Source organism: Ammodytes marinus, assembly GCF_949987685.1.
Source record: "Ammodytes marinus genome assembly, chromosome: 20".
NCBI classification, from domain to species: Eukaryota; Metazoa; Chordata; class Actinopteri; order Uranoscopiformes; family Ammodytidae; genus Ammodytes; species Ammodytes marinus.
In genome coordinates this window covers 10,514,436-10,658,614 of record NC_137224.1, presented here as the reverse complement: position 1 = coordinate 10,658,614, position 144,179 = coordinate 10,514,436, and the positions used below count along the sequence as shown (strand labels likewise).

At 40.4% G+C, this 144,179-nt stretch overlaps 7 protein-coding genes across 7 annotated transcripts in view; 2 read left to right on the top strand and 5 right to left on the bottom strand.

The window, feature by feature from the left end:
• plce1 (phospholipase C, epsilon 1) overlaps positions 1-16,738 on the bottom strand; it is a gene marked incomplete at its 5' end in the record, with an annotated part of 69,882 nt that extends 53,144 nt beyond the window's left edge. The window contains 4 exons of the mRNA XM_080049640.1: positions 12,706-12,915; positions 13,697-14,119; positions 14,919-15,561; positions 16,626-16,738. Of these exons, the coding sequence (XP_079905766.1) occupies positions 12,706-12,915; positions 13,697-14,119; positions 14,919-15,515 (1,230 nt within the window). The remainder of the gene's footprint in view (positions 1-12,705; positions 12,916-13,696; positions 14,120-14,918; positions 15,562-16,625) is intronic.
• A 25,818-nt stretch (positions 16,739-42,556) lies between these two features.
• Positions 42,557-50,836, bottom strand: slc35g1 (solute carrier family 35 member G1). Its single transcript, XM_080049105.1, has 5 exons — positions 50,460-50,836; positions 48,538-48,718; positions 46,567-46,701; positions 45,888-46,087; positions 42,557-44,388 (listed from the first exon to the last, which is right to left on the bottom strand). Exons 1-5 carry the CDS (start codon positions 50,758-50,760, stop codon positions 43,976-43,978), a joined length of 1,230 nt encoding a protein of 409 aa, XP_079905231.1. The 5' UTR covers positions 50,761-50,836; the 3' UTR covers positions 42,557-43,975.
• Positions 50,837-51,630: 794 nt separating this feature from the next.
• Positions 51,631-65,159, bottom strand: lgi1b (leucine-rich, glioma inactivated 1b). The gene is made up of 10 exons (XM_080049256.1): positions 64,523-65,159; positions 64,174-64,245; positions 62,218-62,289; positions 61,094-61,165; positions 58,831-58,902; positions 56,888-57,057; positions 55,927-56,091; positions 55,501-55,721; positions 54,524-54,770; positions 51,631-53,731 (listed from the first exon to the last, which is right to left on the bottom strand). The coding sequence occupies exons 1-10, from the start codon at positions 64,741-64,743 to the stop codon at positions 53,382-53,384; spliced, it is 1,662 nt and encodes a 553-aa protein (XP_079905382.1). The 5' UTR covers positions 64,744-65,159; the 3' UTR covers positions 51,631-53,381.
• A 1,471-nt stretch (positions 65,160-66,630) lies between these two features.
• On the top strand, positions 66,631-83,886 carry fra10ac1 (FRA10A associated CGG repeat 1). Its single transcript, XM_080048911.1, has 14 exons — positions 66,631-66,699; positions 67,484-67,563; positions 67,782-67,874; positions 68,322-68,367; positions 68,733-68,809; positions 68,985-69,068; positions 69,246-69,330; positions 71,358-71,403; positions 79,039-79,152; positions 80,165-80,207; positions 80,412-80,554; positions 80,737-80,787; positions 82,754-82,838; positions 83,700-83,886. The coding sequence occupies exons 1-14, from the start codon at positions 66,682-66,684 to the stop codon at positions 83,740-83,742; spliced, it is 1,008 nt and encodes a 335-aa protein (XP_079905037.1). The 5' UTR covers positions 66,631-66,681; the 3' UTR covers positions 83,743-83,886.
• A 3,906-nt stretch (positions 83,887-87,792) lies between these two features.
• On the bottom strand, positions 87,793-96,560 carry pde6c (phosphodiesterase 6C, cGMP-specific, cone, alpha prime; the record flags this gene model as incomplete). Its single annotated transcript, XM_080049475.1, has 22 exons — positions 87,793-87,842; positions 87,950-88,103; positions 88,704-88,787; positions 88,917-88,991; positions 89,190-89,253; positions 89,427-89,534; positions 89,627-89,727; positions 89,821-89,908; positions 89,981-90,114; positions 90,277-90,384; positions 90,792-90,947; positions 91,599-91,664; positions 92,096-92,239; positions 92,585-92,734; positions 92,860-92,907; positions 93,316-93,382; positions 93,979-94,046; positions 94,154-94,228; positions 94,356-94,496; positions 94,638-94,727; positions 95,099-95,251; positions 96,096-96,560. 22 exons carry the CDS (start codon positions 96,558-96,560, stop codon positions 87,793-87,795), a joined length of 2,589 nt encoding a protein of 862 aa, XP_079905601.1.
• A 2,950-nt stretch (positions 96,561-99,510) lies between these two features.
• Positions 99,511-102,259, top strand: rbp4 (retinol binding protein 4, plasma). Its single transcript, XM_080048869.1, has 6 exons — positions 99,511-99,561; positions 99,908-100,010; positions 100,262-100,398; positions 100,539-100,645; positions 101,299-101,511; positions 101,730-102,259. The coding sequence occupies exons 2-6, from the start codon at positions 99,909-99,911 to the stop codon at positions 101,744-101,746; spliced, it is 576 nt and encodes a 191-aa protein (XP_079904995.1). The 5' UTR covers positions 99,511-99,561; position 99,908; the 3' UTR covers positions 101,747-102,259.
• A 103-nt stretch (positions 102,260-102,362) lies between these two features.
• On the bottom strand, positions 102,363-114,122 carry cep55l (centrosomal protein 55 like). The gene is made up of 12 exons (XM_080049706.1): positions 114,050-114,122; positions 113,252-113,478; positions 112,995-113,102; positions 111,329-111,484; positions 108,459-108,512; positions 107,896-108,016; positions 107,520-107,653; positions 106,609-106,802; positions 106,027-106,147; positions 105,673-105,744; positions 104,392-104,517; positions 102,363-104,108 (listed from the first exon to the last, which is right to left on the bottom strand). The coding sequence occupies exons 2-12, from the start codon at positions 113,438-113,440 to the stop codon at positions 103,899-103,901; spliced, it is 1,485 nt and encodes a 494-aa protein (XP_079905832.1). The 5' UTR covers positions 113,441-113,478; positions 114,050-114,122; the 3' UTR covers positions 102,363-103,898.
• Positions 114,123-144,179: the final 30,057 nt, after the last annotated feature.

Below are 144,179 nucleotides of genomic sequence, written 5' to 3'. Positions count from 1 at the left end.
TGTCGGACTAGTAAAAGAATGATGGGGTTTGGTCAATTAAGCAAAGCACATTTTCTAAACACTTGAAAGTAACTCTGAACAAAATCAAATACAACATATTATAATTCAAAAGGCTTAAATAAGATTCAAATGAAAGATAGAACCAGTTAGATTAGAACACCGTCTGGGGGTCAGAACACAGGACCCTTAGAGCCAGCTAATATGATTTTTTATTTTATTTTTTATTCAGGACACATGAGTGTCCTGAATAATGGACTGGACAGCTTGTGTCTGGGGGTCAAAGCATAGGAAAATCAGAACCAGCGAGAACAGCCTGGGACTCAGAGTCAGAACACAGGAGAAGACCCAACTGGATTATAACATCAACCTGTCATACTCTACAACTAGGCCTACTCTACATTCCAGCCCTGAAGGTTACAGGGAAAGATGAGAAAGAGCTCTTTCCGTGTGGTTGCCCCATGTCGTCTTCCTGGTGTATTTCCTTGGCATGATGGCTTTTCTACAATGTGTATGACATTAAAATAAAACATATGTTATGTAGTATTACATTAAAATATGTTTAAGACTAAACATTGTAGAGGCACAAGACTTAACTTGTGCCTCATGGTGGGGGAAAGTGAGACAGTGTCACTTTCCCCCACAGCATTTGGCTCACTTTCCCCCACCACCACAATTTGAGAAAAAACTACCTCTCTTAGCATTTCAGGCTAATCTTTAGCTAATATCATCGCATGGTTTTTATATGTTGGTAGTTCATCAACACGTATGATAGAAGTTTTTCTACGTGAATACATTTGCTTTGGCACATCAGTTGATTAAGTTGACAGCAAGAAAATTTACTTTTACATGCAAAATACCTATTTCGGTGAAAAAAACATGCTTACCACAGCACCATGAGGACCTCTCTTTCAGGGCCATGGGGAAATGAGAGGGGCTTGAAAACATATATCTCACATGACCACAAATGTTTTCCGTTGCCTAGATACAGGGGGTGGCTCACATTACCCGATGCCTCAGATTCCCCCGTTCTCCCCTACAGTGTGCTTTGTAGAACACTTCTAACGAGATTATATCAAATAAATATTAGATATCATTCTATCAACTATTGATTATTACTACAGGGAGAGTCACGGCGGGTGACTCCCAATGAGCATATCCTATATAAAAGAGAAGAAAACAAGAAGTTTAGGGGAAGTATGTGTCTTAATTGGGCCTTTATGTATTTTGTTTTTGGTAATCAGTTATGATAACATATTGTTCACACAGCAATTGAGGAGATGAAGACAATAAACAGAGCTTAATTAAATGAAGCAAGTCTAGTGTTGGCCATATTGTAGAAATATGTTTCAGTCATTCATCTTATTGCAGATCTCTGGTCTGGTTCCAAGCAGAAAAATCTACCTACAGTATTTACGAGAGCACTGTTTATGTTAACAAAATGTAAAGCGTCCCATTAGACAGTCATTTTAAGAATACTCTTCCTGGTATTGTTGCATACAATAACCAGTATGCATTGTAGCCAACACAGTGGAGGACTCAAAGAGGAAGATTGTGTGTGTAAGTGGTCGAGCAGTGGCAATAATGAATTATGTGTAATAGAAAAACAGTTAAGGCTTCTTGTACTGGGTTAATAGAATTCTTGTCTCTGAAATCTCTGGAAATGTAGCAGCTGGTGAGTAATATGTTATCACAACGGATAGGAGAAGAAAAAATGGTTGAGCATTAAGCTCTTACGACGAGGAGAAAGAGTCAGCGTGGAGAACCCGGCCCGGCAGATAGCAGGGGGAGAATATAAGAGAAAAATAAATATGAGAGTCTGCGAAAGAGAAAAGGTCAAAACAAGGGCCAAAACAACCTGGAACCCATTACCCAGAAAGCACCCTTCGGGACCCTTCCACCCCCCCACTTACAGTTCTCATGATGTCATAGTTACAGCGAGCCGCTACACTCTCTCTACATAACGGCATGTCAGAGAGGCAGCTAGAGATAAGCCTCTGACGAGTGTTTTTTTCTTCAGTTTCTTAAAGTTTGAGACATAAAACTAATCCTTGTACTACATGCAGATACACACAGACTAAAAAGATTTCAATGTAGATGTTGCATGTTAAATTAGAAACACAAAAGTTGGTATGAGTTACTGTTACTCTACTATCTTAAACTGTATATGTTGTTTTATCACTTATTAATGCTACCAATCTTTAACACTTGTTTGTTTTATTATGACACGAGAAGACCCCAGATGTACGTTCTGCGTGTCTTAAAAGCCTTTCTGCACAACTCAGTTTGCGTTGATCTACAGGTGTATTGCATTGAAGTTCAAACGTATGTGGACAGTGCTACCGTAGCAAGCACTTTCACTGTGCTTTAACCCAACCACAGCGTATTGCAGCTTCGTGAACTCAAGCACATCCTGTGTTGCTGTAAAACGGACTGACCTGACTAAAATGAAAATCTTAAAAGTGGAGCTCCTTAGAGACGCAAAAGTGAATGAATGAAAAGGCGCCTTGAGGCCAAATGCTATTTTTCTGAGTAGAGAAAGAAGTCGTAGTAAACGGTTAACTTACTGTGGGTCAGAAGATCTATTGAAGAGAAAGGACGAAAAAACTACCAAGCTGCAATCCCTCTTTGACTGTGTGTACACTTAGAAAAGTGAGAGAGGAGGCTTGAGCCAAAGAGAGCATGGAGGGAGAGAGAGGGGGAGAGAGAGAGAGAGAGAGAGAGAGAGATCTACATCAGCAGATCAAGTCTAGGGAGGAGAGCGAGAGAGAAATATGTTAAGGGAAGACACCGAAGCAAGAGACACAAAGAGTGGGGGGGGGGGGGGGGTAAAGACGGACGAAGAGGGTACCCCCATATTAGGTTATGGAGGAGACTGGCCCAATCGTAACCCAGCGGCAGAGAAGGGAGATTTTATCAGTGAGCTGTGCACCACACTCTAAACATCACAAAGACAGAGGAGACACTGGTGGTATACAAGATTTCAAATCGATCCTCCTCCTAGGAGCCAGTTCAATATGTAAACAATGTCTGACACACCTCAACTCAGGCCTCAGCGTGTGTTTTGATTAGGAGCCGACGCCGTTACAACAGAAGGGGAAAACAGAGCACAGAAGCCCCTGAACTGTGCAGTGGCTAACTACTAAGCATTTTCAAGATGAATTTGTGTCAATTGCATCATCGCCCACATTTTTATTTTGAAGTTGGTGTGTCTTTTAAAAGGGATGTGTCTGATATTTGCCAAGTGAATTTTGGATTGGACCAAAGGTTTTCCATACCTGATTACTTATTATCAGAAGTGTGTCACATGACGTAATGTATCCATTCCTGGCCCAATGACACATCAAATAAAAACTGCACATGCAGACCGTGTGATATGGTTAAAAGTTCTGCAAAAAGTAAGTGAGTGGACCATGAGTTGAGAGACCGATGACATAACGGCTACTGAGCTCTCATGTCAACAAATCCATCTCCGTGACAACTGAGCAAACTCCATTCGCTGATGGAAAAACATCTAACACTACTTGTTGCAATGGGATATGTTTGTAGTCGTATTAATAATATTTTCTATGTACCAATGTGATTTGATTATGTTTTTACAATGCCCACCGTATTACAGTTGCAGGCTATAACGCTGAAATATGGTCATATTGGTGAAGTAAAACACAAACCCTCCATATTGTCCCGGTAGCCTGATTAAATCCTTTGAGGCGTCATAACGGCTAAACAATAATCACGTTCTAGCTTGGCTGTTCATAGAGACAGTTGACACTTGGACACTTATATTCCAATAAATACATTTTAAGGCTGTATAATGTTGAGCCATCATAACACCATATTCATAGGAGGAAAGTGTTATTTTTTAAAATAATTTCTAGCCATGATTAAAAACCTTGCTGATATCAAAGGACTCTGTTATTTCTACTCTAATCAGTAATTGCTGATTAACCCCTGTGTAACACTATAGACACACATAATCACAACAATGACCGTTACTAAATGAATACAGCGTGTTCTATTGAATCTGACTAATCAAGGAGAAAAACATTAATCTGTTTCATGCCAAGGTGACATCAAAGTGATCTTCAGAACAAAGCAAAAAAAAAAAAAAAAAAACAGCTGGCCGGCTCCTCGGTCTTTGCTTTTTTGCATTTCTTTGATCATTACACAGCTAATGAGGCCGGTAATGAGGGGTCAGATTCATGTATTGCACTACATTCATTACATGAATTGCCTTTTAGAAGGCACAAAGTCCCCCCATCAATATGAATTAAGACAACGATGACACAGTATGTTGTTGTTGGTGTTGTCTTGATCTGTGCACATGTTTCAGCCACTGAATACTGAATACACAATAATTTTTTATCACCTTGTATTGGATTATTACAGCAGACCGACAACAACACAACACAATATTTGGACAGTACAAGAACAATATAGCAGATGGTCTGTTCATCCCGACAAGTGTGCTGCCCTCTAGTGAATATGCATGTAAGCACTGACAGCTAAAACTAAAAATGAGAAAAACGAATCCGTCAAGTGAAATCCAAGCAACTGAAATATTGGTCTGATAATGACAGAATTTAGATACAGGCTTTTGTTTTCCATAAAAACCATGGACAATTTTATTCATTTTTTACCTCACAATCCAAAGCGAAAAAAGTTGATTGAGTTTATTATTTTAATGATAAAATGATTCAACAACTATTAGTAATAGCAACTATTTTGATAATTGATTCATTGATCATTAATCATCTTTAGGTTTCGGATGGTAAGACGAATGAAACAAAAAGCAATCTTTAAGATGTAATCTTGGAAAGTCTGGTGGACATGTTTATAGTCCAGATGATGTACTCTATCTAATACTCCAGAAAAAAAACAGATTCATTGATATTAATGAAAATAATGTCCCTCCAGGAAACAATTTCTCTCTTCAATACAGAATCCATTCATTTACTAATTTACTTAGTGTAATTGTTGAAATTTAAAGAGCCTTTGGTGACAACTTTAATTTGCCAGACGCATTGGCTATTCAATTAACTAATTCAATTAAAGTTATGCAATTTCTGCCTAACACAAGTTGAGGAGTTGACTCAACTGAGAGAGATCAAGGAAGAACAGTCTTTAGGCCAAGCTTTTCTATTTTCCCATTTCTCATGAAACATAAATCATGATTCAGGCTTCGGCTGTCATAGAGGCTCACCGCTCACTTATGCAATCATTATGCATTCTTATGCATTCGTTCATGTGGCGAATACACTATTATCTTCTCCTCTAGATGGCACCAGAGGCTGACTTTTCATGATACTGCTCATAAAAAGTGTCTTTAAGGTCATCATCATTTCACATCAAAGCTCAAGGGCCGCATGGAAATTGTTTTCTAATTCTTAGTTGAAGGGATTCCTGCTAAGCCAGACACTTTACAGCAAGTATGATCCATTATCTTAACCTAACTTATTATTGATAAACTACTCAAATCAGCCTCGTCAGCTGAGCCCACTCTATTTATATTTACATTTAATAACAGATTTCACAAAAATATACTTTCTTGGTAAATTGGTTTAACACCCTGAATTCATAATGTATTTGGTGATGGCATTTTCTTGCTGCTTCAGGAAAACAAAAAATGCAAGCTGAAGGGTTTGATTTAGTCTAAATCCCCTCTCAAAGACTTCTCAAATAATGAGTCAAAGCATGAAGGAAGAGGGAAGTGGTAGGCTAATTTCACATAAATTGAGTTATTCATTGAGTGCAACCACAACAGCATGACCCACAACTGCCCCATGCTGTTATTTAACCAGTTTTAGGGCAATATTGTAGGTTCATTTCCTTCATAATTCTAAATAAGTTTTTTTTCCTGAATCAAAAGATGTTAGCTGTACTGGTGTTAATGGGTTATCTTCATCACTAAGTTATGATGACAACTGGAGGATTGCAGGAAAGCAGTGGGACACATGTTGCAGCCGTGTAGTTAGATGCTATGTCACATGAGGGTGATGGAACTGGGAGAGGTCAAAAGAACACAAGATAAGAGAGTTAGTCACCATGACAGGAAGTTCAAGTGTGTGTGTGTGTGTGCTTTGTTTACACTACTGCATATGGTCCCCTTGTGGGAAACCATTAAAGTTCACGTTGTGTATGTATTTGAATAAAATTCCACATCATGTCATGTAACAAAATAATGCATTTCCGATCACCCAAAATCTGACGAATAAATGCTATGTATTATTGATCAGGAGATAGTGTATATGCATACTGCATTCATCTCACTGGGTCAAAATGATCCACTGTTTGTCTTTGTGTGTCGGGTCCTGACCAGAAGTTTAACAACCTTGGCTCTGGTTCTCTGTAGGGACACATTCCCTGTTTCTGGAGCAGCGTCATTTTCCCACAATATCACAGGGATGCGAGAGGCCTGACCGCACGCACACGCGCACATGCACACACACACACACACACACACGCACGCACACGCACACGCAGTAACTCCATGAAGCGAATACACACCCATGTGCTGTTTTGACACCCTTCTGTCAGCCCACCACAAATACAGACAAATGGAATGCGTTTCAACAAAAACAAGCGTAGCGGCCACATGCGCTCCTCCTGTGCAGTGGATTCAGGCAGACTTATAAAAAGCGATGGAGCTGAGAATTGAGTCTCTTCAATGTTTAAAGGGCAGACAAGTCGTATTGTTGAAGATACTATCACTGTGAAAATCAGTACTCCTTACAGAGGCATGCTAGATATTTACTGTGCCATCCCTTTTCAGACATCTGAGTAAACAACAGTGTCTCCACACACACACACACACACACAGGCCCACACGCACACTAATCTCTGGCTAAGCCGCAACACCCAGCTGAGAGAGAAAGTGGCCTGCTCGGCACATTCCTTTGTAGTCGCACAATACACACAGCGAGAACATATGAGTGATAGACACAGGGTTAAATAAGTGTGACATACATGGAGGGTAAGCGCGTGTGTTAGTGGGTGTGTGTGTGGTGTGTGTGTGTGTGTGTGTGTGTGTGTGTGTGTGTGTGTGTGTGTGTGTGTCAGGTTGGTGTTTGTTTTCAATTCCCTTATTGAATCTTTTTTAGATTGATCAGAAAACACCCTCCTTATTAGAAAACATTTTTTTTAGATATTATATTTTGGTAATAAAATACTGAAACCGGATAAATATTCGTGAATGAGGTACTTAACTTGATTTTTTACTAAGGACACATAAGGGGTCCATAGCATAATGAGAGATTGTATAGGTTCTGAGCTTAACAATCATATACTGTATGGAATCAGTCCTCTGAACATACTACTTCATTTACTTTCTGCCCTTGTACCAAGCGCTTTCTGGAGGAGAAACATAGCCACCACTCAGAGAATCCACCTGTCTAGCCAATATGTCACAATAACATGCCTTGCTGATTACTCACACCTATATGCAGTAGACTTGCAAGCCAAGCCACAATGTTGCTCAACTCCAGTTCACCTTGTAAAAATGTTCATGCCATGCTCACCCTATTTTCCCCAGTCCTGTTTCATCTACTTTCTTCTTTTACGTTTGTCATCCAAACAGTGTTTTCCTCAGTGCATCACAGTGGTGGACACACACAGTTGGTTGCTAATTGAAAAGGCTCCCAGTAAAAGCTCAGGTTGTGCGTTCGGCCAGGGACAAAATACACTTGACTTTAGCTCACTGTCTGATAACCCTAACAAAAGACACAATTCAGTCTATTTACTGAAGCAATTATCTGGGAAGCCAATCAAGCCAATGTCAACTCATAAGAACGTTTAACATCGAATAGAACTCTTTAAAACGGATATTTGCATGACATTTAATCTTAAAGCGCTACCTTTGAAACAAGCACTAATTGGTAAGCGAGACGTGGTTGTGTTTGCAAGAGTTATTGCCCTGGGGTCATAAATAACCAGCCTTTAAAAACATACTCGCCAGTTTTACAGGCATGGTTATTTGACTAGCAAAAGGCTAGGAGGGCTGGATAGCATTCAACAGCGCAAACAAGAATCAGTTAAACAACAATTCCAATATGTGGCAGCCAGGCTGCATTTTAATCTTATTGATTGGACCAGCCCAGACAATATTTGCTGAACAGTAATAAAGCCAGTGCCAGGGTTAGACACCGTCAAATCAGCACTGCAAGTTCTGAGCATACGCCACAGAAAAATGGATTGGTTGTCCAATTTGTTCCAGAAAATACATTTCTGATTCTTGCGGCATGTTTTCAATCGTTCCCAATTAAGTTGTATTTCGAGACATCTTCACAGGCTGGGTTTTTAGACTATATAAAATGTTGCTTCATTTTATATTTCGAAAGCCTGTATTACCCTTAAAATCAGTCTCAACCGAGGACTGAGGAGGCACTCAGACACTTAAATGTGTTAGTACAAACAAAACTTCTTCAACAGAACGACTGCTTATGGCTGATCTTGGCTACAAAAAGGAAAAAAGCAATTTAATATTTGGACCTTCAAATTAAAAGGAAAAATTGAAAAAGGAGAAATCTTCAATCCGTCTGGCTTTTTAGCCAAGAAAACTATATGGGAGACTGAGTAAGCAACACAGTTCATTTAAGCTGTGTGCATTTTTATTTTTCAGTTAAACCTGAAAGACAATACTAATTGTTGGCGATCTGTGCTATAAAATACGAAGCTCTGCCTACTGTTGAAAAAAAAAACATAAAAGATAAAAGTCCTAGTCATGAAATCTATTGACATGACAGCCAGTCAGAGATATTTTTATATTCACTTTCCCAGCACATGGATATTCCTGGATTTCACATCCTTTTTTTGACACACATGAGCTGAAATGGGAAAAGTGCAGAGCTATTTGCATCCTGAGTAATGGAAAGACAATATATTTACAAGCATACATCACTCAGCCTGACTCCCAGTCAACCCAAAACTGCCACGGTAGAGTGTTTAAATCAACATGCCTGTGTTTGTGTGTCTGTGAGTGTGTGTATGCATGTAACCACAAGGGTGCACAATGGTTACTTACTACTTAACCTGACTCCAATTTGACTTCAATGAAAGGACACAGCAGGGCTCTAATTGGTATCCTCCACCAAGACAAACAATAAAATGATTCTGCCTTAAGAGACTGTTTGAACCCAATGCATGTAGGTGTGCGTGTGTGTGTGCGTTTTGTTTTAAACTTCACTAACACAAGTGGTGTGACAAGGGAACAGAAAGGAACACGGACAAATATATTTTCCATATTATTTACTCACCTTTTTGAAGAGCTATCATTACTATTAAAGTGCGAAAAACACAAAGTATTATAGGCATGATATCATGAGCTCTCTTTTGGATCTAAGCGACGTGTGTTCTGATTATGTATTTGCCTAGCTAACCATATGACTCCCAGGGGGGGAAATACAGTAATCAGTTAAAGGGAGGAAACAGAAATGAAACTTGTGCTGTTCTGGGGAATACGTCTATGACATTTAAAACATTTGATTGCATTTGTGGTTTCCTCTTGAGAGAATCAAAAAGCCCAGCCCTTCTATAATATTTTCCATCACATTCATTTTCCACGATGAACTAATACTACTTCAATGTAAATAAGACACAATTCCATGGCTTTTTGTCTTTAAGTTTAGTCTAAACTTTCTTTTTGTTTAGTCTCTCACTTCTCCCCATTCTTTCTCAAATGGTCCGTGTCCGATTCCATGCTAGATGTTCTTCTTTTTCCATTGTAAAAATCTAATTTTCTCCCTTTTTTCTTTCCTAGCGTGTTACCCCTCCCTCCCCCTCTCTGTCTGTCTGTCTGTCTGTCTGTCTGTCTGTCTGTCTGTCTGTCTGTCTGTCTGTCTGTCTGTCTGTCTGTCTGTCTGTCTGTCTGTCTGTCTGTCTGTCTGTCTGTCTGTCTGTCTGTCTGTCTGTCTGTCTGTCTGTCTGTCTGTCTGTCTGTCCCTCTCTGCCCTGCACCAATCCCTCCTTCATATAATCCTGTGTTCTTTGGCTCGCTTCATTAGTTGTAGCAATAAACACATAGGGCCACAGGATACCTCCAGAAAACTCCTCAACTACATTACTGCAGAGTCAGGCTTATGTGCCCCATATAGGGGGGCCTGTGTGTACCATGAAGTATGAATGTGTGTTTGTAGAGATAGAAGGGAGAGACAGAGACAATGTTTTGTTTTTGGGTGTGTGAGTATAATATAGCAGTGCTCTGCCGCTATACATGAAGAAATGAAAACTACAACAGCCACCTCATTATGTGTATGCATGAATGCACATGCTTATATTTGTACATGTGATTAGGCAACCATTGCAATGTGTGCACTCAGATTGCTGCACGCATATTATTACAATGACAACCTTTATACATTAGTGTGACCTGATGGTTAATAAGATGAAACCAATGTCCCATACTCTCTGATTTTCAATAATGTCTCTATCTGCTTAATGTGGACTAATATAATATAATATACAATTATAAATATATAGAAAATAGACAGAATGTGTTTCTTGGTGACTGCATGTTTTTGCTTGTTTGCAATGAGATGTCCTTCCATCTCCCTTTATAGTTTTTATGATCGTGATGACAACACTGCTCCAGCTCTACTAACTCTTTTAGTAGAGGTTCTCCGGTGATCCCTAACAGGGGAAGCTCAGATGGTGTTTTGACAAGGGAAGTGCTGGCAACTCCCCCCACCATTTTTTCAATAGGCTCATTATATTAAGCAGCTCTGCCTGGACTTTACTCGGCCCCGTATTTCTCTACGACCACAAAGGACCCATAAAAAACACTTTGGCAAAGTCTGAAGCATGCACATGAGTACGAGTGTGTGTGTGTGTGCGTGTGTGTGTGTGTGTGTGTGTGTGTGTGTGTGTGTGTTAGTATGGCGTACAGTCTGCAAGCCCCATTGAGACAGCCATCGGCTATGTTGTGGCTACGCATGAACCCATAAAAAAACTCAAATACGTAACCATGCATATTATGCAGAAGAGCATACAGTAAAACTGTGCACATCCCGTCATAAAAACGCAATTAATAAAGAAAATGGGTTCAAACGGACGGTCAATAGACGGCCGTCACCTTTTAATACCTTTAGGGACCTGATTTAAATAAAAAATTGAGGAAAAGTGATTTTTGAGAATTAAGTTTTAAAAGATAAAATAAAAGATGGCAACTATAAGCATCATGCCATCTAAAATACTATACAGACAAAAGTCTGTAGGCGGCTGACATAGACACATTGAAAATGACAGAAGGCTGCATTAGACAAGAAGAAGTAAAATATGCTATTTGGCATTAAAACAGAATAAGAGTGGTATTGTGTAATGCAGTGATTTCGGGGAGCTGGGATTCGGTCCCCATGTGTTTAGAATTTTTACAGGAAAAGGAGGGATAAGATAACAAAAAACAACAGGAGAGAGCATCCTGTGTGATGCTGTTCATTCCCCTAGCCTTCACAGATTCTCATAATGTTTGCACCTAGCCGACTTGTGTCACACAAAATACCTTCTATTGAAAAGCTCAATTGTGGCCGCCTAAGGTTTCCCCCTGTTATACCACACCAGTGAGAGGGTTTTGAAAACTCTCTCTCTCTCACTCACTCACTCGGAAACTTTGATAATAACACAGCAATGTCCCGTGCTTCTCTGCGTCTCATTCACTCACTTGCTTTTTACTCTGTCCTCCACCTCTCTCTCTCTCTCTAACTTTCTCACTCTGTCTTGCTCATTTACTCTCGTTCCAATTTCCATGGCTGTAACTTCAATGCGGATGCCAACTCTGCTCAGTCCATCGACACATACACACACAGACACACACACACACACACGCATACTCACACATCCAAAAAACACTTACACACTGGCTCTTTGTTCGGGGTAGGCCCCTGCTGCGGAAAAATTATTTATTCTCTGTTAGTTCTGCTCTCCATATCACTGACAGACTGAATGACCGAGACTTCTGTGCGTGTGTGTGTGTGTGTGTGTGTGCGTGTGTGCGTGTGTGCGTGTGTGTGTGTGTGTGTGTGTGTGTGTGTGTGTGTGCGTGTGTGCGTGTGTGCGTGTGTATGTGTGCACGTGTTGCTCTATTAACATATTACTTGAACAAATCATTCATCTTCCATGCGTAACAGGCATAAGATTTCAGCCCAAACACGGGTGAGCTCAAGCCAAGAACATTTTTTTTCCTCCAATGAACCGAGAATCAATCATGTCAAAAAATACTCCAGTGCCATGATTAAGTATTGCACTTTTTCTAGTGGGTTTGAAAAGCAAGCCGCATATAAAACACAATGCCATATCCTTTGTGGAAGTTCTATGTCATTTTAAATCACTTAAAGAAAAAGCACATTATAGCTTGAGGCGCAGCATAAGTGATGTAAGACCGTGGAACACCATAAAGATTGAATAGTTCCCACTGCAACATATTTCCTTAAAGGCAACCTTAATAACCCTTGGCACACAAATAGTATGGAAAACCTGTTTAATTGTGCTTTTTGACACTGCAGACTTTTGAGAAATCCTTTTCAAGATGCACTGGTAAAGTCCTTCCTTTAACGGGAGCGTGTTAACAGGAGCCTGGGTGTGAAAGATAAACTATCCAAGACTGGAGAAGCTCAATGCAATGCTGTCCTAAATCTACGTTTTCAACAGCTTTTACAGCCCATTTGAGCGCTGAATCTTAAACGTATGGACTCATGAAGTCTGTGTATTCATTTCTCTTACCTTCTGTAGCTTACTTCCAACCAAACGTAGCATCCCTCTGCAGACCCTGGATTCTTCTCCCAAAACACACATTAAATTGGGCCATACATCCTTCTTGCTGGGTTGCCATATCCTGTGATAAATAACCAGCTCCCAGACCTCGTCTGCGATTCTTCCTGATGGCAACGTCCTGACAATGGCTTTGGTTCCAGTACACACGGACTTGGTCACCTTATGAAAAGAGGGAAAGCCTTTTAGCATGTCTGTAGTTTTGAAGCACACTTTAAACGATGAACACTGAAAAGAGTGACAAAAGGGAAAAAATTAGCATGATAATAACAAACAAAACCAAGCTATCATATTCCGTAGGGGAGAGTGGGGTGAGTTGTGCCACTTTTTACTCAAAGTGACTTTAAAGTGAGGCTTTGACAGTAATGTCTCCAACTAAAATATGTGCATATATATCAGGATGGTGTGCATCCCTGGCAATAATAACTTTGGATCTGAAATAAACAGTTTAAGAAATATGGCTTTCGGAAAAAAGTGGTCTTGTGGCACAACTTGCCCCCGTTGCGGGGTAAGTTGTGCCTTTGGAGAGAATATGTTGGGGTAAATTGTGCCATTGATAAATATCTCATAAACTGTAATGTTATATACAAGCAAGATTTTTTTGTTTGTTGCATTTTTTACTTTATTAGACGGTGTTGGAGAGACAGAGTTGAAATGCAGAGAACCGACCCAGGGCCGGATTCTTTTTGATAAGCAAGCAAGCAAGATTTGAAACAATAGTAATTCAAGGAGCTATTTCGCATCACATTAGAAATGTTTTAGACACTAGTGTATTTTAGTGTAAATTCAAATCTTTTCTAAAACATTCAGTTCATTCCAAACCAAACCATTTCCAGGCCTGGTAAACAGCTTTTTCAAATGGCATAACTATTCCAAGAAGTGGAACCCCTGCATAAAACACTAAAACTGCCACAAGCCTTAAAAGAAGAGGAATATTCTTTACCTTTTGATTATTCTTGAAGAAGCGCCTCACTAGGACAGTGGAGCGCTCTTTACGGTTCCTAACAAACTCTGCGTTGTCGTCACAGAGACCGTCTCTGTCTCCCTCATCACTGCTGCTGTAGTCCACACTGCAGATCCTGGTCAGCCTGGAGGATGACCTGTCGTCGTTGGCCAGGGCCGTCTTCATGGTTTCTAGAGAGGCCCGCCGTGCGAACACTTTCTCCAGGGAATATTTGTCTACCCTGGGCCTCCGGTTGAGCCTCTCTAAACTAGAGTAGCCATCTTTAAAATGATGTCTGTGGATGTTTCCATTTTGCTGGCGGTGGTTGGAGAAGAGGGGGGAACTCGAGGGAGATGACGCCAGAGAGTTTGGTTCGCTGCTCGGACTGCACTGACGTGATGAGAGGCAGGGTGGTGGTGATATCTACAAGCAGAAACATGGGAGGATGCATGTTCAGTTTTATTTTTTTAACCTTTATTTATATACAGGTAAAAAAACCTACTAAAACTCTTTAAAACTGGAGATTATTTTCCCATGACCTATTCCCAAATTGCCATTCACACACACATTCATGCATTGATAGCAGGCTAACTATCGGGAGCAATTTAGGGTTCAGTGTCTTGCTCAGGGACACTTGTGGTGGGGGGGAAGAGGGATCGAACCACCGACCTTGTAGTTGAGGGTCGACCCCCCTACCTACTTCGCCACAGCTGCCCCTATCAATAATTGGGATGGGCACTGGTAGTGTATACCAACATAGAGGTTGCATTGATTCCTCCAGGATCGATCGAGTACCCAACGTTTTATGCTTATTCTCAATCAAAAGCAGTCACATAAGGATTTATTTAAAAAAAGTTCAAAATACTTTTTTCATAGCAAAAAAAGTAATTAATACAGAATTTACGTGACTTAATGTATAACAAATGGTGTAGATCTGTAATGGTAAAAAGTAAATACATAAAAAGCATGGGCTTAATAAACCAGCAGCAAATAACTATATAATACATTAATATAGGGCTTACATACACAAACACACACAAAATACCTTGAGTGCCCTTGCTTACCAATCAAGTTTGAAACAAGGATTACTAGAGGAATCGATCACTCACGCCCATCCCTAAGCATTTTAGAGCGCAGAGAACACATAACACAGCTGTGGGGGTAACAGCTGAATGTATACAATATACAAATTACCAGGGTGGGAAACTGCCGTGTTTATTACCTTGTGGAAAGCCAGCATAGACACAGGCAGGCTGCTACGGCGGATGTGTCGGCGTTTGGGCGGAGAGGGGCTGTTCTGAGGACTGTGGACAGGACTGGGGCTCGGGCTGATCCTGGATCTGAGGCCGTTGCAACAGTAGATGTCTGGACTCATGTGAACGCTTGACATGGTGCAGCAGGAGCAGCGCGTTCTGCCAGTATCCACACTCCTCTCTCCTGAGGTGTCCAGCTGGCATGGAAATCCCACTGAACTCTTCCCAGGTATGAGAGTAACTGTGTTAGTAATTCCTTTAGTTCTCTTGCCAGACGCTGGCTCCGGACACAAGTTCTCAGTGCTGGAGAGTTCTGAGCTGTAATCCGAGCGCCTGTATTCCTCGTCCAGAATGGTCCCTTCCCCGCTGTCACACGACAGTTTCCTATATAAAAGCAGGGAAGGACTGCTGCGCTGTTTGGTGAGCCACAGTTGGTCAGAGTATCGCCGTACTCCCTGGCTGTCACTCATACGCCTGGCGTCTCTGCTGCTGCCAGTGGTTGATATTGAAGCACGCTGGGCCAGGAGTGCGGCCCCGACCCCAGTCTGATTTTCTCCCGTCGCCATGGCGTCGCCCTGGATTGTCCTGCGTTATTCCTTTGTTTTACTGCAGCTTTGAAAATAAGCAACAATTTTCTTGTTAATGAAGAACCTAAGAGGTCTTTTTATTTAAAGTACATACAGTGGCTTGCAAAAGTATTCATACCCCTTGAACTTTCATCACATTTGGTCGTGTTACAACCACGCAAGTGCATTTATTTTCTTGGGATTTTATGTGATGGACCAACACAAAGGGGCGAATAATTGTGAAGTGGAATGAAAATAAAACATGGTTCTCTCCATCCAATCTGATGCTGAATCTGAAGCTCAAGCTATTTTACAAAGTAGAATGGGCAACAATGTCAGTCGGTAGATGTGCAAAGCTGGTAGAGACATACCCCCAATAGGCTTGCAGCTGTAATAGCAGCGATAGGTGGTTCCACAAAGTATTGAATACTTTTGCACGCCACATTTTTAAATTTTTTACTTACCGTATATAAAAAATGTAAAACCATGTTTCATTTGACATCCACAATTATGCGCCACATTGTGTTGGTCTATCACATAAAATCCCAATAAAATAAATGTACATGTGTGGTTGTAACACGACAAAAATGTGGAAAGGTTTAAGGGGTATGAATACTTTTTGAAAGGCACTGCATCTACAATTGGTTGCATTATACCGAGTGTGCAATGCAAACATTGGTCAGATAACTAGGACCCTCTAAACTCCTAACACTTGAGATGCGCTGTCTTCCTTCTCAAGTAATGGCTCCATAGAGCAGCAAGAGGAAATGAAATTTGCAGAGGAAATGGAATTAGCCGACTTCCAAAACCTATATATCATGCAAGGTGTCAGCATCCTCATGTTTTTAACTCAGCTGATTTACTCCAGATGACATATGATCATGAGTCTACCTTGTGATTGATTGAAATAGTTGACTTACATATTATACCCAAGCACCATCAATACCTTCTGTATTTCAATGAGAGAGATCCACTTAAGGCCATGCTGCACACCAGGCACAATAACGTCAGATGTGCGTGTGTGTGTGTGTGTGTGTGTGTGTGTGTGTGTGTGTGTGTGTGTGTGTGTGTGTGTGTTGTGGAAACAGAAGCTTGTGCAGCTGTACAAACCGTAAGATAGAGAACCCGCAGCGGTGACCCTGGAGGACTGAGGAATTTCCTTGATAGTACGGTTCACAGTCAAAGCTTACAAGGCCCTGTGTGTGTGTGTGTGTGTGTGTGTGTGTGTGTGTGTGTGTGTGTGTGTGTGTGTGTGTGTGTGTGTGTGTGTGTGTGTGTGTGTGTGTGTGTGTGTGTGTGTGTGTGTGTGTGTGTGTGTGTGTGTGTGTGCGTGTGTGTGTGTGTGTGTGTGTGTGTGTGTGTGTGTGTGTGTGTGTGTGTGTGTGCGTGTGTGTGTGTGTGTGTGTGTGTGTGTGCGTGTGTGTGTGTGTGTGTGTGTGTGTGGGCTCTAGCTCTTGGTCCGCCTGACATGTAACTGGGCCATAGTTATCCACTCGCAGGACCTATGAGAGAAAGAGTAAAACAATATATATATATATTTATCTAGTTGCACAAGAAACTTCCATTGTATTTTTAATTGACAGTAAAATACATATTCAACCTTATTAAAATGACCAATACAAATCACTACTTAGAAAAAAAAACTTTGATTCCATAAGAGCATATGAAAGAAGACAGAGTTTGACCGCTAGAGAGAGAGAGAGTGAAAGACTAAAAATTGAAAAGATAAAAATGTGTCTAATGTCTACTTCTTTCATCACATCAGTTTTTCTTATCTATAACTATTTAGCCTAATGTCCTATGTGGATGTATAAGGTTTAGGAGTTGTTATTATGTGCTTGATATGTTAAAATAATTGAGTTTGTTTGGACTATCACTTCTCGAAAGGTTAAACTGAGTTCATCAGTTGATGTTGTGTCTTGAAGAAAAAGTAATAATGATAATGGATTGGATTTATATAGCGCTTTTCAAGGCACTCAAAGACGCTTTACAGGGTTCCAGGTTCCATTCATTCACACACAGTCATACTGGTGGTGGTAAACTACCATAGTAGCCACAGCTGCCCTGGGGCAGACTGACGGAAGTGTGGCTGCCATTCAGCGCCTACGGCCCCTCTGACCACCACCTCAAACATACAGCAGTCATACACATTCACACGAGGCAAGGTGGGTGAAGTGTCTTGCCCAAGGACACAACAACTATGACACTGGTGGCAGAGCGGGAATCGAACCGCCAACCCTTGGATCATTGGCCAACCTGCTTAACCACCTGAGACCTGCTTAACCACCTGAAGTATTCTCTCTCTTTCTCTCTCTCTCTTTCCTCTCGTCTCCTTTCATCTCTCAATCTCACTATCCGCTACCTGTCCGTACTAGGTGTGCACTGAAAAAATATCTGGTGTTGTTAATAAGGCTAAAGCCTAGGCTCTGTAAACTGGCATGTTAACAAAGGGTATGTCAACAAAGGGGGCCCACCATAGCTAGCAACATGCCCGTTGATAGAGCCTAGGGCTAGGCTGTGTATTAACACTGGATTTTTCAGCGCTCATTGAGTACGTAAGCTACAGGTAGGGAGATAAAAGTCATTTTGACAACAACCATTCTCCAGAATCACAGATTCCACCTTTAATTAAGTCACTCACTGACTAATTTCACTCCCCTAAACTTCTGACACAAATACCTAATGTTATCAAGGCAGATTAGAAATATCCCAAACAAGTTTTCGGTAGTCTAGCAAGACACTAGAATTTATGCACGCTGCTTCCATGAAAGACATCCATTATAGACACCCACACAACCCGCACCATGCTAATTGTGTGGTTCTGGAATAATCATGGCAGCCAGCAATGAATAAATCCCAAAGGCTAGTGCCTGAAACCTCATAATTAGAGCGACCACAGCTCATCATGTTCTGCCAAAATGCGTGGGCCACTGCCGGAATGTGGGACCGACCCAGAGAGGGAGGACCAGCTATGTGTTTACTGTGTGTGCGCGCGCGCGTGCGCGCGCGTGTGCGCGTGTGTGTGAGTGTGCACGTGTGTGTGTGTGTGTATGTGTGTTTGTGCGCGCGAAGATGGAGAAAGAAATACAACTAGGGAGAAATTACGACTTCCTTTACTTGGCAGCTTAGACTTTGGAAGAAGACACTGATATGATAGATAGCACATTAAAGATAACCTTTGTTGAAGTGACGATTATAGCTCTGCTTGATTTATAGTCATTTTGTTCAACGACAGAACACTGTTCCACACATCTACAACGGCTCTTTTAATAAACTGAATCCACCACTACACCACAGGAGTTTTTTGCGAACAAGCTTTACAAACATAACAATCCTCCATTGATCACTAAACACGGGATTTAAAGTTTCTGACTATTTTAAAAGAATGGCTCAATCTTGAAATAAACAGGTGACATGCCGAGATTCAGAACTTCACACAAAAGCTCATAAATATCTTCCCTTTAAAATTTGATATACGAGACAGAATTGCACATGTGTTCACAATTGTTTCCAGCACATCAACACTGCAAATGAAGTCTGACCTGGAAAGACAGGGAATACAGGTTTGGTGGTTTTGGGAATTGAGGGCATAATATCTATTTACCACATAAAGAAAGAAAAACTCAAATCATTAAAAAGACACCAAACGTGCAGCAAAATGCAAGTCACTACACGCACCGACGTAAATAATGGTCTGTGTCAGTTGAATGGAACAATATGCTCTGACCGAAAAAGAAACTGCAACAAACAGGGGGAGCAGTTTGCCTAGAGCTGTTGATTAAGAGCAGACAACTGTAGACTTTTGTCCAACTGAAGAATTTTCTCCCAAAACCAAAGATGATTAGTTTTGACCTCCATTTTGCAATGTTTGTGGGAAATCTAAATCAGGCTTATTTTTTTATTATCATTTGAGCAGAATCAAAATCAAGGGCATATTTCAGATGCCTTAGTTAGTCAGCAAGTCTAAGCAAGTTTTCTCAGCATGACACTATACATTTTTTAGAGTAATAGGTTTTTACACTATTCCCTGATGCATCAAAAAGAACATTCTCTTCTCACCTGTGTGTGTGTGTGTGTGTGTGTGTGTGTGTGTGTGTGTGTGTGTGTGTGTGTGTGTGTGTGTGTGTGTGTGTGTGTGTGTGTGTGTGTGTGTGTGTGTGTGTGTGTGTGTGTGTCAGTGTCACAGTCAACAAACAAAAGATATAAAAAGTTGGCACAGAATAATTGAAAAACTTTTTGCCAACACTCCCCCTCCCCAGTTCCTGTTGTAATGTATTTATCCCTGCTACATATAAAATAGGGATAAGCATAGCATTCATAACATATCCATAGCATTAGCACCTACTTCAACAAGGGATGACCAATGAGAACATTTTACGTGCGGTTGAGAAGACGCAATTAGAAAAACTGTGGGAGGGGGCGCCCTTAGCTCAGTTGGTAAGGCGTCCCCCCATGGGCCTCGGCAAGCAGCGGACCCGGGTTCGATTCCAGCCCGCGGTCGTTCTCTGCATGTCACTCCCCTCTCTGCCCCATTTCAACTCTGTCTCTACACTATCAATAAAGCATAAAAATGCCAAAAAAATATCTTAAATTTTTTTTTTTTTTAATGTGGGAAATGTATAATTTCTATTTGGAAACAATCTGTGTTCAATGCTGGTGCTTCAGCTAAATGTGCTAGCTTTACAGATGTTAGCCGTGTCGAATTAAGGCCATGTCAACTGAGGACAACCTGACACCTGAACCCTTTGTAATTACGGGTTACGCGGGGTGGGAGGGTTTGATTGATTGATTTATATTTATTTCGTCCATGGATGTCTTCCAACAAAACTCATTTCAACATTCTCACATGTACAATCCATAAAACCATGACGAAAAGGAGGCAGGGTGAAGGATATCTTATATTTCCTGCCCCCTCAAAACAAAACCTCTACATGTCAACTCATGTCAGTGCATGACGATAATAAATGAAACAAAATAGAAACCAAAACATCAATCTGAAACTGATTCCAAAACAAAGCAAACCATGATCACAACCATCAATATAGAAATCATCAATTTCTATAAGTGCTCATACAAATTCATTGTTTTCTCTTGAAATCGTTTTTTAAACTGAAATATATTTGTACATTGCTATAGTTCACGTTGCAGAGAATTCCATACTTTCACTCCTACCACTGAAGTACACATTTGTTTTGCTGTTGTCCTTGCAACTTGATGCTTAAAGTGTCCTTTTCTTCTTCCTTCATTTTCTATAAGGATAAACAGATTTTGAAGATTTGCTGGCAGTACTTTATTTTTTGCTTTAAACATAACAATAAGTGTCTGTAATTCGACCAATTCTTTAAATTTCAAAAGTTTAGAGTGAAAAAATAAGATATTTGTGTGCTCTCTATAACCAGTTTTAAATATAATTCTTATAATTATCTTTTGTAGCAGATAGAGTGACTTTGTGTTGCTTTGGTATGTGTTTCCCCACACCTCCACACAGTAGCTGATGTAGGTATTAGCATAGCATTTTGGTGGCACATAACATTTTGGTGGCGTACTGTAGCTTCAAATCCTGTAGCCATGTGCTTTTGAGGCCATGATAGACAGCTGTGTTTTTAGCCATCAGGGCTTTTTTAAAAAACACTCTGAAATTAGCAACAGGATAGCATTTCGGCACCGAAGCCGAGTTTGATATAGATGTGCCACACAGCTGTTCATTTAGTATTGATCCTCGTACTAATTTACAGTATAATTAATAAAATGTCAATAATAAAAGATATCTCTATGTGATTATCAAAAGGTGAAGTTTTACAAATATACTGGAGATAATTCTTATAAATCAAAAATAATGATTCAATCTCTGAAGTCAGTAAGCCTTGAAAACAAGCACGCTCACGCCACACCCACTAAGCACAGTTGGGAGTTTAGCTCTTGTTATCAGCTGAACTGTGACCCCCGACCAGGGAAAACAAACGGCTCTTCCAGGCTAAATCTCAGCTTCAGGCAAAAAACACAGACAGACAGACACACACCAACACACACACACACAGGCAGGCGGGAAAACCAGGTCAAACTGAGTGCCAAGTGCACTGACCAAGAAAACCCTCAATCACTTCTACTTCACTTGTGGTATTATAAAGAATATTGACCAGCACATAACACCAAGCATTCTACCATCCTTCTTTTCCTGAAAAATCTCAAACGGTATAAAATCAAAGTACTAGAATGAATACTTATCTACCGCAATATGCAGCACAAGAACACAGTACTTACACTAATAGTAGGCAACAAGCCTTGTAAAACATTTTATAAATCTAATAATCCAGGTTTTCCAGGTGAATTCAAGATTCCCATCTCAATTTCTTGTTGTCAACTGAGTGAGACAGAGTGGGAGAGAGAGTGTGTGAGAGAGAGAGAGAGAGAGAGGGCAGGAAGGAAGGATGGGCCTTCTGCAATCAGCCAATCAGAATGAGTTTTTTTAAAGTTTGTGCATAATTTATTGACACAAATGTTTCACCTTGACAGTCGTCTGACTGACAGTTGCAACACAGAACAAAGGACTGCAGTGACAGACAGTGACACACATAGTATCTAATCTATCTATTTCATAATGAAAAATGTTCATGAATGGTGTCTGTCCTAGATGAGATACTCTATCTATGTTGCTGTAAATATAACTAAGCTTTTCTTTAATGACTGTTGTTGATCATATTTATAGTTTGATCCTTTAGGAAATACACTTTGTTGCCAAGAAATTGAGTTAGCTTAGCATACAGACTGGGACCAAGGGGACATCAGCTAACCTGTTTCCATCCCAAGCTAACAAAGTCCCCCAACCAGCATCTGTTAAAACTGAAACGTTATAGCTCTCTTCTGTGTTAACTGTAAAGAAAGAAACAAGAGTAAGAAGTCTTGTTGTGTCTGTGAGGTTGCCAAGCGACCAGCAGAGACTTTACCTCAACACACTGGCTTTAGGTGGTAGCTTGAGAACATCCGAGACAAGCTGAATTTGAAGATATATTATTTTGGATATAGTAAAAAAAAAAAAAAAAAAAAGGAGGCAATACTTTCTTTCAAAAGTAGCATTTGAGCACAGGCTTGTATTCTGCTTTAAAAAAGCCATACTTTAAAAGAAGCTGTGGAAAACTGCGATCTCGACAGCACCGCTGAAAAATGATAAAATAAGAAGAGACAGTTGTCTGCCCATCTCGCTTCAAACGAGTTGGGTAGTCTTTCCCTTTAGATCCAACATGTACAGTGCTGCAATAAAGTGTAACACATGTTGATGAAAGGAAAATGGGATGGTCTCAGCACATCTGACAGTCCTGAAGAAGTGTAATCCGAATCAGATGCTTCACAACACAACTGTTTATTTGTTCTTATTTCTGTCAGATTTTCCCTCATTTCTTTGAAAATGTTATTTCCAAACTGTCATTCATCAATTAAAAAAAACAGCGTACAGTATAATTTATTTTGGAGCATAAATATTCAGTTACGCCAAATAAAATTGATTCTGGACTTACTGCAGTAAGGTATAAAATCCATGCATGATAAGTGTTGGTGTAATTACACAGAATTCCTCAAGGGAGGGGGGGGATTACAAACCTTACGCACTATAACTTTAAAACACTAATGCCCCTTGTGTCGTACAACCTTTTGTCTCATGGGTCAGTCAATGAAAATGAAAAAAAAATGTGTTTTGATGAGTGTGTGTGCAGCCCCAGGATTTGGAAGCGTTTTTGTTCAACCCGTCCTGCTCTTAATCACCTCGACAGGGGGGCCTCTCTCCTATAAAAGCCTTTTCCCAATGTTCATTCATGAGGGATTATTTCACAACTCATCCAAAACGATGACTCACGCCCTGGTATGTGATGAGGTCCCAACTTCACACAGAGCGCAGCAAAGTGAAGCCCCAATCAGTGAAGTGGACATAAAGCAACGAGAATTACCGTTAATAAACTTCTAAGCTCCATATTTGCCTTTACTTTTTTTTCTATTCATTTTTTTTAATTCGCTTTTCTAATGTCTATTCTATACTTGATGTATTTTAATCTTGATGTATTCTATGCACTGTAAAGCACTTTGAATGGCCTCGTGTCTGAATTGTGCTATTACAAATAAACGTGCCTTTCCTTGCCTTGCCTTACTATGATAGTAAACAATATGAGAACTGGATTCAAAACTGGAGCTAAAATGCCACTTTATCCTTTGAGCCTCCACACACATTATATACTTAATACTTCACACCAAGGATTCAGCAATGGATCTTTAGCATTCCAGCAGAATAATAAGCAGGTCAGGGAGAGAGAAGGAATCCCCCTGTTGTGTTGTGTGTAGCACTGCCCAGCCACGGGAGAAAGAAAGGGCTGATGCTATGTGAGTACAATAGAGCGACGCTCCCACTGGTGTCACCCAACTGCAGACACTGATTTTCAGCCATGCATACTCCTAAGCATGCCAAAGAGCCTGTGGTGACTAGTTTAGTGTCATGGAGAAAGTGCCAAAAAAGAAGAAACTCAGCTCAGTTAAGTGTCAAGTATCAGGACTTGCAAGGAGAAAGCCATCCCGTAGAAGAATATTAAACGTTAAGAGAACGTAACTGCACTGTTGTTAAAAGCAAAATTCCACTAGAATCTATGGATTAGCTATTGGAAAAAATTAAATAACTTAACCTAAATACAATTAAAAACCGATATACAGTGATAAATATAGCTGCAGTAGTAAACTGGCATTAAGAGAAAAGGTGTCATCTGTGCGAACCACAGTAAGCGGTAGTGGAAATCCAAACATGGTATTCAGCCCATTTTTCAGACGCGGAGTTACAGAAAAATCCTGCAGTTATTCCCTAGAAAACTTCAGTGTACTAACTAACACACTCTCCATGCAAAGGAACCCCCCTCTCTTTAACAGAGGGGTCAGAGAAGAAAGGACACATCATATGACCACAATAGAATCACATTCCTTTAACTGGTCGCGGTTGAAAAGAAGCAAGAGACAAAATGTTACCAGCTTGCATGCAGTGCAAAGACCTGAACAAAGGGAGAAATCAGTGCAGCCGCGAAGTGAAGCAAAACTTTGTGCTTTTAAAATTTGAGGTTAGATTTCTGATTATAATATGCATTTCATAAATGAATTTTGATGTTTGGATATGTGTCAAAATGACTGCTGTTACCAGAGTTTTGAAAAATAATGCCAGTTTCTTTTGTTTGATTAAAGAACTACTACAGAAACCCTGCTCAAGCCTGATTTTTCAAGCCAGCTCAAGCCTAATTCTACAAAGAATGTTTAACTGTGAATTGTAAATTTCTTCTTCTTAATAAGACATCACAACAACATCAACAACAAACTTCAGATATCAGAAAATGAGTTAAACAATGAATGCAATATCTTTGTATATATATATATATATATATATATATATATATATATATATATATATATCACTATTTATTAATAATATATTTCTACCATGGGAAATTGTGCATTGAATTCCAACCCTAATTCAAGTTTGAGCATGATTCAAAGAGATCAAATTGGCCTAAAATCTAGTGGGTCGAACCCAGCCAGCTGTGGGCAGAGAATCACTGCTCGACTTGGTAAGAGTTTATGGAAAACAAACTTGCTTTCCATCTCCTGGCCTGTACATTTCAGTGAAAAAAAAAACATATTCGCCTGATAGAATGTGCACTGGATCCACTGGAACCAGATGAACAGGATGGCATCTCCCCTATGGAGGAGTATGTTAAGAATGTATCATCCTCCACTTGAAGGGAGTATTATTATTAGTGTTACATTGTTTTGGGTTGGGACCCAACATGAGTCACATGACAGTTGCTGGTGGGTCCCCACACATAACCAGAATGACATGGTTGTGTTTGCATTAGTAGTCATGGTAACCTAATTTGGCCAAAGTGGTAAAGTCTCTATAGATGAACAAGTTTGAGCGGTCCATTTGTGTTGGCCTCCTGGACCGCATGTTCCTTTCATAATAAAAGACTGACAGTTGACTCATGTGAAGAGGCGATGTCATGAGCCTACACCCTGAATATCATTCACAGTGCAATGTGTCAGGAATGATCAAGGCTGAGGACTCGAACATTTCGGATTCTTGGAGATTTTAGCACACAGGCCATCAGGAGAGAGCTCAGTAGTCATGGACTGCAACAAGTAAGTTCCCAAACTTACTTGTTGCAGTAATAACAGAAAGTTGCAGAAAGAAATACAATTAGTGGAGTCAGCGATTCTTGAGAATGCTTGTTAACACAATAATTGTTTGTCAAAATCAGTGAATATCTCCTCACAATCCGCTACCTGGACGTACTCTGTGTGCGCTGAAAAAAAAATAATCCAGTGAAAATCCAGTGTTAAAACACAGCCTAGTAAACTGGCATGTTGATCGCTATGGTGTGCCCCCCTTTGTTTACATACCAGTAAAGTTTACAGAGCTTAGGCTGTGTTTTTAACACCAGTTTCATTCCAGCACACAAACAGTAAAGACAGGTAGCGGATCGTGAGGATATAATTCACTTATTTTGAAAAAACTTTATTTTGATTACAAGCATTCCCTAGAATTACTGACTCCACCTTTAAAAGAGGAAAAGAAAGATAGAAAGATGAAACATCAACCTGCAATCCCTGGCAGGTTACCTTTCACCACACTCTCCTCTCTGCCAGTAATACAGTGAGAAGCTGGTTAGACTGGAACATAAACTGAACTGACTTTTCATGTGAGGGACCTGGAGAACATATGGCTTTGATTAGAGGGCTGGGCAGACAGAGGCTCCAATGGAAACTGCACATTGAGAGAGAAGGACAGAGGCCGTATGTGTGAGGAGATCTTTTCGTTGCGTTGTGCGCATTGGTAACTCAAGAAGGAGTGACTGGATCTTCACTGGAACTTCAGCGTGCTGTGTGTGCGTGCGTGTACGTGTGTACACTTGTTAACAAAGGCAGAGAAAAAGATGACTCAAAAAGGGGGAAACTGCCAACTTTGAAGAATGGAATGAAATTAGGGCAAGTGTGTGTGTGTGTGTGTGTGTGTGTGTGTGTGTGTGTGTGTGTGTGTGTGTGTGTGTGTGTGTGTGTGTGTGTGTGTGTGTGTGTGTGTGTGTGTGTGTGTGTGTGTGTGTGTGTGTGTGTGTGTGTGTGTGTGTGTGTGTGTGTGTGTGTGTGTGTGTGTGTGTGTGTGTGTGTGTGTGTGTGTGTGTGTGTGCGTGTGTGTGTGAATTGATACGTGCCAGTAGAAATGATGGTCGGTTTTTTTTTCCTTGCATAAGGTGCTAAACCTTAACTGTGCCAGCAGTTTAACAGTAGAGATGTATGGTCCCGATTAGTGACATTTTGAGAAAATAGGCATCCGCGTAGATCTGCGCTTACGAGGCTGATCAAAAAAATAAGCAAGTAATGTGTGCACTGTGCAGACAGAAATCCATTCAACATGTTTGTGTTAGACATCAAGGATTTGAATAATGCATTCTGGGAAAGCTGTTAATGTAAACTGTATGACTTTGGTTTAAACAACAAAAAAATACAAAGGGCTCCTTATATTTCTAACCACACAGGTAATCAAAGAGCATGTAAAAAAGAATGATTTCAACAATTGTTACATTGTTACATTAACAGGTCAAGGGCCAAATATGATCAAAACTAAATCTAGAGCTGTTCCACGCTTGAACGAATAAACCTACTGGGGTTTTCTATTGTAGCATGAACAAATAACAAGTCCAACCAGTCTCCCGTCCCTGTCTGCTCCAGATTTTTATGTCAAGACATCACCACACCTAAACAATTTGCCAGCGCACACGCACACACACACTACAAACACAAACAGTATGACTGAAAATGTAATTGACATACATAAAAAACAATGCAAACATTTTCCATTTGTTAAAGGAAATTAAGTAATTTTGTCAACCAAGCATCCTTCGGTGCAGCGTCACAAAATATTTAAAAGTCACATTCCTGGATGTTCCTATGTAAACAATGACCAGACCTGTCAGGCAACAACAAAAAAAGCTAACGTGAGCGCGTGCACACACACGCACGCACAACTTCAAAGTGAATGAAATTGATAGCAGCTTGGGCAAGAAACAATTAATTTCATTGTTGAGCTAATATAAAATGTCAATAAACACAAACAACTTTGACAGTGATACCGCCTGCACTAATAGCTAAGCTACGAAACAGTGCACCTCGAAGAAACTACCGAAAATAATGGCAATATAGTCCTCAAAAAACGTAAAAGGCTGGCCTATAAAAAATAAAATAAAATAAAATAAAAACATACCTGGAGGACTGTTTGGAAAGAGCCTGTTCTCTGCTGGGAGTTTTAGAGAATGTTGTTTCAGTTTACTGTCTTGGCTGTCAAAAGGTCGGCTGACAACCACATAGCACCTGCATTCCTTTCTAGTAGGCTAGCCTACCGGATAAGACCCAAGTGGACGCAAAAGCACTGCTAAGAGGCTAATTTTGGGTGACTTTGTTTGGGGTCCCCGAGAGCTCCCGACACCGTTAGCAACTTCACAAACTAAACCCAACTCCAAAAGACCTAAACGACTCATGCAAACGCAACTAAAGGAATAGGTGTACGAAAGTGTATCGACGTGACAGTTTGTGGAGTTGAGGGCACACAAACTTACCTACCGGTGTTGTCAAAAATCCAGTTAGCATCCATAGAAGTACTCTGCACAAGGACCAGTTCAACACATGTTCTCTGCTAAGTTTTCGTGTCAGTGACTCGCTCCACAGCGCTCGCGGATAGACAGTTGATGCAGCGAGCTCGTGCATTGGTGGGAAACTGCTCTCTTCTCTGGTGCCTTCAGGTGCTCCTCGGAAGACTGCACTCCAATCAAGACTTAAGGCTAAAGTTATTTTGATTTGTTTCGTTTTGTCGTACGTATTCTGGATGGCTGTTGAACTTGTTTTAGGTTACTAATTCAATGACGTAAGATTGTTTTTCAGACTTTTGCTTAGGTTAGTGTGTATTAGCCCTCTAATGTTGGCTTGCCCTGTTTAATGTTATGACCTGAATTATTTTAGATTGGTTTGTGCTCATAGTCTAAAATGAAGATGAAGGCCATAATAAAATTATTACCTAAAGGCTCATTCAGATTTCAGGACGAGACAGTAGGCCTATTATTTTAAAAAAAAATAAAAGGAGAGAAGAGAATATAAGAGGTTGAATCATTTGCATATAGGGCTGCAGTTTGTCGGCCTATGGTTTATAATCTGCTGTGTTTGCTGCTCTTGATGGAAATGTGGAGGTAACAGGCAGTATTGATATGCAGGATATTGCTTTGACTGTCACAGTCACTTTAGTGTTTTGTTTATTAATGTACCCGTAAATGCAAAATATAACCTTATTATCTCCCTTCATGCTCTTCTTATGAGTTTACCTTAACCTAATTGCAATATATCCAACAGTACACGAATGCAGCATCTCCCTCTCCCTCAGTAGCCAAATGAGCTGGACAGCAGGACAATAACTGCGGCTCTGGGTTACTCTCGTGGCACTGTGTGTGTGTGTGTGTGTGTGTGTGTGTGTGTGTGTGTGTGTGTGTGTGTGTGTGTGTGTGTGTGTGTGTGTGTCACCACATTGGAATGTCTGGTTACAATTTGCTACATCATAGCCAGTCCTATACATTATTTCCTCGTGCCCAGAATGATTTATATGTAAAAGCAATTCACTAAACAGACTTCAGAGTTAATGTGTCCAATATTAAGCTATTGCTCGGCCTATTTGGTTTAACTGGAGGACCAAACACAGCAATCATCTTGGCTTACAAAAAAATTGCTTCCAGTGCAGGTTGGCCCCCACATGAGGCCATGCAACACTGTGTGCAGTCCTTGATCAGTGGTCAATGCTTGGACAATTTGCCAATCCAGAGCCTTACCTCAGCTTGTTCAGCAGGATTTTCTATTTGGGACAGGTTAATAAGATGATGAATGAATGCATGACTAATATTGGGGATATGTCTTATCATAATGTGTTTATTCAGGATTGTGTGGTTGCATTGCTATCCTGATTGCACAAAGGCTTTTTTTTTTATTAATCAGAAACTGTAAAATAGTAGGCTATAGTTTGCAGTTGTGTGGTAAGAGATGCCCCTTTCCACTTCATGGCCTAAATAACTGCATTTACTTCAATTTGGAAAATTAGGGATTTTTTTCCAATCCCCACCCCTCCTCTCTCTCTCCACTGATGGGAAGTCTTATGCCATCTGTCAGGAATGTGCAACCCCTTTCATTCCTCCAGCTCTCCTCCACCCAGCAGCAGCCAGGAGCATACAAACCTTTGGGAATCCCCAGCTCGCTGATAAAAAAAAGGCGGAGGGTAGTTTGCTTTTCCAGCATTTTTCCTACAATTATTACACAGCACCATGCAGTGACATACTTGAATATGACATGGAACACTGTCAAGTCTCCCCCCTACCAACAAGTCCTGCAACTTGATATAATAGGCCTACCAGTGCAACATTTAAAGCTATCATGCGTAACTTTTTCATATAAATGAATGTCCGTTACAGTCAAGCCCTCGCCAAATTAGTTGACACAAAGTTGATCAAGCGTATAAGACCTAAAAAAATCTCTCTGTATTTCTCAGTATGACAGGGTTTACAAACTGGTGTCGCCCCCTGACACTGGCGCAGGAGCTCAGAAAAATCCCAAGAAGCGCCCGAGAAATATTTCAGTTGTTGATTCTACTGCTAAAAAACATGGACATACAGCAGGATGAGTATAAAATACATGCCCGATCATGGAAGGCTTACATGCTTCATATAGATGCACCGACAGTGTTGTTGTTATTACTCTGAATTCCTTAAGGGGGCGACATAAATGATGCACTACAGCTTGCTGGCAGTAGCATTGTTGCAGTGTCCCTTTATTGTAACAACTCCTATTACATCTGATCCTATTACATTGCAAAATAGATGCACTAGGAGTATGAAATACAACTGATTAAGGCCAGAGGAGCTCCATCAGCATATAAGGAAGAGAGAGGCCTTGACTGTGTATTTAGAACTTGCCCTGCTATACCTTTTTTATATATATTTAAAAGATGCTACATATCTTCTGTGCTCTGCATTTGTTCTGCGCGCGCACACACACACACACACACACACACACACACACACACACACACACACACACACACACACACACACACACACACACACACACACACACACACACAGGCTATCTGAAACATTCAGTTTGCATGTGTGCCTGTGTGTTAGCCAACTATCAAGTCATTTCAAATAAGGTGCTGTAAATAGGCCTATGATACAGAATCTTGTTAATCTCTCTTATACACACACCTCTGACCTTATCAGATAAAACACAAGTACACACTTGAGATTTCATCTTCTAAGGTGAACGCCTTAACAGCATTCTGACTCACTAACCACTATCTGTTTAATGTTTGCTTTGTGTCTCAGATTTTGTTTCTGGTTCAGTCTTACACACCACCAGTAGCCTATCTGTCTACAAGATGTGGGCCTAGTCGTTGCACTTCCCAATGATGACCCCAGATAACCTTAGACTGCGGTCATAAAGCTCCCAGCTGACCAGCTCGCACAAGTTGTTACTTTCATAGAATAAAATGGCTGAGAGTGGGAAGTATACAAGTGGTCAAGAGTGGACACACAAAGAATTGGGCTCAATGCAGCTCGTTTTGTAGTAGCCTATATTTTAATGCGTTAGGATAATGAGCAATTAATTGTGCGACGTCAGTGTTTGAAATTTGCGTTGCCCTGTGTCACACACAGGACCCTACACATGTTGTAAATTGACCTGGTTGTGACTGTGAAAAATTAACAAGAACTATGACTTGCATAGTCACAACAAGTATTAGGAATTCCAGCCGAGGATGCTGATGGTGTGGTGGAGATGCGTTCAAGAGCAAGGCTTTCTTTTTTTGCAGATCCTGCCCTCTGCTGTCAGTGAAGGTGAATTACGCCTTCAGGAGGCTGCATTGGTAAAACTACGTTGTCAAGAATATTAATAATAACTAGTCTACGACAGTGTTTATCATAGCAGATATATCTTACTAATGAGGCTACCCATAATAGCCTACATGGAATAAACTAAATATATCCTACTGTAGCCCGTGGAATTGGTTGCCACACAGGACACAATGAATTCGGGGTTTTTGTAGCATTAATTTATTATAGAACACATTTCAATTATTGTGACAGAGTGATATATTTTGATTTAAAAGACTTTATTTATTCCCACAGTGCTCAACAGTTGCACTTAAAATAAAATAGACTTATCCTTCAGTGCTCAACAGTTGCACTACAATTTAACACTAGGAGACCGAATCATAAAAGAAATGAATAAAGTAAATACTAATATAGAAAAAGGCTTCAATAGAAAAATACAGCTAAAGACTAGCTTATAAAATCCTATCATATAAAATACTAGCCTATAAAATACGGCAGTGGCATGACTAAACAGAAAATACAAATCATCACGTTACACACATATTTCGCCACCATAAACATCAACAGGTCATTTAATAATGTAAACAGTAAATGACTCATAATACATATTAGCTTATAACACTTACATTTCAGCAACTTGAACTAAGACAAGCCCTTCCCGAAGTTTCCAGCGGACTTATTTCCCCCGAGTCGTTATCTTGGTATCGCTATAAAACTGTTCCATACAGCAACAACCGGCAGCATATGTCCATAAGCCACTCTATAAACGCAAACAATGGAGATACCTCGTCTTCACGGAAAAGACCAACGCTGTCCAGAGGTAAACAACGGAAGAAGGGACCAGGATGCATTGGGCGCAGCACTATATAGTAAGACTCAATACTGCCACCCTGTGACCAAACGGCCACACTACCCATTGCAAACCACCCGCAATCCCATTCCCAAGTACTGCAACTGAAAGTGTTATATTCATAAAGATATCAACTGTACCACCCGGTTACATACTCCCCTGCAGCAAGTCAACGTCCTCGGTGACTACAGAACTTTAAAGAAGCTCAAATCCAGCTTCAGCTTTACTCTGATCATTTCTAACATAAAACATCAACAATGCTTGTATTTGCTCAACAATGAAGTGTTGTAAGTGTTCCTCTTTGTACCCTCCCAACCACTATTTCTCACCGAAAAAGTCCATACAAAACGGCTGTGAAGAGAAATGTGAATAGAGAAGTACAGACGTTCGTCCAAACCTCGTTGTCTGCGCTGACTGAAACAGCATTACAAGATGACTTCGGAAGGTGAAATGGGTTAGAATGAGACCCAGCTGTTGCCCTTTTGCTTTTTCTAACGGCAGCTCTAGGTGTATAGGCTTTACTTTGTGCACAATCATTGACTGGAAATGTATACCCGTCGTCCCCATTTGAGGTGCTGTCACCATCACTGTCCTCACTGTTCTTTGGATACACATCACTATCCACATGTTCTGTTTCGGTGTCAACATTTTTCACATCTGGATAACTTTCTTTAGATTCCTCAAAGTCACTCTCATCTGAAGATACTGATACATCAACTCTCTCTCTTTCTGCAACATGAAACAGGTTTGGTGGTTGCACAAGCTGAGAAGGAAACACTTCTTCAACAACAACAAAATCAGGTCCAAGTGACTCTGGCATGTCCTTGGCTACAGGCTGTGTTCTAGTCTGCAACCTAGCTTTAGTTCTTGGTTTTGGAACTGGTCTGGGACAAGGACGCAACTCTGACCTATGAACCCTCTTAACAGGACCTCCCTCAACAGGCTCAACTGTGTGTGTGGTACCGTAGACGTCAACTACCTTGTAAACTGTTGGACCCCATGCGTCTTGAATCTTGTGTCTACCTAAAGGGCGATGACGCAGAAAAACCAACTGACCAATGTCGACAGGAGGACAATACACTTTTTCATTTTGCAGTGTGATTCTCTCCGCTGCTTTCTGCTCTGAGTACACTCTCGCTTTCTCATGTGCCTGTCTAAGTCTCTCCTGATGAACAGTCAACCAGTCCTGTTTCCTGTCTGAAACACACTCACGTCCTATCAATGCATCTACAGGGAGATGTGGCTGCACCCCAAAAAGCAGAAAATATGGCGAGTACCCCGTAGAGGAATGAGGAGTGACATTGTAGGCGTACACTAGTTCAGGAAGGTGCTCCGGCCAACGCCTTTTTTTCTCTGGAGGAAGCGTCCTCAACAAATCATGCAGTGTTCTGTTGTATCTTTCGCACTGACCGTTTCCTTGTGGCCTGTAAGGAGTTGTCCGTGTCTTTTTAACCCCATAGAGTCTGCAAAGCTCTGCTATAACTTCACTCTCAAAATTTCTACCTTGGTCTGAATGAAGTCTTTCTGGAACCCCATATTTCATGAACCACTCCTTCAGCAAAACTTTAGCTGTTGTGTCAGCTTTCTGATCCTTAGTAGGATATGCTTGGGTAAACTTTGTGAATACATCCGTCACAACCAGGACATTTTCACGCCCGTCTGAGGCTTGCTCCAACACTGTAAAATCAACTGCCACTACTTCTAGTGGTCGAGAGGCCAGAAAGGCTTTAACTGGTGCATGGATTTTTGGCTGCGGCATCTTGGTAAGAATGCACCTCTCACAGTTTTTAACCCAGTTTTCAACATCGACACATAGCCCCACCCAGAAACACCTCTCTCTTAACAGGTTTATAGTGCGCTCTATGCCCTGATGTCCCATGTTGTTGTGTACATTCTGTAAGACTTGGTCCTTCAAACAACTAGGCACAAGTAACTGCCACACTTCACCATGACGTGCGTCATGAATAACCCTGTATAGCAACCCGTCCCTTTGTTGTATTTTACTCCACTGTTTCAACAGTCTTTTTACCTGACTTGAGAGGGCTTTCCTCTCTTTAGGCCCTGGCCTCCTCCCCCGATCCCAAAACGCTCTAAACCCCTTTAGGGCCCACTCACACTAGGGCCGCGGCCCCGTGCCAAAGCTCATTAGCATACTAAAGTCTAGAACGTTTGGCTAGTGTGACCACGCCAACTGTATTCCAGCACGGAACAGCCCCTTGGCCACGGCACACCTGGGAGAGGTGTGCCGTGGCCAAAGTACAGATGCTAATGAGATGACACGCGCACAAGCAAGCGCACAGGCGGCGTTCCTGACGTGAATTTATTAAGGATGCATTGTCCGTTAACGTCCGCTGCCTTACTAGTCGGCACCAGAATTCCCCACCACTTGGACTTGTAGCTATAATGTGTGAGAATTAACGTGTGTGTAAGCCTAGGTGTGGGCTAATAAAAGAGGGAGAGAGCTAATTAGGTCGGCTCAGAAAGCAAAGCAAAAATGTTTTCGTGTTTACTCACGTTCGTCAGATGATTTTTTTTCTTTTTCCTCCCGTCAACTGTCATAACTGCATTTACGCATGGCGGTGGAGACGCACCCAAAACAACACACCGCGGCCCGGTGATAAGGAAACAGTAGCCTACGCTAAGGTTTAACAAGAAAGTTCTGACTTGGATTTGATGGAGCGATCGATGTGTACAAAACCATCCGGATACATAGCCTATGGTCTGATGACGGGCCGTTATATTAATAATAAACAGCGTGCTGCACAAATATGAGACTGTCCACCGCGACCTATTACGTCAAGGCTACATTAAAAAAAACAATAGCTTAAGGATTCTCGTTGCTCTAATGTGGAAGTGGAATATTTGATGCAAATTTGGCCGGATGAAAATATTCACAAACAGTCGTAGCCTACAAGTAGACTACGCTCCAAATCCTAAACGCGCACGGTGCAAGTATGCCCAGGCCACGAGCAGTGTGAGCACGGGCCTGCGGGGGGAGTGGGGAGGGGGGGGAATCGTGCTGAATCGTGCTGAGCACGGAACAGGCAAACGGCACTAGTGTGAGTGCGCCCTTAGAGTGGAATCACTGGTCTGAAAACCTATGAGCTCGTCCTTAGTGTAACCCGGCAGCGTAGGTGTGTTGCCTTGCCCCAAACTATCCTCACCAGAAACCGACTCGGCAACCCGGATCTGTCTCACTTTGAAGCACTCAAGACCTTTAGTGGCAAGGCCAGGATCCAAAACTGTTCCTCTCCAAATAGGGTTACACACTGCGACACAATTGTCAAACTCTGCATCATGGTCAGTTTCAGGCTCCCCTGCAAACTCCTGCCTAGAGAGTGCATCTGCAGCTGCATTGCTAGAACCAGGACGATACTTAACCTCAAAATCAAAAACAGACAGTTGTGCTACCCACCTCTGCTCTATAGCACCCAACCTGGCCGTCTGGAGGTAGCAGAGCGGGTTGTTGTCAGTCAGGATAACAAACTTTGCACCGAGCAAGTAACCCCGGAATTTCTCAGTAACCGCCCATTTAAGTGCAAGTAACTCCAACTTCATGCTACTGTAATTCCGGTCATTTCTCTCAGCCTGACGTAGTCTGCGGCTAGCGTATGCTATGACCCGTTTTTTGTCCCCCTGCTGTTGACACAACACAGCTCCCAATCCGTTTAGGCTGGCATCTGTCTCAACTACAAAAGGCTGTGTGAAATCTGCAAAGCCCAAAATGGGGGCTGACGTAAGTTTTTCCTTTAACTGCTCAAAAGAAGCCTCACACTCTGGTGACCACTTTGCACCAACCTGGTGACTTATTTTTCCTGTTTTCTTCACACCTGAACATTTGTTTACTAAGTCATGTAGTGGACCAGCAACTTGTGAGAAACCTTTGATGAATCTCCGGTAGTAACTGCAGAACCCAATAAACGACTGCAACTCTTTAACAGTGGCTGGAACTTTCCAGTTCTTAACAGCGGAGACCTTGGAAGAGTCAGTCCCCACACCCTCTGCTGACACCTGGTGGCCCAAAAACTTCACTGACTGTTGTAAAAATGCACACTTTTGTGGTTTTACCTTAAGACCTGTCTCTGCTAGTCTCTTTAACACTGTCTCAAGTCTTTGCAGGTGCTGTTCAAATGTCTCAGAAAAAACAAGAATGTCGTCAAGATAAACCAGAAGCATCTGAAAAATGAGATCATTCATTGTGACTTGCATAAGTCTCTGGAAAGTAGCTGGCCCGTTACAAACACCGAAGGGCATTCTCACGTACTCGTAGAGACCAAATGGTGTAGTAAAAGCTGTTTTAGCCCTATCTCTCTCATGCATGGCCACCTGGTGGTATCCACTCGCTAGATCAATGGTGGAAAAGAACTGTGCACCCCTTAGTGCATCAAAACTCTCGTCAATCCTCGGGAGAGGAAATGCATCACGTCTCGTCTTTGAGTTGAGTTTTCGGTAATCGACACATAACCTTAGACTACCATCTGCCTTCCTCACAAGCACTATTGGCGAAGCATAAGCACTGGAGCTTTCTTGAATGACTCCCTTTTTTAACAGTTTGCCAATATGTTCTCTGACTTCACTGTACTGTGTGGGTGGGATACGTCTGTATGGCTGTGTCACTGGAATGTCGTCTGTAAGATGGACCTCATGTTGTACTTTGTCAGTGTAACCCAAGTCTTCATCCTCTTTCGCAAACACAAAAGAGTATTTCTCCAACAACAAAGCCAACTGTGCTTGCTGTTCTGGGCTACCGCCTACATTGAGCTCGGCTAAGATAGACTGTACATCTATAGAAGCTTCAGGACGTTTGTCGATACTCACTTGTTCAGTATCTGCTGAGATTCTTTGAAACTGTACTTCACAAGACTCATCGCTTTTCACACTATCTACATGAGTCAAGACACCTAACCGGGTTCTTGGCCTTAGCCAGATATCTTCATCAGACATGTTCATTACCTGCACAGGGAAAATGTGACTCTCAGAAGAAACCAAGGTTGGAACAACAACCAAACCATCAGGCACAGCTGTACCCACAGGCTCCAGCAACAACAAAGGACCATTCTCACTCACAGTTCTGAGTCCCCTAGCCATGACTGTGGCAGCAGATGAAGCGGGCACATGGACTACACCCTTACCAGCTACTCTAGCGAAAGAGAGCTTGTCTGTTACATTTACAGCATGGACACGATGAAAAGCCTCCCTCCAGTGTGAGTCAAGTTTACCCTGTAGTGTGGTGTCAAACTCTGTGTGCACTAACTCCTGGCATTTTTTGACGATGTTCATCCCCACGAGACCTGGAACAGAGGAAGAGTGTGCAGAATCTTTGACTATAAGAAAACCTCGTTCCGGGATAGTCAAACCCATTGCCTCTACATCAAACTCCACATAGCCTATATAAGGTATGTCTAAACCATTTGCTGCAGTGATTTTAAGCCACTCGAAGGCCGAATGCACATCTTCACCCTCTACTGCCAAGTGCTCTCTAAAGAAACCTTCAGAAATTGTGCTGACTTGGCTCCCCGTGTCAAGCAGGCATGGTACTGTAACACCCCGGAGTTTCAACTCAACAGTCTTGCATTCCCCAACTGCGTTCTCTAAGATTTTACATCTGTCTGTCATGTCTTTACGTGAGCCAACTGCTTCCCCCCGTGTTGTGTGGCTCATGACAACCGAGGGTAAGGGTTTTCCTGCGCTACAGAAAGATCAGGTGTCATTACACTTTGGCCCCTTCTAGCATGTGGGCATTTTCTCGCAATGTGGCCCACGCCTTCACACTTGAAACAGATCGGCTGACCATCGGGTGTGAACTTAGGCTGGGCTCTAGCTTGATGCTGAGGCTCTCGGTATGTCGGTTGAGTGCTGCGCCTACTCAGTTCACTTACAGCGCTAGTTAGCTGAGCGAGTGTTTTAGCTAACTCTGCTAGTTGTTTTTCCTGATGGGCTACTGTTTTTTGGACATCGTCTAATACTGTGCATTGGACATCGTTTGTTTTAATAGCGGAACTCTGCATTTCCGAGACTTCAGACTTAACATGGCTGCTCTTTACAACTCTGGGCTTATGGGACCTGCTGTCCTCCATATCCCACCGGAGGGCTTCATCCCTCACATCTAGAAGACAGGAGCCCGGTCTGTCCCTTACCATCTTCCGGAGTTCACGCCGTAGCGCGGCATCTCTAAGACCCTCAATGAACTGATCCCTGAGAACAGCTTCCTCATTAGCTACTGCATCTGTGGACTGCTTCATTACAGAGCTCAAAAGCTGGGACAATGCATGGGAGTAATCACGGAGGTCTTCCCCGTCAGCTTGTCTACGGTTGTAAAAGGTCTGCAAAAGCTGTGTGGCGCTGCGTTTCTCCCCAAAAGCATTTCTCAAGAAGGAAAACAAATCACTAGGAAACACAGACTGGCCCCTCATGCATAGTCTAACTTCTTCTAAGGCAGGACCACGTAGAAGAGATACTATGTAGTCACACTGTTCTGATGGTGTCTGCTCTCTGGACCTCAAGACCCTTTCAACCTCTTCAATAAACTCTTCAACTGACCTCCCATCTGTACCACCCTCCCCACTGAATGGTGTGATGTGACGTTCTCTTGGAACATAGATGTATGAACGTGCTGGTGCGGGGTTACTATTTTCCCTCTGAGCCCTTGTTTCAGCATTTAACCGGGAAAGCTCATCTCGCAATCTGGCGAGCTCTTGCAAATGACCCTGCATTTCCCCTGTAGCCTTGCTACTTGTACCTGGAACCTGGCTTGGCTGGACATTTTTATCAATAACAGTACCCTCATCTTCCGATTCACTCATGATGAGACCTTTATGTCTATGCACAGTCCGGTTACAATGTGAAACACCAGTCCAAAATGTGAGTTAAGGATACTATGAAGACAGTCTTTAACTTGATGTCCTGCTGAAGGTTTCTTTTCTTCGCAGCTGAAAATTGAGTCCCTGAATCCTCTTCACAGATGCTCTGGTACCGATGAGTCGTCTCTCCAGGAAGCAGCAAACCTTGGAGCACCTCAGCACGTCTCCCGCTGCTCAACACCTCCACCGCAGGCTGGCCTCACCGACTCAATCACCAAAGGACCTGGAATCTTCACCACTACCGTATTTTCTAAACTAAAACTAAAACTAAATCACTCCGTTGCCAATTAAAAAAATAGATTTGTTCTTGCTACACCCCACTCCTGGTACCAAATTATGTAGCCCGTGGAATTGGTTGCCACACAGGACACAATGAATTCGGGGTTTTTGTAGCATTAATTTATTATAGAACACATTTCAATTATTGTGACAGAGTGATATATTTTGATTTAAAAGACTTTATTTATTCCCACAGTGCTCAACAGTTGCACTTAAAATAAAATAGACTTATCCTTCAGTGCTCAACAGTTGCACTACAATTTAACACTAGGAGACCGAATCATAAAAGAAATGAATAAAGTAAATACTAATATAGAAAAAGGCTTCAATAGAAAAATACAGCTAAAGACTAGCTTATAAAATCCTATCATATAAAATACTAGCCTATAAAATACGGCAGTGGCATGACTAAACAGAAAATACAAATCATCACGTTACACACATATTTCGCCACCATAAACATCAACAGGTCATTTAATAATGTAAACAGTAAATGACTCATAATACATATTAGCTTATAACACTTACATTTCAGCAACTTGAACTAAGACAAGCCCTTCCCGAAGTTTCCAGCGGACTTATTTCCCCCGAGTCGTTATCTTGGTATCGCTATAAAACTGTTCCATACAGCAACAACCGGCAGCATATGTCCATAAGCCACTCTATAAACGCAAACAATGGAGATACCTCGTCTTCACGGAAAAGACCAACGCTGTCCAGAGGTAAACAACGGAAGAAGGGACCAGGATGCATTGGGCGCAGCACTATATAGTAAGACTCAATACTGCCACCCTGTGACCAAACGGCCACACTACCCATTGCAAACCACCCGCAATCCCATTCCCAAGTACTGCAACTGAAAGTGTTATATTCATAAAGATATCAACTGTACCACCCGGTTACACTACCGTAATCGTTTCTATGACTTTTAGAGTGTAGCACTTATCAATATGTGTCCATGGTATATAGGGGATTGCCCTTTGTAGACGTGTTATTCGTGTTGAAGGTGAACAGCAACAGGGAAAAGTTTAAAAATACAAAACAAAGCTAGTTTCTTTAGCCTCTGGTAGTCCTTATTCCACCCTACAACAAAGAGCCACTGTGCTCTAGTTCAGCCTTTGTCACACTTCACTCAGCTCAGAGCTGAACAGTTGCCCTGCAACCGTGCCTGGATCCAGAGTGAGAGTTTATCACTCCATCCTGCATGGAAGGTACAAATCCTGTGCTTTGCAAGATATGGGTAATGTGGCGGGAAGGACACAATGAAGCATAGCCATTCCGCATGAGCACACACAGCCTCACAAATGTGCCATGTTTACAAACAAAGGGTACGGATTAAACAAAGGTGCAACTGCTCCCGGGGACAAATAACCTGCATGCATGCACGCACACGCGCACAAACACGGACACACACACACAATGGCTACAGTCCACTATCAGTCTACAGCTACCTGACTCAGTGGTTTCTAAAATGGTTATAGTCCAGTTTGTACAATTGTCTCCTATTGAGTAATGAGCAGACCTGCGGTAACACTATGGGCTTTGGAAGACAATGATGAATGTTGGGACAATGCAACGACACAGTTTGGGTCTGTTCCACAGGTCTCAGGCTTGTTACAGTGCCATAATGAAGCATGATTTCTCAAGTGTTTATGTAAAAAATTAAGCAGCATATTTTTTTAAAAGTCAGGACCACAGACAATGGGAGTTATAAATCCATGTAGAATTTATTATTAGATCGTATACTAAATATAATCAATCACTATGCAGAAATATATACATCTTGTAGAATTTTGATGCAATACATCACAGGAATAGTCAAATAAATACTATTATAAGCATAGTTTAAACCTCCTAAAACCAGCGGCCACTAGGTTTTGTAAGGCTTATAGGTCCTGAAACAAAGGGTTTACCTTTACCTGACCATCAAATGGAAATACAACACATTGTGCTGACACTACCAGCATTCAAGTCAACTAGACTAATAGTTTGAGGAGTACAAATAATAATAATAATAATAATAATAATAATAATAATAATAATAATAATAATAATAATAATAATAATAATGAACGTCAAAGAAAATCAAACAAGAAGATACATACAATGAGCGTCTGAACATCGGAAGTGACTACAACGTCAGTCTATACCATGAACAATGAATTAATAAATGAAACATCCCAGAAATCAATAACTGAGCCCTATTCTACTCTTTAAATCGAATGAGTGTCTATGTTTACGTTCAACTATTACTATTGGTTATATTGGTAATACAATGTTGTAACAGTGCAATCCTAATGGTAGGAACTTCCTCTTGTTGCATAATGTTTGTGCACAGCTGATATCACTTTGAAACCACAGCAAAAAAATGACATTGAAATAGTAATTGAGTGCTTTGTCCAGAATGGGCATGGGGAGCATAACTTTGTGTGAGCTTTCACATATTGCACTTGGAAATCACATCTGAATAAAAGAAACAACAACCCCATCCCTTGCATAGGGAGTGTCACCTCAGACCATGTGATTTAACAAAACAATGAGTTAAGTTATTAGCGTAGTAGTAGTAGTTCAGCAGCACTGGTTGCCTTCATTTTCTTTAAGCATGTGTTGCACAAGTAAACAATGGGGGTTGGACTGCGGTTGCAATTTATGCCTTCATTGGTCCCCTTGGAATAAGGGTATGTTCTGTGTGGTTTGCCACACACCTTCAATTCACACTGCAGCTGAGGACATGAGGCAACCTTTAAGTGCCAATGGACAAAACACAATAGTGCTTCTAGCAAATGATTCCAATATGTTTTCTGCTTTGAGAAACTGTGATACAATATATTTTGAGACTATTTTTAAGTCTTGCTTTATTTCTTGTTTTTTTAGCCACGTACAACAGATCCACCTATGGATGATCAGAAGGTGACTAAGGACATCCTCAACTTGGCACATAAACACAGATGATGGCTGCTTTAAGTCACAGAGGCCAATCGCAAAAAAACAAAACACAGTTACATTCAAGTGTACAGTATATCTCAACATTAGCTTTGTAATTTGATGACAAAGCATAACAGAGTGATGCAGGAAATGTCCATATTTAAAAACCTGCACCGTTGTGATATCGTTTCACCTCTTTCTCCTCTATAGGACCTTGCATTCATTCCAGGAAGTTATGACCTAGCAAATCGGGAAGCAAAACCTTGTGTTGATGATCATCATACCTTCAATTATAGTGGCAGGTAACTGACACTTTTTCCAACACTCTAGCAAAGACAAAGTGCAAACAACATCCGCCTCTTTCGGCCATCATTGAAAATATATTTTTAGACTGCAACAAACAGTAATTAGATGCCTGACATTAAGTGCTAGCCAACGAGTAATCAGTGTGGCCTTTGTAGGGATGGGGGTTGCGTTTAGTTGCCATATTACAAATGCTGTCAGACAAGCTTTATTTTTAAAATCACTACTTATTGGGTTTAGTTATTTTAAATTAATATTCATATGCAGAATCACAACCTGAGAGTTTCACTATGTGAAGCTCAATTTTCCCGGCGTAAGGCACTTCTATAGTAAAAACATTTTTTTTTAAAGTATGACAAGCTACAGATTTGAAAGCAATGGATACTAGCTTGTAATCTTAAAAATGTATTCGAGAAGAGAAGGAAAATCTAATTTAAAATCAATATAATCGCAAAGGAATACATTTTTAGTGGCCGACAGCTTTGGGTTGGATTTCTATCTACCTTGGATTGTGGCGATATAAGCAGCTAGCTAAGAGATCCCTGAGAGAATCCTACACCATGACCCTGTTATCAAGTCAAAACTTAATTTTATATGTTACACATATTTCTGTTTTGCTGACTCATATAGTATGCAATGCTATTTTTTATAATAAACACTTTGCTTAAAAGAAAACAAAAAACAACAACATTGTGGATGACATATAGACCATAGTTTGCATTCTGTATGTGCACGGTACATACAACTGTAAAATTAAATATGTATTTTTTGTAAGTAAGTGTATGTTAGTCACAGTTTGATTGGTCCCAAAGTAGTGAAAGTTCTCTCTTTGGCTATTTAATGCATGTTAAAGCAAAAGGGGAAATGGGAGTGAGGATATCATCCCTGCATCAAACTACTTCAATATGGTGAAATTCAACTTCAGCCATGTTTGCACTGTACATATTTAATCATGTAGTAATCTTTTTTTGAATAGGCAGTTCGTTAGCTACATAGACTCCACGGAAACCATATTTTCCTTCGTCTTACTTCCTTTGTGTGTTTGTGTACACAAACATAAATGCATATCAATAAATAAACACAGGTTGACCTAGAGGAATCAACATGTATAGATGTACTGAGTAAAGTTTATATTATAATAACTATCGTACTAGATTATCCTTCCATATTTCTTCTTTTAACTCTTCTAAACTGCAACAGCCTCACAGGTTTGCATGGAAAGAACAAGTAAAATATTGAAGAAATCAAGAACATATGATATTAAATTAAAAAAAGGAATACAAAAGTATTCTACGTTGCTCTCTCCTTTTCTCAGTTCTTGCGAGAATAGGTATACCACTTCCTCAGCGCTACTCCGCTGGTGCTGGCCACGACGCACAGCGCCCCCCCGAGGCTCCACCAGGTTGGCGCGCGGCCGAAGAAGATGAACTGGAAGGTGAAGGCCAGCACCACATCCACAGTCCTCATGAGGGCCACGGGGCCGGCCTTCTCTATCTGCAGGGCCTTGGTGAGGAAGGTCTGGCCCGCTATGCCCAGCACTGCTATCAACATCAGTATCCAGCGATCGCGCCCGCAGTACGGGATCTTCCACTCGCCCAGGATGGTCACGGTGACCAGGCACTCCACGAAGCCGATGACGGCGTAGTACCAGACCGAGAGGTAGTAGTGGACGCTCTTCCCCATCTTGCGGAGGACGACAAACGTGAAAGCAGCGCCAACAGCTCCTGTGAACCAATCAAACTGTTAAGGATCTAAACCAATCAGAAGGAATAATGACAACAGATCGATGATTAAGAAAGACATATAGTATGGAATTTTGATTATTTTATTTTATTCACTTAAACCTGTCAGTTTGAGTTTCATTATGACCATTCATGTTTATATTAAAAGCTATAGGGTGTAACTTCTGTTGCCCCCCCCCCCCTCCCCTCAAGAGGAATTTTGAGTTATTACAACAACACTGTCGGTCAACACTGAGGTAAGCCTTCGGAAATCACGCATGGATTTTTAGATCTTCTGCTGTCTTCTGTCCAGGTTTTTTTTTTGTCAGAGTCAGGGGGCAACACCAGTTTAAAAACGCTGCCATACAAATAAAAAGAGAGTTTTGAGGAACTGATTGGCATAATCAACTTTGTGTCAGCTCACTTGGCGATGGCTTGAATATAAATACATTAATTTATATTAAAATGTGACGCACTTCAGCTTTACCCAACTAAACTTGTAGTTTGAGTTTCATTATGATCATTCATATTTATATTAGAACAAGAACCAAACCTTATATAAATGTGTTGAATGCTCATCATTTTTTACTCAAGCACTGAACTCTTGGAATTTAAAGATGCAGATGATTTATTTTTTTGAAACCTCAATTTTTCTCTATTGTGAAACTGCCCACTTTATGACTTCCTCCTCCTGTCAGTCATAGCCATCATTTCATTAGACATGTTGTGGAGGTCAGTGTATTTGGGAGCCTATGCTTTAGTCTAAGGGCAATGCGGTTGCACCTGCAGGAAATATGGAAAAAATCAGAGGGATGAAGTTTGACATATGAGGTTTGGGAGGATTTGGAGATTGATCTCTAGCTGCTGTGGTGGTGTGTTTGTGTTGTGAAGATTTTACACGGGACTGCAGAAGTGAAAAGAGGATCTAAGCCTGAAAGCGAAGCTACTAATTCATTGGTCGATCTTCAACAAGGGACCCATGTCGAGAGAAACTCGAAGTGGCACAACATAAAAAAGCTCTTAGCACTCCAGAGCCAGCATTCAATGTCTAGCCGGACGATTAAACAACTAATAAATCTGAGAAGACATTTAAACCAACACGTTTTCATGTTAAATGGGGGCTATTTAAAAGGTGCACTGTGTAACTTTGTGTTAGAGAAGTGAACATTGTCTAAGGTATAAAAATGAAAAAATAAACTTTCTTCACAGGATTATTGGATCCCTTGAACACGGTTTGAAGTTAGAAAGCTACCTTAAATGTTACTCCTTCCCTGTTGTTTGCAGCAAATATGTAGAAAATATGTTTTGTAAACTAACAGCAGGCTCTGCAAATGTAAACAAATCACCCTCCCCTTGAAACTGCATAGTGCACCTTTAAGCATCATGACTGAAAGGCAACAGCTGATGCTGATATGCCAGGGGACATAGCTGTTAGCTATTAGCCAAACAAACTGTACTGCTACGTAGGTGCAATATGAAAGTAAGCTTATTCGTCGTATCACCTGCAAAGGCAGCAATAGTCCCCTTGAGGTGGTTGGTGTAGTCGCCCTCGATGTCGCGTAGGTTCTGCTCGCCAAAGATGAACGGCGGTCGTGCGATGAGGACCACTCCAGTGAGCGTAAAAACAGTGAAGACACAGTCCCAGATTGTGCATCTCTCTTTCAGGAAGATCCAGGCCAGGAGGGAGGTAAAGACTGGATTGCTGGAAAAAAAGAGATTGACAGTGAGTAATACATATAGTAAAAGTAATAGTTATTATTACAGTTAGATGAATAAAATATGGAAGGAGGGATTTTATTGAACATTTACAGAACAATTATAAACATACAATTTCTCGTAAAGGACATACATTCAGATACAAAATTCAGGAAGAAAGGAAGTTGAGAGAAAAGTGAGAAATTATGAGTACTGTCTCAACAGATTTAATCTCATATGATGTGTAGCACTACAGCTCAATTGAAAGCCACTTTATCTGGTAGAGAGTGATCATTAAATGGAATAAGACAATAATATGTTGGTAAATTGAGATTAAGACATGCAGAGGAAAGAAGAATGAGAACAAGATGGGGTATTAAACAAAAATATGACAGCTGTTCAATTAAGGGAGGACCGGAACCAATTTGTAGTGTCGGTATACAACCTTAACTTACAATGAATCCCGTTTCACACGTACTCGCTCACCTGAACATGATGACAGTGGCGTCTGCTAGCGGCATCTGCTGAACGGCATAGTAGAGCAGGATCATGGCATTCGAACCAATGAAACCCCGTAGCACCAGGTATACACGTTTATCTCGGGGACCAAGGAAACCTGTCCTGGAGGAGCAGAATTATGAGGATGATGGATGAATGAATGACTACATGGATGGTTGGATGGATGGACGGACAGATGATGAGACTGACTGACAGGTGGCGACATCAACAGAATTGGAGAAAAAGAACGGATGGAGAAAAATTTGAGCTGCATAGTTAGCTGAGAGAGATGACAAATGATAGTGTGGCAGGATTGACAGGTAAATTAGATTAGGTCAGGTGAAAGCTGGACAGTGATTGATGGATGGGGCTGAAAAAAGGAGAGGTGGTTATGAGTTAAGGTCAAAACAAAGAGGGAATGTAGAGGACATATGGATGGATGGTGGAATAGGTAAATGAATGACTAGAAGTACTGGTGGGAGTCTTTGGGGAATTAGGTTTTGACTTTGATTCTTGGGGTCTCCATGTCAAGATGAAAGCATACTAGCTTTATGTGATGGACAAATGATTTTCAGTGGGTTTTTTTCCAGTCTACTTCTAATAATGATCCCCATTAATTACTGTCTAGTGACACGTTGTCTTTTTGAATATGGAGTCCTGAACTCTGAACGGTGACTGTTTTCTTTATATTGATCTGACATGTGTCTCCTCTGTCTAAAGTCCCCAAATTGTGAGGTGGCGTTATTTTGTGTTCTGAGTAAATGAACTCATTGATTAAACCCCTGTATAAATATTCTGACTGGCAACAAGAATGTTGTCAGTCTCTTGAACCAACTTTAGGTGAAGGAGTTGACCCTGCTCGGCCGAACAGTTTTGTTTTTGACTCTATTTGTTTTATCCTTTTTTTTTTTTTTTTTTTTTTTTAAGATATTTTTGGAGGCATTTTTATGCTTTATTGATAGTGCAGAGAGACAGAGGTGAAATGGGGCAGAGAGGGGAGTGACATGCAGAGAACGACCGCGGGTGGGAATCGAACCCGGGTCTGCTGCTGGGCCCGGCCCGGGAGGGGGACGCCTTACCGACTGAGCTAAAGGCGCCCGCTGTTTTATCCTTTTTTATTAAAATACTTAAAACTCAGTTGAGTTTTGGTTCTTTTTTCCTACAAGTTGTGGATATATCAAGCAGGTAGAATAACTCTAATTGTAAGAAAATCATCGTAGTACTTCTGTTCTTTTATGTAATTGGTGTTTTATTTTTGTGGGTTTTTTTCGTCGGAGAGCAAGACATTGTAAACATCCTTACATAATAGGTTCACATGAATTTTTTTTAAACATTATTTAAAATATACAGTATATACATATTAAATCTACTCAATTTCCGCCTCTGAACCATGCAAATTGTTTTATATTTCTAAGATGGTTTATTAAATTAATTTCATTTTATTGCACTTAAGACCTGATAATCAGATTTGAAGATCACTGCATACATACTGTATAGCTATAATTTTTTTTTATAAAAATAAAATATTCAGAGCATTATGGTAACATTTTGAATATATCAAAAACCCATCGCTTCACGTGGGAAGGCATTATATAAAGCCTTCTCAACACTGGATGTAGGCAGTGTAATTTTCAACAGAGCAGCAGGGGATAATACATCTCTGTCACAGCATTTTGACAACTTGAATTTGTTTGAGCACGTATTCTATGTTGAGCCAGGATACCTGCCTATGAAGTGGGCTATAAGGCATGAAGACAAATGCAGGAATGCCAAGAGATAAATTACCTGCCTTGGAAATGTGCCACCTCGCCATAAATTGTTGGTTTAAAATAAAGACTGTTTGGAAGTGTTACTATAGCCCCTAATCGTCATGGCGTATAAGGTGTGTGTAAATCTTAAAACCTGGAAATATAATTTTAACCTGTTTAGTGTGGAGTTATCCCCCCCCCTCATGCTTACTTGTGGTAGATGAGTAATGGCAAAGTGAAGAGCATCTGGAAGAAACAGCGTATGGCGCTGATCTCTATGGCGTGGACTCCCTCGATGGATTTCACCAAAAGGGCAATGATGGAGAAGAAAACAGTGGACAGGAAAGCATAGAACAAACCGATACCTGGACATCTCTTTGGTTTCTCTGGGTCTGCCAGGGGAGAGAAAGAGAGAGAGAAAAAAAGGGGTACATCATAGATCCACATTTCATTTAAAAACACATTGCTCGTCTTGCTGTGCTCATGTTGATATGGTAACCGAGGGTGAAGGTGAAGGAGTATGTTATTGAACTCCATGTGGTCGGGGTTCAAAATTCCCCTGAAATACCGGCAAACGAAACATCAGCACAAATCAATGGGGAGTTTATTTGCAAACCCTGCCAGGTGGAGCAATGCACTGATATGATTGTTGGAGATTCAATTTCAACCTGAGGGCACGCAGGCCAGTGACTTTTTTGTATTTACCTACAATGTGTGGTCCACACTAGTCCATACAACCAGCGTTCTATCATTATAAAATCACTATTTTAATATAATGAATTAGGTTTTTCTTTCCTCAGTCTTCCCTCAGCCCAGCTGTCCTGTTAATCCTGACCCTTACTGTGATGTCACAAGAAGGAAAATGTAGGGTTAGACAGTGAGACCATAAAACACTCTTTCTGCCTTTTCTCAGGCTATGATGATGAAAAATTGCACATTTATACTACATAGGATCTCCGAGTTCAATACACCTTCATATTCCAACCGGTGAAGCAGGTCTTTAATACAGGATTATTTGTTACCTTAACCTGGACTTCCCCCACCTTTAAGTTTTCATATTTGATTAATGCTATCAAATTTGTTTGTATGATATAAAAAATAAAAAATGTAAATTCAATGATTATAATGTATTAGTCATCCTATACGCAGATAGGATGCCTAATAATACAGCATTACATTACCTTTTCTTTTTTACAATTTGTTTGGAATAATTGACTTGACAACATCTGTTTGTACTCCAGTAGGCTACTAGTGTTGTCTTACTTCTCAACATGCTCTGTGCTCAGTTCATTTTCCACAAGGCACTAAAGGTCTGTAAAAGGAAACCAATGTCCAGGCGCACTTTTCTCACTTCCTTTCAAACTTCCAAAATACAGCCTAATAACCATTGGTTTAACTTGAGTGTTGAGATGAATTAACATAGTGGCCAGATGAATAGGAATGTTTGGATTAAACTTTTAAAACAAGGACCATACCTGTGTGTAGTGCAATATACTAGAAGCCAACGGGAATGGCCCTGGTAGGTCTACTGTAAAAGTGCACAGTCATCCATCCTCTTTAAGGATGATGTAAATACTAAGCTGGTTTACAGCGATTAATCTCTTGGCAACGGTTAGTCCTTGAAATTATAAAGTGTTTAAGGGAAATGTGCATTATAGTACAATTCGTAGCGTATAATAATTATTATTATTAAGGCAATAGCTTAAAGCAAAAATAAAAATAAGAAAATAGTAAGGTAGGCCTGAACTTGGCTAGAATACTTTTTCTAAAATAATAAAACACCTGACCATATTGTAGGCCCAGATTTTGAAGACATGAAAGTGCTTTCATATAACCCTCAAAGAAGAAACCAAAGTGTTATGTGATTCAACCGTGCTTTGTTACCCTTCTTATAGGCTTATAACCTGCACGTGATATCAACTTGTATTACTGATAGGCTACGTGAGGTTATAGGCTACCGGTTGTATAACGTGGAGCTTCGCAGAAAGTCAGCACTTTACTGGCTGCTTGTCCCGTTATTTCTGCGTTTTCTCTCCCCAACTCATAGCAGAAGATGGGGGGATAACACCAATTTAACACACGTGTACCGTCAGTTCAAAATGCGTTAGATAACAGCCGCGTGCGCTCATCTACCTTCACGTGCGCTTTCTTCCCGGGATGCGAGCTCGCTTGTGACGCAAGACGCCGGCGGCGGGCAGAGCGTTTCTGTCTCCGCTTCCTCCTTTTCCTCAGCATCGTCGACGTAGTCGCACGACACACGGCAGTGACCTTGCACGTAAATCCTCCCCGTTGTCCGTTCATCATCGCCACTCTCGTAGTGGTCGCCGTCGCTGCCGCCGTTCGTGCCATTGCTGTCAACTTTCTGAAACACTACCGTTATGTCATTCTCTGTGGACAAAGCCCGCTCGTGCGGACAGTGGTTACAGTCGCCCATGGTAAGATGTGCCGGCTGAGCGACAGCATGCCTCGGACAGAGTGCCGTCCGCCTTTCTTTGGTGCCCTGAGTAACTGAAAATACAAGGTTAATGAGTAACCTTGGTGGCAGGATCCCAACAACCATGCGGTGGTTACTTTACCCACAGGGGGGCAGAACTGAACCCAAAGCAACTCTGCTGGACGACTATAACATTACCCAACGTTTACGCCCATAGCAGAGGGAGGCAGTGGAGATCTGAACCAACCAAAACTCAGCTTAAACACATGTCTTTAAATGTTTATACATTTATGTAGTGTTCGAAGAAGTGGGCATATTAAAGATGTGTAGCTCATAAATGTACATACATAGGCTACATACAGCCTACTTTATAATTATAACAAGCATGAAATATCATAGGATGATTTTGACTTGTGTTACATTGTTATGGTCTTTGACTCAAAATTAGTAAATTTAGGATATTTGAGAAAGTAGGCTAAGTCATAAAAGTTGTAGCCTAATTATGAAATAAAATAGGCTATTCATAATCATGAAGGCATTTTTGTTTTAAATTCTCCACAATTTTCACATGTTTCAGCTGAAAATAATGTATTGTTTTGTTCATAGCCTACTGTTTGAACAAAACAATACATTCACTACAAGGTCATAGATAGCTTCCCTGCTATTTTCAATATCGACTCGAGAAGAAATGTATATGAAGCCAAAATAAAACATCAATAAGAATGAAATATGTATAATTGAATTGAATGATGATACTCATTCAGATAGTGAAAGAGAAATCAAACCTAATTGAACCAGAAAAATGTAAATGAAAAGAACTACATATCTGATGTAGCATTTTAGTATTTTTTATTACTACTGTAGGCTACATAAAATACAATGAGCAAGATGACAAAAGGAATCGCTAACGTCCTCTATAATTAATACTGAGAACTAGATTAGAATGACACAATTAGGCCTATACCGCTTTGCAGAAATAGCATGTTACACAGTGTTTCAGCAGGTGATACTTTGTTTTTGTTTTGTCTACACTATATCCTATATCTAAAAGTCAAAGCATGGTCCCTTCTAATACAAAAGCAACATCATATAAATTATTTCACAAGGCATTGTAAAATCGTAAACATCATATTTGGCAAATTTTTGTCAGTGAAGTTGTTAAATTGTTATCATAACTCGGCCTCCTTTGTGTCAAAATAAGAGCACAGGTACTAGGTGCTGCACAGTGGTTGGCTTTTTAGTTGCGGAGTAACGACAACAATGGTTTTGTCAATGAGGGAGAAAAGAGGCAAGAGTGCAGTGAAAGAGGGGAGGGCTAGGTGACACAGGGGGATGCTTCTAGTGAGCCATTCATCAGGAATCAACACTATGAGTATTTGTATCACACATGCAGTCTTGCTCAAATGACCGTCACAGAGTAAACAGGGCAGAGAGACGTTTTTTTCCCTTCTGTTTCTCACTGTGTTTGGAGGATTTTCTTTATTTCGGGTGGCTTCTTTAAGTGGAAAGTAATCACAAAAGACTGATGGAACACAGGTTGAATAGCTGCCAAATTGCGTCAGAGGAACGGACATAATTCTCAGCAATAGAGTCCAATTTGTACCTGAATTTGGTTGGAAGCTATAGTATTATTTTCAAGTTCCTGTCTTGTAGTAACAAACTGCCCCTAACATTGTTAACAGCCCTGTTGCTGCTTTAGCTGTTGTCAATTGACTTGAATTATATCTGAGATAGGTTCTCGTACAGTTGTGATATCAGCCATGTTCTCCTGCAAGGTATCTAACGACCTAGACTTGAGATTGAACCCACACAAACAACTCGTACACAATGTCCACACACCTGACAGTAGGCCACCTCCCATGCTGAATAATCTGTTGTAATTACCTTTACCCTGCCTGGAGTCAACTCTTTTCTGCCAATTTGAATTAAAGAATAAACTGTCTCCTGTGTCAATAGTTTTCCTGTAACAACTGTGTACACAGTGTGCCCCTTTTCCCCTAATGATATTTCCCTCTTGACCTACTGGCATGGACAATAACACTACCAAACTCCCAAGTCCTTCCTATCTAATTCCAACAACATCAATGAAATACTATACTGAATCGAACTGTATGTCAGATTACTACAATTACACCTACAGGGTTGAAAAAAAACAGTCCAAAGCAGTGATGTCATAGTTTGTTTTTCCTGAAAGATAGTCAGTTCGCGCGTTGAGTGGAGTTACGTTTTTTTTTTTAAAGGAGAGTAAGGCATTACAACATAGTAAGGAATCGAGATGAAAATACAAAGAGCTTCTCAAAACGAAGTATACGCGGCAGGTATGCCGAACGGAGGCATCAGGGATTGTGTACGACATATTGTCAGTGTCACAGAAACGGTGTCAGAACTCTCATTAAAAAAAACTCAATGATCATCATAACCAATGCAATTTCAGGTTCTTACCTAACCTAAAAGGTGCTGTATTCTATTTGAAATACCTCTTTAGATTGCTTGAGATAGGACTAGATAGGACTTGCTGGTGGATTCTAAATGGGACGGACAAGTTCAACAAAACCACAGAGACAAACATTTTGAACGGTGGTGTACTACATCAATTGTCCCCAAAATCGACGTTGGTTCTTTCAATTACTCAAATCGATCATGAGGTGCTCGTATATCTGAGTCTTTCCCTTGAAGCTGGATGCGAGCAGGAACACCCGGTCGTCAATGGAGACCAGAGAAAATGACCGTGGCGCCTGGATATTCAGCTCCTGAGACGGGGCAAACTGGCCCCTCTCGGTGTCCCATTGGTAGACCTGCGTCAGTGAATAATCGCTGCCCAAGATGGCGTACTGCCAGTTGCCGACGGAGACGGGCTGGAACACCATAGAGCCACGGGACGGAAATGTCTGGACCTCCTTGAACATGGCGCCGTCCCAGCGCATCACCTTGGAGTCCCCGATGAATCTTGTCAGGCATATAAACAGTTCACCTTTGAAAGAAAAGGACAAAGATTCTCAAGGGGGCCATTTAGTTTACACATTCATCTGAGCTAAAAAAGACACAGCAAGCTGTTTGTGTAATTGCAAAATAATTCATAGCCTTGTTTTGTTTTTTTAAAGAAGCTACTTAGCGAAGGGTTGCCAATGGAGGAGCTGTTACTTTAGAAATATACAAAAAAGGAGAATATCATACAGAAAGAGTTTAAAGGGACATTGCCTCTTGCCACCTTCAAAGCAAATGTCTGATATGCCAAACAACGAGGAACTAAAGTGTAATAAATTATCAATAAATGTATCAAAGTCCACTATCAACATGACACACCCCAGACTATCTTAGCATATTATGAAACTGAAAACTAAGAGTTCACCAAGAGGTCATGTATATATCCAGCACTTTGGACCAACCATTCAAACACTTAAGGTGCAGTAGTATACAGTTTCACATTTACTCTACATGTAATTCTTCGTATTGAATAGTTCTATCATAACTCAAAACAAAATGATTTTGAGGCACCTGGCACCAAACGTGAGCCTAGAATATGTTTTGTCAACAAAACTGTGGGCCCTGCTGCTATAAAGAACAGTGGAACAGTACATTTACAGGGTAGTTTTCTAACTTCAAACAGTGTTACACGGATCCAATGTTGTCTATTTGTTGATGCTAATATACCTTAGAAATGTTTTATTTATTTGACACACCCAAAGTTACAGAGTGCACTTGTCTTTCATAGTGCTCACTTTCTTAAAGGTGCACTATGTCTTTAAAAAAAAACTGTGCTCACCTTGGACCCGGAAGTGTTTGACCGAGAAGACGTCCTCCATGTCGGGTATGTCTGTCCTGCGGTCGAACAGTTTCTGGCTCCTGTTCCACTGATAGACCACAGGCCTCTGGGAGCTGCTGGACAAGATGAGGTGGGCTTTGTTGGAGATCTCCAAATACTCCACATCTGTGTCCCGGAACCACGGGTGGAGTGACTGGTGGGAGTAGAAGCCGTTGCCGTTCCATTTGTACACAGTTGTGGAGCCGGCCTACGAGAGGTACGTGAAGAAGAAAAAATGCCAGCTCAAGTTCATTTAAACGAGGAGTAAGTGATATTTTTTTTGTTAATATATGTGTTAAATCACTCTATATTCATACAGCAATCACTTAAAACAGTATGTGCAGTTCATAACACAGGTCTCCCAGTCATTCAACTTTGCAGTAATTGCCAGATACAATTCCGAGTATCCCACTTGTTTTTATCCAATCAGGAGACTATAAAGCTATAAAGTGGCGGGTCTCTGTTCCCATGAATGATGACACGCTGCTCTCCATCGCGGCACTATAAGCTGAAGAAGGCTTTGCGTTCATGTGGTTGTGACGTAGGGATGAGGGAGGGGACTGCTAACTAAAGTCACTGACAGGAAGTTAGCTAAAAGGACCATATAACTTACTTCCCTTTTAACGGATAGGTTTGTAACTAAGTGCTCAATAGTGATCTATAAAAACATGAATTGGGAAAAAGATGAGTGTGTGTTTCTTTGTGTGTCTGTGTGTGCCCCTGAGTGTCCCCCAAACATATGTGAGAGCATAATGCTACTAGCATTTGGCAATGCCAGGGCAATAAGCAGGACAACTACACGCACTCAAAGGAATTGCTGACATGGTTACAGAAACACGTGGACAATATAATGTAGTCAGGCACCATGAAATGTTCACTTCTGCTCAGTACAAATAAGTCTTTAGAGTATCGTAAAGAAGCAAACGTATAAAGCCAACCTTAGAGCTGTCGGCGATGACAAAGAAAGACTCCCCATCGATCATGAACGTCTCGATGTCATTGGGTTTGCGAATCTTCAGGATGTCAATGTCCTGGATTTTGATGAACCTGTTGGCCGAGTTGTCGCGTTTGTAAATGTGCGAGCCCCCAAACAACTGGGCCACGATGACAAAGAGGTGGCTGTCAATCACCATGGGCTTGCAGACCACAGTAGAAGTGCCTGAACAAAAAAAGAAACACATAAAAAATATTATTAAAACTTGATTGATAATCATTAACACAAGAGAAATATATAGTCTACTAGTCTTTGTTTTGTTTCCTGTAAAGTGCACCCAGCCACATTGACACAACTCAATCAATATATGGCTCGTCATATCCCTACAACAGAGTTTCCCCCATAACGTCCACTCCGCTTATTAACTCACTTTCGATGGTGTCGTAGGTCCTGAAGGTCATCTCAACGTGATCCCATTCCAGGAAGCTGCACGTGCCGGCAAAGGGTTGGGCAAACACAACATACTGATCTTTACCAAAGGTGAAGGCCTCCACCGAAATGGACTCAAACTTCAGCGACTGATAGGAGGCAAACTCTGAAAAAGTATGACGTCACAATGAATGCTGTTCTTATATGTATATTTTGTTAATCATTTCATATTCATGGTTCTTACAGCTTTTTAATAGTACAATTCAAGGATATTTTCATGGATATAAGTTCAACTTTTTCCAGACTGGAGCTTTAAATATGCAGTATATATGGAGAAAAATAAACATGCTTATGATTTCATACACTGCCCTATCTGTAAAATGGAAAGGGGAATAAAAAAATGTTTATTGACAATCGTCTGATATACAATTGAAGAAAGAAAACATGGATTTCAAAATATTAATACAAAATAGAAGAAGTACTGAAGTCCAATATAAAGAGGTATGTCCTGTGAAGTATTCATTTTTGGGGGCTGATTTTGAGTCACTGGGTCACAAAATGTGAACGCTAATGAAAAAATAGGTTTTATTCTTTATCAAAATATTTCTTTAAATAAAATGAATTATACATTTTCAATCAAAATTAGCGTTCTAAATGATGCAAATTTAGTTGAATTTTTTAATTATAATTTTCAATAATATGCCTGATGAAGTCAGGGTGAATGTATTGAAACAAATGTGTGTAAACTAGACAGTATTTTATTGAGTCAGTCAGTCAGTCAGTCAGTCTGGTCAACGTGGGACAAAATCCAGCATTTCTAGTAATGTGTTCAGTTTTCAAACACATTTCAAATCTTGAAAAACACAAGATTTAAAATCAAGCATTTTCCAAAATGATCCAGACTCTGTCTAAACCCTGCATATTGACCTATTGTCCCACGTGGAGACACAGGGAGAGGATACCTGCTGTGATGCAGTCAAAAGAGTGTGGCAGGAGGTCATTGAGCTTCTTGCCCTGTTGACTGGGTGGGCCGCTGCAGTGGATCTGGTCCAGGGTGGCGTTAGTGTGGTGCATCCACTCCACCAGCCACTTGAGCTTGCAGTCACATATCAGGTTGTTGCCTCGTAGATCCCTGCACGCACGCATGGGTGGATTTATCAGTCAAAAAGATAAATGTGTTTGTTAAGGCCCTCAGCCTCATTAATATTTACTCTGCAGCCGTGTATTGTAAACAGAGGCCTTTTTCATTTCTAATATTATCAGTTCAGACTCTCCTTGTTGTTCCGCCCGTTTGTCTCACCCCTCCTTGGCTGCACTTTGGCTTGGATTCAGGAAACGCCACAACAACAAGTGTCCTATCTCCCTGAGTAGTCTGTGCTCGCCGCCCGCTCTCTATCTGAACTGCCGTTGACCTTGGATGAGTGTGTTGAATCCCCACACACACACACACGCACACACACACACACACACACACACACACACACACACACACACACACACACACACACACACACACACACACACACACACACACACACACACACACACACACACACACACACATCCTTGTACTTCTATCTTTGGGGACACTCATAGACATAATGCATTCCCTATCCCCTTACCCTTACTTTAGCCATCACAACTAAATGCCTAACCCCATCCCTTACACTTACACTTACCTAATCCTTATTCTAACTTGAACCTTAAAACAAAGTGTTAACCTTCGAACAGTCCTTTGAAGAATTGAGGACCATGCAAAATTTCCTCACTTTCCAAAAATGTCCTCACTAAGATGGTAAAAAATGTAATTGGTCCTCAAGAAGATCCCTGTACAAGTACACACACACACACACACACACACACACACACACACACACACACACACACACACACACACACACACACACACACACACACACACACAGTCTGTAGCTTCCATTAGTACAGCTGATTGTGGCAGAGGCAGGATCCAATTCTTTCCTCTGTAATCGACTTGTTTAACCATTCACCCTAAAGCTCAACATTTCGCTCAGCATTTGCTGTAAATCCCTTCCCAACCCAACTCCAATGAATCTCTCTTGAGTGCCTAAAAATATTACGTTTGATCGTGCCGCTATCCTCCTTGACTATTTTGAAATACATAGAAATCATGCAATCTATTTTGAATTGAACAAATCAGCTATTAACCCATTGATGACTATGGCAATCTAGGATGCATGTCCTTAATGCCTGAGGGTTTTCTGAAAAAATAGTACGAATTGTCAAGTCTACCAAAACCTTAATATCTAAGCCTGTGTAGCACATAGAAACATGAAATAAAATACATTTAAAAGTTAAGGTTCACAGGTTTTATTTAAACATGTTCCCTTAGCGCTTACAAACCAACAAATATTTCTAAAAATCGTCAAAATTAGATGAATTAGAAAATTATTAAATATTGTTAATAAATAGATGCAATGTGTTGTGTGATTTTCGTCAGTAGTCTATAGTAGACCTTGATTCTGCGCACCAAACGCCACTAACTGTTCTGTCGCCGACATAGCTGGCGTATTTTTTTTATTATTTTGTTTTATTTTTTTTTTTTATTTTTTTTTGATTGACATGATTTTCGGCAAACCACACAACTTTTGGCTGGTCACGTGGTCTTAAAAAAATCAACAAAACCCACCTCATGTGTATTTGAACCAATGACAGTGCATTCTATGCTGGGAATGCCATGAAAATTAGATAAAGTAATAATGCTGCGCGACGCAGCATCAGGCAGGAGAGCCAATGTGGCATCGCGCAGCAGCCGTCATCAATGGGTTAAAGACTTTACCAAACACATCAATCTACAGGTTATGGAATCAATCAATCCATTGGAAACCTGATGAATCGCACTGAATGAAAGACAGACAGAACTCACACTTTGGTCAAAGCATCCATGCCCTTGAAGACATCTTTGGGCAGCGTATCAAGGTTGTTGTATGCCAGACTCCTGATCAACAAAGAGATAAGATATAGAGTCATTGTCTGCAAACATAATACCATTTTTATCCATTAGCCAGAATGATTTGAACAAGAGAAGAACAAACAAACTCTCTTGCCAGTAAAAAAAAAACAAATAGCCTTGACAAGATGTATGGGGCAAAAAGGCTCAGTGGTGAAATGGAAGGGGAATAAAAAGAATAAATTATCAATCCATTAAAGGAGAGTTCAGGGAGAGAATAGTATATGTAACAGCCATAGCTTATCTATATCATTTTACATTGGAGACAATATAGAAGGTGCGATTTAATATCCTTAATATCGTTCAACGTGAAACCTTGAAAAGCAGTGTTTATGTTTTCAACCGGTGAAACAGTGTTGTCCCTCTCCAAGGCCCTCACGTGAATGACTTATTTGCCATCCAGTGAAAGCCAACAGACCTAAAGCATGTCCCCTTTTCATTTGTGAGCGAGAAAATGAACTCTCAGATGGGGCCAGAAAGAGATGGCAATGACACGAAAATGTCAGCAGCATAAATTCACAAATGCTGCATAATTTATTTGAGCGTTGCATTTCCTAGGGAGAGAGGAAATGTTACTTTTAGTTTGTACAAGAATGCACTCTCCAAATAGAACTGGTGTCTATCACAGTGGACAGGATTCCAGCAGGGCCACCCGCCTGTGAGGCCTTTAAAAAAAGTGTATTTTTCTACTGTATATGTGAAGCATTGCAAACGCCTTTTTAATAATGCATGTATTCGTCTTTTTGTTTTCATTCAAAAGCTTGTTTACATTGCTCTCAAACAAGTGAAGGTATTACCCATTGAACTGGAAAAGAGCACTTTATCCCATCATGTTGTTCCAACTGCCGTTACTTTGATCTTTTATCAAGATTGTAACTCTTCCTTCAATTTACAGTGATGTTTTAGCTCTGCAGTGATTGGCCTCTTTGGTTACTTTATGTTGGTTCAATGGTCAGTGCTCAAGACATATTGTACATTGATACAGACCCTTATTTAGCCAAGGGCTGTCTTATGGATGTGTTTGGTTGATTTATTAATGTGTGTTATTATGTTTTTTGTCAAAGCATAAATGATGGGAATTAACTATGGATATGTTGAACCATTTACTTAATTTGAATTATCCCAGTTAATGTAAAATAGGTGAATAATTTGCTCCACAGATACTGTACATGTGAAATGGCTCTAATGTTGGACTTAACACAAATATTTGCCGTTTTAATAATGCTTCTTTTTGTTTTATTATCAGAGTTATATGTTATTGTACCATAAGCATGCATGAGTAAATGCTGATAAACTGTTGAGCCTGTTATACTTGAGTTCTTTCCTCTTTAGAGTATCAATTTCTCATAGTTGAGAGTTAAAAATCACATCAAGTCATATAACACGATGATGATGAGGATTATGCACCGCACAGTGTGAACTCAAAACGTGTCGTGAATGCCTTGTCAGAGTCTTAAGGCCAGTTTATAGGTCACTCGGTTTAAAGTTACAGGGCAGTTATATTGAGCGTTCACCTCTCACTTATCTTTAGTTCTGGCAAGATTTGCGGATGTGAAATATAGTTCCTTAAAAAATATTGTTTACAAACTGTTGTTTGGCTGTTAGGATTCTTCCATCACCAGAATAAATCCTAAATACCATAAACACAGATACAGTGGGTAGTACTCTGCATTACTTGACCCCATACAACAATCTAATAGAACATACAGTACCAATGCTTATCATTCATTATTTGAGTTGTTGTCGTTTGAGAATTTCTTTTAAACAGAAACCAATACCAATAATTACATATTAAATCAAAATGAAGTTACTAGGCAAAAATGTGCACTGCTGCTCCAATCCAGATCTGCCCTTGGGGCAACATGATCCAGCTGACACCTTCAGCTAGTAACCTTGGACATCACCACCGAAAGCTGCACTTCTGCCTACCATTGCATTTCACACAGTGACACAGTGATACAGAGAGATTGATGTCAGATTTTGAATACTAATGTTCCATTACTGCACTGCATAAAGAGAAATGTCCTAACCAGAGAATGCAATAATGTGTGCACAGATTGTTTATGATTATGGGTAAAGATGAAGTAATACATTTTTAAAAAACAGTAAGGATGGAAGGAGGGGACAAAATGAAGGACAAATAAAAAAGGAAGGAAGGAGGGAAGGCCAAAATACTTACAGATGTATCAGTGCTTTCAGGCCCCGGAAAGCATACGGGGATATCGACGCAATTTTGTTATTTTCAATAAATCTGTGAATTAGAAGTATAACATTAGCATTTTGATAGATTAAGACAGATATACAAGTATTCCCACGCATCCTTTGAATATATTGAAATCCTTTAACTTTCTGCACGTGTTCTGCCATTGCAGTTGTGAGGGATTGGCAGTGGTTACAAAGAGTTGCGTATCCAGCGCATTCACACAAGAAAAGAAAATGTCCAAATGAATTACACTTTAAAGGCCCTGCACAAGTGTTTCCCATTAGTCAACTGAAGCTAATTACACTTTAAGTTGTGGTTGATATTTGAATGGGCATCGCATGAGGTCATCAGACTTTACGGAACGAACAAGAATCATGAAGAGGTACGTTGTGTTCTAAGTGAAAACACGTGTGATTGAAACTTGGGGCTACACAATGCCAGCATGCATGCCAATACTGCGGCCTGATCCTTGGGTGTGGTGTTGATGGACACGCTTGAACTATAATGCAATGTTCAACAGCTAAAGAAAAAAATAACAAATATAGAAACAAATGAAAAGGTGGATTCAGCAATTCTGGAGAATGTTTGTTGTCACAATCACTTTTTGTCAAAATCAGTGAATATCTCCTCACGAGCCGCTATCTGTCCGTAAAAGTTCATACGCAACCTAGGCTCTGTAAACGGGCATGATGCTAGCTATGGTGGGCCCCTTTGTTTACAAACCCTTTGATTACAGTACACACATGTTTACAGAGCCTATAGGCTGTGTATAAACATGTGATTATTCTTTCAGCGCAAACACAGGGGAGGTAGCGGATCATGAGAAGTTCACTGATTTTGACAACAAGCCTTCTCCAGAATCGCTGACACCACTTTTAATCGAAAGCTTGTTTTGCTGTGTACTAGAGTAAAAAGGTTTTGGAATTTGAAATGATTAGTGTGTTTGATGGACATCATGAGTGTATGCCTTGCATCAGTTCCTAATATTACACAACTCAAAGTAGGCTGTTCGGAGTAAACTCTGTGTATGTTATCACCCTCCACCATGCAAATCTTTATATGCGCCATCAACCCTTTCTGAATGAAAGATAAATACTTACAGATATTCCAGATGTGGTAAACCCAGGAACGCATCCTCATCAATGAAGTCCAGTGAATTTGCAGTGAACAATCTGTGTAGAAGAACAAAACAAAACTGTCAAATATAGTATCTCATTAATAAGCTACAGTACAGTCCCAGAGTCGAACAGTGTTCCTGTCCCAAACTTATGTTGTTGTGTGCTGTTCTCATAACTCAAAAGTGGCGTGGGTTTGAACTGTAGAACAAGTCATTTCATCACATTGAGATACATGCTTGGATTTTTTATTGTCTTTTAACCAACACAGTGAACACACACACATCAGTAACTGTTAGTCCTCAAAACATAGCGGTAAACAGATAGGGCGTGAGAGTTACCGTAACAGACAAACATACTCATTCTGCACTTCTGCCCACAAAGTGCAGTTACAAAATGAATTAAATTAATATAAATGGAGGAATGGCAGCACACTCCTGTGTCTCTCCTGAGATGCTTGAAGGAGCGAAAATGGATGCCTCCTCCCACACGTTTCTGAGTCACCCTCTGAACCAGCAATGTACTTGTGTCCATCATCAATGTGTTCTGCACCTCACCGCATCCGCTCTAGAGAACTTGTACGGTTTTGACTTTAAATCACTGCACATCGAGTGAAGTTATTAGGCCACTCTCGGTGTAATATATTATTGCACAAAGTTAAAGGTGGAGTCAGTGATTCTGGAAAATGCTTGTTGTCAAAATCACTTTTTCTCTAAATCAGTGAATACCTCCTCACGATCCGCAACCTGTCCACACTGTGTGCGCTGAAAAGAAAACACACAGCCTAGGCTCTGTTAAAGGGTATGTAAACAAAGGGGGCCCACCGTAGCTAGCATCATACCCTTTTTCAATCCTTAGGCTGTGTATTAACAGGCTGTGATTTTTTCTAGGGCAAACACACTACGGACAGGAAGCGGACCATGAAGAAATATTCACTGATTTTGACAAAAAGTGATTTTGACAACATGAACACATTCCCCAGAATCACTGACTCCACCATTAATGTTTCAAAAACATTTGAATCCCATAGCATCCCTAATAAGACACCAAGATATTTTAATTGAAAAGATGTCAAAATGCTGTAAAACAAATTGTGTAACAAAACTGTCTGCCTCAGAGAAGCACCCATTGATTAAGTAGTTGTACTCTAATGGAGACGAAGATGCCTCGGGTCACCTTGGCAGTAAATAATGACATTTCCCCCTATCAGTCTACAGTCTGAGCATATGGAGGAAGTGATAGCCCAGAGAAAATGTTATGCTGAGACAAAGTGACGGCTGGTGACAGTGTGCTGTCTTGTGCAGTCAACCGAAACAAGTGTGATTCGAGAGCACGATTACTGTGAGACTGACCTCGCTGTCGCAGTGTGGATGTGCAAAAAACACAACATCGCTCAATCAACTGCAGTTTACCGAAAATGCATAATAACAATGGATGTCATATTTAACAGAAAATCCATACTTTCCACATTCCATTTTTTTCTAAAAAGCTGTCTTTGAGGGAAGTTAAAAAAGGAACATGTTCATTATTTATCTCTGTCTCTCTGTGTCTTCCCAGCACAAGTATCTCCTGTCTGCCCAACCAAACCCTGCTGTTAGCCATGTGGTCTATTGCGTAATCCTAACACCATTACAGAGAATCCCCCTCTTTAAATATGCATATGAGCCTCAATACCAGTCCTCAAGGGGAAGATGCTGCCACATTGTTTAAAGCCTGTAAAAAAAACCTGATATATAGATTTAAGTGGCATTTGATAGATAGATAGATAGATAGATAGATAGATAGATAGATAGATAGATAGATAGATAGATAGATAGATAGATAGATAGATAGATAGATAGATAGATAGATAGATAGATAGATAGATAGATAGATAGATAGATAGATAGATAGATAGATAGATAGATAGATAGATAGATAGATAGATAGATAGATACTCACAGCAGTTGCAGGGCAGGCGTGTGAACAAAGCTTCCGCTTGTGACTTCATTAAATCCAGACTTGACAAAAGATCTGAATGGATGGAGATGGAGAACATAATGTTAACATATGTTGTTGTTCAAGTGCCTATGAGGTAACATCTGTTCCGATCAGCAACAAACAAAACATGCAATGAAATTAAATTAAAATAGTATAGGGTGGGATTTATAACCTGGATGGTTTACTGACAGGCAGAGACAAGAATATTTCCACGTACTATAGCTTTTCCCCTGACAATTCCCCCCATATCAAATGGCACAATGAACAAAAATCTATTCAGTTGGAGCAGGAGGATCACCAATGCACTCACAGGGAGACGACGTCCGACGGGAAAGTGTGAGGCACGGATCGGACGTTCTCGCACAGGGCATTATCTTTGGTGCAGGTGCATCCGGCGGGACATCTGGGCTGCCTCAGTCTCCGGCCGTCCGCCACGCTACACAGGCTGAGATAAGCGGCGAGCCAAAAGACCAGGAGCGTCCATCCTTTCCAGCCTCCCCATCCCGTCTCTGCACCGCCCGGGGATCCCATATTCCTTCTGTCCCGGTCAAGTAGTATCAGGCTACTTCTACTACTACTATCACTCCTGCACGTGCAACTTTCTCGACAAAAAAATCCTCCACGGATCCAAAGGCAATATGCAGTTTTTTTCTGATTTAAATTTTTTTTTTGTTCTGTTTTGTTTTTAATGCTAGGCTAGAAGCTGGCGAGCGCTGATGCAGGCTTGTGTTGTGTGTCTGTCTCCGCTGCTGCTGGCGTCTCAATAGGAAGGCTCCAGTCCAGCGGATTCGTTCTGCAAAGCGCAGGATTACAAATGCGGGACAGACAGACAGACAGAGCACGAGAACAGAGAAATAGTCTCAGATGTTTTGCCTCGGAAAAACTAAAGAAAAGAAAAATGATAAACCCTTAAACCCTACCAACAAAAAGCTGCTAAAAATAACAACAAAAACCTTTTTCTAATAAGTTATATCGCAGACTCAACGCTGCTGCTGCCATAAAAAGGAAAAGAATGGAAACAAAACAAAACAATAAAATCCCCTTAAGAGAGAGAAAGAGAGGGGAAGAAAGAGAGTAGGGGGAGAGAGAGAGAAAGAGGAGGCGGGGGGACAGGCCCCAAGGTGCGCTTTTTTTATCAGCTGTGCCAGCTATTATTTATGCGCGCCTGGGAGCCGTGCATGCGTAATGGTAAGCGGCCTATTCATGAGGCTCTGTGCAAATGCACCTGCCTCACTCATTCAGATGCAGTGGCATAATAATGATGTTAGTGAAAAGAAGAGGAGTTTACACAATGTGGTTAAAAAAACATATTATATTGTGGCATAAGAAACCAGCTGGTGAAGTAGGACCTCCAGGAGCTGATTTGCTATGAGGGGAACAGTCTTAAAATGAAAAGCATTTTAAAGAATTGTTTTTTCTTTACGCGCAGATAGGCTAGATAAATAAATGGCGATGCGTTCAAATGCCACGGAATAACATGCACAAGTCGTGGGATAACAGCATACTGGATTTCATAAATGTTTCTACTTTTTCTCAAGACAACAAAGGACGAGAGTCGTTCACGCTCTTTACAGCATTTGTCCCATTTGCTTCCTCTCTGTCTCCAATCCCACATCCAGTCCCTTTGTTGAGTTCGGTGGGTCGCGGAAGAAAGTCTCTGAACACTGGACCTCTGTTCCCAGGATGTGGCGAACTTTTACCCCCTAGCCAACCCTAAAAACCCAAGGACTCAATAATACAGGAACACTCATTCAAATGACATAATACCCTCTTTATTTCCAACCACAGTTCAGTCATACGCCTACATGCATCCTCTTGATAATGTCCCTTAGCGGAAAATGAACGATATGATCCCTGGATGAACCGCAGATTAGTCAGTGTAATTGGGCCATTATTCCAACTTGAAAGTCAATGTCTGATGTTCTACGTTACGGTCCCTTGCTGTACCCCCCCGTCCCCCCGCAGTAGATTAGGCCTTTTCATAGGCTACACCACGTTTTTTGCTGATGGCTTTTTCTCCAAGAGGCTATAGGCTATATTGAAATGTAGGCCCTATATTAAATGGGTTGATGAACGATATTTTGCACAAGCCTAGACATGATACCATGATGGATAAACATGAATAAACACGATTAGGTTGCAAACAATGTGAAAAACTGTCTATCAATCATTTAGCCTATCTAAGCTATCTAAATCAATCAGTTTTGTTATCCCTCCCTAAAAAGGGAATTCATTCATAATGCATATTAGATCATAAAATGGCCTCGACGACGCCTGTATTTATATTCCGTACGAAGGCGTGTTTCTACCTTTCCTAAAAAAGATTTATCAGAATAATTCATGAAATTACCATAGATAGTATGTTACACGACACGTCATCAAACCGCGATGTACTCCCTCGCGTCATCACGTAGCGACGTACTTTTCAGTTTGTAAACATTAGCAATAGCAAGCTACGGGAAGAAGCTAATGGATAGTCTTGTGAAGGTAAACCCTCTATCTTTTGAAGTCGACAATTTGTGTGTTTTCTTTTTTTGATGCAGACAAGTTATGGAAGAATATAAAACGTCTAATGTGTTTGTTATTATCAGCCAATTAGCATTACGAAGCCTAAATATATGTTAGCCATTAGCACACACTACTTTTTTCTTCTGTTACCTGCTAACTGTGCTCTGTTCGCTGGTTACATACGTTTTTAGCAAAAAGGAGAAAAAAGCAACATCGTACTACACTTGAGCTGAAGAACAGCTTCAACACAACACAAAATAGCTGACAACACACGAGTTTCTTAATTGTCCTCAACCGCGCTGGAGATGATGTGTGCGTTAATTTCTTCCCATCTTGCCATTTTGTTAATACTGTTCGTCTGTCTTTGCAAAACATCCATGAACCCTTTGCATTTGGTCAAAATTGCTGTCGCCAAATTCCCTCAACAAGTCAACCATAAAGCCCCACCACCCATGTTACACCGATCCTGAAGTCTCTACACTGGCTCCCAGTGAAGAACTAAATAATTTAGCTCGAAATCTCAGTATTCACTTTCAGAGCGTTGCATGGTCAGATACCTCCCTACATTACGATGTCGATACACATTTTTGATGTTGGTTGGTTTTCTTTAGTGCCAGGAAGACAATTAAGTCTTTAGTCAAATAAATATTGAAATATCTGCATCACATTGACTCGCTTAATGGCATGCAGGAGGAGTCGCAGCTGGGCAAGGCAAAAACTTGTCATTACACTGGTTACTAACGAGTCTGCTGTGTCTCCTCAGGTGCACGGATCGGGCGGCTATGACTCCGACTTCAGTGATGATGATGGGCAGGGAGAGTCCTCAGAGAAAGGTCTTAAAAGGTAAAAAAATAAAATAAAAGACCATAGAATTACATAGGCATGATAATTAATTTGTCAATTGAAACTGATGGGGTTCTCTATTATGTGCTGACCAAATGCTAATAGGGGTTTAACTGTGTAGAGAGTCATGTAGGTCATACAAAAATATGAATAATCATGTGAAATTTGCTGACATTTGCTATTTGAAATGGGTAGTAATGTGAGTGTTACTTTGTCAGGAAACACGAGGAGGAAATCTTACAGAAGCCATTCCAGAAAGGCCGGCACTCGCAGGTGGCTCACCGGAGTCTCCACTCCAATGAACTGGACAGGTGCGATGTAACATATGAGTCATTATGTTTTTACACTTTAGAAATATCTATAATCATGGCGAAAGGCTTCTGCTCACTTCTGTCATGTATTTCAATAGCTCATCTAAGAATAATTGCCGTCATCGGTCAGATGCGTTTGACCTGCTCACACTGGCGATTAATGTCAGTTCCGATGATATAATTCATTCAAAATAAAGTCGTTCAATTAAATGAAAATGGTGTGTGCTATTTGTGAGCGCACAATGATCAACTGATGCAATTCAAATAAGAGAAATCCAATTGAATTTTTTTAGGGTTGAAATCACATCATTACTGCCGATGTAAAATTCATTTTCACATTGTCCTTATGACCACCAGGGGAAGATGTGTGTTTTCAATCATTTATGCTTCCAATAAAACCAATGCTTATCTTTAACATGATAATTCTCATATGTTTGTTTTTTTCAGAGAGGAAGCCAGGAACAGAAGAGCCCACCTGATATCAATGAATGCTGTATCCTTTTTCAATCAACCTTTCTCAGTGAGCAAAAAAAAGAAGAAAATATATATATATATTTTTTTGAAAACACACAATACTAATGGTTTGCCATAGTTTCTGGTGCGCACTCAATACTTTCTGGTGCGCACCAGAAAGTAGTTTTTGTTTGTTTTTGTTGCCCGTGTCACTTTAGGGGCTCCGTAGATTTCCGTATGAAATGATAAAACTACATACTTTGCCTTATTCATCTGTTTGAATGAATGATATTAAAACCCTATTTGGTTTGTCCATCTTGTGTAGTTACCTTCATTCAAAGGCCAGTTCACAGTGTACAAAAGTTGACATTCACAGAGAGACAAACCTTAAGCAGATCCCTCCAGTTTGAGCGACACAAGAAGTTTGTCGGCGACTACATCCTTTATTACGGTGGACAGACGGCCGACTTCAAACGCACTTCGTAAGCAAATGTGTCTCCTAACAGTCTGTGGTCACTCTGGGCTAAAACATAACAGACCCATTTGTTCTGCATTGTTTTCATCCAATGTTATTTTTTGTTACAAATGATACAAGTTGTCATTGTTCTCTTTACCTGTGTTTTTGTGACATCATTTTGTGTCTTCTATTCCCCTCAGAGCCAAGGACAAAAGAGACGTGGACGTGCTGCGTGAGAACCATCGCTTCCTGTGGAGGGACGAGGATGAGGACGACATGACATGGTGATCACCCGTAGTCAGCTCTTCAAAATGGCTGCTACCCCTCTTTAAAATGTTTGTCTCAAAAGGAATCATATGTAATGCTGGGAACTCTGAATCCCTTTGTAGAGATAGTGCCTGGTTAGTTTCAGTTTCAGGTGCATTCTTCTACCTTAATGCCGGCCTCATTTTCTGTTCCAGGGAAAAAGAGCTGGCCAAGAAGTATTACGACAAGCTGTTCAAAGAGTACTGCATAGCTGACCTCAGCAGATACAAGGAAAACAAGGTGGGAAAAACGGACCAAATGATTTGTTTATTGATCATGATCCAGTTTAAACAGAAAAACAGAAGCAAGAGGAGTTCGGTTGATGTCAAACACTGTGAGAGCGTGTACAGTAATGTTATAGGGATATTCAGACACACTGACAATATTGTGACAAAAAAACAAAAATGACCTACAGTATATATTTGATGTTCTTTATTAGGAGGCAGCTGTTAAACACAGTGTTTAATAATGGGGGAAAGAAATACGGATGCAAAATAGAAATGTAATCAATTAAAGGTGGAGTAAGTGATTCTGGAGAATGCTTTTTGTCAAAATCACTTTTTGTCAAAATCAGTGAATGCCTCCTAACGTTCGCTGAGACAAAATCTGGTTTTAATAGACAGCCTAGACTCTGTATACTGGTATTGGTAACCGGCTGGTGTATTAACTCTGGATTTCTTTTTTCAGCGCACACAGAAGGGAAAGGTAGCGAATCATGAGGAGATAATTCACTGATTTTGACAGAAAAGTGATTTTGTCAAGCATTCCCCAGAATCGCTAACTCCACCTTTTTTTTTTATTTAATTTTTTATTAATCCCCCAGGTAAAGTTTTAAAGATATTTTTTTGGTTATTTTTATGCTTTATTGATAGTGTAGAGACAGAGTTGAAATGGGGCAGAGAGGGGAGTGACATGCAGAGAACGACCGCGGGCTGGAATCGAACCCGGGTCCGCTGCTGGCCGAGGCCCATGGGGGGGACGCCTTACCAACTGAGCTAAAGGCGCCCCCACCCAGGTAAAGTTTGGTTGTTGCAGGAGATGAGAAAAAAGGCTTGAGTGAATCATACTTTGTCATAAGATGAAACATAAGTAACCACTCCCAAAGAATGCACAGAAAGGGGGGAAAAAAACTATTAGTAGATACCTCAGTCATCCCAGACACTATGATCCATTTTTCTCTTTTGCACTGTTCCTCGAAAGAATGACATTTAATTGTCCCTGTGGTGCTGCCATGACTAAAGGTTAATATTTCATAACTCAGACACTTACCTCCACCACCACTGATCCACTTAAGCTAAACGTTAGGGCCATGGTGTGGTTTGGCACTGTGCTCCGTCTCTAGTGACCACTGAACCATTCTGCGGCCCAGGTTTTTGAAAAATGACAATATGTAAAACCCAAGGGCAGTTTGCTTATGGATCCATAGCTGCTCCGTTTGGTCTAATTATGCTCTACTCCCCGATATATATTTTGAAATACTATGATAAATTAAAAACCTAGCTCTGGCACCATCAGTGGAGGAGACTCAAAAACTTGCTTTGTTCATCCAGATTTGCTTCACAGATTCTTGCCGTTTGTTAACGATTGCAATTGCAGCGGTGAGTTGCAATCATTTCCTACAGGTTTAGACCATTTTTTTGTTCAGCTGTTTTGGGTAAATGAGGTGTGACAGCAGCAGACAGATTCCTTCACGGACAGAGAGTGTGCTGTGAGAGGTATGAACGACGGCACCATCTGCTCAATGTATTTCTTCTCCAACTCCCGGAGATGAAATACTACTAATGATACTGTAAATAATGATACCCCCAAGCTTCATTTAAAATAAGGTGTGAATGTGTATGGAAAAACCCCCACTCACAAGAAGACATGACAAAAATATGTATGAACAATATTCACATAAATATATGCAACATAGCGGTTTACAACTCCTGAAGAGGTTTAACATTTGGCCTATTTACTTTTCTCAAACTTTACCATATAAGAAAGTTCCCAAAGGGATATTATGACATTTTCCCTTCGGTGATAAATAAACTATTAATCTATTTTTGATGGAGTGGTTTGGAAGCTGCTGCAACAGCATTCTAAACCTGTACACACTGAATTATTTTCACTGAAACATGATGCTAATGCATTCTTACAACTATTCAAAGACAGGACAAAGGTTGGGTTACGTTTTATAAGATTAATATAAGGGGAGAACTGGCTGTTTGATTGCAAATTTTTTTCGCTCATTTACATGGATTTTGCATTGTATTTGTGCCCGACAGTTTGGATTTCGCTGGCGGACCGAGGATGAAGTTGTCTCGAGCAAAGGTAGGGAACAGCCCAACATTACCCTCATCTGAGTTCATACACTTCTGGATGTTAATTTCATTTTTTGTATGTACAACTATATCAAAAAACTATGCATTATTATATGTACATTCTACAGTGATTTTAATTGGAGAAACTCACAAAAAAAATTAATGTTAATAACTAAGTCACCTTTGTTACCTTTACTTTATTAAAGATAATTACAGAGACATGCTGCATGTCCCAAATCCATCCTACACACAAATCTTAATTAGGTTTTAGTGTATAGAGTAGTGTAAACAAACACAAAGAAAATCTCAAGAAAGACATTTTTCTTTCTGTCCGTGAAGTCTGCAGCGACCCTCTATGTATTGCATAATTTCCTGTCAGAAGAAAGCTTAAAGTATGTTCATTTTCTTTTCGTATACTATCTGTTTAAGAAGTGTACTATGACGATTAGTATGCACTAGTATGTGTTAGTATTTGGGACACAGCTACGACCTTCTCCACTAGATGGCGACAGAGATAAAGACTATTTGAAACAGTGGTAGATAAACATATACATACAGTACTTCCTGACACAAGTCTCTTCAAAAATAAGACTATTATGAAAATATATTTGTTTTACTATACTTTGGCTTATTTCCTTGTCAGAATGGCTTACAAATATTTCAAATATTTGACCTTTCATTTGATTATTTGTCTTCTCTACATTTTTGCTTCCAACCTTGTGGGGGCCTATTTGTGCCCATCAGTTGTCAATTGATCCGTTGATTCACACGATTTGGTTCACTCATACCTACTACATGGCTTTCTGTTTATGTTTGGCATTCTCCCTCTGCCCTTGTGATGGCGTCCTACCTTGACAGTTCAGCATCGCTTTAATGATTACTGCCTGGTAATTGTTTAGGATGAATACAACACCGCCCCTTTAATGTGATACTGGCAGGTATTTATAGCTTTACCTGGAATGATGATATCAGCACACTCAGCTAGGGTAAACCTGCCTTGAAATTTCAATGATATGCTTTGAGCAACACACACACACACACACACACACACACACACACACACACACACACACACACACACACACATGCACGCCCACATTATGTATATATAGATATTAAGATTAGCATAACCTCGAAAACACACACACACGCACAGTATGTCTGAGAAACCTGACTAAACCAATATATTGTTCCAGATTAAGACTGTTTAATCCCTCTGACAGTCTCTGACAGTTCACCCCGTCTAGCAGAACTCTACAGGAAGTGAGATTAGGTCAGTGGCACTTCACTTCAACTGTCGCGCCTGTGATTGCTGTACTTTAACCATTCCCCCTTAGGAATACTTTTAAAGCGTACTATTTAGAGCAAGAAGGGACACTAAACAGGCAGAGTGGGGGAAATCAATACTAATCTAAGTCTGCGAGGTGGACCCAACGCCCTCATTCAGTTGTGGGGAAAAAGACTTGAGTAAATTGAAAGTTAAAAGTGTTTGCGTTGCAAGTTTAAGGCGGTGGAGCAATTCATCATGGGCTCAATATGACTGAGGTTTGATCTGTCTGTACACACACTTTAGATTAGTCATCCCCCAAGAAAACCTGTAAATTCCTTGTTCAATTAGTCAAAGATGTGACTTTTGTTTACAGATAAATAAGACAAGCGGGGACATTTTTCCAGGTCACACTTTTCTTGCACCTTACTTCCTCTCTCCCGTACGGAAACCTTTTGAGGAAATGGTCCCCTTATGGTGTCCAGCTATCCGTGTTCTTCAGCTCATGCTGCTATGAGGTAATACTCCTCAACCAATTAGGAGGATTTCAAAGAGCACTGACCTTTTTCATGGCCACAGTGCGCTATAGGATAAATGAACGTGCATGTTATAAAAGGGGTCCTTCTCTCCTCCCTTTTTAAGATTGACATATTTTCACTCCCCTTTTGTCTAGTCCAGAAACATCCACACCCTCCTGAACAATTCACATGAATTATTTCAGTTGTGTATGAAGGAAAGAGAAGGAAATAGAATACCTAAAAGTCTTTGAGCTATAAAGATCGACCTATAAACAGACCATTAAAGGTGCCTGGCGGAGTAAATAAACAAAAAGCTACGTTGAAAAATGTGCTCACCAAAACACACACTATGTATATTCTTGATGTCGAACAAACAGAGGCGCTCAAAGTATTTTCTAGAGAATTCTTACTATTATTACTACTTTATTTTATTCATTAGTTTCTTTTTTCTCTCTATTTTCTTCTTCTATTCAGAGTCTTGTGGCGAGAAGGGAAGGCGGTTTCTATTTACATGTTTTTTAACTACATTTTTATGTTTGTCATAACTTAAAAGAGGGAGCAACAAAAAAAACTGTAGAGAATTGATTTTGCCAATATTTTAATGTCTAAATCCTGTACATTTATCATCGTAGTCCTATCCATATTTGCAAGCTTAAAGTCTTGTCCTTAAAGGTATAGTCAGCTGAATGAGAGATAGCTTGTTTATATTTTAACTGACCACCAAAACAAATACACCACTCCCTTCCTGCTCCTTTAGAGGCTCCGCCCCCAGACCTGCCTTGCATAGCAAGTCGCAAACTAACTGTTCAATGGGATTTATGTTTCTAATGTCACAAACACTGCCTGCAGCTGAATGGTTGGAGAAGTGTTGACGTTCTCGGCATAGACGGATTATGAGACAATGCGCCCCTGGGCACCGACTCTTACCCTATCCAGTCAGGTACACTGACTTTTTAGCACAGATACATACAATTAATGGCAAAAACATATTAAGGAAGTCGGTGTTTCCCACAGGATTTTGGGATACTGTTGGAGGGACCCTGTACCTTGTTGTGGGGTCCGGGGGCATGCCCCCCCGGAAGAAAAATTTACCTTTTTAAAGTAAAATGCATCAATCTGGTGCACTTTGAGAGGAAAATTTAGAGGCTATATCAAATCCTAAAATGCAGAAGGAACATTATTTTTCTTAAATAGGCACTCTTTACTCTGCAACTGTAAAACCAGTAGATTGGTCTGCATACCCATCTTATATGATGGAGGGGCCCATTTCAACAGATAAAGGGTGGATAGCTACTTTGTATGAACAATTTAGAATTCACACTTATTATTCACTACTTAAGCTTATTTCTGTATGTGTGAGGGGGCCTTCTGTGCCCCTCATGAAGCCCCTTAGACAGAGCTACTAATGCTGTTGTTTTTAACTTGCTTTTGTATTTCTCCCCTAATAGTTGAGGGGCCCATGATGATTTGTATCTATTTACATTTTAATGAGTATCCTTATATGACATGAGTGACTGAGCTCTTTGACTATGCGACATGAAACTTTACTATCAGTATCTCTGGCTTAGGGCCCCCCTGAGCCCTTGGGCCCCTGCGTGTGCCCGGTGTGCCCGTGCAGTAATCCACCCCTGGTTCTGGGTTAGACTCCCATAATGTACCAGCCTTTTTTTCAGCGTTCAAACAGTACGGACAGTTAGCAGACATTGAGTGAGTAGTCGATATTCGCTGATTATGACAAAAGTTATTTGGACAAGGAATGCTGGTTTCACCTTTAACTTTCTCTGGCACTTTGCTATGCCAGCCACTAATTGTTGGTAAATTGCATTTAGAAAATTGTTGGCATAAATTTGCTTACTCGTGTGTGCCTGTATTATACAAACAAACCGTTTACCCAACTCGCAAAGAAAAATTCTCCACAGCCCCCCTAGTGGTAAAAAGCTCCACTGTATGCACCTCATGAAACCAAAGTCTATGCGGTTTCTTGCTTGTGTGTGAACTGCTCACATTACGCAAGTCTGGGATGGAAGTATGTCGCCAAATATTTAAATAAAAAATATTTCTATATGCGAGGCCTGTTTTTGTAATAATACTATTAAATGGGCCTTGGGACTCTTTTACTGTGGAGCACATCGACATGCTGGGTGCAAGGCATGCATATGTGCTTCGTTCCAAGTCCATGTTTTTCTGTGGGTTTTAGATCCTGGTATAAATTGAGCTTAAGTGTAGCTGTCAGGAAGAGGTTGGAGGCCAAAGGTAGCGAAGGCCACGCTTATTTTTGGTGGGCCTCCTGTCAAAGCCAATGGAGCGGTATTGACTTATGTTACTTTTCTCTCCTTAAAAAAACAAGATCTAACATGCTTACTACCACACTCTTTTGCTTAAAGTGCAGGCATCAGATCTGACCTATCCTCTGCCAACATTGTTCAACCAACACTGTGAGCTAGAGTGTGAGGCCACTTTAAGACAGCTCTTGGACATTATAATTTATGAGTTACTGACTTACTGACCTTTATATATATTTTACTTTCATTTCAGTTTGCAAATGATTTCAACTTGCTCCATCCTCAGACTTACTTGTCGGGGTTCATACAGAATTTATTCAGCTAGCAACTTTTTCTAATATTGTCACATCCTATTACATCCTGGGTCTTTCTCCTAATTTGAAGTTTGAGCTAAAATCAAAGTGATTTGTCTTCTTTTAAAGGTGAGATCCTCTCAGTTGCTTTAGACAGTTGCTGCAGCCTGGCTTTGGTTCTAGTGTAGACAAGTTTTGTACTTTTTATAAGGGCATCCCTCTGGCCTCTCTTTTGCCAGACAAAATATATCTGCCTCGAGGAAGTCATTTCCAAGTGCTAGAATGGCTCAATATACAGTAGCCTGCAGCACACAATGCTTTTCAGAGCTGCCCAGTCTTACAATAGAGAATGCCAGTGTCCCTGTTTTTATTGTTTTGACATGTTCATCAGTGAGATATAGGGTGTTAAGTTAAGGCTGTTTCACATTTAAATTAGGGAATGGTAGTATTCCTCAGTAGTTTACATAGGGAATAAGTCTTTTAACATTGACAGTGAAAAAAAAAGATCTGTGTTTTGGATGCAGGTTATGTTCCCAATATTTGAAAAAAAATCTGCCTGCGGGCAGTGTGTATGTGGATCGTTCAGGGCTTTCCACAGCCTGAAAATGTATTAAAGATTGACCACCCCGAGGCAGAGGAGGTGGGAGGAGAGGGGTTAGGGCGTGGTGAGTTTCTAGAGTTGGCAGGAAAACAGCTGTGAATTCACTAGTTCAATTACTACTGCACAGTAATGCAGCAAGTCGGATAGACTTTTCAATCAGGTATAGGATACAAAATTTAAAAAAACTGATTGTTTGGGTCGGGGGAACATCTATCCGTTTGGGCCACCTAGATCAAGTATGGCTAACATGGATCGCTCTTGGCATAAACTACTCTATATGTACCTTTTGAATAGGTGCACATACGTAAGTTACTCCAAAGACTGCAGTTGAAGTTAAGGAATATTGTGTTGGGCAGGTTTTTGAAATTTGTTAAGTTGTGCAATTGATGCTCTACTCCAAAGCTGTGACGATAAAGAAATGGGTTGATATTTAGTGAAGTACGTTTATTCACTTTCTCTCCTGAGATTTGGATGAGAAGTGGAGAGCCTGAATATGAATCTTCAGCCTTAGCTTGGATAAGCTCTTTCGAAAGATAACTAAATCAACCTACCAGCACCTCTGAAAGTCTAAAGTGTAAAATCATACATTTGTAATAGTGACTTTTCTCTGCAGGTTGCCTAGATACCTCATGCTGTTAACAGGAATTCACAAAGTGGCCTTGCCCAGCCAAAAATGTGTCCTGCACCTAAGCTGCTAGGCAGATCTTGTTAGCTTTTGACAGAGCCAGGCCAGCTGTAGCCCTCTGTGCCTGATCCTTATGCTATGCTAAGCTAACTGGCTCCTATTTTGCCAACTTGAGAGTGTAATCATGCAGCCATCTGTGCTGTGTGGTGTATTACTCTTGATCACAGGCCATTGACCAGTGGCATTAGTACCCATTGACGTAGCAGGATAGGAGTTTCCCTCTCTTAACACGTTTTACTCAGCCAACCTGGTACTAGCTCTAAACATACAACATGTTTGGCTCACCCTAATGCGCAACGATACCCACCACTTGTCAGCAAAACCCGGTGGAGATCCCTTTTCTTTTTCTCTCTCCTTCTAGGACTTTTCATTAGACACTCTCACAAGAGCTTTTGTCCAAAACAGGAATGATCCATCTGTGAGTTGTGCTTAATATAGATTTGAGACTAGGAAAAAATATCAGAAATATTTAAAGAATAATTTCATGACCTTGATTCATGTTTTCGTTTTTGAAATACGTTTCAAACAAAGTTGCCCAAAACAGATTTCTGGTGACTCCTCTTTGCTAGGGTTGTGTTTTCAGTAGCTGGAAGGTCAGACACTTTCACACTCTCCATGTTGAAACCTTTAATTATGTCAAATTACTTTATATTTGATTCAGTACCATTTTGTGTAAGCAAAGAGTTACTTACTTAGCGATTATAATTGACGAAAATGTACACCTGTCTGTGAAGACAGGTGTACATTTTCTTAGTCTCCTGGCATCGGTCACAGTTCACGGCCTCACGTTGGCACAGGGTTGAGAAAAATGGACCTGTCCCAAGTCCAACCCAATTAGTGTTGAAACTCACCAGTCTTTAAGAATTTACATCGATACACTAGCATTCTTTTTATTCAGTGCTTATCAACAAGATCTAAAATGTTAACTTGCTAGAATAAGATAGAGAACATAATAAACATGAGACAGAGTTGCAAGCATTTTTATAGTCTTGCTTGCATTTGGATCTGCAAGGTTACAGTCCAAAAAGAGTGTTATTTTTTTTGACAAAGTGGTCAAGAAGGCGGGTTCAGTGCTGGGCAGGAGACTGGATTCACTGAAGGTGGTGGTGGAGAGGCGCACATGGAGGAAGCTGCAGGTCATCATGGACAATGACTTATTCTCCAACACACCTTTGTTTAGCTGACGTCATAGATCCCTACTGTAATACAGCACGTGAGGGGAAAGACTACCCTCTGGCCCTAAACTCTAACGTCTGCCATGAGCTTGCTCCGAAAGCTTTCGGCACGAGCCCCCGATCTGGAGGCAGTTGAGGACAGGCATCACTCTCCTCTCCCGGACTAAGGAGCATTTTCTTACCACCGTGCCAAGAAGAAAGTGCTCTGACGCACTCGTTTCCTCTGCTGCAATCTGGAGGATCCCCTCCACCCCCCTCCCCTGACTAGATCAATGCCACCTTAAGCTCCTCTGGGGATAATAGACAGGCTGTGTAGCAGCTGGGGGCAGGCCTGAGGGGATGAGGGGGAGTAAAGAAAGGCAGATGAGAAGGAGGAGGAGGGGGAATGGGTGTAGAGGTTGGTGATGGGAGAGCAGTGGGGGTTTGAGGGTTTCCTGACAGTATGTGAAGCATATGGAGATGTATACTCTGCTTTTCTTAATCCTTAAATAAAACATTTGCCTTCTACTTCCTAAATAAAAAAACTATTTTGTACATGCATGAATTCTGTTGTATTTAGATTTTTTCTTAATTTTTTTCTGTATCGTACATAATATTTCCTCAACGGAATATTCACAGTCGGGGTCCTGTGGCTTGTTTGAGCTCTAGCTCTTGATTTCAATTGATAATCAACAATCTGTTGACTGTGTATCTGTGTACAATGCAAATTGCTGTGGAAAGGGGATAGACGGCTAAAATATTTTTAACTTGAATGTTAATAGAATATTCTTTATAATATGCTACTATGTTTTTGGTTATATAACATGTGCTCTTTCGTCCCCCAGGTCAATTCCTTTGTGGAAACAAACGGTGCGTGAAGGAGGAAGGACTGAAAAGCTGGGAGGTGAATTTTGCCTATGTGGAACACGGCGAGAAGAGAAACGCATTGGTCAAACTAAGTAAATACAGTCTTTTCTCTGACAATTTTTGGAAGTGTGTGTGTGTGTCTGTGTGTGTGTGTGTGTGTGTGTGTGTGTGTGTGTGTGTGTGTGTGTGTGTGTGTGCCCGCGCGCTCATGTCAGTGGCTTTTGCCTGTCGGGGGTTCTTGCTAAGACCCAGCTCATAATAATCCTCCTTCAGGTATCATACTGCAGAAAATCCTGTTAGAATAATTACCGTAATTGGTGGACCCACCAGCCATAGTGAGCTCAGTCAAGCAAGAAATGACAGGCTCTTTTAACAAGCAAGTGCAACAGGTCACATCCACACATGTTGTTTCAGTTCATCCTCTAAAAATGTTTTCCAATTTGTAGCAATTCTATTTTCATTTTTTTGACTGTCCCAAATGTTTTGACAGTAATGAAACATGGTCTGGTGACCCTTGGAGCGTGAACTTCATGAGGCACATTTCAAAAATTGATAGGGAAGATGTTGCAATGAATAAATTAATATGAATTAATTAATAATTTTGAAACACCTTAGCATTTAATTTTCGCAAAGTTTGGAATCTTAGTGTGTTATTAGTAACAGTGACAAATCAAATGTCTTACAGAGTAAAATAGGGGTTCCACAGGGTTCTGTACTTGGTCTTCTTCATTTTAGTTTATGTACTATATGTAATGTAGAACATTTACCAGAATAAGATTATGGAGGTGATTAAATCCAGAATAAATCAGACAATGCTTTACATACTGTATATATCTGTACCATTATCTACGTTAACACCCATTTCTGGTAGCATTCGGTAGCCCCCATGAAAGTAAAATTCATGTAATGCCTACAATAACATCAAGGATGTGTCAAGTAATTCTGTCAAAGGGAAAGTTAAAGTCAAATCAGCTTTGACTTAAAGCTTCACATGATTTCTTCCCCCAAACTTCAACTTTATTATGCTTTACCCTATGAAGCAATGGAAACATTTCTGCTGCTATTATCATATTTGAGTTGTTAATGCAGTTATTTCTCTTCTAGGACTATGCCCTGAATGCTCTTTCAAGCTCAACTACCACCACAAGTAAGCTTCCATATTTTGATCGATTTCTATTTCTTTATTTGTGTGGAGAGTGTGAGCTACTCCAGAAGTAGGCCAGGTCACCACTGACAGTCGTCTTGTGTTTTTTTTTGCCCCAAAGGATTTCAAGTTATCTTCAAAACAGTGCTAAAATTGACTGCTCTATGTTGTGAATACAGCTTGTTCAAAGTGCGATTCTTTGTGTAGGAGGAAGGAGGTGAAAGCAAAGACAAAGACGAAAAGGTTATCAGAGGAAAACCAAGAGCCATCACAGAAAACCAAGAAGAGGAAGCGCTCATCTTCAAGCTCCAAGAAGCACAAACGCAAAGTCAAACGCAAGAGGCACAGAGGTAAGACTCCTTTCCTCCCCTGGCCAAATAAACTGTCCCATCAATTATCATGGTAATCTTATTACATGGGAACAGACTGTGGTAGCATCCTTGTTAATGGCTTGTTCTTGGAAATGATGTAATTCCCATTTCAACAGCCATTTGCATTAAATAAATCACTTACTCTTAAACTTTCTCTACAGATCGCTCCACCTCTTCCAGCAGCTCAGACGAGTCGCAGGACTCGGACAAAGGTAACATTCATAACGTACTTACACATACACACAGAAGTACCTCCCCCATTATAAAAACACACACACTTTGGACATTTTATGAGCTACTCCCCCCAGGCTTCTTTAGGCCGTGAAACTCCTTCAAACTTCCCGAGTAAAAACAACCCGACAGTCCTCTCTGGAAACCCATTCATTAGCCCTGTTGTTAATAGTGATAGACTGACAGCAGGTCTGCTTTTCCTCAACTGTTTCTTCTCCCCATTCCACTGGAACTTTAATAGCTGTTTTCTCTTGTCTTTTTCCCCTTAACTGTCAACGACATGAGATTGAGTATGTCTTTGCCCCAGAGTCCCTGTTGGGATGGTCAAAGTGAAGACAAACTCTTTCTGTCCCGAGGTTATGTCATTAGGTTCAACATGTACAATCCATACACAAACCCCTAACACTTTCTTCCTCTGTTGAAGGCTGAAGTTGAATTAAATGTGGAAATATTAGGACATCATGTCATTGGTGAGATGTGCATTCAGGGAGGGTTAGGGACTTTAAGGTTATAGAAGCACTTTGTTTCCTTCAAAAAGAGGAACTTTATATTAAGGCTGCACCTACAGGGGTAACCCGTTATTCTTCTTTTGCGGAATGTGATGTGGTTTTGCCCTACCTGGATTAAATATTTAGAGGGCATAAATAGGTTGCCGTGCCCCTATTTGAACCCTTATATAGCGCTACATGTTTAGGTAGTAGGACCCGCCTCAGTATATTCCCTAAGAAAATTTCAGTTGTCACACGCAAATGGACCCACAGTGCTCCATGTTGGGTTTTTTTAGCTCATGGGAGTCTGTGGCCCAATATCTATTTCCAGCTCTACCTGGTTGATACATTAAAGATGAGGATGTATTAGGCCCTTAATAAATTGACTGTTCTCTCTTTCACTGAAACATCAAAAGGTCTATTCCATAGTGTAACTGAATGAATTCACCACTGCCAAAGCTGTCATTGGCATTTGCTTATGTTTCCTGAATTGACAAATTACACTGTCACTGTTCCTGAAACATTCAATTTGCCCTCTTGGACTCTCCACCAAAACTTGTGTCTGAATCCATTTGTAGAGAGAAATGCCTCGTTTCCATCGAGTAGAGCGGGTCGGATCGGAGCGGCTCAGAGCGGGACAGCTCGCTTTTAAGAATCTCGGTGGTGTTTCCACCGCCGACCCTACCCTTACTGGTAGGGCGGGGTTCAGGCTGGACTGTGATAGCTGCCGCCAGAATATGGGTCAAACTATCGGGCTGTGGAACAACTGTGGTCTAGCCAGCGGTCTCTCGTTTTTGCTTGCCCAAACCAGCCGCTTCTTTATTTATTCCCCCCGTGTTGTTGTGAACGTAAACGGACAGAGACGGCTCGGTGCAACTGATAGAGACAGTGAGCGAACAGCGCTGGCTGCGGCAGCTACGTGACATCGTAGCAGTGTAACCAACTGATTAATTTAATGACGAGGAAAAACACCACACAATAAACAGTGCTGCGCTTAAATTTTTCGCCAAAACACAAGACTCTCTTCACGGCGGAAATGATTCTTTCGACCAATAAACGGACGGCATGTGTAGCTCTGCCTTTTTGGCACCCTTTCAGGCGGCTGGTACCCCAACGGAGGAGTACCGAAATTAGGAGCGGCTCAGTGCGGTTAGGTGCGCTTAAACCGTACCCTACCCAACTTTTGGCAAATGAAAAGCCAAACTACCCGGACCGAACCGCTCCGATCCGACCCGCTCTACTCGGTGGAAAGGAGGCAAAATAGACCAAGTGGTTGCAGAAGTATGCCTAATTTTGATCTACAACTCCTGTTTGAATACAAGCTTTAGTTTGCTAGTTCACATCAACCGAATGGCCGACAACAAACTATGTATTAAAAAAATAATAATAATCCTGCCGCGAACAAAAGTTATTGGGGGATCAAAGCGTGATTGACAGCTCTCTGAAACTCTTCTACTAGACTCTGAAGCTGGAGAGGAGCCAGAAAGCCAATCAGACGCCGACCACTGGCGAGGACCCGCCCCTGCGGTGGAAGAAAAGTCAAGGTAGGGTTAAAGGCTAATATGCATGTTAAATCACACTGAGTAAGCTGCCGTAAACCCACCAGAGACAGTCTCTTCCACTTAGTCTACATAGGTTATGTATCTCAATATAGCAAAGACCATAGACCAATTAGATGCCTTACACAAAGCTGCAGTGGGTAGACCACTTAGATACCCTACACAAAGCTTATCTCAAAGGTCACAAATGGTACTAAACCTTTAAATCGTCGCTGTCAGGCTTCTCCCGACATTTGGATTTCTGCTGTCAGAATGACATAGTATTACTTAAAAACGCAATAGTAAAAGGTAGCATGTACTATAAGAGAAAAACTCTCACCTCAAGACAAAACCCTTTCGATAATTCAACGGTCATCTTCTGACCTCTTTGAACTGGCTACACATTACTATAGCACAGTATTAGCTAGGTCATAAAAGTTATGTTTTTATCATTTATTTATGTATGTATTTATTTATATTATAATTATTTCCAAGATGAATACCATGTTTTGTTCAATGTGAAGAACGTAATCATCATAGGGAACATGAAGAAATCTTCATATTATACACATTCAGATAGGTAATAAGAGTTGGTAGATTAGCTGCCTTTCTGATATATGTTTTTCTTTATTTAAATTGCCTGTAGTTTGGATTTTTTTTTGTTTGTTTGTTTGTAATCCCATCCACAGCACTTCATATTGTCTAGAGCTTGAATAAAATCGAAATTAAGTAAATAAAGCATAGCGCCTGCCAACACAGCCAGAGTTCATCGGGGGCCACCAGCACAAATAATCTAGTAGCAAGTGCCAGAGCTGTGCATGACAGGGACTAACATTTTCTGTGGTTCTGTTTGTGTCATCTGTCTAGGGAGGAGGAGTTTGATGATTACTTTGAAGACATGTTTCTTTGACTGTGCCGGTATTAAGGACGAATCCTGCTGTGACTGCTCTTCCCTTTGCGTGCCGCTGACATTAAGCGTGTCCTATTTTAAGTCCTGTTTGCATGTAGGTTACTTTGACTGTACGCTTCATTACTGCGGCAGAAATAAACATGATGTTTATTTAACCTTTGATTTTATGTGTCTGTGCCCATCCACGCTTCAAACCTACCACTTTCACGTTGGAAAATAATTGTGGCTAAGGTACGGCCTCACAAGCATGCCTGAAGACTTTTGTTTTGATATATTTGAATGAGTTAAAATTTCAGTTATCAAATCAATTAAATCTGCTCTTAAGATTTGTCTTATTAAAAAAAAAAGTACCTGTGAGAGTGAAATGCAATGACATAATAAGCAAAATCAGTTGTAGTACAAAATACCTAAGCAGTTCTCTTTTACAAACAGACAACAAGGATTAGCTTGCATAAAGGGCCAAGGCCGAATGAATCGCTGCCTCAACTTTAACCCGCAGAGTAGGTAAATGCGTGAGTGTTCTGAGGGATTAAAGACCAAGGCTTAAATAAAGGCTATTACTTTACCTCTTACTTTGCTGTTTTAACTTTGCTCTCTGTGTCCTCGAAGTCAGCCGTGATTCATGGCCATGCGAGGCAACAGGTGGTCAGGTACAGTGGAAAGTGGAACATTGAGTAGGGATTTTTGAGTGGCGGCGGAACAAGCTTTGTCTGGCCTGGCTGTACTTGTGTGTGCCTGGATGAGTTTACGGTTGATCAATTTTGTTGATTGACATGTTTTACTTGATGATGAACAATTCTTGAAAAATCCTTCAGAATCTGTCAATATTTATATCCACTCAGAGAAAAGACATTTGTTGACCAACTTCAATGGGCAATAAAAAAAGTAGATATTAATTATAATAATTAAATAACATATGAGAGATACACAGCTGCTTTGAACTTCATTTTTGGGTTACCACTTGAAATTTATATATTTTTTTAAGTTGGTCCAACAATCTTTTTTCAGTGTGTTTAAATAATTGTAAGTAGGGCACGGAGAGAACCTCACCTTTCAGCAGATGAAGGTGAAAACATCAATCAAACTCTACACACACACACACACACACACACACACACAAACACAAACCGTCAAGCTCAAAAGTCCAAGTGAAGCAAAAAAGAAGGAAAACACATTTTTGACTGTTGGGTACTTTAGATTTAGCCTTTACCCACTGACCCCCAAAAATTGTCAGTGGAATGAAAGGTCATGTCAACTGACAAGCCTTAAGCGTCCCACAAAATAACAGATTGTAGGACTTGTTCTGTGTTCCATTATCAAATACTCCATCTTGTCAGAGGGGGAGGGGGGGGGGCCTCAGCAGCATCCTGCACTCAAATTGCTCTCTGCTACTGCAGCATTATTCTCCTTATATAAGGTCCCCTAAATTGCTTTATACTTGTTTATATGATGGTGCAACACCATGCAATCTACAGTTTTCATGCCTGCAGAATCTGCGCATGGCAGAAAATGAGATTGTTTAAAAAAAACTGAAAAAACAAAACAACGTAGCCAGACACCACTGTATGGAGCAGGGATCAGGACCAATCCACTGATCCTCTTTCCACCAGAGGCTCATCCAGCTTTGGAGCTCTCTAAGATCCCTGCACGATATATGCCTGAGGACGAGCGCTGTCGCAGCTAAGCCCAAGGCTTTTAGGTTCATTCTCTGTCTCCGTTTCACCTTCATGTGAATGAGTCATGTGTGAATAAGAGATAAAAGAATCCCCTCTTACCGCTGTCACACTGACAAGAAGTCACTCTGGATTCGTACACCTCCATAAATTCCTTTATTTGCTTACACACATAATACATCTTTTGACACATACATACATTGGAGGTCGTTTCTTGCGTCAAATGAAATATTTCTAATGTCTGGGTGACAGTTGATGCATGGGACAAGTAAAAAGTACACCATGCATAATTTTGGTATCTCACAAAGGAAAGGCAAGGAGCCATGTTGCATTGCTGGAGACAGAACTGGTGGCTTAGCCATCCATATAAACAGCATACAGCAGGGAAAATGAGGTACATTCATGGTTAAATCATTAAAACCTATCATTCAGGGAGTTGATTCGGTAAATGTATTAGCGCAGTATTGGCTCCAGTAATCACCACAGGTCCTCCCTTCACCTCTAGCAACAGTAGGAAAAGGCGTTTCCAAGAAGTCCCAAAGCCATTCTGATAGGATTAAGTGCCTTTGATTGTTTCCCCCTTGATTAGAGATGACATTGTTCAACAGGAAGCTGACAGCCTCGGGCACAGTGCTAAGAGTGTTTCAGGATGTGCACTGCGGGGTTGTGCTGTCAACTCATATGCTTCAAACATGATCAGGTTCAATTTGGGTTTACATCGAGTGTTGTGGGAAGATTCCTGATGAGTTGACATATCACGGCAGCGTACTTTTGAATGCGTGAAGGAAGAAGCTGCGTCTGCCACATATGTGGCAGACGCAGTCAATGCCACACAAGTCACAAGTCAATGCCACATGCGTACGGCTTGGGTAGCCTGCTTAACCTCTTTCGGTAAGAAGGATATTTGGAGTCTAAAGCTGTGCAGATCTCAAGTCCTGCCCGTCAATTAAATCAAATCCTATCAAATCTCCTTACAGGAGAGGTAGATCTACTGTACAGTGTGACTGACAGCGACTCTTGACTCCTTCAGATCAAGTTGTATGCTTCTGTTAAGTTTGTACAATGAACACTCTTACAATTTTCTATGTAATAAACTATATACATCATTCAAGTTTAAAATAGGTTATCATCGTTGAATCGACATGGAATCTTTTGCTCTAAACACTGGTGTAAATATTATGCATATTTCTTTTTTCCCTTCAATATTTTTCCCAGGTCATGAAGATTTCAAAGCTGACAACGAAGTTGCACACATTACATTCAGCACATTTTCCTGATGCCTGATCGCAAATCGAGCGTGCTTTTCTTTTCTTCACAGGTTCGCAACGCCCCCTTTTCTCAAACTCTCCAATCCACAAAGACAGTTTAAGTACAAAATTGCCAGACACAGAATCAAAAATATATATTGGTCTACCTATATAGATAGATAGATTGCATATTAATATAAACAAACCCTTACACCGCTTTTCAGAGCCTTTTGAGGTAAGAGAACATCAGCCCTTGTTTGAGTATCCCTCGCTGTCATATCTGAGAGTCGAGGTGCAGCATTCATAGATTCTTCAGTTTTCCAGGAATTCCTTCCACAATCATGCTACTTTTAACTGTTATCCAAAAACATAACTTTAACCCCATACATCTGAATCCAGTAGGTATAAAGTTGCATGGTTACTGTCCCTGCCTGAATTCCAACCATGGCCTTCCACTGCAAAAACAGCAGCACCTAAGTGGAATGTGCAAGCTACAGTTCAACTATACTGTGTGATGACTGACCACCAATAGAAACACTGTATGAAATATATTGCTTTGGCATGTGCACGCCGCACATGCCGCCTACCCTATTTAAGATATCTATACCAAAGAGTTTGTATCTGTACTTGAGCTTGACTTATGAGCGTGGTTTTGATACCATACATGCTAGAAATGGTTGGATTAATGCTACGTTAAATCGGTTGTCCTTGAGTGTATGGGTTTTTCATATGTTCTTGGAGCAGCACCACAGGGATTCGAACACATCACGTCTTCAGAGTCAAAAAAGCTTTTCTTGCAGTCATAGTCCCAACGTTACTTCTTGGTGATGTTTCTGACTCCTCCCATTCTTGGAGAGTGACTAGGCCGGGCCGCCAAACCAGACCTGGCTACACTACACTAGAGTGAGGCTAGACTGAAGCAGACTAGACCAAACATGGGGCTGGACTGGACTGCTCCAGAGTGCACAGCACCTAACCAGAGAGAACTACGCTGGTGTGGATCAGACCAGACCAAGCTAGCCTAGTCCAAGCTCCAACTAGACTAGTTGTCTGACCAGAAATAGGCTAGGGTGACCAATTCTAGTCCTAAGCAGACCCAATGCATCCAGATCCAAGCAATGGAAAGGAACTTAGCAGATGGTGCAGGTCTTTGACTTCCCGTCGCCACCACCACCACCAGCTAGATAAAGACACAGAAATAGAAAAAGATGTTGTGATCCAACACTTATAACAGGCTTTCGACAGGAACAATTTACACAATCTATTTCTATATATATATATATATACCTTTCCTAAGTTCCTCTTCTTCCAGTTTCTTCTTTGCATCTTCAATGGCTGCCATCTTTGCGTTGTACACCTGAGCCTGCTTGTCCCATTCACACCTGTTGTTCTTCAAGCCATCGAACATGGGCGTGATCTCGACGTGGAACCTGGAGAACTCCTGAGGAAAAGAAAGAAAAACATACTTCATGTTAGTCTTGTGTTATTCATATTGTGGGATGCATAACGTAGAGGGAGATGAACTTTTGGCTTTGCCAACAAATATACAATATGGCTCTTAGGCCAGAAGTTCTAGAGGGACAAGCGGCAGAAGTTCATTGTTCTGGATGTGTGCGTTCTTGTCCAAAATACCATCTTGACAAACAGCTAACTGACATTCCTCCTGGGGCCGGCTGGGTTCAACAGTTTCATTTCTATACACCTCCATTAAGATAGTTATGAGACTGTGTGAGAAATTATTTAACTCATCGATCCTTTTATAATCAGGTGAAATGTTTTCGACTGCATTATAGATGAAGTGTACATGACCCTACTATACAGTATACTGTATATATTGTGATGTCACCACACAGTGTAATCCAACATAAAACACAAATACCAAGCTAATGACACTTACTTTACAATTAAAGTATCAAAATTGATAACATTTAAAGTAATTCAAAACAGCTCCTGTACATTCCTAAGAATCTAATGGAAGCTCGCCCTCCGTTGTTTGTAACAATCACACTTGTCTCCCAGGTGCGAAAAGTTGTTAATTTACCTTGTAAACAAAGGAGCACACAAAGTCGATGAAACCGCACTGCATCTTGGGCAGCTGTTCGGCACAGTTCCTGTCCATCATGGGCTGAGAGAGACAGAGGAGATAGTTTTAAGACAAAAACAATCACAGAGAAGCTTACAAAAAATATATAAATATCGTGAAAGATAGAGAAGGACCAAGAAGGTGTGTGAGTGTGTGTATGTGACCCCTTACAATTGGTTGTTGGTCCAAAACGGTTCTCTCCAAGTCTCCTTGTTCCCAGAATTCAGCAGCGACCATCAAGGCCACCTGGAGAATAATAATAATAATCATAAGCTTAAAAGAAGAGACAACACGAGGAACAAAACAGCATTTCAGCATTTCATATCACACAGTAATAAAAGTGGCCTTATAGCAGAACGAACTGCATTATCATTTGTAGGAGTTTCGCTCTTGGCTATTTTTTTTCCATCGGCCCGTTCTGAAGGGCTTGTGTGGGCCACCCACCTTGCTCTGTACTGGCCAGGGTTTGCAGATAGCTGACAAGTCACAGCCTGTCATCATCATGGCCCTGGAGGTGAGAGACAGAAGAGATAGATGACGCATGCTGACTGATGCTGCTGATGAGGGCAACTGCTGTTTAACACGTCCTCACCCAAAGGCATTGTTTAAAGTGAACTGGACAGATTTTTTTTCTCCCCTTGACAGCTTGCATTATCACTCTGCTAGAATCCTTTTACGTACATGATGATTTCCTTCCTGGTGGGATTGTTGGAAATGTATTCGATGGCCTGCTTCTCATCCGTCATTGGCTCTGTGGCATTCACAATGTTTTGGAACATGGTTCTCTTTCTGTGTGAGGAGATAGCAGACAGTCAGTCAGTCAGATTATTTGCTATTATATATTCAATGAAATAATACAAGTATATTTCAGAAAAATGTACTTGAAGTAAAGAGCCAGATCAGTGGCGATGATGCAGACGTCAAACAAGTGCTGCACGGTTTCAAACTGACGCTTCTGGAGGTTGCAGAAGATGTTCAGGCCCTGCGAGAGAGAAGGAAGAGTGGTCAAGAATGTGACTATCTTTTTCTCTATGTTTTCCATGTTTTTATTTCAACGTCCGATGGTGTGTCGTACCTCGTCAGCCATGAGCGTCTTGCTGAACTCCAAATGGTGCCTCTCCATGATGGAGGAGCCGTGCAGTCTAGCCAGAGGGGATGAGCTCCTACAGAAAAAAGAGAGACAATGATAAATACTTAAATAAATAATTTAAAAAATGGCACTTAACTTTCTCCACACAAAATGTGATATCTTGACTTGCTTTGTCTGGTAGAGATTGTTGGTGCCTCTGTGGTCGATATCGTGGCAGAAAGCAGCGGACACCATGGCAAAGGCATCTAGATCTGAGTAGTACTTTCTCAGTTTTCCTGTCTGTCGGCGGGAGAGACGAATGATTGATTATCATGTGCAGGTATTTGGGGTTGTGTGGTTATGAAATTGTGTATTTTCGTATTTGTCAAGAAACTACTAACTATTACATACATTCATTTGTAAGCTTTAGTTTTGGAGTTTACAGTAGATGCAGGGGGTTACCTGTAGCAGGCAGAACATGGTGTGGCCTACATTGAAGCCGTGCCTCCAGTTGTGGTAAGTGATGTCACGGTAACCCTTCCTCACCGTGTACATCCAATTGGTCAGCGTCTGAGATTAGACAGAGAAAGGAATCAGAGAACATGATGAAAGATAAGGAGACAAAATGATAAGGTCCGAGAAGGTTTAAAAAATATAATATTTAAATATAATGCTTGACTGCCCAGTATCACTAAGATTTAGCTACTAATCAACAATCACTTCATATATATATATATATATTTCACATAGCTTATATGTTTTCATCTAAAGGTTGCTTCTTTTTTAAAGTGTATTTAAAAGTAAATAGTACTCAGAAAATTGCATTTAAAAAAAGAGAAAATATTTTTTTTTTTTGCACACTAGCGGCATCTGCAGAAAACGGAAAAAAACTAAACAATGGGATAGATGGTATATACTTTACCACCAGCATCAATAAGGGCATCCTGTTATAGGGCAAAGACAAAGCCATGACTCACCTCTGCTGGAACTTTAAACTTCTCGATTACTCCGAGCTCGAAGAACATTCGAATGCCGGCTTTGATGAGGCCGTGCTCTGTGACGGGGAAGTCGCTGAAGGAGAACAGGTAAATACTCTCCCCGTTGACGTCCTCGGCCTTCGGACAAGTTGCTTTCTGAACACAAAAACACGGAAGTCACTCATGAATCGCTCAATTCCCCAAATGTACACGGCTACATGCAATGTAAGTCTCAAGACAGTAAAGACATTTAGGATTGAAAGAAATTAAGCTTTTGATCAAATTAGGGCTGCAACTAACGATTATTTTGATAATCGATTAATTTGGAGATTTTTTTCTCGATTAATCGATTATTAATGGATTAGTGTTTTCGTCCGTAAAATGTCAGAAAATGGTGAAAAATGTTAATACATTTTCCAAAGCCCATGTTGACGTCCTCAAATGTATTGTTATGTCCAAAACACACAGATAGTTCAGTTTACTGTCATAATAGGATTAAAGAAACCAGAAAATATTCACATTTGAGAAGCTGAAATCGGAGAATTTGGAAAAAAAATATTAAAAAATTACTCAAAACGATTAATCGATTATCAAAAATAGTTGGCGATTATTTTAATAATCGATTAATAATCGATTTGTCGATTAATCGTTGCAGCTCTTGATCAAATCCATCACAAGTATCATTACATGAAGTGTTTCAACATGCAAAGTGTGTATTGATGGGTGGGTCACTTAATAATCTGATGTTTCTCAGTGTTTCATTTCATTTATTTTCTTTTGTCCTTGAAGGGTTCCGAACAAACTTACCAGTAGTTTGTACATCTCCTTTTGGTCGCAGTCTTCAGGCATTGCGTCAAACTTCTCTTTGGTGTTCTGGTTGTAAAAGAGAAAAGCAATCCTTTACTATGGCGTTTACAGTGAGTCAACCCATGGACATACTGCCACAGTCTACAGCAATTTAGAGTACGGCTTGAATTCCAACATTGGCAACCAAAAGCAGAAAATCTGTAAAATATTGTGATATCATGTTTTTAAGCACTCCAGACAAGTGCACCAAGCGGTCAACTGTTGGGTCATTGACTCAAATTGATAAGTGATCCTCCAGACCTTTCATGAGCCTCAATAGCGGCTGTTGGACAATGGCTACTAAAAAAAAAGCTATTTGATGGTGCATTAGCCTTTGACTAATTTGAATTCCTACTTGAGTGGCCCTCTCAATTGTGACAAAAGTGCTCAGAGATCGAAAGGTAGGCTTTTGAATAGAGGAGAAATAGTGGAGGGTAGCCAGGTTGATAAGTACTGACCAGGATGGACTGCAACTCTTCTGGTGTGCATCTGGTCTGGTACAAGAGCATCTCCTGGGCGATATCCTTCCGCCACTCCATGCGGTTCAGCCTGTCGTAGGTATCGCAGTTCAGCACCGACCAACCCAAGAACTGTGTCAGGGCCTGGTTCGGATGATCGCAATGAGAAAGGAATGAGAGAAAGAATAACACAGATGTATTTCAAATTATCGTTATGAGCCCCTTAATGCTAAGGATTTTTAGAAACTCTTTGCTTAACACATGGGCGGTGAGACAGCAAACTCCACATCGCAAAAGCATTACGAAGCCAATTCTACTTTGGGACCTTCTTTCTACGTTAACAGGCAAATTTATTTTAAAACATGCTCCTTGGAACAAATATTTTCTTATGGGGGAAACCTGTGGCTGGAATGCTGCCAAGAGCAACATCACCATATCCCAAATAAGACATCCTGCATGAAAAAGAAAGAGTGAGTGAGTGGCGCTGACCTCAGTGATCTGCTCATCATGCTCATCAAATGGCTTTTCGTCTTTCCTGTTGAAGAAAGTGGCGATGCCCACTATTTCTTCCTTCTTGTTGACAATGGGCAGGGACAAGACGTTCTTGATGATAAAACCTGTGTCATCCACGGCCTCTTTCTAAAAAAGACATTGAAACAAAAAACGGTTCAACTTAATGTGTGGAAGAGTATCAAAAGCAAACACAGTGGCCATACACAACTGCGTTCGACCCACGTGTAGATGAACAGTTAACGTCTCCTCACCTGGAAAGTGAAGAAATCGTCTGCAGCCACGTTCATCATGTTGCAAATCTGTAGGCAGCCAAATTAAACATATGAAATTACAGTACTTTCTTTCAAACTTTTACTCATAACTGCTTTTTCCTAATTAATCCTTGCAACAACCTTGATAACAAATGTGCGTGTACCTTTAACCGTATTAAACATGTTTAATATTTAGCTAAAAATGTAAGAATGTACGTGCAACTTTTTTTTGATTTCATGAATGAAAATTATTACATTAAAAGTTCTCCATCCAAAACATGGCAATCACTTATTCATATGCAGTATTCAGCGCCAGCTCAAGTTGACAGTTACGCTTCTGTGTTTCTGTCTCTGTGCCTATCCTCCCACCAGTCAGTTTCCCCCGTTACTTCCAGTCTTTTGTAACTCTACTGATTCGGATAACGATGTGCCCTGTGGCAGCTGTCAGACACTCACAAAGCCATTCTCCGAAACGTAGGTTGGTAGTCCGCTGACGAGAGCCCAATGATCTACAGGCGGACCCCTGAAAGAGACACACAGAGTTTGGTTGAAGTGCAAGTTATTCCCTGTGAAGCGAATTGAACACTGCTGACTCTCAGGCAAGCAGTTGCCTCTACAGAAAGACCAGACACACTAATCAGAAAAACCCCATGAAAGCTGCCTTCAATTTACTTTGTTATGAATTCCAATTTGGGGCTTTAAAGTAGCTACGAGGAACGTTCAGTTTGTGTTGATTCTAGTGCCCCCTTTGGACAAAAATGGTAGTGTTTATACGACGCCAGATCCCTTTCCTGGGTTATCGGACCCGGGCAAAGGCACTAAGAAAACTACATAATATAGTGTTCTTTTCGCTGATGGTTTCCTCTGCTGTTAAATAAAATGTATGATCATCAGAGGAAAAATTAGATTGTTTCAGACATATTTAAAAATTCCTCTGAGCTACTTTAAATTGGGAGATCAGATTTGTACTTAAAGTCAGGACTTTCATTTTGAATTCCGACATATAAACACTACACTTTTTGAACAAGTCACTGAATTTTTTTTTGTTTATGCTGTCATTTGAAAATGTATTGTATTGGTTTCTGTTGATTTGTTAGAATGCTAATGTATGCTGCTCACGGTATGACTTTGATTTCTTCTTTTTCGCCTTCCAGGAGGTAGTCAATGATCTTGTAAAAGATGACTTCCTGTATGAAAAGAAGAAGCCGGTGTTAGGGTTCATTGATCATTTTCAAACTACTAAGTACTACGGTGAGAAACACTGAATTAGCTATGAGGAAAATGAGTCCTTTACCCTGCCGTCTGGCGTTTTTGGTCCTTTGTAGGGCTCAACATCTCCCAGTTTTACGGGCCACTCATCGTAGAATTCCTGCAGGGAAATAAAATCACGGGAAAAACATTTTAGGAGGTTCTTAGGCTATGCCTGTAGCCATGTACTGTTTTCTCTCTTCTTAATCCCATCTGTAAAAAAGAAAAATGTATTCCTCAAGACCAACCTTCTCTTTAGTCATGTCCAGCAGACCCACAGAGTATCGTTGGCAGTTTAGATAGATCCTTACAGTGTAGAGCGCTTTGTGGAACTGTCTCTCAATGTCTGTCAACTCCTCAAAACACTTGCTGGCTGACCAAAGCAGCACCTATAAGCAAAATAATGCAATGTTAGGTTATGGAAGGAAAGTTCACAACATAACATCTCATATCTAATCTCTAACCCACTTTCCTGCACACAAGGAAATTTAGAGCATATATTAGCATTTAGTGACAGCAGTTGAGTTTACCTGACTCCTTCTGGACTCCACATTGAACATGTAGGCTGTGTGATGCTGCAGGGCGATGACTTGACCAAAGTTCATGTATTTGTGGAAGAGCTAAGGAACAAATCAAAATACAGGTCTGCATTAATACACACAGTAGGCATTTTCAAGAAGACTAGGGCACATTTGGCTACATTCCCTCTAGCTAAGATGCAAATGTTCTCATGTAAAATAAACTGTGTTTAATGGTAAGTTGAGTGTAAAACATTTCAAAGTTCTTTTCAGGCTGATACAATTACTTTACGACAGTGTTTAACTAAATACAGGCTTTTTAAAGCAGCAGACAAACAACTGTGGATATTGCAAACAGGGAATTCCTGCAACATATGGGGTATTCTGGCGGTTGCAAAGAGGACCTAATAATGATAGTAAGGACACACCTGAGGATAAGAGTGCATGTATGTGTGTAACATTGTGATCCTTACCGCCTCATCCTCTGCGGTGAACGCATCAGCTCCTATTTTGTTCAGTGCCATAACGACCCCAAGACATTCTTTTTCATAAATCAGAGGGAAGGTCAGCATGCATTTTGTCTTGTACCCAGTTTGCTTGTCCACAAAGTCTGAGAACTTTTTATTCTGTGCCATGAGAAAAAGAAAACCTCATCGGGTTAAATCCAAAGGCAGATATAAAAACAATACTAATACCATAAAACAAAGCAGTCACAAGTGCGTTGTAAATTTAATTCAATGCAGTCCAATTTAGTTTTCATATTTTCCTGTCCTTTCAAATAGCTAAACTACGATTTATTGTTCAAAAACTAATCATTGGCTACAATTATCAGCAGGAAACACTCATAACATTTTTCAATGATCATGTTTATTATTATTTTATTTATGACACATCATAATAGGCTACTTCAAAACTCCCTTTATCTCCTGAATAAATCAATCTTTTTGCTGCAAAGTTGCTTTTAATAAAAGTCTATCAAATCCTGTAATCCCGCACCAGACCCCCCCCCCCCCCATTTTTAAATTTTTTCAGTATCAAACAATTATTTCAATACAAATATTAAAGTATTTTATGTTGCCTGCTTTTACAAACTTCTTTTCAAAGCTACAGCATGAGTATATTGGAATATAATAAATACAGGTAGGACAAAATAAAATTGGAAAGAAAGTTCCTTAGTAAATAGAAACATGTAGGCCTATTAGCCTATTAGCCTATTAGTCCCAAATTTCCATTAAAGTAATTACAACATGTAGGCTAGTCAACATTTCTGCAAATGCCTTTCAACTATGTTTACTTAATAATTCATTTCAGTTATTTTTTAAAAACCCATCAAGCCTTTGGAGGTCATTTCAACACAGAAACAAGGAAATATATTTTACTAGCAGTTTTGACCGTCACAGCTCACACAATTTAGGAGAGCGTGCGCGCTACAGAGCGCGGGAAGCCTGGGCTACTTTAATCGCTTCTCACCTCTGCGACGTTGGGAACATTTTGTGGCTTTTTGCAATGTGCGGTGAAACCGACAATGCCAAGATCCAGAGGGAACACAATCTCAGCCTGCGGGTTGACCAGGTTGGCTTCGTATTTGGACGTCGGAGTCACGTCAAAGAGGCCAGTGGCGAGCTCGGGTATTCCGTTTCTCGACCGGCACGAGTAATAACTCATCCTGTCGGCCTGTATGATCATGGCGATTCTCTGCAACACTTTGTGAAGGGACTTCTCCATATCCACTCCCTGTTTCTGCAGCTCCTGGATGAGCTCGAAGATGAGGGCGGCTTCCTGCACAGAGTTCATATCCTTGAAAGAAGCGTCGGCCGCGGCCGGCGCGGAAAAAGCGGCAGTCAGGGCCTCCGCACGCATCTTCTTATCAAAGTACTCTTTGGCGAACTGCGGGTTGTTCTCCAGGTACTTCTCCACGCTGTCCTTGTCTCCCATTTTGAATATCTATTTAGTCAGGCCTATTTAAAAAAAAAAGTTTTGGTTTTTATCTCGAGTCGTTTTGTAGGCTATTCCTTTCCTCTTTCTCACAAAAGCATGGCCTTGCCCGCTGGGCTATAGCCTACGTTGAAATGGAAGAAGGGAGCTGTGCGGTGGCCTACACGGCTCGCTGGATCAGTAGCATCCGTTTGATTAGACGTGCATTCTGCTCCACGTTCCCTGAGGGAGTCACTGCCCTTGGACAGCATAGGACTAGGAGTGCGGTTTATGGGGCTGATAGGATCAAAGTGCCCGCTAATTAATGTGACGTCACCACATTAAAACCCCTGCACTAAGCGTCCTTAACCCCAGCAAATCCCAACGCACTGACCATTTTATATTCGGGCAATCCTCCCCTCCACCGTCTGAGGGAGAACGCAGGAGAGAGTGAGAGACTGTCGTCACGTCAAAAGCCAGGGTTGGGTGCACTTTGGTGACAGTAAAAGATAAAAACAAGACGGAAACATTAGGTAAACAAACAACACTGAATCTTCACTGGTAAATCCCCCATACATGAAACTCATGCTGGAGACACTTTAGTTCAAACACAAACCCTAAATTGGTCCACTGGAGGTGTGGAGGCTTAAGTGTCTTGCTAAAGAGCAACCTCAATATTCCCTGAATAGAGTTGCTTCATGCCCAGCTCAGCTGTAAGACAGTTACTGGACTTGAAGCAGTAGCCCGCTGTTCCAATCTATCATTTCATGCCTCGTCCTTGTTTACAACACAAGTTAATTGTACAATTTGAGCAAACAGGATATTTTATCAGCTTCCCTTTCCTCAGATGACCTTATGATGAGCCATTCCTGCATAGGCATTACCACTGTTCTGTCCTTCCTTGTTGTTGTTGCTACAGTGGCTGTGGTACTTAAATAGTGTCAGACAGCCAGACATCAAGCATTGAACGTGTCCAGTGCCATAATGGTAGGTAGACCATCTAATCTAATGCTCTGAATGTGCAAGCTAACCTCTTTGATCTAATTAAGTCACCATCGTCTTGAAAATAATCAGTCCCTAATAATGGAAAGTGGCCAATTAGTGAGACTTCCATGTCAAGGTCCTTAACATCATTGGCTGGCTATTATTAACCAAGTGCTCTGCCTGTTTCTCTGCTGGCAGGCCGGCAAGAAAAAAAACGTGGGCTCCCCTCTCATTTTTGATAATGAGATTAAGGTAAGTTTATCGTGTGTGTGTGTTTGTGCGTACATACGTGAGTTTGTGTGTGTGGATGTTTTGTGTATAAATTACAACCCTCTCTATTGCTGTAGAAACAGGGTTGCTATAAAGGGAAAGCGAGATGGACAGGCAAGGCAGACAAAAAATGATCAATGATTAGACATATTAAGCCAGTTCCAGTATTTAAATTTTTAACTGAATGGAATCAGTTGTCATTTTGAAGCCGTATTTTTCTGGATTGTTTCTATTTCTAACAAAAACATACACTAAAATAGTCACATTTATCAGATTGTATGCGTGTTAAGGTATAAATTAAATGTAGTTCTATCTTTGTAAAACTTCTTGACAATGTTGATTCATCTCTGTGGCACTTTCAGCACTCAATTTACCCCAAATTCAAATAAAAACACTCCTTCCCTGTTGTGTTTTCGCCCTCTTGAAAACCTAAAAAGCTTAGATGGAAGTTGTGTTTTTTAGTCATGAGGTATTTTGTAGTGGATCATTTGGGTTTTGGAGTTAGCTAAGTTTCATTCCCCATCAAAACTTGGAACTGGCTCCTGCTTTGAGCATGACATTACCATTTTCCATTATTCCATCCCCAAATGTTGAATGCAAACAAAAAACTGGCAACGTTAACGTGTGTCGTTTCTTGGCAAAACTTGACGATTGTGAAACGTGTTGCTGCCTCTGGCCAAATTCCAGCTGCTATTATTTCAGCTGAAAATGAGTGATGGTGATGTTTTTCGACTGGCCAGGTCTGCGGTTATGCAAGCTGCAGATGTCTGGCTAGCTACACTGTACAGTTTTATTCAACCAAATCCCCTCAGAGGACTGGTTACACATGATCTCAGTGCAAAACAAGAGCACTAGTTTATATAAACGTATGGTTGGAGCAGGAGTGTGTTTTTAAGTGTGTTTTTGGTATTTCTCTTCCCTTGCTTGTACCTCAATCAATTGATGTTCACTGTGCAAACACGAAACAGCAGAACATAACAAGTGGTTGACCCTGGTCAACACTTTCTAACTATATAAAGAAGGTGTTGCATACACAAGATTACATCAGTGCGGTCGGTAGCCATATGCTTTAAATGATCGACCCCAGACTTTGTGTCTAGAGAAGATGCGATTATCTCCTTTTCACATTGATTATTGTCTGTTGTGAGTGCACTTTGGCCTACTCTTTCCACTTTACTCTTTTTTTCCAGCTTGATACAGATGCACTGTTATCCTTTCTTTTTTTGGGGGGGGGGTAAATAAGAAAGAAGAAACCGGAATTAAGTGCAATCCAGGTCTACACACACACAAACACACACACACACACACACACACACACACACACACACACAAACACACACGCATAATAAAAGGGTTTCAGTCCATGCATACAAAATAACATTTATTTGATTCATCTTGGTGAAGTGTAGTTTGGTGCCTGTTCATGAGTGGACACACAGGACACAGCACTCTAGCGGTATAACTGAGTGTACCTTTGTAGCTAGCTGTTGCTTTCTTATGAAACGAAGAGCGCCTCAGCATTTCTGAAAGAAAAGCACATTTTTGGGGGGGCATGAAGAGGTTGTCGGCCAAATGTGCAGAACACACAAATCAATTGGACTGGGGCCTGCAGTTATGTAAATGTTTGTCCAATGGAAGGCGAGCTAGCTGTGGGGAGAGCAGGGGAGGGTCCCATCTCCAGAAGTCATTATGCAATACTGGCCAGCTGTATATAAGACCACAACCTTCCCAAACACCAGAGGATCTCTGTGAGTTTTCCACCATTCAGGTATGTGTTGACTTTTTCTAATAGCAAGTAAAGGGTTGGTGAATTGGTGAATCTTTTTCCTAAACAGTTTTATTTTTTTAAAGGGATTTTACATACTGTATATTTATGTTTTGCACAGACAGTTTGTCTGTGCATTACACTCCACCTAATTTCAGGATTGGAAATTGTCTAACAAATGTGTCTGTCTTTTCTCTTTATGTTTTCTGTTGTGCCTCCTCTCAAAACCATCCCTCCCAACCTTTCTTTCTTTCTTTCTTTCTTTCTTTCTTTCTTTCTTTCTTTCTTTCTTTCTTTCTTTCTTTCTTTCTTTCTTTCTTTCTTTCTTTCTTTCTTTCTTTCTGAGTAGAATGATGCGGTACGTTGTGGCCCTCTGCCTCTTGGCTTATGCCTGGGCACAGGATTGCCAGGTGGCCGACCTTCAAGTCGTGCAGAACTTTGACAAGACAAGGGTGAGTTGGACATACAAATAAATGTATTAAGATCCATGATGATCTTCATATGTTCCTTGTAAAGTATTATCTTCAGTGTTTTCAGCTTGAGAAAAAAGTTTAAGAAGAGCTCAGATTTGCTACATATCATTTCAAAATAAATCTCTATATCACTGTGTTCACTTGGAAAATGTTGTACTTTTAATTTGAAAAAACAAAACAAAAAACATGGAGTTTGGAAGTGGACTTACACATGGATTACTGTCTCATAGTATGCGGGCGTATGGTACGCTGTAGCAAAGAAGGATCCGGAGGGTTTGTTCCTCCTTGACAACGTGGTGGCCCAGTTTACTATCGCAGAAGACGGCAAAATGACTGCCACCGCCAGGGGCAGAGTCATCATCCTCAAGTGAGTTGTGGCCTTTCACTGTGAGGGTTCCTTTCTCCCTCCACTTACACTGTGATTTTGTTCACATCACTACTTGTTTTGCACTTAAATCTTAATGCCTCAATTTTGCCCTAACGTCCTCCTCTCCCTTTGACTTCTAGCAATTGGGAAATGTGTGCCGACATGATGGCCACCTTCGAGGAAACTCCTGACCCCGCCAAGTTCAGGATGAGGTACTGGGGAGTTGCATCGTACCTGCAGACTGGAAGTAAGTTGAGGAACATTTACACTGAAAAGTAATTCAGGAACTCACTTACATTTCAGAACTAGGTTTCTGGACACAATACAATAGTTTCAAGGCAACTAATGTATTGCGAAAGGATTGTTGACCATCAGACAACTGTTGATTTAATTGAATCATCTGTTGCCATAGTGTTTAGTGTGACCTCGACCCCGAGGGAATGACCACAACTTTCCAGGAAGGGATCCAAATGTCATTTATTGGAATATTGTCTCATACACATTAACCAACGCTAACCCCTTGAGACCCCCCCCCCCCCCCCCCCAGTGCTAATTCAAATTGTTTTGTGTTTCACTGAACTTAATCATGCATCATATACCCCATGCATATTAGGTCATCAGCTGTTGATTTGATTAGGGTCAAGGGAGTCCTTTGTAACTCCCAGCACTGTCTGTATAAACGGTGGAAAGTGGAGCGCTCGGCTCAAGTCCCCTCTCAACAGTAAATAATCAGTCAATGTAAGAGAGATAATCACATCTTTTTCTGAGCACAAAGTCCGCGGTTTGAAACACCAGTTAACGATTGGTTGCATAATGTGTGTTGGCAAAAAAAAAACTGTATTGTTACTGTATTTACTGTATCTGTAAAGCATATACCAAAATAAATATACCCTTTCCTAGATGATGACCATTGGGTTATTGACACCGACTACGACAACTACGCCATCCACTACTCTTGCAGACTGCAGGACGCTGATGGCACCTGTCTAGACAGCTACTCCTTCATCTTCTCCCGCCATTCAGAAGGTCTGAGACCAGAGGACCAGCGCCTTGTCATCAAGAAGAAGACGGAAGTTTGCCTGCTGGGCAAATACAGACGCGTTGGACACACTGGTGAGTGCAGTTTGACAGAGTGATCAATTGTTTATGCAATGACATATTGAGTGGTTGGGGTTCACTCAGGTGAGAGACTGATAAGATAGACATGTATCACAAATATCTTATCAGTAAAAATCACCAATCATTGATATTATATATGATTTAAATACGGTATACTGTGGCATTTGGTATTTTGGCTAAGCAAGATATCTGTCTTTATATTTTCACTGCAGGCTTCTGCGACAGCTGATCTGTTGACACTCAGAGCACTTCTTTTTGAAGCCCCCCCCCTTCCCCCCACCTCTGGAACTGTGTGCCCCTCTGCTGGCCTTGGACTGAACCACATCCCCCTGTGGAGAATTAATAGAGCAAAACTACCTTGGAAATATGAATATCAGAATATGACCCATCAGATGACTGAAAAATGTCTTCAACTTTGCAGGCAAATGTGAAAAGATCTGTTAAGTGAAGCTGAACTCTCAGCGCAACCGCAGCTCTGGAGTGCATCCACCATGTTTTCCAAAATAAACAGGTTCCTCAAGTCACTGGCTTTAATATTACACTGAAGGACGTTTAGTATGGTGGCACACACGACACAAGTACAAACTGTTAATGAGCCTGAATACACATATTATGATTTTATCCTGTGCCGAATATGGGTAGTGGTTTGGTTGTTTCTTGATTGTATACACCTTGATCAACTTTTGGAAATTTGTATGATTTCTGTATTGTTCAAAATAAAGACAAGATTTTTTTTCCACCAGTTTAACCTTTTCATCTCATTTTATCTTAGTCTATTTAGTTATTAGGAAATACGTTTAAAAACACTGTCTCAAAGGAAGTACGCAAAGTACCGTTGCCTTAAAAGGAGGTTCAAATCTTTATTGCACATTTTTGTACAGTACAGTGCACGGCAAAAAAAACTTTGGAGTACATGATCAGAAATAAACAGATGACAAAAAAAGTGGACGAAACAATGCAATTCTCCAATAAATTTTTTTAAGAGACACATGGTATTAAGTTAAAACAAAACAGACTTCTACAATATACCAGTCTTAAGTCTATCTAGTCACATTGCTAAGGCTGCAGGTATTAAAGGCACCTTCCTTAACCTCCTTTCACCTAGCAGGAAGACCGTCCCTAATCCACTGCCTTAAATAGTTTAGCACAAGGAATTACCTCGTGCAATCTCATTCCAGCCTCACAGGGCTGCAGGCTTGACAAGTCAAGGTGGAGAAGTGAACTTCACTTGAACAGGGGGAAGGATACACGGAAGAGGTGGCACCATGTGAGCAAAATAAGCTCCCTGGTGCAGTCTGTTTAAAGAGGTCTGGTGGTTACGTTCAAATCAAACCATGTGGTTAAAGGGCAGCGAAAGATGTTTGGTCATGGTTACAGTCAAACGGTTCAGTGAGGTTTGCAACAAAAGCAGACGTGAGAAAAAAAAAACTGCTACACTTTGTAATGGACCACAACTACCAGGAATCACAGGGAACACATGGCAGATGGATTACATGGGACAGTTTTAGCAACAATGATGACAGACTATGAATGTAGTCAAGAACACAATACAAATATACAACAAGTTAGCTTTTTGTCCTTTACCTCAGTACTGTCAAAATAGCAAACATCCATGGCCTCTTATGGGGTATTTTCTCTCTTCAGAGCAATGCATGCGGAGGAAAATGTTACCCAAAACCACCAATCGTATAAATTACTGAAACTATGAAAACTAGGAGTGGAGTGTGGAGCCTATAGCGCAGGTTTGTAAACATTTATACAAAGTACAATAAAAAGGTAAACGATACGAAAAGACCCTCATATTTGTTGAATATTGTACAATAATACATAATTATAATTGCTTACATTTACTGAAGGAAAATAAAAGCTCAATTAAAAAAAGGCAATAGCACACTTATAAAATACAACCCCAGAATAAATACATTTCATCAAAAGCACACAAAAATAAAATTATTCTCTAAGAGCTTGATAAAAAGGAAAAACTGGAAAACAACTGAAAAACACAGCAGGAAGGAACCCCGGAAATAAACACTTGGAAGGAATCTTATAGATATTCATTATCAATGATCACATCAATCTTTGGCCTGACGGTATTCTAAGGGCAAAAATAGGGTGCACTTTTGTTGTTGTTGTTGTTTTATATATCATAATAGTTAGTAGTCTTACATTGATTCAGACATGAAATATGTGCCTTATGCACAAGAAAGTCCATTGAGTCTCATTTATATAAAGAAAGTTTGAATTTAACTTGAGTATTTTATAATAGGAAAAGTATTTCAGCTGAAAAACAAAAGGCCTGGAGATGTACTGTATATATAAAAAAAAGCATATATGGCATAAATGCTTCCCCCGTCCCCCTTTCTGTTTTGCTATTATGTTGCTCAGGCAAAGCAGTAGTCAATGTGTGCCAGCAGCTCCCTGTGTCGGCTGGTGGGGTAGGGGACCCGACACTTGGGGCACTCCAGGAAGCTCTCATCCAGGAGGTTGATGACTTTAGAGGGAGACGTGGGACCAGAGGCAGGGGGATCGATAGTCAGCCGCTCAAACTCATGATGGTTGTAGGAGCTGGGCTCTGAGAAACGAGGCTGTTTCTGAAAGACAAAATAATATTCTTAAGCCTCTTTTTTTTTTTTTACATTTAAATGCAAATAAAATACTATTGAAAATCTTCACATAGACCCCTTTTTGTAGATTAGATTGAAAGCATTATTCTAACTGAAGATCTATTGGGAGGTGCTCAAAGCTGTTTGTGGCTGAAGTTGTGTGTGTGTGTGTGTGTGTGTGTGTGTGTGTGTGTGTGTGTGTGTGTGTGTGTGTTTTTTTAAAGACTTGGCAAGCATAAAAGATGTGTTTATGATGCGCAGTCACACTTACAGCAGACTCCAGTTTGGCAATCTGATCGCGGGCCTTGCGAAGCTCCTTCAGCACCTTATGTAACTGCTGCTGCATGCTCTGACGATCAATCTTTTCATTCTCAAAGTCCTTGGCGGAGAGTTGGATCTGGGGGGGAGGGGGAGGTAGAAATATATGAAGTGGAGGAGAGAGAGCCAAGAACTCACAGTACTTAAACTGCACAAATGGGAACAGTATGGATTCCACTACCTTTAAGAAATAACAACCCCTCCAATTAGTTACCACTCTATTTGCTACATACTAGGGCCCGACCGATATGGATTTCTGGGTGCCGAAGCCGATTATTTTCTGAGAAAAATTACGATAACGATTAAATCGGCTGATTTTTTTATTTATTTTTTAAATCCCATAAATATATATTGAAAAAAATTTACTTTTTTGAACCCTTAAATATATATAAATACTTGTTAATGTCAATAGGTGTACAGGAACTTTTTATTTATTGAAATATGCATTATCTAAAAAAAATAAAGTGTTACAAATATGTCTAAAGTGACATGACGCATTTTTAAACTCAGACATTAAGCATTTTATGTAACTGCACCCAACCCTCTGGAACTCCCTCCCTCCAAACATCAGCATCTCAGACTAAATAAACTCATTCAAAAGTCAACTCAAAACTCACCTCTTTAAGAAAGCATAATTACACTGGACTCCACTCCAAACCTTATCTTTAATTTGTCTGTATTTTGTTTTATTTTTCTATAAGTATGATTTTCTATATGTTTGATGAAAAGTGTCTTTGAATGACCTCCAATAAAGCACTATATAAATTCTATTGTAATATCAACTACTATTAACAGTAAAGAGATGACCAATGACTCTGCTATTGGTGTCAGGGGGAACTGTCAAGTGTGAATTAATCCAATGTATTACAACACACCTGCTGCTGCTATATGCTATAAGGCTACCTCCGGGGCCGCAATGCATCTCACTCAACATGATTGCTGGAATTAAAAAAAAAAAAAAAAAAAGAATCGGCGGCCATTTTGCCGATGCCGATTTTTCGGAGATGTGCTATAATCGGCCGATTAAATCGGTCGGGCCCTACTACATACTACACAAAAGATGGATTTTTTTTTTACTCAAAACTGGACAGGGGAAAATTATACCTGTCACCGGTAAATTGCTCGAGGTCTTTTAGCTTTGAATAGTTACTTCACACAATGATTGAATAGATTTTTTTGCTCATCTGGAAAATTGCTAACAATTTTTTCATTGTTAACAGCCGTGCAGTGTTACCTGTTGCTCCATTGCTGAGATCCTCCTCTGTTCTTCATTTTGGCTGAGAAGAGACTTCTGCAGCATATTTACCTGTAAAATGACAAAATGATCAGTAAAACACAATGATACATATTTACTTTGCCTTTCAAATATATGACATTGTGTCAAAATATTGTCCAGAGATCTATTGAGCTCTTGCATTTAATTAGGTGAACTAAATCACAATTGATGATGGATGAAGTTTAAGATGTTTCCAATCCTTTAAAGATGCACATGGACTCGTGAGCGCATTGATGTAAAGAGTGGATAACCTTAAATAATGAAGGAATAATGATAGTGACAGGGGCCTACAGAAAACATGAGAGTGTTAACCTGCAGTAGAAGTTCAGCAGATCTCTTCCTCTCCTCCTCCAGTCTGATGTCCATACTGTCCAGCTCCACTCTCATCCTGTCCGCCCGCTCCGACACCTTTCTCTCCTCACACGCTTCATTTCTGGGTGCAACAATGATGTCATCCAAGTACAAAACCTTTTAACCTCGAACGTACTTCAAACGGTTGAAATATTATTTTGTGGTTTGAAAACTATTAACAAAAAGGGAGTGATTCTGTAGAACGCTTGTTGTCAAAATCACTTGTCAACATCAGTGATTATCTCCCCATGATCTGCTAAACCGTCCTTACCATGTGTACAAAATCTGTCGTTAAAAACACAACCTAGGATCTGTAAACTGGGGCTAAACAAAGGGGGGCACATCGTCACTGGAAAAACATGCCCGTTTACAGAGCTTAGGCTGGGTATTAACACTGGATTTCTTCTTTTTTTACGGGACAGGTAGTGGATCGTGAGGAGATATTCACTGATTTTGATAAAAAGTTTTTGGACAACAATCATTCTCTACGGTTAACTGCTTAACTTTGTTTTGCTTTTACAACAAGGGCAGCCCTTGCTTTACCTGTTGCTGCGTCTCTCTGCCTGCAGCTGGACCTTGGTCTCTTCCAGCTCTTTGCTCTTCTCTTTGTACTTCCTCACACAGGTGGACAGCTCGCTGCTCTTGTCCTCGTGCCTCCGCTGGAGTTCACACATTTCCTCCTGGAGTCTGGTGACACGCTCCCTCTGAGACTGCAGCTCTGCCTGTGCCTGCAGGGTCTGTAAAAATATAACACCCACATTTGGTGGCGAGTGGTGTGCACTGTATACTAACTGTTTTTTTCTTAATTTGATTTTTTTTCTTTTTTCAAATGAAGACATTTTTTTTTTTTTTTTTGGAATAGGGACGATGCAGTTTTACAAAGTACCATTACAAAGAATGTCCCTGATGTCCTGCACAGAGAGTGTATCGCTTTTGATCATTTACAACCCTTGTCCCTATTTGGGAAACTTAATCAACATACAAAGCCTTCATTGATCAACATATTAAAACCATAGTACAATACAGGATACAATAAAATACACATACTGTACTATATCATCACATTAGAAAACACTATGACCTGCAAGCAACAAAAGTAAGTTAAAAATGGGTACATGCTTGTTTTGCTTTTAGCCAGTTTTTAACCTTTGTTGGTAACAACTTTATATTTGGTATTAATTTGATTTAAACAGGGAACGTGTTCCAGACTTGACAGACGTTAAGGAGAAAGCTGACTGTCCAAATAAGGTTCTGAAATGTGGTATTTTATTTAAAATCTTGTTTTTTTTTCAGTTCTATAAAAAAAATGTTTTTCCCAGTTCTATAAATTAATTACAAAGATGCCTGAATCCAGTTTGTGGATAAATTGAATGGGGGTTAGTCCAGTTGCAAGTGGAAGAACTCAACTGAAATGAGTTCATGGCAATTCAATTCAATTCAATTCAATTGTTTACCTGTTCCTTCTGCACATGCAGCTCCTGTTGGGTTCTGGCAGCCTGATCTTTTTGACTCTCCAGCTCTTTCAGCAGCTGCTCATAGAGGCTCTTCGGTTGAACATCCTTTTCTGGACGTGCAGAGTCGGCAGAAGCTGAGAGAAGAAGTGTTAGTAAGACAATCCAAGATATTCGTTTGCGATCAAAATGTTATCAAATTTGGTACCAAGCCTCGTCTGCGGAGGAGAATTGAAATAATGTTTCACCGGTTCTATTCTGTGTGGAACGTTGGTTTGTTTAAGTTCATTTTAATTTAACTTTTTCCATTTCATTTTATCAGCATAACAATTATAGTGAATAAGTTGAGGTGGTCAGAAATAGCCAATCCATCTCTCACCATCTGCCTCTTGTTGGAGCGCCAGCTGCTGCTCCAGCTCCTTTGTGCGGGCGAGAACAGACTGGACGAAGGCCTCTCTCTGCTGGTCGTACATCAGCCACTGTTGGTTCTTCTCAAGAGCCTGGGGGGGGGGGGGGAGAGACACAAGGCCAAGGCCAAGGAGGGTGTCATATTCTATTTGTGCAGTACTGCTGTTTAATTTAAGGAAAGATGTTTCCTGTATTCTTTTTGGTAGACGACATGGCCAGTAGTTATAAAGATATAAGATGTATGATAGGCACAAACAAGCTTTTGCTTCAGCCTTGATAAATGAGTGTACAATGATATGTTTTGAAATGATTATTTTTAATGACTGAATAAACTACCACTACTACAGCTTTTTTGTACATCAAAATGAAGTGTATAGGAAAATAATGATTACTTTCACTCATACATAATAAATGTAAATGTTTTGTTGTATTGTGTGCTTTGCTGATGGTTCCTACCTATTGGCATAAAGAAAACCTTCTTAAATATTTTTGGAAATACACCCACACACATTCAATCATGGAAAAGGGACTCACGTCTCTGAGTTGATCTTGTACCAAAGACAAGTCTGCAGGAGGTACCTGGCTGTTCTGTAGAGAGAGAAAAAAAACAAGGGTTTGAAGTAAACCTGGTAATATTATAGCATCCACACTTCCAACTGATCTGTGACAAAATAAATGTATATTTTCAGTTAGACTGGTTTCAAAGTTTAAAAAAACAACACACTGGATTGGATAAGCAAGTCCTAGTAAAAAAACATCAAATACGAGTGTGCACTGCTGTGTGCCACTGTGCCTCTTTTTTTGTTATTATAGACATAGCGCTATCGTGGAGGTGACTTTCAAAAATAATTTCACTTCAAGTAAAACTACAGACGGATCTGAAAGCTTTTGATCGCAATATTCCATGACACAATTCACTGTTCAATCCTTGGCTTGACATCAACACCAAGTCATATTAAGTTGTTTCTGAAAGAAAATGGCAGACTCCTGTCCTTTATAAGTATTGTTCTTATTGATATTCATGTCTGTTGTCATCACTTCTCTGGGCGGGCCAACATCGCAACAGAAGGTTTGCCACAGGCTTAAAATCACTTGTAGGGCTTTGCTGGTTGAAATGAATCTCCAGTATTTTTAATAATCAAAAAAAGAAAAGAAAGAAGTGATCAATCTATATGCACTTGTTTTTTTTCTGCAAGACCTTGTGCACCCTCTCTAGTGGGTGGGGCCAATCCCTCTACATCCGTTCTTAGGAGAAAGTCATCTCATAATTCTGTAAACCTGATCCTGAAGATCTACATGAGCTCAAACAAAACCCTGGACAGCACTGTAACATATAAGTGATCATCTCCGAGCTAAGGCCCTGTGAGCCTGTACTCTAGTAGACAAGCATCATGAGCTTGTCAACTTTTTCCATATGGATTTAAACGTATGCCCCACGTGAAGCTAAGCCGGCTAATAGCTCTTTGTGAATCCAAGAAACGAGAGAGAGAGAGAGAGAGAGAGAGAGAGAGAGAGAGAGAGAGAGACAGAGAGACAGAGAGAGAGAGAGAGAGGGTAGGCCGGGGGACTGTCTGTCGGTCAGATTATTTCTAGTAATGCGAAAGTTGCTGAGATAAGGGGCTTTGAGAAAGTGGAGAGCATTCACTGCAAAATTACCATGAAGAAATACAAGATAAGGAAGTCCAATTGCAGTGGGAGCTGAAAGACACTTGAAACCCAAAAGAAATACTACATGTCTACAAACAAACAAACAAACAAACTTGTTCCTATTCATTTGCAAACGCACACTTTACTTAATACTTCCCATACTCGGGTCTATAAATAGTGACATGAAAACCAAAGCAGGATTAATGCAAACATCATAGTAGAGCATTCCCTGTTGTCGTGGCCTTTATGATGAATACAAACAAGGGAACTTCTTGTTGAAATGGCATCTCTACCTTTCTAGCAATGTACACCGCTTTACTTTTTACCCCCTCTTCTTTTAGGTCTAGCCAAAACTGAATACAAAACAGGCAACAATTTTGATTACAGTTTTGTATATTTACAAACATAAGCGATAATGTGCCTTGAATTTTTTTAGTGTGCTCTCATTAAGTACAGAGCAGAGTAATTAAGTCTAAAGGAGCGGGAAAAATATGAAATATTTTGTACATAAAGCCCGTCTTCACCAGAGTAAACAAGATCCTCACAGCAGGGACGGTTTTTCCAGTTCAAACTGAGATAGAAGAAAATTAGAATATAAACAAACCAGAAAAGTTAGGTGAATTTTTATTTATTTTTTATATCCGAAATGAAGTTTGAAGAAGCCCAGAAGTGTGTGCTGTGAGCTTCTCAAGTTGTCAAGGGGAATCCTGATAGCGGCTCTCTAGTGTAGCGGGGGGGCCTTCTGTGCTCAAAGCATCAAAGGGCTGAGCAAGAATCAGCGCTGCCTTTTATTAAAAATGACAGCTTTTATTAAACTGTGAGAGAACTGAGAGGAAAACACAGAGATTTGACAATGGCTCCTGTACTGATGATTAAATGAATTATACAATCCTAAAGACAGAGTTGTGTTACTGTACAGGTCAGGTATTGATTGCTATAGCACCATGGAATAATGTTTATTTCCAATTTCAATTTTGTGCCGAGTATTATTTGCTATTTATTCAATTACAACAGTTTAGCAGGGCTGCTTCAGGTAGAACATAATGTATGCGCTGATGAGAACAATCAGAAGTCACACAATGCCACCTGGTGGACAACAGAATAACTACATTTGCATTTCTAAACAAGTCTCCATTCATGTAGTAGAGCCATTGTTAAATGGCTAAATGTTAAAAAAAATATATATATATATATATATATATATATATATATATATATATATATATATATATATATATATATATATATATATATATATATATATATATATATATATATATATATATATATATATATGATATCATTCCTAGGTGCACTAGGTGCTGATCTACAGAGGTGCACGACTATTCAGAAACCCAACCAGAGGAAAATGTCACACTAATTTGACACAGTTTTACAATGCATGTTCCTTTAAAGCACAGTTGTGTTTTGACTGTATTGAATTTCTGTCGATTCACCATTAAAATAAAATTTGATTAGTTAAACATTATTATAACAATAATTAAAATATGTACACTGAGTGCATCAGCACTATAGATATGGAAAATAAATGGTGAGAGATAGATGATTGAAGTAGTGACTTTACTGTATAAGCACTGGATGACTGATATGTAACCCATTAACCCTTTTCTTGACCTGCAACAGTAGTAGTATGTCAAACACAATATAAAAGCCAACTGCATTATTACAAGAGTCCAGATTCCCCAAAGAGATAACTGGTTGTGTGTGAGAAGGGAGATGAAGAAGTTGGTACCTACCACTGCCTGTGTTTCTAGTGACTGGCACCGGGTAGAAACAGTGGCCAGCTGGTTTTTCAGGTTCCCCGTCTCCTGCGACAAGTTCTGGACCAACGTGTCTCTCTGCTCGGCCTCCTTCCTCCGCTGCTCCAGCTGGGCCTGCAGTGATGCCACCACCTGTCATAGCACACACAGAGCCAAACACACCAGCCCCAGTCAAAACCGATACCTTTTAACCTTTGTTTACGCAGGAATAGGGTTGCAAAATTCCGGGAATTTTCAAAGTTGGAAACTTTCCAAGGGAATTAACGGGAATTAACGGGAATTTTGGGAATTAATGGGAATTAACGGGAATAAACCAAAAATTTAACAAATTCAAGGTTTGACCTTAACAGTGATTTTAAATATAGTCGGGGGAAATGTATATTTAGCATATTCTTGACTAAATAAACCAGCTTTCATGCTTTCACACTTGAGAATATGTGCTTTTCCTCAATCACATGCACACAGCACACTGCTTACTGCAGGGGTATTGAGGCCACGCCCCCTACATGCACTGTGCATTCCTCCATCACATGCACAGATGATTTCTAGAACCCTGGAGCATTGAGGCTACATTAAGCCCAGAGCACAAGACTTTTGTAGACACACATTTGAACATTTGAACTACATTTAAGTTTGAATATGATAGTCCATTAAATTTCCCTCAATTTCAAGTCAATTCCCAAAAATCGAATATTCCCAAAATTCCTGAGCGAAAGTTCCCATGGAAACTTTCCACCCCTTTGCAACCCTACGCAGGAACAATTTGCCGTCGATATTTGCTCTTCCACAGAGGAATTATCTGCTTGACACAAATGGCATTGCGTGGCTGGTGGCAGTCTGCTGGCTTTGCCCCGCTGAGCCGCTCTTGTTTTAGCACTTTTGTTGATGAAAGTTAATGAGAAAGAAGACGCGAGCGCGATTAAATCACACTATATGCAGTCACATTGTCAAATTGCCTATGTTTCATTTACCAGTGTATGGCATTTCCAGGGTTTTTAAGCCTGATGCCATTCTGACAGGGCTAAATTAGAAAACGATTTCTGCAACAATAGAAAAAGAGATTCCACAAGGGATAAGCAACAACCTCAAACAGATAGCATCAATTCCTCCCGGCAGTGTTGTCGTAAACAGTAAAAGGGCATGAATGCTAATGCAAACACAGAACCCACGACTGGTGAAAGATAGCTGGTGTATAAATATCAAGTGAGCAGAGAGGACGCACAGTGTGTTAGTATGCAGTTTCCTCTGGCTGTCTGTCTGTCTAGACATCCCTTAGTTGAGCTGCTGTCAAAATGGGACGGAAGCTATTTCCTCCCAAAACTGTTTGTGTGGCAGCTCAGTGGAATCCTAGTACAATTTTTTTCCCTTTCCCTGACAGTTGCTTGCTGCCAGCAATACATAATGCCACCGATACAATAGTGCAACAAATCTCCGACCAGGTTAGGAGGAACACTGTCAAAAGACACAGCTGTGGGGTATATATACCTCCTCATCCAAGGCAGAGAACTGCTGCCTCATCATGGGGATGTCCATATGTGTTTCTGTGTGAGCCTCTGGATGGATCTATATGGTCTACTACAGTAAATGTGATTTTGTTTTTTTCAAAACCATATATTCCTGCAGAAGTGTCATGTGTACATACCTCTCCTCCTTTTGCTGTCAGCTGCTTCCTCATCGTTTCTAGCTCCTGCTCTTTAACAAGCAGCTGCTGATTGTTTCTCTCACGCAGCGTCTCCAGGGAAATAATCCTCTGAAATAAAAATCAACATATGATACCATGCTGTAACAACAATCTTAAAAACAAAGCCGAAGAACCCTTACCTAAAACAGTCAAAAGACAAACAGACACATGCAGGAAGCTCAGACGTGACGTCGAACCCTGAACACTAGTTCCTTTACCTCCAGCAGCTTGCTTTTGTCCGATTCGGGCGGTTTGATGTGTCGTTTGGCCAGCTCGTCAATCTTTCTGCGGAGGTGAGCGTTCTCCTTCCTGACTTTGTCCATCTCCGCCTCGGCCTTGGACGCGGAGCTGCTGGATTTGAAACCCAGCCGGGAGACGATGGTCTCTTTAGCACCTTTAGATGTCATGGCTGCTCTGGTTGGTGTACAGGAAGTAATCCGGACTTCTACAAGGGAAACAATTACAATTCACAGACTTGTTAAAGACTGACTTTTGATGAAAACTTCACCTTCAGTTTGAGTGAAAATAGTTGAGTATTATAAAAAATAACCTTAAGGGAAAGCTCAAACCACTACACCCATTGTGAAACATCCCAACTGAAATACCAAAAAGCTGTCTAACAATGGTGCTCTGATGAAAATGAATATTAAAAAGTGAAATGAGGTTTGACAGATTTCTAGTGTAAACTGGTGTAAAACAAAGTAAACACATTTGTGCCTGCATCATACTTTGAATCTTTCCAGTCATTTACTGTTGAATGTATTAATCATAATTTTTCCTTTTTTTCCCGAGGTCATTCAGTATGGATTTAAAATCATATATACCAAATATGTCACGATTAGACTGACAGAGTTCTTGAACGTTGCATACACCCTCGCACCTGTCTCACGTCATAGCTTTTGAATAAACTGACAAACGTCACGTCTTCTTAATCGCAGGCTGTCTATTTTGAAACAACACTACGGAAACTAAGAGCATTGTCACAGATAAAAAGGTGAAAAGTATTTGACACTTACAGATAAACAACCGAAGTTATTCCCTCAATTGTCCGTGTCTGTGACAGTGACAACAAGACCGTTTTGTTTTCCAAGCAAACGTTTTCGTTTCCTGAAGTTTGAATTACAGCGCGTTCACGTCACATCCGCATTGGGCTGTAGGGGGGTGCGTGTGTTTACTTGATCCGGGGGACGAGAAAAAGGCGGGGCAGTGTAGAACATATAGCGATTTATTAACAGTTTTCTGCAGATGTAATTCAAAATAATGCCATTGTGTACTATATCAGTTTACTAACTATAGTTTTCACAATCCAATTACTCAGAAATTTGCTTTATTTGAGCTTTTTCTGGCCTTCAACGACCGATCGATATTTCCTACCGGACTGCCCTTTGCACTGGATGGAGCGCACTGACTGAGGAAACCTGGACTCCCCCCCCCGCCCCCCCCCCCCCCCTACACACACAAAAAAAACTGGTTTGTCATGAAATTCTACTTGCTGTAGTTTGGTCTGGCTTTGCGAGACTAGTCGTCAAATGGATCTGATCTGAATCTCTGTGTAACGTTGTACTGTATATTGCCCGTGGAACCTTTACAGACACATCATATAGGCTATTAAAAGACAATTGTATGTTAATTTCACTGGCAGGAAACCGCTTGAGTGCAAGTAGCTATATTGCTTGCGTGTTGCTCCCCCATGGTTGCTCCATGATAGAAAACTGCAATCCATTATCAGGGAGTCATAATAAGAGATAGCTGCCCGGGGCTAATGCATGGACATATAGCCTAAAGAGGGGGGCTATAGCAGGAAATTACAATTTAGGACCCCATGATGACCATTAGCCTACCTTCCTAAATGAATCTGAAAAAAAGCACACAAATAAATACTCCCAACCTGGCAATGATGTACTCAATATAATATTTTTTTCCTCCATGTTTTCTTTAAAACACATTTCATCCTCCAATAGCATGGTTTACCAGCCTACCATGTATTTGAAATAAAAGTGCAGGATGACATGTTTATAAGTCAAGTGTTTCACTGTTAAATGAAGTAGCACCTCAACAATTTCACTGGTTTCTGAATTAAAGTACTATCTTATCTTATCTAAACCCAGTACAGACAAACCATTCATAGTTCAGCAGCAGCAGCAGAAGATGATGAATTAAAGCTCAATGTTTCGGCCCCTGTCCTCTCTGCAAACAGAGGCAGTGATTAAAGTCAGTACACTATAAGTACAACACTTAATGCCCGCTCGTCACTCATATCACCCATTCACTCTATTTCTATACATTTACCATGTGCGTGTGTAGCAGTCTGTTTCATAGCCATGTTATTATTTAGTGGCAGCATTGAACCTTTATAAATGTTTATGTAAGATGAGAGTAAAAACACTTGCACACCGTGTACTACCTCACTGATAATCATTTATTAGAAATGAGGCAATGTTTCAGTCAACAGACCTTCATCAGGCATGGTTGCATCTTAAAACATAACTGTATATGCGAGGGATGCAAACTGAGGGCAGTCCCGATTGCTGAGCACCTGGAGATACTCAGTGCTTTTTGAACAATGCAAGTTGAGAGTGGAACCGGAAGCCAATAAAAACAGTTAATCCAATATCCGTCTCTGTTTGTTTATGTATTGCAATAATAAACTGATACAAACTACATCACAATTTTAAAGTTCTTTTATCATTAAATTTGAGAAAAAATTATTCATTCAATCAAACACGACTGTGTTTCTATTCCATGAAATGTTTCACAACAGGTAAAGTTGGACATTTCTTTAGTGGGCCAATTGTTTTGGGAGTCATATTGCTACGTATGTGGTCGTCTTGTTTCTCCCCACACTGACGACAGTTTGCCACAGTGGCATTTAAGGATAAAAATAACTCCACTAGGTACAACAATGAGTAATACATTCATTCCAACCAAATGCTAGTCCTGACTCCTGAATTCCTTTATGTCCCCAATCTGATATATTTAAAAAGCCTTCTAAGGTTTTGTTTGCAGAGACAGGCTTTTGTGCTCACATGATTGTCCTATAGCTTTCATTACAGGGCAAGTTACGCAAGTATTTCAATATTCCGGATTTGATTTGATCTGGCAAAAAAGCTGCAAACCAAAAATAAAATACACATGAATGGTTTCAATTACCCACTGCCTGCATTAGATATTCTCTGGACCTCTCTTGGGCTTTGTTGTAAGTACACTCAATCCATGTGTTAAGTACCCTCCTGTTGCAAACTTTTGAAGTTCGTCTAACCTTGCCTTCAGCAGAGGAACAAAGTATTTTTCAATCTGTTATTGTGGCAAAGAGGCAGACTATATTCGATATGCTCATGATTAAAGCTTTTTTTTTTTTTGGAAGTGAATCAAAACCCGGTCAATTCATCAAGATGCAAAACCATTATTCCCTGATAATCATTCTGGGTTTGTTCACTAGCCTCTCCAGCAGCAGCTCCCAGCAGAGGAGCAACAGGATCAGTATGAGGCCTCCTTATGGTCGGGCCAGTAATGGCCTGCTTGGGCAAATGGCATCCCATGATGCATTTCTTTTTTTTTTTTTCTCGTTCCATCAAAGCAAAGTATCTTTTTGGAGACATGGAGAGTAGTACTTCTTGTCATGGAGTGCCAAAACGTCGAGGCCATGTATTCCATGCTTCGGCTGGAAAACTCTTCCAACCATGTTTTGTCAGGCAATATAATTAAAGACTCCCGAGAACCAACAGCATGACAATTAACATGTCACAAATTTAGATGAGGTATGAAATGTGCAGAAAGGCTATAATTTATCTGGGACCTAGGCTATGGCAAAAAATAAAAATAAAAATCCTTTTACTCAAATCTATGTGATTCACTGAGATTCACTCACTAGGGGCAGGGGGGAGCTCGGTTCGTTGATTAGTCTCATGGTGAGCCATGTCCGTATCATCAGCAGCGGCCAGGCAGCTTCAACACTTTCCAGCTAGACCTCATGCTGCCCTGCGTCACTGCCTGGAGCTTGGTCACTGGCCTGTTATAGAGAGACACACTTCAGTCATGGCTTATGAATTAGCATTACACCGTATGCCTGAAAAGCACACTATCAGTGCAAGGACCTTCTGTGGCCCCCCGGAAGAGCCACACACTCATAATAACCCAAATCACCTTGATGAGATCAGAGCACTGGAAACTTTAATGAAATCATGGTGCAGCAGGTAAACAGTGGTGATTTGCATGTTCTCCTTTGTTGCTATATTTTCCAAACGCATAGAGGTCGGGTGGGTTGGAGATTCAAATTGATTTGCATTAATGAGTGTCAGTCTAGACAGGCAGTACTGTGCAAGTTGTCTCCCAGCCTGGAATGCTCGGATGGGTTGATAGCTACCGCCCCCGTGACCTCGAAAGATAAGTAACAGAAAATAAGCATTCTTACACCAGCGACTTCTAATTGGAAATATTACACAGAGAAAAAAGAAACAAATGCACAAAACGGAGACTGCAGCAATAAAGCCTCTAGAAATCTTGTCTAAAATTGTAAAAATCAATATACGATATCAAAATTGGGTGTCTCAATAAGCTTTTCCAAAAATCTGATTGAAGATAAATGTTCATAAATATAATAAAACTTTGTTAAAAAAGGCTTTCCTACTGTGTAGAGCAGACTGTTTGACAGGACTGTGTGGTGTGGCAGTATCATACGGTCTCCATAGCAACATCCATTATTTCTGTAGAATGTTCAGGCAGGGAATTGCCATGATTGGTTCAAAATACTTATTGTGTAATAAGAACCAGAGCATAGTCCGCCTCAAACAGCCTTTCTGTAAAGTTTATCAAACTTAAATGACAACATCCTTAATTTGACTTGATAAATAACTCTTTTCAGATATCTTAGAACTAACTCCCCAGATGACATAATTAGAAGGGTTTTGTGGATTTTACAGGGGCTTTAACGATATGTGCAGAACTACAGCAGTAGCCTTCTACAGTAATCACTGCTGCAAAACACCATTGAACAAAGTGAGATTCATAATATATTTATATTTTATTGGGATTCACACACATTTCAAGTGGCACATCAACTGGAACTCACCATTAACACACACACACACACACACACACACACACACACACACACACACACTAACTGACAAACACACAACTGTCTGAACAAAGAAACACTGATGCTTTTTCACCCTGTAACAAATTAAAAGAATGAGAAAGCAGGAGCCGGAGTTCTACTAAAATACTTCTACTGACTGTGATGTCCACACACAACTGTAAAAGACTATTTTCAATATTGCTTTGCCGATGCGACCCAGCAAAAGATCAGTAGCCTGCCTTTCTCTCCACTGCAAATGAAAGCAGCATGTTACATTCTACAGCTGCACATTTCTATTAAATTGCTGACTCTTTTTCTGTCAGCATGACCAAGCATATACTCAACGTCTGTCCATGTTTTGCTTTATATTTGTTGTTTATAATATGTGTTGTTGTTTCACCCCTTGACCAGTCACCTCTGTAAAAGTGCTTTCTGACAGGTAAAGCACCTGAAACATGGGTTGTTTGTTTTGACCCTAATATGTTTTACTAGCAGTATGTTACCTAAAAGGTCTTAAATCCTATTTTCAAAAAACAGCTATTTTCCTGTGAGTGGCGAGGTCGACAGTTTTTCGTATTTTCTTTCACAAGAGAGGTTTCTGTCGATGATGTTGTGTTTGTATTTGCACAATGTTTAGAAAAAACCCTGAACCTGTAAATGTGAATAATGTAGCAACCATGCAGTGTTAATAGAGATAATTCACTATAGCTCTAGCCTTTTTTACACTACGCTACCCAGCTAGTGTGAAATCTGCTAAATCTGACAATACTGTTCACACCATAAACAACTGCAAATCGGAACAGCAGCAGTAAACAAATGATTAAATTAATCAACAAAATCAGGTCATCACCCCTCATTTAAATCCATGTATGCGTTCATTATCCTGTCATTTAGGTAAATGCTCGGTGCTTAATAAACATCTACTATGAAATATCCAGTCCAATGCATATGAAAACCAAGCATTAGATAATACAAATACCTTAAAGGTGGAGTCAGCGATTCTGCTGCTTGTTGACAAATCACTTTTTTTCAAAATCAGTGAATATCTCTTCATGATCCCCTACTCGTCCATATTGTGTGTGTGTGTGTGTGTGTGTGTGTGTGTGTGTGTGTGTGTGTGTGTGTGTGTGTGTGTGTGTGTGTGCTTAAAAAAGTCTAGTGTTAATACAAAGCCTAGGCTCGGTAAACAAAGGGTAGGCTGTGTAATGAAAGGGGGCCCACCGTAGCTAAAAAAATGCTCCTTTACAGAGCCTAGGCTGTATATTAACAAGTGCCCATACAAGGTACATACAGGTAGAGGATGAGGAGATATTCACTGATTTTGACATCCATTTATTGATTTTTATTGAACAAGCGTTCTCCAGAATTGCTGACTCCACCTTTTATTTAAACAGATTATTTCTATGCTCATAAGTCAGTTTGGTTGGAAGGGTTTACACATTCCTGGAAGGGTTTCAGAGCCCATATAGTGGACGTCACTATTTTTGGATTTAATCGTGGCAGAGAATTGTGGCTTCTATAATTAATAATTGTCCTCAGTTCTTATTACTTCTTCCCCCTCCGCTCATTTCGTCCTCCTGGTTTGTCTCTTATCTCAGTCCAGCTCGTCTCTCTTCATCTCTCACTCTGTCCCCCTTTTCCTTCCCTCTCTTTCATCCCCTCTTTCTGCTCTCACGCCTTTTCCTTTTCCCGCCATCTCGCCTTCTCCCATGATGCCTGACTGATTTTTATTACACTGGCTGATCACAAAAAAATGCTCACTGGGCAACCTCTACTAAAGATTGCAACTATGATCAAAACACTTTTCAAACTATAAAGATGCTCTTTTTTTCGTTTTTTCCTCTCTCTTTTGGCACTGAAATGAAGACGCACCATTTATGCCAGGGGAATTAAATATCCAAGCCCTGTTTTTTTCCCCTCTGTGTGAATTCCACATTTGACATTTGTTTATCCTCCAAGAAACACTTGCATCCACACACACCCTCATTCTGCGCCTGGTGCCCCTTGTGAACTCACTGGCATTATTTCAAACCTCCTTCTCCGTCTAATGATTCAAATATTGCTCTTCACCCTCCAGAAAACCAGCAGCCACAGCCATGCATGTTCTAAGTCACTGTACCCACACACACACACACACACACACACACACACACACACACACACACACACACACACACACACACACACACACACACACACACACACACACACACACACACACACACACACACACACACACACACACACACACACACACACACACACACACACACACACACACACACACACACACACACACCAATAAGCCAGAGTGTAAGGGGAGCAGAAGTGGAGGACTGGTAGTAAGATTGAGATGTGACTCGGACCGTGAGTTTGCAATCTATTAACGGCCCTAATAGGTATTCCCTGGGACTCTGTGTTTCAAGGTGAGAGAAAACGTTTTTGAAAAAAAACTGCTTAAAGCTTGATGAAATGTTGCACTAGATCGATGACATAAGAGAAGGGCTGGGGGTTGATATTTTTGTGTTGCCATCAAATAAACAGCCGTTATCCCACCAGTGTAATAATCATGTACAACAGAAATACTCATTACACACACAACGTAATTAATGAACCAACAAATCCTGCCAAGTCGAAACTCTGACGGATTCCAAGCTTGATTTCCCCGTGCTGTTCCAATGGTGGGCAAATTTAACAGAGATAAAGCTAATGAACTGCTCTGCTTTCAACCACAGAAAACCCAGGCACACACTGTCTGAGAGCCTATTACGCATTGGACAGCTGAAAGATGAATTGAAGTATTGTGTCCCAGCATGTGTGTCTTTTGTGCTGTGTGCGCCCCAACTGTTAGAGCATTGTTTTTACCGTTATTTCTTGTTTTGAATGTATTAAATATAGCTTTTATATGAAAACCAGTCAATCGTATTCACTGATAATAAAGTGCCCTGTTTTTTCTATTTAACATGAATAACCTTATTTCCCCAAAAAAAATTCACAGGACAACACTTTTGATTACTGAATACGTCTGTCCCTTTGAGTGGGAAACCGTTTGTTTTTAATTATTTCTGTACAGTGTGAAAATCAATCAACCACAGCCTTGAAACTAGCTTCAGTAGCCTATTCATCATATGTGTGTGTTTTGTTTTATCAGTAGCCTACGTGGTAATGCATTTCCAATTACAGGCCTACAAATTAAAATGCACACAGGTGCTGGTTAGAAGCACCCAGAAAGCTTTAAGTATATTATATGCTGAACAATATTAGATTTCATAAATGTGTGAAATTGTCTACACTCATGCAAAGGAAGAAATGTAGTGGTAGAAAAAGCATCAACAGTGAAAGATAAACATTACGTGCCTTTATGAGTTACAAGAGTAAGTAGTTGCTCAAATAAACACATAAGATAGTCCACATAAATCAAAGCCAAAACAATTCAATACACTACACAACAGTTAATGAGCCCACCAGTAAAGAAGCAGTTACTTAAAATGTTATATCAGCAACTCATTAACCCTAGACAGCTACTAGGCTATAGGCTAATGACTAGCTTAGCACAAAACTGAAAAGATTAAGCTCAAGAATCAAGATAATGTCCTATAAGGGTATTTGGGGAGTAGTTAAAAATGGCCTCATCTTTTTTTTAAATTTAGTAACAGACCTGTCAAAAGTCTGGGTGTAACAATGTCATCTCTAAATGTTGTTGAATGGGGCAAGTAAGGGTCGCTGCTAGCAACAGCATGTTCAACTAAATTACAATGTGTATAATCAGACAAAAAAACAAACGTAAACAAAAAACTACTGGGAACCAATGAGCCAATGATTTATGGTGCCTGCGTGGCTGCAATGATAATAACCTGTGTTGCTTTGTCTGAGAATAAAGTAAGATGTTCACATTAATAAAATAAAAAATTCCGATGTGTTTTCTTGATCAAAGTGGACCCTGCTCAAGGCTGCACATTACCACTCTCTTTGTGTTCCTATAGTTTTCTACTGCTTCTCAACAGCACTCCTGAGCGTTGAATGAACAACAAATGTAAAGCTGAGAATCTTTTTTTTTTTTTTAATTTTTCCTTTATTTATCCTCCAGAGATCATTGAAGTTGTGACCCTCGTTTACAATGACGTGGACTAGAGAATCAAGTGAATGGCACAGCAATCAACAGTTCTTTCAGCAGTCAGAAAAGAAGCTTTTACATTGGTGCAATTGGCTTTTCCTTTATAGGCCTACCGAGAAATGTGGCCTACCGAGAAATGTGCACTTTCTGCTTAAGCCTTGTGAAAAGAACCACACATTTAACACTGACACAAATTGGTGTTAAATACCTAGAAATACTGTATGCCAAAGGACCAAGGACCATATCTTAAGAAAGGCACCTTGCTACAGAGATCGTACTCAAGGCTTTACAACACCTCCACAACTTAATTGATGCTTTTCTTTGCCCTTTGTCAGAGGTTTGTGTTCGTCTTAGTCACCTAAGAACATATGAAAGGTCGGTGAACTACAGTGTTGGGAAAGTTATTTTTCTACGTGAACTAGTTCAAAGTTCAGTTCATACACTTTACAATGAACTAGTTCAGTTCATAGTTCATAATTCAAAATTCAGTCTTAAGTTCGCATATGTTTTCTTCAAATTTCTTGTTTAGCAGTGTCTGTACTTTTTCCCTTGATGGCACATTTTTGGATGGCTGCAACCCCTTAATTAAGTTGATGCAAGCTGGGCTGTCCATTTTTCTCAAAGGCTGCAGGTCTCCGACATCTACTGCAAAACCAGTTTGTCCAGCTGCGGCTGGGAGATGGAGACCACGGAGCCTCTACTGTACGTCGTTAATGCGATAACTGCTGCATTAATTTGTTTTTGTTTTTTGCCGCGGTGTTTCGCATTTGATGAGGCATCGGCGGTGCGACGCTGTGGTGGCAGGTGTTGCCAGATTGGGTGTTTTTCCGCTACATATTAAGGCCTGTTTACGCTGTCTTTTAGCGGGGTTTTCTATGGAAAACTTTATGAACGATTGAACGACTGTAAGAGCGCCGTTCACAAACGCCAGAATGAACGCGTTCGCAATATCGTTCATCAGGCAGAAATACATACGTTCAGTTCACGTTCGCCCCCAATATGAACAAGTTCATGAACGATCGTTCATTGAACACGTTCAGGCACAACACTGACTACAGCATATGGACAACTGTGTGCTTTTTCATTTACACGTACCAGGCGGTATTTCATTTTTAACATTTAGAAATATATCAGTTTTTCTCCTTTGCGAAGTTGTGGTGCTGATGTATGGGATCTATCTTTGGAACTCTCTGAGGCAAAGTTTTAGTCCCTTAAGCAGATGAAAGATTATTTTGTAAAAGTTTGTGCCATCGTCGAGAAGGAGCTTGAGTAGTCGACATCATTAGTGTAAAGAATGAACATCAGAATGTCACGTCTGGTGGGTCTTTTTGCCTTCCTTCCAGAATCACTGAGGTGTAAGCTGTAAGCCCTCTCGTCTGCCAAACCTCTCTCTCTAGCTCTGAGCAGTGCAGCAAAATGTGTTGGTCATCCAGTTGGCAAGGGTCCTAATGACAGACAAGGCACTGAACTCGTGGGCTTGCGTGCACCCCGAGAAAGGCACAAACCACTGTGATGGTGCACATCACATGCAAGAACATTGTGCCCAATTACCACCACCTGTCATGCAAATGAGGTCGTTGCAATTGTGATGCTCTCCGAAGTTGGACTGTGCTCAGAACAGCTCATTAGATGGAACCCAAAAATGGCACAAAAACACCCCAAAAATGTTAAGTTTAGCATGTCACGGCTCCACTACATGTTTGAAGGTTTGTACGGGATGTATTTTCCTCTTATCTATTTGAACATACAAATGTACGTATTCAAATATTGTAACACATCCCAATGTTTTTCCCACATATTTTCATCTACCGGCTCTGTGAGCTATTACTTATACCTTGGACATGATACAGGAGGTGACATTAAAAAGTAATTCATCATAAATTACAATGAAACTGAACTGGCTGTTCTCAAGCAAATATGAACAGGTTTAATCCAATAAAGAAGCTTGACCCACTGCAATCTCTTTGCATCTACCATAATGTTTACTACATTTGTTGACTCCGAGGGGCAGGCGGTAAAATTACATGACGTCTAATCGACACCCCATTATGCAAATCAGTATATAGTTAGTTTTAAGTTCATCTCTCCAGCTCTTTCGCCTGGCCAGCTGAATTTGTGATGAGGGTAAATCTTCCCTGAATTGTAGTTTTAATTTGAGGCAGCGAGTGTGCTGACTTAACCATTAGCAATTCCGCGGCTGCCGAGAATGTACAGATGCAGAGTGTGTTGACTACATCAATAAGAAAATATGCTGGGCTTCCTTGAGGCAGGATGACCAGATATGAAAATGCTGAATAAAACATGGAGATAGAAAGTCTATGGAGTATGATTCCTGTCAGGGCCAGCACTAAATTTTTGAGGGCTCTAAGCACTCATTTTAATGTGTTACAGGCACGTAAAGACATAGCATATGATTTTTGCATTGTGAAAACAATTAGAGCAGTTTATTAACCAACCTCCCAATGTAATTTATTGAACCAGCAGTGTCAGCAAACTGTCAGAGAATAGCTTGTGGATATACAGTACTTATCCCAGTTTGAGTTTACTTTACCTCTCGTTACATCTTATATCACATCAAAATCACATCATTTCATATCGTATCATAAACAACCACAAATCTGATCCGCTGTCTTCTATCATGCTGATGTGGTATTCTGTGTGAACAGAACATGTTAAAAACATTATGGAAGGAGTCTACACTTTGAATTTCACTGCGCTAGGATTCAATCTTTATGGTAGAGAAAGCCTGCTGTCAACGTAATGTGTGTGCCTTATCCAAATGGTTACATCATGTAAGGCTAACACACACATTCATGTAACTTTAATGAATGTGTCTGTTAGCCAGGAATAAGAATTTAAAATAAATTATACGTGTACCACTAACCTGACATAAATATTACATCTTTGAACAACGTGAGTCATTCAACACATTTCAATAGCAATCAGTCAAGAGCAGACCTTACAGTTTTTGCCGATTGCTTACACACATGTTGCAGACTTTGGCCCACTGTGTCAAAACTTAACACACAGGCCGAATGAGACAAAGCACATGGAGATAATCTTCTAACTTATATGGCAAAATGAAACTCTTGAAACAAAACCTAACAATCCCATTTCAAAACTGTTTTTAGCATCAAAACGATACACACATGCACCTTTGAATTACTCTTTAGTAGCAGCAACAACACACAGATGTGCTTTATGCAAAGCACAGCTGTATTCAGTACTTTGGATGGTTTTTTTACTTTAAAAGTCTCATACTGATTTTTTTGTGAAAGATTGATTCACTACAGTTCATCTAGACATATGAAAATAAAAATAAAAAAGCTTCTGAAAAAAAAGTGTATTTTGCAATGTCATGGTTTTGGCAAACAAAAAAACAAGAGGTAGGATGCAGTTCAAAAAGCAATTCAGTGTATCACTATACTGTAACCTCTGAAACAATTACGAGAAAATGAAAGAAACAGTGTTGTACAGAATGGGGCAGATGGATTATGCATCATTTGGATACCGCCTCACGTTTGCGTCTGGCCACATCGCCTCATCGACATCACATGCAATGTCATCCTTTGAGAACCAACGGTGAAAATATTCCTGATATCCAGTCTAAATGACCTAATTATGGAGCTATTATGTAGTTGGGCTGGACTCTCTGCCCAGGCTCATATATTGATAGGCCATTATCTATAACATGGTCCACTATAGTGACCCTGTCTCCGTCTGTTGCCTTCTTTGTCCTCGTCCTCCTACCGCTCTCTCTTGTCCTTTTCCCCTGACTGTTACTGTCTCACAAAGAAGCTGAGCTCACCTGAAGTTTATTTGTAGTGCTAAGACTCACACTGATTGGTATTCAATTAGCTTTATTTTGTATATTTCATGTGTGTGAGTCTGTGTGCTTTTCCAATTTTAGTTGTGTTTTGTATTTTAAATAGATGTGTTTTCCCAATGATTGCAAGAGATTTCAGTTTTGAACAATGTGTCTTATGTAAAGAACTGTGTGTAGTGTTTTGCAAGAAGTGTTTTGGAGAATTTCAAACACAGTGCAAAGCATATTTTGTGTTTGTGGGGTTGGTGCTTGTGTTTAGGGCATGGTCACCAAAGTTAGAGGTTGTGATGCTTTGGGCATAGCAACCACTATTAGTGTGTAAGCAATCGGCAAAAACTGTAACACCTGCCATCATTACCAGTCCGCAGAAATTGTGAAAAGAAATAGAAGATGGAAAAAAGGGCAACTCTATTGTATAAATATAGACCTAAAGGAGGTGCCACTTTTCTTGTGTTTTCCACCAGTTGTAGTCCTCCGAACCAGGGAAGCAAACTAAGGATAATTTACAACAGTGCAGTGTCTGTGTGTTTGCATGCCTCTTGGGGTGCATTCTTGTGGGCCACCACTTCCAAGCACAGTAACTGCACTAACAGACATGATGCACCAAAGCCTGGCTGGCAAGAGTGTTCTATAGAATCGCTGATCCAAAGAACTTCCCACTCACTGCACTCCCTTGGGTCCTCAGCAATACACTCACCAAGTGTGAAGTAGATGGCAAGAACGGTTGGCACTGTAAATGTAAATCTGTTTGTACAATAGTAGAAAAGAGTGAATTACAAGCTCTCAGAGCCCATGGTAAAGATACTTAATCTATGGCACAATGATATTTAAAGAGAAAGACAACAAGCGCTCGCATTTGAAAAGCTGAAACATACTTTTTTATGTCATTTTGTTTTTTTTGTCGATTCCTTAAATGATTATCAAATTTGCAGTCGCTACTTTTCCTGTCAATCGTCTTAACCAAGTGCATCACTTACGTGTAAAGTCTCTGTCAAACACTGATTGTTAGTATGGCATTTTGTAGGCGCCTGTGTTGCTTTTGTCTCTAGCTGCACACATTAATCCCTGTATACTCATCGACATCTTGAGTTGAGTGGATATATTTTGTGCAACATTTTCTACCTGCTTAGTCCCCAGACAAACATTTGGTTGGATTTCATTGATTACACACGAGTGGCCACCATGAGTAGAATAGATGAGTTTGTGTGGAGTACCACTACGGCTCCAAAGTAGCATTATCTAATCCCTTTGCTAAATAACTACAGGTTTTGGTACATTTCTGCCGCCCTTCAATTGCTCTTTACATATTTGATTTGAACTGTGGAATCCTCTTGCTAGGATCCTCTAATCGGGTTATATAGAGAATGACTCCGGAAGCTTTCAAACTCTCGGTGGGTTAAATGTCTAATTATACTCAGGCACAACACACGGGGATGATGTGTGATACATCATCCCCTTTATGGGAAAAAGCCTGACACATTTTGCAGAAAAGGGGGAACACTTTGAAATACTGAAAAGGTGAAGAGACAGCAGAACGGCACTTGAAACCTTTACATACTCCGACAAGCTGCATTATATTTGTATATGATTAAAGCTGGGGTGGAGGATTTGGGGAGAAAATGGCAGTTGGGATAGAGATTCGAATCCAAATACCTTAACCGCTCCACTTGTTCTCTTTGGTCCCTCCCCTATGGTCCCTCCCTGACACGCTCTACACCAACAAAGTCGAGCCAAAGTGAATGGACAGTCCCAACAGCCAATAAGAACAGAGAATCGGAGCCTCCCTCTGATTGGTCAAAGTGTACAGCTCATGTTAATTTTGACTAATCAGAAATCACATACCCCAGCTTTAATAAGTTTTACAAATGTGTTATAAGTAAAGCTTTCAGTAAATCATGAAATGCTCATTAACAAATTATTGGTAAATTATTAAGAAGTCATTTACAAACCTCTCTGAATCCCCCTGATCTAAAGTGTAAACCATTCATTAGGTAGATATGTGTAGTAGGGCTGTCCTCGCTGAAAAATTTAAATACGCGAATCTGATTGGTCGAATCTTGCATATAGTCAACTAATCTCAAATCAAGCAATTTTTTCCTGCTTATTGATCCATAGTTCGTAGTTGGCAGGGGGCTACTACCACCACACATCACCGATGGCATGTTCTTCATCAACACAACTTTCCCAACTCCTTCAACCTCCATTTCAAAATTCCTGTTGGTGGACCCTGAACCTTGTCAGGATGAGAAGAAGATCATCCGAAAGATTAATGCCACCCAGTCACCGAGAGCAATTCTGCTTGTGGAGAGAAAACTCTAATATTTGTTGAGATTGATGGGCTTGATCACATCCAGCAAATGTGTTAATATTTCTTGTCTTGTGCAGAAAGCCTCCTTCCAGCCAGCCTGGAACCATGCAGCAGAGTCAGAAAGAAAGGAGGGGGACAGCCATTATTGTTTCAAAATTGAAGCAGTGTGGGATCAGAAGCACCTTATTGCTTCTCTTAAATTATGAAAATGGTTTGTGATGATTGCTGTTTTAAAACTCAGTAATAAGATCCACTCTGGTATATGTTCCAGACACCATTAGGTTTCCTCAAAAAAGTACCCGAAAGCAAGAAAAAAAAACAAGATTTTTTCTACTCTCGGTTACTAACCTGACATTCAGGTAAAGTGTGGATATACACACAATGTGGATTTACACACAAGGATTTTTTTTTATTTGAAAGTTATATAGCCGACAATTTATTCATAAGTAAAACACAATATCTATTTATCTACCTATCTATCTATCTTACTGCACAAGATCATCTGGGCTTATCAAGCTCACCAACCCACGCTCCAGGACTATCTTCGGCCGAAACTCCTTTCATTTTGCAGCAGCTTTTGACTGTAACACCATTCAAGACCCTAAAAGTTACAGCTTACATCACAGTCTGCCTTCAAGCAGAAACTTAACAATGTTTTAGTAGACCCCCCCTGCTCCTGTTGATTCCCCAGTTTCTCACTTGCATACACCCTTCACACACAATACAACATTGACACATCTTAATTTATTTTTCCCACCCAGACACACGCATGCATGCACAAACGTGCACGCAGCACACACGCACGCGCACTCAAACACACACGCGCACTCACACACACACACACTCAAACACACACGCGCACACACACACACACACACACACACACACACACACACACACACACACACACACACACACACACACACACACACACACACACACACACACACACACACACACAGACCTTTACCATTACTATTTTTAGCACATTTGTGTTTTCTATTTTCTTTCTGTACATAGGCTGTGCATTTGTGTATCTGTTGTATATTTGTCTAAGTGAGTCACACATGTCTATTCGTTATTTGTACCTTTATTCCTGCTGGGGCCTCTTGGAACAATATTGTAAATAAGAAACTGTATCTATCTGTCTATCTGTCTGTCTGTCTGTCTGTCTGTCTGTCTGTCTGTCTGTCTGTCTGTCTCTGTCTCTCTCTATCTATCTATCTATCTATCTATCTATCTATCTATCTATCTATCTATCTATCTATCTATCTATCTATCTATCTATCTATCTATCTATCTATCTATCTATCTATCTATCTATCTATCTATCTATCTATCTATCTATCTATCTATCTATCTATCTATCTATCTATCTATCTATCTATCTATCTATCTATCTATCTATCTATCTGTATCTTGAATTTACACTAAATAAATAAAAACTTTTTTGGAACAAGACGAAGTTTCAGGGGTTTAGTATGTTTAATGATATGCTAAATCAAGTAATTTGAGGCTCTGGCCTGACCTTTTTCTTTTTTAATTTGGCCTGAGTTTACCCGGCTTACTCTGTAATTAGTGTAAATATACTTTGGCTATTGAACGTTCTTTACACACCTCTGTACATACCCTCTCGAGTACACGTCATACGGTACTCACAGTGATCCTAGCCAATGCTTTAGCATTAGATTACATGCCCTAAAAAGATCGCTTGACCTTAATTCAGAAATCTGAAAACAATACATTTCTGCTTGCCTTCTTTCAATGGATTACTTTGTCGTTGCCCTACTTACCCATTTTGGGTGAAGGAAATTCCATTACATTTGAATATACGGCACACAGTCTGTTAGGGCAGAAACAGATTACAGTTTTTCGCAGTTGCTTTGGTGCTTTTCTCAGATCAGAATGAAAATTCTCATAACTATTAGTTCAACCTCTGCAACATTTAGTCATTTGAGCACATCATAGTAGCAATTTCTCCTTCATGTCAGTCAAAATGAACTACTACTACTACTTATGGATGCTGAATAGTCGTTCCCAATAAAACTAATAGTCTTCATTTCATTGCTTGAGTCATTACATACAAAATTGTTGAACTAGTTATCAAATTCTGTCAAGCTAATTTTATACCTTTCTTTATAATTTTTCACGTATTCAGTGTATTGTACTCACTTACTCCCCTAACTACAGCAATTTGTAACTTTACTGTAGTTTTCAAATGGCTGTGCAAGTAGTGTATAGTGCTGTCTTGAGCATTTTCAGGTAGTGTCACCGGGTTCTGACCTTTTTTTTTGCATTGGAAAACACTGAGAGAATAAACTGTCATAATGAAAACATGACAAAGCCATTTGACTATCTTGTTCGTAAACGTTGGTGTCAAGACTTCTCATTTTGATGACACTGGCAGTTTCATTGACATGAATACTTGCTTTTGAGGAATAGACTATCCATTTTGAGCAAGTGACGTACTTTTGCAGGTTATCCACTAGGTTTTGCAGTTAGCACTAATTGTTTTGAGAAATGCACTAACTGCTGTGCAAATGTGAGAAAAGCACCAAAGCGACTGAGAAAAACTGTAAGTTAAAAGGAAAATTTTAGAAGCCATTGATTTGTTTTGTAATAATTATTTGTTACCTCTGTTTATTATGATTTTCACAAAAACAGGTACAGGAAGTACAAGGTCTTCATATTCAATCATGACTATTTTTTTTTATTTTTTTTTTTATATTATATATTTTTATTGTCACAGGCAATTTATATCCTCCAAAGGGGGAATCGTTGCATACAATCGGTGTATATGCATGTAGGTATGTGTAGATATATACCGATTGTATGCAACGATTCATGACTATTTGTTTGTGAAAAGGTCCTCTGTGAATTCTGACTCAGCAGTTACCCTAATCTCTACACAGTGTTGAAATGTATTTTTTTCTTTCTTTTTAAGCTTCCTTTTGTTTTCCAACCTGAAATGTATTTGTTTTGGTTTACCCATCCTCGTCACAGCTGAGCAGACAGACAGGGTGACGGACTAATTGATGAACATTAACCTGAGAGCTAAAGAGCCAGATATTTCCCTAAGGCTGGTGCAGAGCCAGACAGTGTTTAGAAAGAGAGCAAACATTGGACTGACATTCACCAGGACCTGTATCTAGTTCAAAATATCCACTTAAAAAAGGTGACAATGAGTCAGGGCTAATATGTTAACAGCTAATTTCTGCTGCCCCAAATTGGCCTGGAACAAAAAAGAATTTCATGTTTAAGGATGACTTAGGAGGGACATTATTAACTATGGGCTCACGGTGGGGACTGGAAGTAATGGGGACACAGTGGGGAGACAATGAAATGGGGACACAGTGTGGGAATCGTAGACCTTTGATACAGCACATAGCACATCCAATGTACTGTACGGCATGTAGGCAATGCATCTCAGATGATGTAGGCCGAAACAGTACAGTATAGTCACCTGACCTTAATCTTTGACTTGTTATTGATGAGACGAAAAGGCAAGGGAAAAAAAGAAGAACTTGGAGCAAACTGAAGGTTGCCCTGTATTTTGTAACTGCTATCAGAAGGAAACATTCCTGAGAATGTTCCAATGGGCAGTCCTTTTGAAAGCTCTAATGTGTGATGAGTCAAATCAACAGGCAAGACAATGACTTCACATTGATGGTACTGCTGAAAATGTCACATCATTTTAAATTTTCTCAACTTGATCAGGCCTTCATTTTACCCACCCAGAGGCACTATCTTAGTTCAGTTAGTCATTGCGTACCAACATGTGGTGTTCGGGAAACCATACATATGTACCTACCAGCAGAGCACTCCAGATAGAGGCACACATGGCAGCTCTTTCATGTAAGGGATTCTCGACCGCAGCAACTCTCTCATCTTGTCTTGGCAGGCATTTTCCAAGCCTGTAGGAAATTCTCTCTGAAAAATGACCGGCAAGAGGAAATTAAAGAGAAAAAGAAATGACAGAAAGAGGTGAGACAAGAGCCCGAGGGGGAGCATATTCATTTGAATTGAAGATTATGCTGACCAGAGTTTAAGCAAGCAACCTGAATTGTGAAGTAGGCCTAGGCTCCGTGTGCAAGCGTCTATGCATACGGCTGCTCACTCACACACATATGCTAATAAACCACAACCCTCTCTGTCTTTCTTGACAATTTTCCCACTTAAACACCTTCTTATCTCAATATTTTTTCATTTTTATATTAAATATGATTATTTATTTATTTTTTCTTTCCCTTTGGACTTTTTCATAAACCATTCAATCATGCAATGGAGTAATTCCAAGGAGGCCACTTAAAAGAGCCACATCAGAGAAAAACGCGCACGGCCGTAAATGCGCACGGCCCTGCATTTTGATGGTGAAGTGCAGTGTGATTCATCTTCAATTCCCCTGTAGGCTACAGTACGTCTTGTGCTGCCCTTCAACACATCTTCTCCCCCGCTGTCCTTCCACAGGTGACTCCTCATATCAGCCCCCAGCTGACTTGACAGGAAGTGGGCAATGTCATTAAAAAGCCTGCATCTGCCAAGGGGGTTGGGAGGAATGTTAAGCGTCCTGAGAAATGCCACTTCATGTGACAAGGGCATTCCGACACCTGACACAGAAAAAAAGGTACTTCGGCCTTAAATAGAGCAGGCTGCACCGTAAGGCCAGGCCGGGATCTCTTTACCTCTAAATTATGTATGTTCAATCGCCTTTTCAATTTTTCTTTCTTAAACCTTTTTATATTCAGGCAGAGAGAGAGATAACCCCCTCAAAAGGCTTTCAGTGTCAGAGTTTTAGCTAGAAAAGATTTAACCACAAAATCATGACCTTTTAACACAAAGTTCAATTTTGTCCGTCAAATGATTTTCTTTTTTCTATTATCTTCACAGTGACGTCACATCCATCTCATCATCATGTACCATGGTCTCTGTCACACACAACTAGAAGCTGAAAAGTGACAGAAATGGGAATCATGAGTTGTTTGGAGCACGCATCACTTCCCTTTCTCTGCCACCGAGCATCCCTGTCACTTGAACATGCCTCTCGGGATATAACCAATTCTCTCGGGCTTCTGTCTTCAAATCCCTGTACACATCATGGCGGTCCACATGTCAGAAATACGAGTGTCAGTTTTGACTATGCGATACAATTTGACAGTCGTTTTCCTCATTTGGAACATAGTGAAAAAAATAATAATTTGGATCTGGAGACCTCGTCTCAGTCAGTCTACCCTACCTCACCTGCAGATAGTGTATAATACACCTAACCCTAACCCCTACATAACATATGTCACTTACATGTACGCTCATTAGCATCTGATTAGCTTAGCTTAGCATAATAACTTAAATCAGAGGGGCTGGGACCGTCTGAAAAAGATCACAAAATCCTTTGAAGTCTTGTGTTCACGATGAGGCTGTTTCGTGTGTACATGAGACACATGGTGGAAGATATTTGACCTGTTCCAGGACTGAACCCTCTGTACAACTTGCCAAATCTACCCTTATAAAGGGGCTGGCACATCTTTTAACCTTTTGACAAAGTCAGGCAAGTAATTTCCCCCTGCTTCAAGTATGTTAAGCTCAGCTAATCAAATACTGGCTGCGGCTTTAATTTTCTACTAAATAGAATTATAAGCAGACAAAAAATTTGATATATGATACATACTCTATTCTGAGGTACTCCCAAATACATTTAAATACATTATTCATAGTTGGGTAAATACACCCTCAGCAGTGGAATCATATTTCCTGACATGATGCTTTTGTATGTAAGTGCTGTTCTGAAGCAAATGCGTTCCCTCTCTCTCTCTCTTTCCATCCAAAATGTGGTGTAAAATGTACCCCCAAAAAAGGAAATACTCATTTTCGATTAGATTTGAAATAGCTGACAATTTTAGCTAGGCGTGTTGCTGCTTGAGTAGGTGTACTTTACACCTCTTGTCGGATGTCACATCTTCACACCATCCACTTGTTGCTATGGTGATCTGTGTGGCAGTGTGGCAGTAAATCCACAGCATCGCTGTCAGACTGCTGATATGAACAGATTTATCATTAGGTTGAATGACAGCATGCAGAAACATTGACGTTCAGGGTTTCGGAGCTGAACATATCACTCCCTGCAAACATGCAGTTTGAAGCCCAGCTCTTGAGGGGGAACCCCGATATTATTTCTCGCTGTGATCTGATCGGTAAGACACATGCACACTTCTCTCTCTGTGGATGAACTGATGCGGAATACTGATGCACGCATGAATTAGTCATGCTGCCTTCAATCATAGAGCAAATTTACTTAGAGCGAGCGTCAGTATGTACAGTGTAGTTTATAGTTAGCACGTAGGCTCCCAATGTGACATTCCCTGTAAGCAGCTTACTTTACTTCAGGTATGAATTAACTTGATAATAATAATAATAATTGATAGGTTTTATATAGCGCTTTATTGCCTAGGCACTCAAAGACGCTTTACATGGTTCCTGGTTCAATTCGTTCACACACAGTCATACCGGTGGTGGTAAACTACGAGAGTAGCCACAGCTGCCCTGGGGCAAACTGATAAATTGAATCCTGAAGTATTGCATTCACATGAACATTTGATGTGATTTCATATCTTTACATCGTTTTACAATCGCAGAGAATATGAATAACCAACTCACTCAATCTCTTTTATCTTCACATGAGCGTCCACCATGTGGCCCTTGCTGATATCCGAACTTCAAGTCATGCATGGAGGATAAGCCAAGGTCACTCTTAACAGCACATTAAATTCTCTTATGTGGGGCTGAGCAAATTGACTGCAACATACTACTATGAAGTTAAATCATTCCTCTGATAAGTAATGTCCACATAGATACAACACACACATGCCTATATGTAGCACAGCAGTTCAAATGGTACGCAAGATGAAAGGGGGTAGGAACATCAGAGCAGATCAGCTTTCAGGTGTGTGAGCGTGCAGGCGTTTTTAATTGATCAAAATATAGGCGGCGGCAAGATGCGAGGGGCGTGGCACGCTAGAAAGCGTTCGGCTGACACGGCTTAGCATGAATTAATGTTGCGCGACTCACTTAATATTTCTCTGGCTCCTCTGACTTGCTCCCTGAATCAGGATTAACCACGCTACCTAAGCAAAGTGGCGCCGCGGCAGTCATTTTGCCCAGCCCCGCGTGCTTTGATGCCCTTCTCATCTGTGTCACTGCAGGACAGGAATTGAGTTTTCCTCTGGAACATTATTGACACATGCTGCTCGCTTTCATGTTTGTCAACAACCCCCACAGATATCGCAATGGCAGGTTACTGTCGGCGTCAGGCAGACTCGTTGGATGTTATGGCTGGATATTAAAGAATCCTTCATGTTTAAATGTGTTCAGTAACTTGCCCTGTCATGAAAAAGTTACATCTTTTTCAGAATGCAGTTAGATCATACTCAACAGGGAAGGACTGCTGTATATGCAAACTCTAAAGGTTGGACACATTTCAGTTTCTTCACGCTTGAACACTAGCACAGTCTTAGGGAAAGCTTTATGCCCATATTATACTGCTCATACCTGGCTACCCTCATTCACTGCAGGTGCTAGCAAAGTGTGTGCAAAAAATGTTTTACCTTAAAGATTCATCCCGCAAACCCTAAAAACTCCTGGCTAAATGCAGCCATACAAACCAAAACCAAAAGTGTTTTCTACTGTACATTAAAGAATTTAATAGGGGGAGCTACTCCTGTCACATGTCTCCGAACTGACCAAACAATCTTTTAATGCTCCAATTCTCTCTGGATCTGTAAACCAGGAATAGATTCTAAGGGAATGTCTGTGGTCCCGAAAAAGTTATCCATCTATTTATTTCAAAGACTGAGCCACTAGCCAAAGACAGACTTCAAAGACGGCACAAGGTCTCCTGAGAATTCGTTTTATCCAGAGCACAGAATGAGAATTGGGTGTATTCTACCGCTGTGTCATCAGTTTAGCTTGAATCAAACACACCGCCCAGTTTCTAATAACTGATTTAACGTTCTCCATTTGGGTAGAGTCTTTCTATTATTAGGCACTGCTGGTGTATGAGTGATCACTCAGTATCTAATCTGATGTCATGTTTCATCTTTCATTATGAATTTCTTAGTTCACAATGTACACACAGAGGTTAAATTATATATTTTGGGAATGTACATTGAATAAGATTTATTGCAGGTTTGAATAAAACAGATAATAATAAAGAAAATAATGTGGTGGAATAAGTACAGGTCTTTTACCTCCTGCAAGTAAAATTAGAAGTACTACTATGTATCCCCAACTCACGCCTCAGTACAATGGGTGCCCCCCGGTCATTCAGCTGTTCAGCACCCAGGCTCTGGAACTCCCTTCCCCCACACATAAAACAGTCAGACACCATTACAACCTTCAAGTCACAACTCAAAACTCACCTGTTCAAACTCGCACACAAGGTATAACTGGTCACTGTCTTGATTGTTTTTTTGTTTTTTTTTCTTCACAATGTCTTATTTTTAATGATTTTATGATGATTTTATGCTCTGTAAGGTGACCTTGGGTGTCATGAAAGGCGCCTATAAATTAAATGTATTATTATTATAATAATAATAATAATAATAATAATAATAATAATAATAATAATAATAATTATTATTATTATTATTATTATTATTATTATTAATAAGTTAAAGGATTTTTTTTTATTAATGTATTAGCATTAAAGAGAATAAATGTATACTTATATGTATGATACTTTTACCATAATTATTTAAAGATCTCCTATTATACTACTTTTCTGGTCTTAATTTCTTGTTAAAAACTGCTATAGAGCAACCTGACACGAATCACATCACAAAAAACTATGTAGATTTTCGGGAAACGCTTCCTCTCATCCGGGCGATTCAGCCTGCTCTGTCAACACTGTGCTTCTGCCATCTCCGCCCCCTCCCCCCCTCCTGCAAACCCAACTCCGTTGTGATTGGTTACCTTGCGAAGGGAAGTCGAGCTTCACCCCCTCCTTTTGCCGGTGCATGTAGCATTTAGCCTACTACAGCAAAGGTATTTGGAGACTTTTGGAAGCTAATTTCAGAGAAATAATGACCAGAGAAATAAGAATGTTACAAGACGTTTCTGAATGGTAAGAGGCATATGTAAATGACTTGCTTACCTGTACAGTGTCATGTATGATTTGCTCTTTCAGTATATTGACATTTTATATGTAACATAGGGGAGAACGGGGGAATCTGAGGCATCAGATCTGAGGGTAATGTGAGCCACCCCCTGTATCTAGGCAACGGAAAACATTTGTGGTCATGTGAGATATATGTTTTCAAGCCCCTCTCATTTCCCCATGGCCCTGGAAGAGAGGACCTCATGGTGATGTTACAAGCATGTTTTTTTGGTAACACTTTACAATAAGGTACACAAAATTGTAGTAGCTACTACATACCTACTACATAGATATGTGTTACCTACTACATAGGTTTTTTTTTGTGTTACCTAATACATAGGGTTTTTTTGTGCTACCTAACACATAGGGTTTATTTTTTTTGTGCAACCTAACACATAGGGTTTTTTTTGTGTTACCTACTACATAGGGTTTTTTTTTGTGTTACCTACTACATGGGTTTTTTTTGTGCTACCTAACACATAGTTTTTTTTGTGCTACCCAACACATAGGGTTTTTTGTGCTATCTAACACATAGGTTTTTTTGTGTTACCTACTACATAGGTTTTTTTTGTGCTACCTAACACATAGGGTTTTTTTTGTGTTACCTACTACATAGGGTTTTTTGTTGTGCTACCTAACACATAGGTTTTTTTTGTGTTACCTAATACATAGGTTTTTTTTAGTGCTACCTACTACATAGGTTTTTTTTTGTGTTACCTAATACATAGGGTTTTTTTGTGCTACCTAACACATAGGGTTTATTTTTTTTGTGCAACCTAACACATAGGGTTTTTTTTGTGTTACCTACTACATAGGGTTTTTTTTTGTGTTACCTACTACATAGGTTTTTTTGTGCTACCTAACACATAGGGTTTTTTTGTGCTACCTAACACATAGGGTTTTTTTGTGCTATCTAACACATAGGTTTTTTTGTGTTACCTACTACATAGGTTTTTTTTTGTGCTACCTAACACATAGGGGTTTTTTTGTGTTACCTACTACATAGGGTTTTTTAGTGCTACCTAACACATAAGGTTTTTTTTGTGCTACCTAACACATAGGGTTTTTTTTTGTGTTACCTACTACATAGGGTTTTTTTTGTGCTACCTAACACATAGGGTTTTTTTTGTGTTACCTACTACATAGGGTTTTTTTTGTGCTACCTAACACATAGGGTTTTTTTTGTGTTACCTACTACATAGGGTTTTTTTTGTGCTACCTAACACATAGGATTTTTTTGTGCTACCCAACACATAAGGTTTTTTTTTGTGTTACCTACTACATAGGGTTTTTTTTGTGCTACTTATTGAGGTTTCAATAAGTAGCACAGGTTTCACTACAAGTCAGCATAAGTTGTGTGCTGACTTGTAGTGGTGGCAGCTGATAAAGGTGAGGCTACCTTTATTTACTTTATACACTGATGGGTATAGTTTAAGATCATCCTCCGGACTTCAAGAAAGTTTTATCTCAAGCTATAATAAAAAAATATATATCATAATTTATTGGTTGATTACAATTTGTATTATTCATCTGAACCTGAAAAGCAACTAGGAACTTAAGTCGGCAAATACATTATTTTGATTAAAAAGTATAACATTTACCTCAGAATTGCGACATTGGTAGAACTTCACCAGGCAAACTCTGAGAGTGCAGCTCCTGGCAGTTTGAACTTGAAGGTTTTTAGTGATGCTGCCCGTGCCAAACCTCTTCTCGGGGATGTGAAGAACACCAGCATGAAAGTTGACAGATATCGCATTCCAAGCCAGTTAGTTTCTAAACTCACCGGGGAGACCAAGCCTCATTCCCCTTCATCATGCAAAGATCACCAACGCAGCACAGAGATATGCCCGGAGCCTGACAGAGCCGCAGCAGCAGGAGGCACATACAGTACATACAACATGCTTTGCCTTTGCCCCTCAGGAGGTGGTATGGTGTTGGAGGTCCTCTGGGTGCGCCTATACTTAAACATGCCCTCTCAGCAGCTCACGGAAAAATGGTTGCTCAGACACACTCTCACAGGCTGTAGTTTTTTTGGACATGGGTTCTGGAACCAACTAGAAAAAAAAACAGGAGTATGCAGTTGTTTCTCTTCCAATGGCTTCTCTTAAAGCTGGGGTGGAGGATTTGGGGAGAAAATGGCAGTTGGGATAGAGATTCGAATCCAAATACCTCAACCGCTCCACTTGTTCTCTTTGGTCCCTCCCCTATGGTCACTCCCTGACATGCTCTACACCAACAAAGTCCTGCCAAAGTGAATGGACAGTCCCAACAGCCAATAAGAAAAGAGAATCGGAACCTCGCTCTGATTGGTAAAAGTGTGCAGCTCATGTTAAATTTGACCAATCAGAAATTACATACCCCAGCTTTAGCACATAAATGACGAACCTCTTGCCAACACTTTCCATCCAATATGGCTTCCACTGCAGCCTGGATGACGTGGTTAGAGGCAGAGATAAAATGCTGCAGTTCTAGCCTCACCGCCTCATCACATTCCCACAATTGATGCCCCTCCTGTCAACACAGCAGTGAATGTGCAGCATGGTGTGACCGTCACCCAGGGCGACACAGAGCAGCAGGGGGAAGTGGAAAAAGCAGCTTGTGGTGGTGTCACACTCCAGCCTTGACCCCCCCAGACTGATATTCCTTGTAAATATTGCTAATTTTGTTGGTTGTTATTTGTTTATTTCCATACAAAAATTATGAAAGCATTGTTGCACTGCAGACAGTTTAGGGTGAATGTTTTGAGAACATATTGCATACATTTAATGTCAATTCAGGAAGGCAAACCCCCTAACACAGCTTTCTACTCCTTAATTACAGGACATTTGGAGGTTGATTAACCCCCAAACATATATACCCCTTATTCTTACTCTAAACCAGTGCTTCTCAAATGGTGGGGCGTGAGTTGTCAGGGAGGGCGCGGGTGGCCTTGATTTCCAACTGACCAAAAAAAAAAGTGTGTGCTTGTGTATGGTCATAACCGCGCGAAAGGCGGTGATTTGTGTCTCCAAGTGTCTCTGTATAATGAATTATAGGTTATCGCATCACAGAAGGCATATTGGCCTATAATAATAAAAAAACACCACCTTAACTATGTTTACAGTTTAAAAATGTTTTGAATGAAATCCAAACCTCAGTTTATCATTTGCTCTTGTTTCTCTGTCCTGATATTCACACAGACTGAGTAGTCTTGTTTAAATGTTACAAATTGAGCTAATAAACTGAACTTCGAATTTTTTTGAAGTTGCTGCAGAAGTTATCTCAGCTAATTTTATAATCAAACATCTAATTTGATAATAAGGTGATTGTATGCAGAATGCTCGTGCCAGAAACTCATACAGTGTAAATAAATAAATATTAGCAGGTTCTCAACAGTATTTCAATTTAGGGGAGGCACGAAAATATGTCTCTCCCCTAGGGGTGGCATGACAGAAAATAATTAAGAACCACTGCTCTAAACAAACATGCAACTGAATATAATATGTTTGTATTTATATCATGCACAGGACTAGGCAACATACTATCAAGAAAGACATCTTGATAGAGCTTTATCACATTAGATGCAATCACTCTCCTGGAACTGAAGAATGAATAGAAAATATTTTGCTCATCCGGAACAGAAAAACAATCATATTGAGCTAAGCTCAAATATGAAATCAACTACTGATAAGCCCCCAATAAACATTACACAGGAGGCCTTAGACGCATACATGAAAATAACATAGGAATAATATAAAACGAAACAATGCCAAAAGATGAGATGACCTAGAAAGATTGCAGAAATGATGTCAAATGATGCCATATCTGAAACAAAAGGTACAAGAGAAGAGATAGACAAATAATAATAATAATTTAGTTAAAAAAGGCACAGGGCAGCTATGATGAGATTGTTTAACATTCGCATAAAAAGATAATACAATAATAAACAGTTTTCATTGTGGTGTAAATCTGAAATTTAACTAGAGAGTTATGACCCAGTCCTGCTCTCTAAACTCACTGAGGCTTTTAAACGTTTATCTACCTTACATAAGCCAAGCAGAGCCAAGAAAAAAGAAAACTGCCTTATCAGAAAAGAAATACACAATGGATTTTTTCTTAGTATCTCGGAGTATCCTTGAAATCATACTTTCCCGTTACAATGTTCACATTCAGATGGATAATGGTTCTATGCACGGCACATTATCAACCTTACAAAGTGGCTGGGCCTGTGCCGCTGTGTCGCTGAGTGTGCCTCATTCTCCCACATTGTCTCTACGGGAGACAATGCTGCAGCTTTATTTCATTGTGCCATCTGGGTTACACCTGATTGCCCTCAGTTCATGCGCAGTGGCATCCCCAGATCCCTAGCCTGGACTGATTGATTTTCCATTGCAGTGGCTTTTGTTCATCCAGAAAAAAGAAAGAAAAAGGAAAAAAAAGGAAAGGAAAATAGAACAGCTCAGGTATAGTTCACAATACTGGGAGTCTGGGATGGGCATGTGCCTTTATTTATGAATACAACATCTCCAGCTGGCACATCCTTCTGATTTCTCTTCTTCCTCTCTTATGGAGACACACTCCATTTGCACGTCACTTCTGTCCAAGGACTGTGACACAGGATGTTATTTCCCTTGCTGACAAACAGCAATTTGTTCTGCCAAACATGTGACACCGTCAACCAATGGGGGGACGACGACGACGACGACTGTAAGGGTTGCTCACAGAAGCCTTTGCTATGGCAGAGGTCTGGATTCCAGGGAATACAATAGGGCCTTTACATCCATCAATATGACCAGCACTTGAGCATGTCTTTGGATTGTTGTCTCCTTCCTTCCATTCATTGTGCAGCTTCCTTCCCTCTGTGAAGTGAACCTACCATTCATCATCACCAATTTTACCTGCTGCAAAGGCCCAGCATCTGTCATATTGATCTCTCTTAGGGGGTTCGAGTGAGAGGCTCATCTGATAGAATTCCTTCAGAAATACTTGATGAAACACACACACTCATAGAAGACATAAAGGGAATTGAAAAGTGGCCATCAAGCGGTTGTTCCCCCCTGCTGACCTGCAGTAATAAGACCGGAGACCTTTCAATACTTCTTGAGCCTTTTTACAAACCGATCCTGCGTGATTTTTTCTCTCCTGGCTATCTCGGGCTTTGCCCATGTCTAAAACGGGCCACTCCACCAGGTTAAAAGGTGGCAGAAACATGTCCTTGCACTCACTTTTTCCTTTTCAAGCTCCACATAGCGGGGAATGAGATGAGGCCTCTCTAGACCTCTCTAGACCTCTTTCTGACCTACATTAAGCATCATGAGTGTAATCGACCACCCAGCCACATAAAACCTTTTTTTGGGACATATTTTTCTCAAACTGCTTTTAAATCTGGTCATCGTCGCTGAACTCGTTGCAGAGTCTTTTTTTCCCTTTTCCCCAGCAAAGACAAATCATCAATTTAAAGTTCATTTAATATGATAATGGCCTAATGCAATAATAATTAACACTTTAAAAGGATTTTTTATTCATAATGATTATTTCACCATTCAAAACGTACCTCATTTCACTTATTTACTTATTGCTCCATACTTAAATGATATCTATATGCAGCACATATTTATATATACATGTATAGATATGTTCTGCATATAGATATGATTAAAGGCTCAAGAATCAATCATTCCTGCCCCTGTATATAGTGTATATACAGTACATTTTTAGATTTTAAATGAGCCTGCAAGTCACGCTGAATTACTCTATTAACACTACTAGATCAACATATAATGTCACCTATTTATTTCTCTCATACATTTTCAAAGTATGTAGAAAACTGTAATTGAACACCTGCATGGAAATGATCCAGCTTTCGTTCTGCTGTTCAAAAAAGAAGAAACCAGGGGCGCCTTTAGCTCAGTCGGTAAGGCGTCCCCCTCCCGGGCCGGGCCCAGCAGCAGACCCGGGTTTGATTCCCGCCCGCGGTCGTTCTCTGCATGTCACTCCCCTCTCTGCCCCATTTCACCTCTGTCTCTCTGCACTATCAATAAAGCATAAAAATGCCCAAAAAATATCTTGAAAAAAAAAGAAGAAACCAGTAGCCATCTGTCGGTGTCATCTTTAGTCGCTTTAGGATGCTGACATGGTTTCAAATGAGTAGAGCCAAATCCAGACACGAGAAAGAGTCTGTTAGTGTAATGAATGTAGCTCTGCTGATACCTGCTGTTACCTCAAATGTGTAGACATTTTTCTAATTTAATCTTTTCAATTATTCTGTAAGCATATCTTATTTGTAGTAAAAAAGAAAACACACATTCCTGGTAATTTCTTTTATTAGCGTCTGGTTCTCTGAGCCCATTAGCCCATTCATACTTGAGGGTGAGGTGAGATAACTGCATGCATTGCTGTTTATCGCAGTGTTCTCTTATATATATACTCCCACTGATAGACACCGAGTCCTACACATGCAGCCTTTTAAGCAGATAAGCGTGATGGAAAATCGAAGATTGGCAGGCAGCACTGGAGGATGGAATGAGGAGTTTGCAGGGGCCTTTTTTCTCAGATAAAGAGAGAGGAAAACATGTGACCCTTGACAAGGGACTGAGGAAAATCTAGCCGAGGGCAGGGATAAGAGCAGGCAGTTGGTCGAGGTTAGGTTATTAGAAACTGAGCAGGTGCATCTTGCGTTACACCCCAACCACCCCAA

What these genes read in the sequence shown, in the direction of transcription:
- slc35g1 (XM_080049105.1), bottom strand. Translation starts at nt 50,760, where the DNA reads ATGGGCGACTGTAACCACTGTCCGCACGAGCGGGCTTTGTCCACAGAG. An exon ending in GGAAGAAAGCGCACGTGAAG is followed by an intron (nt 48,719 to 50,459) that starts GTAGATGAGCGC and finishes CTCCCCTGGCAG; the next exon opens with ACCCAGAGAAACCAAAGAGA. An exon ending in CCATTACTCATCTACCACAA is followed by an intron (nt 46,702 to 48,537) that starts GTAAGCATGAGG and finishes CTGCTCCTCCAG; the next exon opens with GACAGGTTTCCTTGGTCCCC.
- lgi1b (XM_080049256.1), bottom strand. Translation starts at nt 64,743, where the DNA reads ATGGGATCCCCGGGCGGTGCAGAGACGGGATGGGGAGGCTGGAAAGGA. An exon ending in ACGCCTGCCCTGCAACTGCT is followed by an intron (nt 62,290 to 64,173) that starts GTGAGTATCTAT and finishes TCTTCTACACAG; the next exon opens with ATTGTTCACTGCAAATTCAC. An exon ending in TTTTGACTGCATCACAGCAG is followed by an intron (nt 56,092 to 56,887) that starts GTATCCTCTCCC and finishes ATACTTTTTCAG; the next exon opens with AGTTTGCCTCCTATCAGTCG.
- fra10ac1 (XM_080048911.1), top strand. An exon ending in TGAAGTTGTCTCGAGCAAAG is followed by an intron (nt 71,404 to 79,038) that starts GTAGGGAACAGC and finishes TTCGTCCCCCAG; the next exon opens with GTCAATTCCTTTGTGGAAAC. An exon ending in GCGGTGGAAGAAAAGTCAAG is followed by an intron (nt 82,839 to 83,699) that starts GTAGGGTTAAAG and finishes TCATCTGTCTAG; the next exon opens with GGAGGAGGAGTTTGATGATT.
- rbp4 (XM_080048869.1), top strand. Translation starts at nt 99,909, where the DNA reads ATGATGCGGTACGTTGTGGCCCTCTGCCTCTTGGCTTATGCCTGGGCA. An exon ending in GGCAGAGTCATCATCCTCAA is followed by an intron (nt 100,399 to 100,538) that starts GTGAGTTGTGGC and finishes TTTGACTTCTAG; the next exon opens with CAATTGGGAAATGTGTGCCG. An exon ending in ATCGTACCTGCAGACTGGAA is followed by an intron (nt 100,646 to 101,298) that starts GTAAGTTGAGGA and finishes ACCCTTTCCTAG; the next exon opens with ATGATGACCATTGGGTTATT.
- cep55l (XM_080049706.1), bottom strand. Translation starts at nt 113,440, where the DNA reads ATGACATCTAAAGGTGCTAAAGAGACCATCGTCTCCCGGCTGGGTTTC. An exon ending in CACTAGAAACACAGGCAGTG is followed by an intron (nt 108,513 to 111,328) that starts GTAGGTACCAAC and finishes CTCTCTCTACAG; the next exon opens with AACAGCCAGGTACCTCCTGC. An exon ending in TACAAGATCAACTCAGAGAC is followed by an intron (nt 108,017 to 108,458) that starts GTGAGTCCCTTT and finishes CCCCCCCCCCAG; the next exon opens with GCTCTTGAGAAGAACCAACA.